We start from the raw sequence: 144,179 nt of genomic DNA on the forward strand, positions 1-144,179 counted from the left end.
GAAGAGGTAATCTACCAGCCCTGTTTAGAGCAATGAAGAGGTAATCTACCAGCCCTGTTTAGAGCAATGAAGAGGTAATCTACCAACCCTGTTTAGAGCAATGAAGAGGTAATCTACCAGCCCTGTTTAGAGCAATGAAGAGGTAATCTACCAACCCTGTTTAGAGTAATGAAGAGGTAATCTACCAGCCCTGTTTAGAGCAATGAAGAGGTAATCTACCAGCCCTGTTTAGAGCAATGAAGAGGTAATCTACCAGCCCTGTTTAGAGCAATGAAGAGGTAATCTACCGGCCCTGTTTAGAGCAATGAAGAGCTAATCTACCAGCCCTGTTTAGAGCAATGAAGAGGTAATCTACCGGCCCTGTTTAGAGCAATGAAGAGCTAATCTACCAGCCCTGTTTAGAGCAATGAAGAAGTAATCTACCGGCCCTGTTTAGAGCAATGAAGAAGTAATCTACCGGCCCTGTTTAGAGCAATGAAGAGCTAATCTACCGGCCCTGTTTAGAGCAATGAAGAGGTAATCTACCGGCCCTGTTTAGAGCAATGAAGAAGTAATCTACCGGCCCTGTTTAGAGCAATGAAGAGGTAATCTACCGGCCCTGTTTAGAGCAATGAAGAGGTAATCTACCGGCCCTGTTTAGAGCAATGAAGAGGTAATCTACCAGCCTTGTTTAGAGCAATGAAGAGGTAATCTACCAGCCCTGTTTAGAGCAATGAAGAGCTAATCTGGCAGCCCTGTTTAGAGCAATGAAGAGCTAATCTGGCAGCCCTGTTTAGAGCAATGAAGAGGTAATCTACCAGCCCTGTTTAGAGCAATGAAGAGCTAATCTGCCAGCCCTGTTTAGAGCAATGAAGAGCTAATCTGGCAGCCCTGTTTAGAGCAATGAAGAGCTAATTTGGCAGCCCTGTTTAGAGCAATGAAGAGGTAATCTCCCAGCCCTGTTTAGAGCAATGAAGAGGTAATCTACCAGCCCTGTTTAGAGCAATGAAGAGCTAATCTACCAGCCCTGTTTAGAGCAATGAAGAGGTAATCTACCAGCCCTGTTTAGAGCAATGAAGAGGTAATCTACCGGCCCTGTTTAGAGCAATGAAGAGGTAATCTACCAGCCCTGTTTAGAGCAATGAAGAGGTAATCTACCGGCCCTGTTTAGAGCAATGAAGAGCTAATCTACCAGCCCTGTTTAGAGCAATGAAGAGGTAATCTACTGGCCCTGTTTAGAGCAATGAAGAGCTAATCTACCAGCCCTGTTTAGAGCAATGAAGAAGTAATCTACCGGCCCTGTTTAGAGCAATGAAGAAGTAATCTACCGGCCCTGTTTAGAGCAATGAAGAGCTAATCTACCGGCCCTGTTTAGAGCAATGAAGAGGTAATCTACCGGCCCTGTTTAGAGCAATGAAGAAGTAATCTACCGGCCCTGTTTAGAGCAATGAAGAGGTAATCTACCGGCCCTGTTTAGAGCAATGAAGAGGTAATCTACCGGCCCTGTTTAGAGCAATGAAGAGGTAATCTACCAGCCTTGTTTAGAGCAATGAAGAGGTAATCTACCAGCCCTGTTTAGAGCAATGAAGAGCTAATCTGGCAGCCCTGTTTAGAGCAATGAAGAGCTAATCTGGCAGCCCTGTTTAGAGCAATGAAGAGGTAATCTACCAGCCCTGTTTAGAGCAATGAAGAGCTAATCTGGCAGCCCTGTTTAGAGCAATGAAGAGCTAATCTGGCAGCCCTGTTTAGAGCAATGAAGAGCTAATTTGGCAGCCCTGTTTAGAGCAATGAAGAGGTAATCTCCCAGCCCTGTTTAGAGCAATGAAGAGGTAATCTACCAGCCCTGTTTAGAGCAATGAAGAGCTAATCTACCAGCCCTGTTTAGAGCAATGAAGAGGTAATCTACCAGCCCTGTTTAGAGCAATGAAGAGGTAATCTACCGGCCCTGTTTAGAGCAATGAAGAGGTAATCTACCAGCCCTGTTTAGAGCAATGAAGAGGTAATCTACCGGCCCTGTTTAGAGCAATGAAGAGCTAATCTACCAGCCCTGTTTAGAGCAATGAAGAGGTAATCTACTGGCCCTGTTTAGAGCAATGAAGAGCTAATCTACCAGCCCTGTTTAGAGCAATGAAGAAGTAATCTACCGGCCCTGTTTAGAGCAATGAAGAAGTAATCTACCGGCCCTGTTTAGAGCAATGAATAGCTAATCTACCGGCCCTGTTTAGAGCAATGAAGAGCTAATCTACCGGCCCTGTTTAGAGCAATGAAGAGGTAATCTACCGGCCCTGTTTAGAGCAATGAAGAAGTAATCAACCGGCCCTGTTTAGAGCAATGAAGAGGTAATCTACTGGCCCTGTTTAGAGCAATGAAGAGCTAATCTACCAGCCCTGTTTAGAGCAATGAAGAAGTAATCTACCGGCCCTGTTTAGAGCAATGAAGAAGTAATCTACCGGCCCTGTTTAGAGCAATGAAGAGCTCATCTACCGGCCCTGTTTAGAGCAATGAAGAGGTAATCTACCGGCCCTGTTTAGAGCAATGAAGAAGTAATCAACCGGCCCTGTTTAGAGCAATGAAGAGCTAATCTGGCAGCCCTGTTTAGAGCAATGAAGAGCTAATCTACCAGCCCTGTTTAGAGCAATGAAGAGGTAATCTACCAGCCCTGTTTAGAGCAATGAAGAGCTAATCTGACAGCCCTGTTTAGAGCAATGAAGAGCTAATTTGGCAGCCCTGTTTAGAGCAGTGAAGAGGTAATCTACCAGCCCTATTTAGAGCAATGAATAGGTAATCTACCAGCGTTGTTTAGAGCAATGAAGAGGTAATCTACCAGCCCTGTTTAGAGCAATGAAGAGGTAATCTACCAGCCCTGTTTAGAGCAATGAAGAGGTAATCTACCAACCCTGTTTAGAGCAATGAAGAGGTAATCTACCAGCCCTGTTTAGAGCAATGAAGAGGTAATCTACCAGCCCTGTTTAGAGCAATGAAGAGGTAATCTACCAGCCCTGTTTAGAGCAATGAAGAGGTAATCTACCAACCCTGTTTAGAGCAATGAAGAGGTAATCTACCAGCCCTGTTTAGAGCAATGAAGAGGTAATCTACCAACCCTGTTTAGAGCAATGAAGAGGTAATCTACCAGCCCTGTTTAGAGCAATGAAGAGGTAATCTACCAGCCCTGTTTTGAGCCATTTGGAGCTTTTTTATATCTTTCTTTGCGGCAGGTGACCATATAACCGGACAGTGTGATAGGACCAGGGATTGACCATATAACCGGACAGTGTGATAAGACCAGGGATTGACCATATAACTGGACAGTACTCTAAGTGTGATAAGACCAGGGATTGACCATATAACCGGACAGTACTCTAAGTGTGATAAGACCAGGGATTGACCATATAACTGGACAGTACCCTAAGTGTGATAGGACCAGGGATTGAGAGTGCTAGCTGTTACATACTCTGAACATTTTCTTCTAACAGCAATTCCTTTACCCATCTTAATAACAATATTATCTATGTGTTCTGACCATGATAAAGCTGCGTCCAACATGACGCTTAGTAGTTGTTGTTTTTTCACTACATGTATTCTATTCACCGACAAAGTCAATTGAGGGTCATCAGCAAGCATATGTCTTGAACCAAATACAATACATTTAGTTTTAGAAATGTTCAAAACTAATTTGTTAATGTCAACCCACTCAGATACCATTCTTAGTTCACTACTCAGTACATCTGTTAGCTCATTACATTCTGATGCTGCACTATACATTGTAGAGTCATCAGCATACATGACCACTCTTGATTTGTTCATTACTGAAGGTAAATCATTAGTAAAGATACAGTAGAGCAGTGGGCCTAGGCAGCTTCCTTGAGGAACACCACAATGTATATCTTTAATATCTGAAAAGCTACCATTAAAGAAAATGTTTTGATTTCTCCAGGATAGATACCATCCAGGATATAGCTGCTTCCTTAAAACCATAACATTTGAGTTGTCCTAGTAACAGTTCATGATCAATTACATCAAAAGCAGCACTGAAATCAAGCAACACTGCACCAACTTACTTCCTGTCATCCATACTCTTTAACCAATCATCTGTCATTTGTGCTAAGGCCGTACTCGTAGAATGCTCTTCTTTGCATGCATGCTGGAAACCCGTTATCAGACCATTACATGAGAAATAATCCTTGTACAGATACAATTCTTTCCAATAATTTACTTAACACAGGCAGCAAGCTTATCGGATGACTATTAGGACCAGTGAATGGAGATTTTTTTATCCTTAGGTAGTGGAATACCTTTTGACTCTTTCCAGACTTCTGGGCACACCCCATACATAAAGCACTTATTAAAAATATGAGAGATTGGGGTCGATATTTGGTTAGCTGTAACTCTGTACCAGGTGACTTTTCATCCGAAAGAGACAACAGCATCCTTTCTACCTCTTCCCTTTCTACTTTATGAAATTGGAACCTGCATTGCCTCTCCTTCATGATACAATCTTTTATAGATTGTATCAATCTTTTATTTTATTGTAGTGGTGTAACTAACTACTGAAACTACACACTACTTGTTTTGCTAAAATAAATGAAAATATGGGGGAAGTAGGCAATCATTTCCTTTCCTTTTCGGCATCAGACCTGCGTAATTCTCACCTGGAATTTATTTTTTGGTATTTATTTATGTTAACATATGACCCTGACGTGATCTCTTTTTGCAATTTCTAGTCATTTACATATAATACTTCTTCACAAAGTAGTTTGGTAGTGAACTACTTTTTTAAAGTAATGTTACTTACGTAAAATATATATTTTAAGGGTATCTTTAGTGTAGCTTAACGTCTTTCTGTGTCAAGTAATTGGTGGCTTGGTAAGCTATCTTTTCAGAGGAGCTTCCTCAACAGTACAATTAATTATGTCTTAAGTGCCAATCTCTTCCAGGTAGATATTAAAAAAAATGCTCTAAACTTAGCAAAGAGAGTCCTATTCATTTATATAACACACATAACATCCTATCACCTTAAATCCATGTGATTCCACTGTGTCTTTTTGCAATCACTAAAGAATATGTGGAGGTGCCATGTTGATGCCTTTTGGCATGCTGTTTATGCACTGTACTGTACAATTCATTAACAAGTAGGTTAATACCATAATCTAAACACTCTCGACGACATTGTATTATTATTATTGTATATAAATTACATATACAAAATTAGTCTATGAAAAAAAACTGATGCAAAGAAAATGGTAAAACTAAAAATACCTATATCAGTTTTAGCACCAACAGTCAATTTTCAAGAGAAACATTATTTGCCTTGTTTTTATTTTTTAGATGCTGATGACATCACTCTTTTCTAATTCTGCTTCTTTGAGATCATATGTTAACTGACTATCCTGTCAGGCTTGTCAGAGTACATTTTACAGTAGTCTGTTCAAAATGCAGCTTGTCATGCGTATGTCCTGTATATCTACACTTAGCCAATACATGTGTTCTTCATACCGGTGTTTATGGGTTATGTCAATAGTGTTATGGGATTATACCTCTAACATGCATATCATTCGGCATTGTAAATGTTGATGTACAGTATGTAGTTAAAAAGTACAGTAAATAAACTCATCAGAAAATTATTTCCTCTGTACTTAAGACAAAGAAAGAACATATATTTGATCAGAATCAATAGTGTTGCAATAGATATGACAGAGTTACTGGGACTATATAAATAACAAAGTCAGGGGGATAAAGTCATAATAAACAAACTGATAACTGTGCAGGTGGTTCTCGAACCATATAGACTGTTAAAGAGTCACTTGAAATTAAGTTAAAACAAACACGTATCCCCTCTCTCTGATATGCAGATGTATTTGTAGATCAAGAAATGGTTAGGCACACAACACTGTTGGTGCTTGAGCCCTGTCCGAAATAGCCTGAGACCAGACCTGAGATCTGGAGAGGAAAAGACCTTAGATCTTTAGAGCGAGAGAAAGATCTGAGGGGCTGAGCACAGGGCGGGGTGGGGCAGCGGTCAGTTCAGTGGGTGTGCGTCGGTCAGGCACTTGGTTCTTTGTCGTGGGCTGGCTGTGCCTCTCATCCTTGTCCTTGCAATCAAGGACGAGCTGCTCACACCCCACTTATACCCCTCTGTAACCCTTCACCTCCTGAGTCGGATTAGAAGTCCACTCCGAATCTTTCTTCTCCGAGGTGTCTTGGAGCAGCATAGGATAAGTTCAATTGCCCTGGTGGTACGATTGAAGGATCCAATTCAGGAAAGTCGTATTCCTGGTTGTAATGCTGGCGAGTTACCGCCGCTCTGATATCCAAAAGTTATTTCCGGCTGTACGTAATAACATAAAAAACATTCTGGGCTAATAATGTAAGAAATAACACACCAAAAAAAACAAAATACTGCAAAGTTGCTAAGGAGCTAGAAGCAGAGCTGCCATGTCTGTCGGCGCCATCTTGCTGGCCTGGTGTGGTGGCCTTCATTATTTCTCCCCCATCTGGCAGACATTAGGAGAGAGGATAGACAACGTATAATGCAAGCTATAAGATACAACAAGTAATAAAAGACCACATGATGGATTTTTGTAATATTGCGAACCTGTATTTAGCACATCTTACCTGATTGATGTCAGATGGGTTGACGTTGCTCTCCTGGGACAGAAAACATGAGCGCTGGAACGTTTCCCAGTGGCCAAGGGCAACATTTGTCATCGGTGCCTTATAGTAGGCCTCTAGGCGCAATGTCAGCAAGGACCCGCATTTATGCCTCCACAAAGTTGTGTGGTTCCCTCCCGATAGCTGAGTGCTCAACACTCTCGACGACTGAACAGTTGATCTAAGTAGGCTGTGAATTTCTTGTACCTGTAATTAGGGTAAAGTAATTGAACAATGTCTTGTACTATTGCATATTGCTGACAAAATAAGTTTGCCCAAATAACAACATATCCCAAACAAGGACTGGGTAAATTTATATAAGACTAAAACTGACCAGCAAGTCTTGGTTTTATCATTAAAAAATGACTGAACAAAGCACAAGCTAATAGATCACACCTCATTATACTGTTATACTACACTAACCCGGCAACAACTGGGTTGTGTTTTGGCTGCTGATACAGGGACTCAACCATCTCTTCCCTTGCATAAATTGTCTTCGAAGACAGTCTACTCCACTCTCCTTGCTCCACAGTCACCTCCACACTGCCTGGACTAGGTGGGACGTGTAGAGGAGCAGTTTGGCCCCTATAAATGCCTTTCCTAATGCTCCCCTCTCTGCCTTGCAGTCATCTGTAATGATGAGGCGAGGACCAGCCTGACCTCTTCCTCAGGACTTCCTTCAACAGTTGAAGGCCCTCAAAGGTGGTGATGTATGTTTCATAATTAACTACTCTTGGTGCGATTGGGATAACGTACAGAAACCCAAGTCCTTTTGTTCACCCGACCTAGAATACCTCATAATTAAATTCCAACCGTATTACTTCTGTCGTGTCTTTGGCTATACCGGATTAAGTGATATGACATGCTATTCTATAAAATAATTTCTCCGTAATTAATATTACCTGATTGAGCTAATCATGTAAATGTGATTAACTAGTCAGGGCACCACAAAATAATATTTATAGAGCTATTATCTTCCGAATAAACTCTTAAAGACCTAGTAATATTTTACATCAATAGCAGTCAATATTAATCGTCACCTTAATTCAGTCTCATCTGAAAGTTGTAAATTCTTGGTTATCTTCACGAACCCTGGCTAAAAAGTTGAATCAGCAATACAAAATTGGGTTTAATTATTTAATTACCAAATACCTAACTAATCACACAGAATTACATATACACATAATTAATCATAACTTGATTACAAATTACGTCATAAAGGAAAATGTCCCCAGCGGGCGGAACAGATATGACAGCTGGTTACACAAAAGGGGCTGGGTTTGAGTGAAAGAGCGGGAAGACTGAGGGACAAAGGTAGAAGCTGTGCTATCGTAAATACAGTATCTTATGCATTCTAAATGACCGCTCATTTGGAAAAGGAAAATGCAATAAATATTTACTCTGAGCTACGCTTCGGTAGGTTTGGTGGTAGATGGAAGGCCGTGTTGCCAAACCGAGTCCTTTGTCCTTTGAAGAATGTCTCTGGTGGTCAATTGGATACGTTGTAGTAACGCCGTTGTGTGATAGACGGGATACTCTGTCTGTTACTTCCTAACCTACGTTTGCAGCTGCTGTTGCTAACTCAACAGCTAGGGGGTATCACTTCTGTAGTGAATAAGAGTTCAAAGTTCATACCATTCACAACCAAAGCTCACGCTCGTTCTGTAGTTATTATCTGAACCATTCTGACATCGGACCGTCGTCCTCACATCCTCGGAACAGAAGGTTATATTGTCGTCAAGGTTTTAAATAGTGGAGCGAGAAGGGTGTGTCTGAAAAGTTTTATAACCCATGACTCTTCACAGGGGTGGGCCACTGATTGAGCAGAGCCCTAACCTTATGAAAACCCAATTCTCACATTTTAGAAGCTAAAATCACATTTCATCCCATCACGAATAATTTCATATTCAAACATTTAAATTGAACAACAATTCCATGTGAATCCGATAACTCTGATGTGTGGACTTTCTACTGTAGAGTTTATGTCATCTTATCATTGATGAGAATGTCTCAGATGACAACCGAACTGACATCATATTCATTAAGTACCACCGCATATGTTCAATATGTCGGATTACCAGAATATAGTTAATTTACCCCCACCTTCTGATGTTCCCAGAATCTCTATGTCAACCAAGGGGTTTGAAAATGTAACATCAGTAGGGTAGAGATAGGAAAAAGGGGGGGAAGAGGTATTTATGACTGTCATAAACCTCCCCCCAGGCCAACGTCATGAGACTTCCCAAGAGAATTCTCTTTGGTAATAGTCACAGCCATGTATATTCCCCCTCAAGCAGATACCACGATGGCCCTCAAGGAACTACATTGGACTTTGTGCAAACTGTTGACCACATATCCTGAGGCTGCATTTATTGTAGCTGGGGATTTTAACAAAGCAAATCTGAGGAAAATGCTACTGAAGTTCTACTAACACATTGACTGTAGTACTCGCGCTATTAAAATGCTTGATCACCGATATTCCCCTTTTGGGATGCCTACAAGACCCTCCCCTGCCCTCCCTTCGGTAAATCAGATCACGACTCCATTTTGCTCCTCCCTTCCCATAGGCAGAAACTCAAATAGGAAGTACCTGTGCTAAGGTCTATTCAACGCTGGTGTGACCAATCGGAATCCATGCTTCAAAATGGACTGGGACGCGGACTGGGATATGTTCCGGGTAGCCTCTGAGAGTAACATTGACATATACACTGACACGTTGCGTTCATAAGGAAGTGTTTAGGGGATGTTGTTCCCACTGTGACTATTAAAACCTACCCAAACCAGAAACCGCAGAAAGACGGCACCATCCACGCAAAACTGAAAGTGCAAATCACCACATTTAACCATAGCAAGGTGACTGGGAATATGGTCAAATATAAACAGTGTAGTTATTCCTTCCATAAGGCAATCAAACAGGCAAAATGTCAGTACAGAGACAAAGTGGAGTTGCAATTCAACGACTCAGACGCGAGACGTATGTTCCAAGGTTTACAGACAATCACGGATTACAAAGGGAAAACAAGCCACGTTGCGGATACCGACGTCTTGCTCCCAGACAAGCTAAACACCTTCTTCGTACGCTTTGAGGATAACACAGTGCCACCAAGTTCATCAGCGTACACATCAACTGCTATCTGAAATGGTCCACCCACACAGACCGTGTCAGGTCTGTGTGGGGAAGAAGGCGCAACAGCGCCTCTTTAACTTCAGGAGGCTGAAGGTATTTGGCTAGGCCCCTAAAACACTCACAAAAGTTTGCAGATGCACAATTGAGAGCATCCTGTCAGGCTGTATGACCGCCTGGTATGGCAACTGCACCACCCGCAACCGCAGGGCTATCTAGAGGATGGCACACTGCCTGCCCTCCAGGACACCTACAGCACCCGATGCCACAGGAAAGCCAAAAAGATCATCAAGGACATCAACCACCTGAGCCATGACCTGTTCACCCCTCTACCATCCAGAAGGTGAGGTCAGTACAGGTGCATCAAAGCTGGGACCGAGAGACTGAAAAACAGCTTCTATCTCAAGACCATTAGACTGTTAAATAGCCATCACTAGCCGGCTACCACCCGGTTACGCAACCCTGCACCTTAGAGGCTGCTGCTCTATATACATAGACATGGCATCACTGGTCACTTTAATAATGTTTACATACTGCTTTACTCATTTCATATGTATATTCTGTATTCTATTCTACTGTATTTTAGCCAATGCCACTCTGACATTGCTCATCCTAATATTTATATATTTCTTAATTCCATTCTTTGACTTGTAGATGTGTGAATTGTTAGATACTACTGCACTGTTGGAGTTAGAAACACAAGCATTTCTCTACACCCGCAATAACATCTGCTAAATATGTGTATGTGACCAATAAAATTTGATTTGATAAAATGGTATTTTATTTGATACTGTGAACATGGAGATAGACCGCTGCACTTGTCTAGTAGGGCACACAGGAGCTCCATGCAAGCGCCAGCCTGCTGTGGTCCAGTTATACAAATACCTACAAACACTGGAGGGCTGAGTTGCTGAAGATACAGGAGGTATAATAGTGGCTATTTTATTTTTGTTTATAGTTAAACAATCATTTTCATGTGAATATTTGATGTACCAAAGCAGAGTGCTGAAGTTGATTAAATACTGTATTTCTTACAGCAGCAATACCTCTGGATTTTCTGCAGCCACTGAGACAGCCAAGTCAGTCAGTAGATGCTGAATGAGCAAAACAGACACATGGATTTGCTTTCATTGCTCTGTATTGTTGTATAACATTTAGCTACCTTGAGATTTATTTGCCGACCTGTGCCTGTTGTTTGGCGATGCTTTTCCCACGTCAGAGTGTATATCCGTGGGGAGCTTTTGATATCAAAACCAAACATGGATGTCAATGTCTGCGCTCGCACCGACGCTTCATTCTTCTTCCTGACGTGGGAAAATGTTGCCAAACTGGCATAGATACGGGCCGGCAAATATCTTGCACGCCTCTCCAATGGTATGCCCGAAGACAGAATGTTACTGTTAAAATGACTGCACTTACTGTTATTAACTGTATACATGACAGCAAGCCATGTAGGACTAGCAGTAACCCTATAGCAGGCCTGTTATTATCCATTTTTATTTAATAAATTAATAGATTGGTTTATTGCGTATTTCTCTCTCTTTTCACATGGTGATTTGCATCAAGTGAATTGTGACAGGAGTCATCCGGCCTCAGGCCCTCCGCCAAGGGAGAAACAGAGATAGGGAAACAAGGTGGTTAGAGGACTACACAGTAGGCTACACCTACAGACTGGAATGGTTATTCACTCACCACTTCTTTGCTGATTTTCCTTGGGCTGGTCATTGCATGCCTCATCTGTACTCATCTTTGTGTTTGCCAATTGTGAAATCTGACAAGTAAGAGTAATATTCAAGATATTGTTAACATAAATAAGTACAGTATAATGACTTGCACGTTTAACACCTGAATTTTAATCATCCTTTCCCCGTTATCTACATTGAATGTCTTCTCAGATTATGCTTTTACATTGCTGCAGACTACATTTACACATTTAGCAGTGAACATTTAGAAGTCTACACTCTATCCAGATGAAGAGAAGGACAAAAAGGCGTAGCCACTTAGACTATTAGGATGTTCCCTTATTTTGTTAGTTTGTCACTCACTGTTTACTAACAAATTTGCATTTGTGACTGGAAGCTGTTTGAAATTCACACACACAACCACACCACAGCAGCCTTGTATTTGGATGAAAGAAAAGCAGAGTACATTAAAATCTTGAATTTAGTAGCTTAGTCATTCCCCTTGTTTTTTATTAACAAAGCCCTATCTCCACACATCTTGGAGTAGGTTTGCTACAGAATGTCTCTTTTTTTCATCACGCAGACTTTTGCCACTCTAGGCCCTATCTCAAATGGACCCCTAGACCCTATGCACTTGTAGATCTGATAATATTTGATTGGTAGATGCAATATGATGAAGCTTCAAACTAGCCTATCAGGGGATAACAAGGTGGAGCTACTACCATATTGATTACACCTGTCAAATTATTTCAGAACTCCACAAGTGCATATGGTGGGGGGTCCATTTGGGACTGGGCCCTAGTCTGAAACCAGTCTCTCCAATTGTTGACCCAGATGCTCTCTATACTCTATCCTGAAAACGTTCCGATCAACCTCACTACAATTTGTTAACCTTTCTACATAATATTACAGCTAGGCCTACACTTGCCGACAGAGATAATATAACACAAATCATTTATAATATCAAGTTTATCCTGTCAGCTAGCTAACTACAATAGCTAAGAGTTTTGAAAATAGTCTTAACTCACAGTAGCGTGTTTGAAGCATTCATTGCGCGCTGTATCGTTTGGAGCATCCATGCTTGCTAAAATCACATTTTTAGAGCAAGTTTTACAAGGACATTATTTAAGCCAGTAATGTACAGTTACCACACATTATGTTTGTACTTTTTCCAGCAATAATACGGCAAATTAAAAGCTTAAACATCTCGTTAACAAGGTAATGTTGGTACTTCAATGAGTTCGATCACATTTTCTCCTGTATTTTGATTGTAGTCACCGCACGCGCTTACTTTTCGAGGAGGGTGCAATTGTGACCCGCAATTCGGGGATTTCCTGCATGTGGGCATTATTGCATCTGCAGGAAACCCTCTTTATACTTCTGTGGTAGCTAGCTAGCCGTACACCGGTAGAAAGTGTCCTTCACCCAGGGGGGCGTTCCTGCAGATGCAGTAATGACCACATTCAGGAACCCACCAAATTGCGGGCTGCAGGACCGATAATCCTTTTCTCCTGTCTTTTGAAGGCACCTGCCTGATAGAGGCTCTCCGAATCTATCAAATCACCACTCTTATGTTGTTGACCAATGACGTGGACGTATGTATGCTAGAATACGGGGCGTGATTTCGGCTAACCTCGTTTGGGGAAAAAATACACTACCCAAACATAATGATTTATTATATCTGTGGAGCATTAAGATCACCAGTATTCTGGAGCATCAGGATGGGGCTGTACATAGGCTCCCTCTGGTGGCGAAATAGGAAAGCAGCCTGTTTTCCCAACGCACCTGGAGCCTTCCCCTAATTGAACACGTGTGCACGCATGCAGACACACATGTGAATGGCCTCACACTCCAGTTCGGTAGGTGGCGGTGTTGCGATCCACCAATACAAATTTGAGGGAGAGAGACAGAGAGAGAGACTCACATTGTGAAGCAAAAATATCAGCCTGTTCTGGAATGTCACAGTGTAATGAGTTTACTCCCAGTGAAGGAACACAACTGGGATTGTGGAGTTTTGGCTGGTGTTCAGTAAACGAGCCTGCACATTTGCTGTGCTTAAATTGTGTTGTTTCTGTTATCACCCATGATGAATGTATCTTAAAACTATAACACAGTCATTGGGTGTGCTTCTGCACAGCTTATGGGATTGTTATGTTCAGGTGGTTCCAGAGATATTAAACTCTTCTCCATCAGACCATCTGTAGTCCTATGCAGACATTTGTATGCACCGAATGGCCCTCATTATTCAAATGATTGTACTCTCAAAATCTGATAGTAAAGTAGACATGAGCTCCATTGTGAGGGGTTTATGATACATACCGCTTGTGGACTCTACCTGAAGTCTTCTGTAGCTTCAGATTCTATCTCTATAGATGCATGTATCCCTTAGTGTCTTTGTGCCCACCCTGCTTCCCGGCTAGAACTGATGGTAATATGACACAACTGAGGTACCGTAATTAGCTATATCAAAGAGTTTCCCAGAGTCCCAACCGACCAGTACACCAAGGAAAGTAATGCAGCAGTTGATATGAATAATTAAAGTTAAAGAAACAGCACAAAACATTTTGGCCTAATTCGTTTTCAACGCTAAACATAAGTACCTTGTTTTCACTTCAATGGCTGATCCATCCAGGTCTTCTGAAACCACCTCAAAGCCTGGGTTTGTCTCAGAGTATACAAACTACCAGAACCTTATTCAGGTCAGTGAGGAGAGAAGGAACGAGGGGATACTTGACAGAGTGAGCGAGGACAAAACTGGAAGAAGTAGGTAGCAGGGGTTGAGGGTAAATTAAGATGTAGCAGGGTTCAAGACTGAAGTAGAGGTACAGTATGTTTGGATATGTTGGCTAAATATTTTTTTTAAAGATTGAGTTACTGAGATCAGAGAGAACAGTGAAGGAAAGATGGAGAAATAAATGGGGTTGTTCTAGTTACCACAATCCCTGAAGTCACCGTGATCCAATACTAAGTTAGTGCTGAGAAGGAAAGAAATAGAGGCAGGGAAACAGAAACAGAAACAACAGGAAAAATGTCCCTTTTCGAAAGAACCTAAACATGAAATACACCTCCCACTGGGCACAAACGTCAATTCAATGTCTATTCCACATTGGTTCAACATAATTTAATTAAAAGTAAGTGGAAACAAAGTTGATTTAACCAGTGTGTGCCCAGTGGGCTTACTCTACTTTTCAGAATCCATCCATGTCCTTTGTGCTCTCCTTCTCCTCGAGCATGTCCCCCTTCGTTCCCAGGTGGTAGACCTCTCCCTCTCTCTTTCTCTCTCTTCCTCTGTCTTTGATTCTCTGTGTTCTGTAGAGTCCTAAAGGTGAGAAAGGAGCTCTAAAGATATACAATGACACTTCCTGTCTGTACCTCCTCAGAAAGTTTCAGAAGCACATTCAGAAGTTACAATGTGTCATTGATTGAGTGCTGCACAATCAGAAGGATTGTAGACAGATGTAGAGATGTAGAAAAAAGAGAGAGAGAGAAATTGTTTAGCATGCCAGATATATAGTTGAAATGTATTAAATTTTGAGTTTGTATCCCAATATTACACTTTATATACATCACAGGAGACTGAATTATAATGTTTATGAATTATGAAATTATAAAAAATATTAACATTCCACCCATGAACCCACAAGGTCATTTGACTGCAGGAAAGGGCTAAAGGGCTACCAATAGAAATGGAGAGTACAGTACATACGAAGGGATAATATGTTCACCAATAGGACATAACTCTTTCAGATTTGGGACAGAGCATACAGTTGAAGTCGGAAGTTTACATACACCTTAGCCAAATACATTTAAACTCAGTTTTTCACAATTCCTGACTTTTAAATCTAGTAAAAACTCCCTGTCTTAAGTCAGTTAGGATCACCACTTTATTATAAGAATTATGACATTTCAGAATGATAGTAGAGAGAATGATTTCAGAAGTTTATATACACCAATTAGTATTTGGTAGCATTGCCCTTAAATTGTTTGACTTGGGTCAAACGACTCGGGTAGCCTTCCACAAGCTGGGTGAATTTTGGCCCATTCCTCCTGACAGAGCTGGTGTAACTGAGTCAGGTTTGTAGGCCTCCTTGCTCGCACACGCTTTTTCAGTTCTGCCCACAAATTTTCTATGTGATTGAGGTCAGGGCTTTGTGATGGCCACTCCAATACCTGGACTTTGTTGTCCTTAAGCCATTTTGCCACAAATTTCGAAGCATGCTTGGGGTCATTGTCCATTTGGAAGACCCATTTGCAAACAAGCTTTGACTTCCTGACTGATGTCTTGAGATGTTGCTTCAATATATCCACATAAATTTCCTTCCTCATGACGCCATCTATTTTGTGAAGTGCACTAGTTCCTCTTGCAGCAAAGCACCCCCACAACATGATGTGGCCACCCCCGTGCTTCACGGTTGGTATGGTGTTCTTCGTCTTGCAAGCCTCCCTCTTTTTCCTCAAAACATAATGTAGGTCATTATGGCCAAACAGTTCTATTTTGTTTCATCAGACCAGAGGACATTTCTCCAAAAAGTACGATCTTTGTCCCCATGTGCAATTGCAAACCGTAGTCTTGCTTTTGTGTGGCTTCTTCCTTGCTGAGTGGCCTTTCAGGTTATGTCGATATAGGACTTGTTTTACTGTGGATATAGATCCTTTTGTACCCGTTTCCTCCAGCATCTTCACAAGGTCCTTTGCTGTTGTTCTGGGATTGATTTGCACTTTTCAGACCAAAGCACGCTCATCTCTAGGAGACAGAACGCATCTCCTTCCTGAGCGGTATGATGGCTACGTGGTCCCATGGTGTTTATACTTGCGTACTATTGTTTGTACAGATGAACGTGGTACCTACAGGCGTTTGGAAATTGCTCCCAAGGATGAACCAGACTTGTGGAGGTCTACAATTATTTTTCTGAGGTCTTGGATCATTTCTTTTGATTTTCCCATGATGGCAAGCAAAGAGGCACTGAGTTTGAAGGTAGGCCTTGAAATACATCCACAGGTACACCTCCAATTGACTCAAATTATGTCAATTGGCCTCTCAGAAGCTTCTAAAGCCATGACATAATTTTCAGGAATTTTCCCAACTGTTTAAAGGCACAGTCAACTTAGTGTTTGTAATCTTCTGACCCACTGGAATTGTGATACAGTGAAATAAGTGAAATAATCTGTCCGTAAACAATTGTTGAAAAAATGACTTGTGTCATGCACAAAGTAGATGGCCTAAACGACTTGCCAAAACTATAGTTTATTAACAAGAAATTTGTGGAGTGGTTGAAAAACATGTTTTAATGACTCCAACCTAAGTGTATGTAAACTTACGACTTCAACTGTAGGTTGTGCATTAAAACAGAATGTACCAGTGTCCATTTGATAATCAGGCCCTTGATGTTATACACAGTATAGGTTAGCATGGCATGTAAAGCATATGAAACAGATGGACAAGCCATTTGTTCTAGATTAAAACATCTGTTAGTCAGTGGCTAAAAGAGGAAAGTGAACTTTTGCTGCTTTGAGAGAGTGTATTCTATGAAGTGCTTCACTGTTTGACACTCACACACTGTCTCCATATATGGGTAAAACAACTGTGTTGGCCAGAGAACAGTGGTCTGGTTTATCTCATGCTTGTGTGTAAGCCAATTTAATACACGCACAGACACACACATACAAACAAACAGTAGCCGATTCATACAGAAAGCCACTGTGTCAGTTTAAGAGCAGTTCTGTGTTTTCATGAAGCTCAAATAAACAAGGACATGTGAATCAAGACGTGAAGAGGAAGAGAAAATGACAGGACACAAAGAAGAAGTGAGAATGGATGCTATAGAAACAAGGGAGGAACATAGAGAAAGGCTTGCTCCGTCCATAGCGGAGGTCATGATGAAAGGATAATTTATTTCCTGTTTTATGTGTTGTAGAGTTCCCCTTCATTCATCCCTTCCTCTCGTTACTCACCCTGATGTTTGCCCTGGCACCACAGGGACGACAGCAGCAGGCATCGCCGTGGGAAACGTCTGTGCACCCTGCCCTAACGACCAGTGCCAATATGAATATACAGTTGCACAATATCCAGGGCAGGCAGGAGATACAGGAGTGATATACCACACAGCATCAGAGCTAAATGAAGGGTACAGAACACAACCAAATTCAGTCGTATCACTGTTTCAACACTTGAATTTAATGACAGCACAGGAGACAAATTGGACTAAAACAAAGCATTTACAAAAGCCAGAGTCATCTCTTTTACACTAGTTCAAACAGATCACTGACCATTTCGAATCCCACCGTACCTTTTCCGCTGTGCAATCCGGTTTCCGAGCTGGTCATGGGTGCACCTCAGCCACGCTCAAGGTACTAAACGGTATCATAACCACAATCGATAAAAAACAATACTGTGCAGACGTCTTCATCGATCTGGCCAAGGCTTTCGACTCTGTCAATCACCGTATTCTTATCGGCAGACTTGGTTTCTCAAATGACTGCCTCGCCTGGTTCACCAACTACTTCTTTGATAGAGTTCAGTGTGTCAAATCGGAGGGCCTGCCGGACCTCTGGTAGTCTCTATGGGGGTACCACAGGGTTCAATTCTCGAGCCGACTCTTTTCTCTGTATATATCAATGATGTCGCTCTTGCTGAGGGTGATTCCTTGATCCACCTCTACACAGACGACACCATCTGCATACATCTGGCCCGTCACTGTACACTGTGTTAACAAACCTTCAAACGAGCTTCAATGCCATACATAGTCCTTCCGTGGCCTCCAACTGCTATTAACGCTTCTTAACGCTAATAAAACTAAATGCATGCTCTTTAACCGATCGCTGCCCCACCCACCCGCCCAACTATCATCACTACTCTGGACAGTTCTGACTTAGAATATGTGGACAACTACAAATATCTAGGTGTCTGGATAGACTGTAAACTCTCCTTCCAGACTCATATTAAACATCTCTAATCCAAAATCAAATCTAGAATCGGCTTCCTATTTCGCAACAAAGCCTCCTTCACTCATGCTGCCCAATATGCCCTTGTAAAACGGACTATGCTACCGATCCTTGACTTCGGCGATGTCATTTACAAAATAGCCTCCAGTACTCTACTCAGCAAACTGGATGCAGTCTATCACAGTGCCATCCTTTTTGTCATCAAAGCCCCATATACCACCCACCACTGCGACCTGTATGCTCTCGTTGGCTGGTCCTCGCTACATATTCGTCGCCAGACCCACTGGCTCCAGGTAATCTATAAGTCTTTGCTAGGTAAAGATCCGCCTTATCTCAGCTCACTGGTCACCATAACAACACCCACCTGTAGCACACGCTCCAGAAGGTATTCTCACTGGTCATCCCCAAAGCCAACACCTACTTTGGCCGCCTTTCCTTACAGTTTTCTGCTACAATGACTGGAACCAATTGCAAAAATCGCTGAAGTTGGAGACTTATATCTCCCTCACTAACTTTAAGCATCGGCTATCTGAGCAGCTCACCGATCGCTGCAGATGTACACAGCCCATCTGTAAATAGCCCATCCAACTATCTACCTCATCCCATATTGTTTTTATTTACTTTTTTTGCTCTTTTGCACACCAGTGTTTCTACTTGCACATCATCATCTGCTCATCTATCACTTCAGTGTTAATTTGCTAAATTGTAATTACTTCCCTACTATGGCCTATTTATTGCCTTACCTCCTAACTCCATTTGCACACACTGTATGTGGATTTTTCTATTGTAATTGAATGTACTTTTGTTTATCCCATGTGTAACTCTGTGTTGTTGTTTTTTGTCACACTGCCTTGCATTATCTTGGCCAGGTCGCAGTTGTAAATGAGAACTTGTTCTCAACTGGCCTACCTGGTTAAATAAAGGTGAAATAAAATACAAATATATATAAAACAATGTGCTACCTCTATACAGTACACAAACATGTTAATAACACACTCTTTCCTTTCTTCTCTCACAACAATGCCACAGTCATAGGTATGATACAAAAGCATCCATGGGGTTATTTTTGTGTCATTACCCTTCTCTGGCCCCCCATTAGAAACCACTGTATTTTATTTATACTGGAGAGCACCCTGCTGTTTATGGATGTGATTGATGAGTAACCACCTCTAGTCTAACACACCAAATCTGTGTCAGCATTCACTTACAATTAGAAGTACAAGTGTGTGTGTGTCATCCGTAAACTTTGAATGGGACTAAAAATAGCCGTATAGGAGCTGGGACAGATTGGCTAAATTTACCAGCTCTTTGTCTCTTATAGCCAGAGAGGTGGGTGGGCGGGGTGTGTGTGGTATGATGACTCAGCAGCACATGACTCTACTCTGCGTGGATAAGGAGGAAGAAATGGCTGGGCCACAGGACTGGGAGCATGTAGGTGGGGCCACAATGGTTTAGCCAGGCCTCCAAAGGGTGTTTCTGGCTGCTCTAACCTGTGGAGTAAGAGGCTTTCTGTTTGTGTGTACACTGCCCTCGTTCAGTTTGCTGGTTATATGACCCTCTGCCAAATACATATTTTCATGGAAAGTAATAGAGGCAGCCTTAAATTCTGTAGCCTATTCATGAGCTTTACTGGGTTTTATTTTCAACATATAAAGATTGGCTAAAAACATATTAGAGCTTTTAGAGGACTGCATCTTAGGCACCATTGTTGATACTGTTTGTTACAACAACAACAAAACTGAATATCTTCTTTGAGGCAAGTCTCCTAGCAGTGAAAAGTAAAAATGTGGTAAAACTACAAAAACATTTACACCTCTCTCTCAAAATAGATTATGACTCAAATTTGAAGTAATGTTCTACTGGTGGCCAATTATCCCTTTCTGTGTACTGTACTCTCTATTTCTGACTTTCGACTTTCACGAAATCAAACGCTCTGCCTCTCTCTCTGTACTTGGGATTGCACCTGGACGACGTCACCACCACTGCACTCCATAGCTGACAGGCTGCGAGAGAGCTGCGTGCGAATGCTTCCTTAAACACGCTGAAGATTCCCCGTGTAGCATACAAACAAGGGCAGAGCATAATAAGTCAAAGCAAACTTGATCGGGACCCTTTTAAACGCTTTATAAAGGTAAGTCGATTCCCTAACATTTAAATAATTGTAACTTAATTGGAGGAAATCTTCAATATTTGACAAAATGACAGTAAAAGGACACGGTCGAATTGCACACTGACGTCACGATCGGGACGAGTTACTTTCGATAAAAGCGCATTGTTTTTTTTGTTATTTTTTACAATCAAATCTTACAGTGGTTTAACGTTTTTTGTGTTGATACTTAGGGGCACTACTTAGTACCTACCACATCTGCTGATTGCTGAAAATGAGCAATCGGACAAGTTTCTTTACTACAAAATCACTGCGGGAAAGTTTTAAGTAACCTATGTGCGCTTCAAAGCAACAAAAAAAAAAACGATACATCGAACCGGGTCAAAACGAAGCGGTTGGTGGGTAACAAACATTGTGCTCTCAGATAATGATTTCCTCTCTGTTCATGTTACGTAAGCCATGTTCTGTGGAAATCCTTATTCATATACTTTCCTCGCCTGCTTTTGGGAGCCTCATTTTACGGTCTGTCAAATGTCGTTTTGGTTGTTAGTAGGCTAATTCAATGCGCATTACGGACTCTTCGTTTTTGTGAGAATTAAGTTGATTAAAAGTGAATCATCAATCAACTTTTGGTCATCCTCGTCTAGTTTAGATGTCTTCATGGGTCCGGGTGGACCCGATATACCCGAGACCTGACCCTGGATTGGGGGCTGAAGAATACTAACATGTCCCTCAGGTCTAGGTCGGGTCCTGTAGCATATTTTATTTTACGCTAATAAGCTGGATTTCTTTACTTATAAAAGGCCTAGCCAACATATAAAACATATTCCTTAACCAGTAGAGCAACTTGGCTGATAAGAGGGAAAAAATGAATTGTCAATCTAGTCCAGTTGGGTCTGGTCTAGACCCAGACCCGTTAGGGTACGGGTCTAGGTTGAGTTGTCCTCTGCTCCATTTGGGTTCGGGTCTCCATTTTTTTTAAAGATAAGTAAATGTAGTTGGGTCTGATTGTCGTCCCGGTCCAAATTTTTGGACACGTGAAGACCTGTAGTCTTTAGTTTCCATGGGCCTTGAGCTGCAATATGGTCCCAAGGTATTCCTGAACGGATTGTTATTTGTGTGGAAGGATCTGGCCCATTTCAGCTGCCACCAAAGTACATGATGTACACTATCATTTTTCTCTAGACTTTATGCCACAATGTTATTACTCTTCTATGTTACTGTGGTTACTACACACTCATGAGTCACTAGTGTTTGCTAGTGCCCCTTGTAATCTAGGAATTCTTCAAAACAAGCCCACAACCACAAGTTGTCATTTACAGTCGTTGGTGTCAATCACCACACAATACAGTGGGTCTATGCAACCTAGAAATTACAAATTTGTGACCACTGGCCCAGACTTTTTTTCAACATTTGTCTGTGCTGCCTACTGAGAGGAAATGTATAGAAAGATGATAATACATTTTACCAACTGTATTTATCAAATTTTATTTGTCACATGCGCTGAATACAACTAGTGTAGACTTTACTGTGAAATGCTTGCTTACGAGCCCTTTCCAATGATGCAAAGTTTAAAAATAAAATAGTTACATGAAGAATTAAATAAAATACACAAGAATGGAGCTTCAGCGGCGAGTACCAGATCATTGTTTAGAGGTATGAGGTATTTGAGGTAGATGCAGTGGGGCAAAAAACTATTTAGTCAGCCACCAATTGTGCAAGTTCTCCCACTTACAAAGATGAGAGAGGCCTGTAATTTTCATCATAGGTACACTTCAACTATGACAGACAAAATTAGAAGAAAAAAATCCAGAAAATCACATTTGTAGGATTTTTTATGAATTTATTTGCAAATTATGGTGGAAAATAAGTATTTGGTCAATAACAAAAGTTTATCTCAATACTTTGTTATATACCCTTTGTTGGCAATGACAGAGGTCAAACATTTTCTGTAAGTCTTCACAAGGTTTTCACACACTGTTGCTGGTATTTTGGCCCATTCCTCCATGCAGATTTCCTCTAGAGCAGTGATGTTTTGGGGCTGTTGCTGGGCAACACAGACTTTCAACTCCCAAAGATTTTCTATGGGGTTGAGATCTGGAGACTGGCTAGGCCACTCCAGGACCTTGAAATGCTTCTTACGAAGCCACTCCTTCGTTGCCCGGGCGGTGTGTTTGGGATCATTGTCATGCTGAAAGACCCAGCCACATTTCATCTTCAATGCCCTTGCTGATGCAAGGAGGTTGTCACTCAAAATCTCACGATACATGGCCCCATTCATTCTTTCCTTTACACGGATCAGTCAATGATGTTTTCACCCCCATGCTTCACAGTAGGTATGGTGTTCTTTGGATGCAACTCAGCATTCTTTGTCCTCCAAACACGACGAGTTTAGTTTTTACCAAAAACAACTTTGGTCCCAGCTCTCTGCAGGTCATTCACTAGGTCCCCCTGTGTGGTTCTGGGATTTTTGCTCACCGTTCTTGTGATCATTTTGGCCCCATCGGGTGAGATCTTTCGTGGAGCTCCAGATCGAGGGAGATTATCAGTGGTCTTGTATGTCTTCCATTTCCTAATAATTGCTCCCACCGTTGTTTTCTTCAAACCAAGCTGCTTACCTATTGCAGATTCAGTCTTCCCAGCCTGGTGCAGGTCTACAATTTTGTTTCTGGTGTCCTTTGACTGCTCTTTGGTCTTGGCCATAGTGGAGTTTGGAGTGTGACTGTTTGAGGTTGTGGACAGGTGTCTTTTATACTGATAACAAGTTCAAACAGGTGCCATTAATACAGGTAACGAGTGGAGGACAGAGGAGCCTCTTAAAGAAGAAGTTACAGGTCGTGATCATTTTGACCCCATCGGGTGAGATCTTGCGTGGAGCCCCAGATCGAGGGAGATTATCAGTGGTCTTGTATGTCTTCCATTTCCTAATAATTGCTCCCACTGTTGATTTCTTCAAACCAAGCTGCTTACCTATTGCAGATTCAGTCTTCCCAGCCTGGTGCAGGTCTACAATTTTGTTTCTGGTGTCCTTTGACTGCTCTTTGGTCTTGGCCATAGTGGAGTTTGGAGTGTGACTGTTTGAGGTTGTGGACAGGTGTCTTTTATACTGATAACAAGTTCAAACAGGTGCCATTAATACAGGTAACGAGTGGAGGTCAGAGGAGCCTCTTAAAGAAGAAGTTACAGGTCTGTGAGAGCCAGAAATCTTACTTGTTTGTAGGTGACAAAATACTTTTTTTCCACCATAATTTGCAAATAAATTCATTAAAAATCCTACAATGTGATTTTCTGGATTTTATTTTCTAATTTTGTCTGTCATAGTTGAAGTGTACCTATGATGAAAATTACAGGCCTCTCATCTTTTTAAGTGGGAGAACTTGCACAATTGGTGGCTGACTAAATACTTTTTTGCCCAACTGTATGTGCATGAAGGCAATAAAAAGTGTCTGATAAGGCATCAGGATAGATAATAGGGAGAGTTCAAAAAAATAAAAAAAAGAGTAGCTGCAGAAAATGGTGAATGTGTTTGGGTGTGTCAATGTGCCATTCAAGTGATTTCCTATTTTTTTTTGTATTTTTTATATGGAATCATGTAGTAAGCAAACATTTTAAAAAATCAAGATAGATTTTAGATTCTTCAAAGCAGCTACCCGTTGCCTTGATGACAGCTTTGCACACTCTTGGCATTCTCTCAACCAGCTTTTATGAGGAAGTCACCTGGAATGCATTTCAATTCACAGGTGTGCCTTGTTAAGTTAACATGTGGGATTTATTTCCTTAATGTGTTTGAGCCAATCAGTTGTGTTGTGACAAGTAGGGTTGGTATACAGAAGATAGCACTATTTGGTAAAATACCAAGTCCATATTATAGTAAGAACAGCTCAAATAAGCAAAGGGAAACGACAGTCCATCATTACTTTAAGACATGAAGGTCGGTCAATACGGAACATTTTAAGAACTTTGAAAGTTTTTGCGACTGCACTTGAATAAACTATCAAGCGCTATTTTGAAACTGGCTCTCATGAGGACCACAATAGGAAAGGAAGACCCAGAGTTACCTCTGCTGCAGAAGATAAGTTCATTAGCGTTACCAGCCTCAGAAGTTGCAGCCCACATACACGAACTCTGTGAAAAATGTAACAGACACACCTTAACATCAACTGTTCAGAGGAGACTGTGAATCAAGCCTTCATGGTTGAATTGCTGCAAAGAAACCACAACTAAAGGACATCAATAAGAAGAAGAGACTTGCTTGGGCCTAGAAAAAAATAGCAGTGGACATTAGACTGGTGCCTTTATGGTAGAGTGGCCAGATGGATGCCACTCTTCCGTAAAAGTCCCATGACAGCCCACTTGGAGTTTGCCAAAAGGCACCTAAAGAACTCTGACCATGAGAAACAAGATTCTCTGGTCTGATGAAACCAAGATTGAACTTTTTGTCCTGAATGCCAAGTGTCATGTCTGGAGAAAACCTGGCACCATCCCTACGATGAAGCATGGTGGGGGCACCATTATTCTGTGGGGATGTTTTTCAGGGACTGGGAGACTCGTCAGGATCAAGGCAAAGATGAACGGAGCAAAATACAGAGAGATCCTTGAATAAAACCTGCTCCAGAGCGCACAGGACCTCAGACTGGGGCGACGGTTCACCTTCCAACAGGACAGCGACCCTAAGCACACAGCCAAGACAAAGCAGGAGTGGCTTCGGGACAAGTCTCAATGTCCTTGAGTGGCCCAGCCGGAGCCCGGAGTTGAACCCAGTCGAACGTCTCTGGAGAGACCTGAAAATAGCTGTGCAGCAACACCCCATCCAACATGACAGACCTTGAGAGGATCTGCAGAGAATAATGGGAGAAACTCCCCAAATACAGGTGTGCCATGCTTGTAGCATCATACCCAAGAAGAATCTATACTGTAAATCCTGCCAAAGATGCTTCAACTAAGTACTGAGTAAAGGGTCCGAAAACTTATGTAAATGTGATATTTCAGTTATGTAATTATAAAAAATATCAAACATTTCTAAAAACCTGTTTTTGCTTTGTCATCAAATCAAACCTTATTTGCCACATGCGCCGAATACAACAAGTGTAGTGAAATGCTTACTTACAGGCCCTTAACCAACAGTGCAGTTCAAGAAGAAGAAAATATTTACAAAGTAGGCAAAAATAACAAGTAACACAATAAGAATAACAATAATGAGGCTATATACAGGGGGTACCGAGTCAGTGTGCAGGGGTACAGGCTAGTTGAGGTAATATGTACATGTAGGTGGGGGCGAACTGACTATGCATAGGTAACAAACAAACAGCGAGTAGCAGCAGTGTACAAGGGCGGGGGGTCTCAATGTAAATTGTCCAGTGGCGATTTTTATGAATTGTTCAGCAGTCTAATGGCTTGGGTGTAGAAGCTGTTGAGGAGCCATTTGATCCTAGACTTGGCACTCCGGACACCGCTTGCTGTGCGGTAGCAGAGGAAACAGTCTATAACTGGAGTCTCTGACAATTTTATTGGCTTTTCTCTGACACCGCCTATTATATAGGTCCCAGATGGCAGGAAGCTTGGCCCCAGTGATGTACTGGGCTGTTCACGCTACCCTCTGTAGCGCCTTACGGTCAGATGCCGAGCAGTTGCCATACCAGGCGGTGATGCAACCAGTCAGGATGCTCTCGATGGTGCATCTGTAGAACCTTTTGAGGATCTGGGGACCCATGCCAAATATATTCAGTCTCCTGAGGGGGAAAAGGTTTTATCGTGCCGTCTTCATGACTGTCTTGGTATGTTTGGACCATGATAGTTCGTTGGTGATGTGGACACCAAGGAACTTGAAACTCTCGACCCGCTCCACTACAGCCCCATAGATGTTAATGGGGGCCTGTTTGGCTCGCCTTTTCCTGTAGTCCACGATCAGCTCATTTTGTCTTGCTCACATTGGGGGAGAGGTTGTTTTCCTGGCATCACACTGCCAGTTCTGAGTTCCTCCCTATAGGCCGTCTCATCGCTGTCAGTGATCGTCAGCAAACTTAATGATGGTGTTGGAGTAGTGTTTGGCCACGCAGTTGTAGGTGAACAGGGAATACAGGAGGGGACTAAGTACACACCCCTGAGGGACCCAGTGTTAAGGATCAGCATGGCAGACGTATTGTTACCTACTCTCAACACCTCTTACCATAAGTCTTTGCTAGGTAAGCACCGCCTTACCTCAGCTCACTGGTCACCATAGCAACATCCACTCAGCACGCACTCCAGCAGGTATATTTCACTGGTTATCCCCAAAGCCAACACCTACTTTGGCCTCCTTTCCTTCCAGTTTTCTGCTGCCACAATGAATAGAACGAATTGCAACAATCACTGAAGTTGGAGACTTATATCTCACTCACTGACTTAAAACGTCAGATATCAGAGCAGCTTACCGATCGCTGCAGCTGTATAGCCCATCCAACCAACTACCTACATCATCCAATATTTGTTTTTGTTTTTTCTGCTCTTTTGCACACCACTATTTCTACTTGCACATCCTCATCTGCACATATATCACTCCAGTGTTAATTGCTGAATTGTAATTACTTCGCCACTATGGCCTATTTATTGCCTTACCTCCTTACTCCATTTGTACACACTGTATACAGATTTTTCTATTGTGTTATTAACTGTATGTATGTTTATTCCATGTGTATGTTTATTCCATGTGTAACTCTGTGTTTTGTCACACTGCTTTGCTATATTTTGGCCAGGTCGCAGTTGTAAATGAGAACTTGTTCTCAACTGGCCTACCTGGTGGGGAAAAAAATAAATAAAAATGGGACACAATAGGACTGGAAGGGTAACTCTACACATGCATTGGATGCCTAAGGAGGCTGAGCGGTGTGTCAATATTGGCTGTGGGCTGGTCTGGTGGCTGCTCTGCTTTGTATCCGGGTGTGAGGAGACAGTTATGACAGTTGCTCAGTGAAGATTCCCCCATGCAAAACTGATCCACAGGGAAGCACAACAAACACCCACTCTCTATGGATCTGCTGGAGGAAAACAGTACAGCTTGTGCATGTGATGTATAAGGAGAGATTGGCTTAATTAATTTGAATCTTTTTCTATAAAATGATTTAGCTGAGGCTAAAGACTAACACTCCATAGCATAGCTAATCTGGCAAACTCTATTTAGAGCTCTCTTTTGGTAGAGCAACTGACTGTGATGTCTCTCTTCTCTGGTGGGAGAAAGATGGTTGAGGTGGGTCAGAATATACTCTTATATACTCAGAATATACTCTTGCCATTTCTGTGCTTGTCTGACCAAAAAGCTTAATCTGTAAACCATAATGTACTATTGCAATAGTGGGAAGTTGCTGTGCAGACACGATTACGAAACACACACAGACCTTGTTTAGATACTAATGCTTTGTTGTCTGCTCTGTTGTGGTGTACGCTACATGGCAGGCTTGTATTATTTATTCATTTTGAGCACACCTGCTTCCAGGCGTGGCTCTCAGCGCGTCACACACACACAGCGAGAGTGGGTGGGAGAGAAACAGGGGTACTTGGGCTGAATCTACAACACTCTCCCATACTCCATTATTTATCCTAGCAGTTAGATAGGTGATGAGTTTGGTTTTTCACACATTCTGCTACTTAGTGACACTCTCTAAACACATTTTCTCTGTCACACACACCCAGGATGACAGCAGTTTAGCAGCACCCAATGTTGTCGTCTTGCATCATTTAGCCTCTCGCTCTCTCTCTATTCTACCCACCCTGTACTGTGTAGTGGAGTCAGTCACTCTCAGACACCTCTATTATCTGCCTGCTAGTCTGGCCACTGCACTGTGCTGTCTGCAGTTTGTGGTAATCAAGCAACAAGCTCTGTCTCACTCCAGAATTAGATGTTTCTCCAAACAGCAAATTTCAAAGTGTTTCTGACACCCTGGGTTGACTCCTGCTCAGTATCTTTCCATTGCTCCAAATGTCGAATTTAGAAGGTTAAGGGTTGAGTTTTTGGATAGGGTTAAAACATTAAAGGGTAGGAAGCATGAGTTTTTAACAACACAGTGTTCAAAGACTTAGTTGTAGTCACATTCTGGTTACCTATGACTACAAACATACACTGAACAAAAATATAAACGCAACATGAGCTGAAATAAAAGATCCCAGAATTGTTCCATATGCACTAAAATATTATTTATTTCAAATGTTGTGCGCACATTTATTTACATCCCTGTTAGTGAGCATTTTATCCTTTGTCAAGATAATCCATCCACCTGACAGGTGTGGTATATCAAGTAGCTGATTATAAACAGCATGATCATTACACAACTGCACCTTGTGCTGGTGACAAAAGGTCACTCAATAATGTGTAGTTTTGTCACACAACACATTGCCACAGATGTCTCAAGTTGAGGGCGCATGCAATTGGCATTCTGACTGCAGAAAAATAAGAATGTGTTCTTAACTGACATGCCTAGTTAAATAAAGATTAAATAATGGTGTAAATAATAATAATCAGCCTAATCGGTGTCCAAAAATATCGATTTACGATTGTTATGAAAACTTGAAATCGGCCCTAATTAATCGTCCATTCCTATTCATCGGTCGACCTCTAGTTGAGACAGGGAGGGAGGAAAAGGAAGGCTTTTATTGGCTCTGTGCTAATTGTTCAGGAAACAACCTCCGTCATACCCAAAGTTTTATAGGGGATGATAAAGGGATATGCTCTCTTTTTGTGTAAATTTGTAGAAACATGTTTATTAATTTCAGTGTGTTGGGCTTTTGAGTCTAACAAATATGATCAAATCATACTTGATACTTTCTTGCCTTATTTTTTTTTATTTATGCATTTAAAAAAAATGTTTACCCCTTTTTCTCCCCAATTTCGTGGTGTCCAATTGTTGTAGTAGCTACTATCTTGTCTCATCGCTACAACTCCCGTACGGGCTCGGGAGAGACGAAGGTTGAAAGTCATGCGTCCTCCGATACACAACCCAACCTAGCCGCACTGCTTCTTAACACAGCGCACATCCAACCCGGAAGCCAGCCGCACCAATGTGTCGGAGGAAACACTGTGCACCTGTCAACCTTGGTTAGTGCGCACTGCGCCCGGCCCGCCACAGGAGTCGCTGGTGCGCGATGAGACAAGGACATCCCTACCGACCAAGCCCTCCCTAACCCGGACGACGCTAGGCCCGTGGACCTCCTGGTCGCGGCCGGTTACGACAGAGCCTGGGCGCGAACCCAGAGTCTCTGATGGCACAGCTGGCGCTGCAGTACAGCACCCTTAACCACTGCGCCACCCGGTCTGGGAGGTCTGGGAAAAATCTAAGAAATGTTGATTCATGGCAATGTTTTTGGTATTTTATTAGGATCCCCATTACCTGTTGTAAAAACAGCAGCTACTATTCCTGGGGTCCACACAAAACATGAAACATTACATAATACAGAACATTAATAGACACCCGCTCAAGGACAGGACTACATACATTAAACAAAAATGACAAAACGCACATGTAGCCTACAATGCAAGCACACAAAATATCTAGGTCAAATAAGAGGTGTTGTGCCGTGAGGTGTTGCTCTCTGTTTTTTATTTATTTATTTATTTTTTACTAGGTTTGCTGTTCAATTGAGCAATATGAGATGGAATGGAGTTCCATGCAATAATGTCTCTATATCAAATTTTATTGGTCACATACATATGGTCAGCAGATGTTTATTACGAGTGTAGCAAAATTCTTGTGCTTCTAGCTCTATCTAACAAGTAATATCTAACAATTCCACAACAACTACCTTATACACACAAATCTAAGTAAAGGAATGGAATAAAAATATATACATATATGGATGAGCAATTTCAGTGGCATAGGCCAAGATGCAATAGATCATATAGAATACAGTATAAACATTATTAAAGTGGCCAAAGTCTCCATGTGAGCAGCAGGCTCTAATGTGCTAGTGATGGCTATTTAACAGTCTGAAGCTGTTTTTCAGTCTCTCATCCCAACTCTGATGCTCCTGTACTGACCTCGCCTTCTGGATGGTAGCGGGGTGAATATGTCCGTAAACCCACCAGCCAGCTGGTCTGCGCATGCTCTGAGGACACGGCTAGGGATGCCATCTGGGCCGGCAGCATTGTGAGGGTTAACGTGTTAAATGTCTTACCCACGTTGGCCACAGAGAAGGAGAGCCCATAGTCCTTGGTAGATGGCTGCATCGGTGGCACTGTATTGTCCTCAAAGCGGGCAAAGAAGGTGTTTATTTCATCTGGATGCAAGACGTCCGTATTCTGCGATATAGCTTGTTTTCCTATTGTAGTATGTGATTGTCTGTAGACCCTGCCACATATAGTTGAAGTTGTAAGTTTACATACTTAGGTTGCAGTCATTAAAACTCGTTTTTCAACCACTCCACAAATTTCTTGTTAACAAACTATAGTTTTGGCAAATCTACTTTTTGGCTAGTCATTTAAAAAAAAATGTTTACAGACAGATTATTTCACTTATCACTGTATCACAATTCCAGTGGGTCAAAAGTTTACATACACTAAGTTGACTGTGCCTTTTTAACAGTTGGGAAAATTCCAGAAAATTCTGTCATGGCTTTAGAAGCTTCTGATAGGCTAATTGACATAAGTTGAGTTAATTGGAGGTGTAACTGTGGATGTATTTCAAGGCCTACCTTCAAACTCAGTGCCTCTTTGCTTGACATCATGGGAAAATCTAAATCAGCCAAGACCTCAGAAAAACATGTAGACCTCCACAAGTCTGGTTCATCCGTGGGAACAATTTCCAAATGACCGAAGGTACCACATTCATCTGTACAAACAATAGTACGCAAGTATAAACACCATGGGACCACGCAGTCGTCATACCGCTCAGGAAGGACATGCGTTCTGTCTCCTAGAGATGAACGTACTTTGGTGCGAAAAGTGCAAATCAATCCCAGAACAACAGCAAAGGACCTTGTGAAAATGTGTATAAAACTATCTATATCCACAGTAAAACGAGTCCTATATCGACATAACCTGTAAGGCCACTCAGCAAGGAAGAAGCCACTGCTCCAAAACAGCAATAAAAAAGCCATTGTACTTTTTTGTAGAAATGTTCTCTGGTCTGAGGAAACAAAAATAGAACTGTTTGGCCATAATGACCTACATTATGTTTAGAGGGAAAAGGGGGAGGCTTGCAAGCCGAAGAACACCATGAAGCCCAACTTATTGTGGGAAGCTTGTGGAAGGGTGCCTGAAACATTTGACCCAAGTTAAACAATTTAAGGGCAATGCTACCAAATACTAATTGAGTGTATGTAAACTTCTGACCCACTGGGAATATAATGAAAGAAATAAAAGCTGAAATAAATCATTCTCTGTACTATTATTCTGACATTTCACATTCTTAAAATGATGTGGTGATCCTAAAACAGGGATTTTTTTCTAGGATTAGATGTCAGGAATTATGACACTGAGTTTAAATGTTTTTGGCTAAGGTGTATGTAAATTTCCGACTTCAACTGTACATCTTGTGTCTGAGCTGTTGAATTGCACTCCACTTTGGCTCTATACTGACATTTTGCTTGATTAATTGCCATGTGGGGGGAATGACTACTCATGTCGCCTTGTCATGGTTAAATGCGGTGGTACACCCTTTCAGTTTTGCGTGAATGCTGCCATCCACGGTTTCTGGTTAGAGTAGGTTTTAATAGTCACAGTGGGTACACCATATCCTATACACTTCCTTATAAACTCACTCACGGAATCAGCGTTAATGTCAATATTTTTCTCCAAGGCTACCCGGAACATATCCCAGTCCGCGTGATCAAAGCAATCTTGAAGAGTGGATTTCAATTGGTCAGACCAGCGTTGAATAGTCCTTAGCACGGGTACTTCCTGTTTGAGTTTCTGCCTATAGGAATGAAGGAGCAGAATATAGTCATGGTCAGATTTGCCAAAAGGAGGGCAGAGGAGGGCCTTGCATGCATCCCTAAATTTAGGGTAACAATGGTCCAGCTCGTGTGCTACAGTCAATATGCTGATAGTATTTAAGTAGCCTTTTTCTCACATTTGCTTTATTAACATCCCCAGCGACCAATAAATGCAGCCTCAGGATATATGTTTTCCAGTTTGCATAAAGTCCAGTGACGTTCCTTAAGGGCCGTTGTAGTATCGGCTTGAGGAGGGATGTACACAGCTGTGACAATAACGGAAGAGAATTCTCTTGGGAGATAATACGGTCGGCATTTGATTGTGAGGAATTTATAGGTCAGGTGAACAAAAATAGTTGCGTTCCTGCATGTTATTACAATTACACCGTGAGTCGTTAATCATGAAACATACACCCCTGCCCTTCTTCTTCCCGGAAAGATGTTTATTCCTGTTGGCTCGATGCACTGAGAATCCAGGTGGCTGTACCGACTCCGACAGCATATCCCCAGAGAGCCATGTTTCAGTGAAACAGAGTATGTTACAATCCCTGATGTCTCTCTGGAAAGCAACCCTGCACTGATTTCGTCATCTTTGTTATCTAGGGAAGCTACTCGGAAGCTGTGGGTGTTGTGCGCGCCTCCGAAGTCTGATTAAAAGACTGCTCCGACTCGCTCTTCTCTGGCGGTGTTGTTTTGGGTCGGCCTCTGGAAATCAGTTAAAATGCCCTGGGTGATGCGGACAAAGGGTCTGCTTCGGGGAAGTCGTATTCCTGGTTGTAGTGCTGGTAAGTTGACGCCGCTCTGATAACCAATAGTTCTTCCCGGCTGTATGTAATAACACTTAAGGTTTTCTGGACTAACAATGTAAGAAATGATACATTAAAAATGAAATACTGTAAAGTTTCCTAAGGACAAGAAGTGAGGTAGCCCTGTCTGTCGGTGCCATTTTATGTACCATAATACTGTACACCATAATACTGCAACTCTTTGTTAAGTGACTTCATTAGCTGTAGTTGCTGATGAGTATATGGTTGAATCAAATCAAAATGTTCAGCTAAAACGGTCAGAAGTAGTCAAAGCTAGTGGAAAGCTTTTGTGGATGGTCAGATTCATTCACAGAGAATTTACAGGAATATTTATGCCAGCTCTACTTGTGTGTAAGGCGGTATGGTTATCTTGTACAAGCAGCTGCCATACAGTTTAACCATATTAACAGATAAAGAGATGACGCATTAACAGACAAACAGTAGTAAATTACACTCTGTGACGCCATTTTTTTCCGCATTCCAAATTGCCATTGCAGTTCTCACAATGAGCAATAACTTCAGTAGAAACCTTCTTTGAGTTGACACACACACACACACACACGCCATGTTATTAGCTGTATCTGTAATCTAGTCCAGGCTGCCACAGGCGATGCTTGTTCAGGTTCATTATTGTCCTGTGGAGGTTGTTTGCTTAGCTCTAATTGCTAGGGCTGAGCCTGGCCCTGGTTTATAGGCCCTCCTTGTTCTCTGGCTGAATACGTTTCTCTCGCTCTCTTCTGTCTTTCACATCTCAAGTTACAGTCACTCTGGCCCTCTGGGTTTAGGAAAGGCGAACTTGTTCAAAAGCACAGAGCCTTTTACACTCAGTGACACAATTCTGTTTGGACTGAACTGAGCTTGGCTTGGGTTTTAATCACACATTTATCGTGCTAGAGGAATCCCACTGCCTGGAAAATGGTTTGTGTAAGATTGATTCTCAATACTGTGCACCAACCGGGTTTACATAATATTTCCGTGTTGAGTGTGCGTTCGTTTGTGATGGAATCTGTGCACATACTGTACACACTCACTGTGAACCCAGACCGATTCAGACGGATCTATATTCTCTGGTTGAACAGCAGTGGCAGTCGGTGCCGTTTTAAGAAGAGGGAGGACCTTTTTTAAAATCTTTTTTTTTTTTATGACCGTGGCCTTATTTCTATTACAGTATATTGGATGACTCTCATTAATATTCACCCAGTTCAATGTACCAGCGATAGGTTTAGGCTACTACATGATACAAAAAAAATTATTAAACAAATCATGAGGTTGCTACAACCTAGCCTATGAATCAAAGTTTACAACAGGTGCACACAGGTGAAGAGACAAATTTGAGGTGACAGTGACATTCAATACTACCTTGCACACTCTTGCCTGCATCTAGCTGATATATGGTGTAATCATTAGTCCAACAGTTGCAAACAAGTTTCTATGGGCAAATTCAGGTATGTTTATCCCCGTTTTGTTTGACAAACATTTTTCAACATAATCAGTGGAATGAATACATCCCTGATCACGCGTAAACAGAGTTCATTCTCATAACAGCCACGTTGTATTCCTTCTCTTCCCTTCGCTTGTGGATTTCAATGCACAACACATCAGCTGTGTGTTACCAGGCAAAAATTAATTTTCTGATCCTTTGATTGGGTGGACAACATGTCAGTTCATGCTGCAAGAGCTCTGATAGGCTGGAGGACGTCCTCCGGAAGTTGACATAATTACTGTGTCTGTGTAAGGGGGTGAGAACCATGAGCCTCCTAGATTTTTTTTATTTATTGAAGTCAATGTACCCAGAGGAGGACTGACGCTAGCTGGCCTCCGGCTACACTGTGGTGCTACCCTACAGTGCTGTTGAGGCTACTGTGGACATTCTTTGCAAAATAGTGTGTGTTAACAAGTTATTTGGTGACATGATTATATTTAGTATAGTTTTATCTAAAAGATAACTTGTTAAGTGTTTTACAAGTAACGTTTTTATGAAATTCACTGAGGAGGGGAGCCTCCCCTGTTGAACAGAGAGATCACATTAAGGCACTTTGATTAATGGACAGACAGACACAGATCCTGAGCTATCCCAGCAGCAGACGATGTACAGTATGTGTGAGCGGGACGGTGTTTGGTAGGCATTTTCATATTTTCTATATCTCTGTCTACAGTAACAAAGACCATATGGTCAAAGCTGTTTGGTTCCACCCATTTGTCCAAAAACAGATTGCTGTATGTGTTGTGGGAATGGGTCATTTTCAGAGATGCTTCCTGGTTTTCCTCTCGGACCAATCCCAGCACTGCATCTACAGGGCATGACTAGAAAACCAGGAACACCTGTCCAAACCCATCATCCCGACAACCATCTCCCATAGCATCCAATTAGAATATGTGTAATAACAATCGAAAAACAAGGGTAAATATTTGTTTGGAGTAATTAAAATAGTCTTTCTGCCCACCTCACTTTTCACTTGTATCCATGTAATAAAAACAGAAATGTAGTTTCTGGTGTAGCGTGTTTTTAAAGAAGCTTTGGAACAGCCTATACCTCTCGTGAGAGTATTCTATACAGTAATATTATATCAGGCTTTATGGCCAAAGCACTTTGTGGTATCGGTGAGGAAATCTTCTCTTGTCTATCTGCCCTCTGGTCCCTATCATCAGAACCAATTGTTAAATGCCCTCGGCTGTTCACCTTATCAACCCTTTAAAGATCATCTGAAGTTCTCATGGACCTCCTTTTGTCTAAATCTCCTCCACTCTTAAAGGGAAATGTCACTCTTTTTCAACATGAAATTCATCATCTCCAGCCACCAACCCAACATCAACATATGTTTTGTAATCCAAAAGATGTTTCCGATGACATCATCCAGAGACACTGATGACATAATCAGGTGTGCATCATGTGATTTTAACCGATTGTGAGCAGGCAAAGGTTACTTTACTAACCTTTGGAATGAATACTATGTAGGTAGCAACCAAGAGTCTGTAACGATGCTGAATTACAGGGAACCTCCACATGATGCAAACACACTGTCATTGTCATTGTCCCTTTCCCATAGAAAGAAGGGCAGGGCAACTCATAATAGTGATAATGTAGCCAAAACAAAGCTCTCGGCCTAAACCTGCCTGCCCTGTTTGGGCAGGACCCTGTGGTTAGTGCTAAGGCCACTCCCTCCCTCTCTAATGATGTCTCTCTGCTGCATGCCTACCTCTCTACACATGTATATATCCCTTATCTAAAGATATCTTTATGAAGATGTAGCCAGAGGGGTTTGGTGGTATCCAGATTTTCATGTCGTTGCTGTACCATACCGGCGTATACAGTATTACTGGAAGTGCACAAAAGTGGTGCCATTTAATTCCAAACTGTTTTTGTTGCTATGGTGGGGGGGAAAAGTGCTAACAAATTACTAGCGAAGTCCCATAGCAGACCCTAGCTAAATGCTAATTGCAAGGGCAGACAACCCAGCTCATAAAGTTATACTACTATTTTAAAAGGCTACTCACAGCTTGCTGCACACACAAAACACATTTAGGCAGCAGGGATCCTGAACCAGGAGGGGATCGTTTGTCTCTGCTGTAACCAAGAAGCTTGCTCTTACAAGCTAGCTACTTTCATGTTGCTAGCAAATGAACAAACCAAATGCATATTTCTCACATCTTAGATGGTAAAACTGCTATAAACTATAAATTAATTATCACATTATCATTATCACCCGAGCCAGCCCCCAAAAGTTTGGGAACCCCTGGTGTAGCGCACCTCCCGCCAAAAATGACGGTATTTTCAGGCCAGTTGGTACATACTAGCAACATGCATAACCATCAAACCAGACAGGTAAATTCAGGACATATAGCACAACCCAAGGCAAGGACAAATGGCCTTAAATCTAAAGTTGTATATAGAGCCATAGCTGACGAAGTCTTTACCAATCCAAATTTCTCAGGAAAAAAGTTAATCTACCTTAAAGAAAAAAAATCTAAGAACATCTAATGTGAAAGACCATATGACTGGACAGGAAGTAGAAAACATCTAATGTGAAAGACCATATGACTGGACAGGAAGTAGAAAACATCTAATGTGATAGACCATATGACTGGACAGGAAGTAGAAAACATCTAATGTGAAAGACCATATGACTGGACAGGAAGTAGAAAGCATCAACTGAATGTTAAATGTGTTTCCTGTCAGGTATTTTAATTATCTGTATTGTCTACTTGTCAAATGTTTGTAAAGTCTTCATTTGTAATTGTAATGTCTTTATTACAGTTTTTAACGTTTTTTTCTTTACAATCGCGTACACACTAAAGGTGGTACTTGAGGCACACTCAGTAAAACCATTAACTCGTGTACCTAATCTTCAGAACAAGTCTGCAAAACTGCAAGCACATTATCTGCTTTACACTCAGTTTGTAATTGTAAAACACACTTTGTGCAGAACACTAAACACAGTTCTCTACATTAAACATTCAAAACTAACAGGTCTAACAGGTCTTGTTTTTCGTTTGGAAAACACTGCCATTCAAAACGCCACACTCCTTTACCGATTACCTACACCCAGTGCTCACTTGTGAAAACACTTATAGCTAGGTGTCTTCACATAGAAATCAGAGCTTGAGCACTATAAATAGGCTTCCGGTTGGCTTTATTGGTTTGGAGAACAATGGAGGCCAATTTTGGAGAGAGATTTAGAGGAGAAGGAGAGAGAGAGGGACGAGGACCAGGAGGAGGCCTGTGGTGACATAGACAAGGGGCCGTGCCAGGGCTGGATACGCCACTCCAGACGCTACTTCCCTCACTGTTCAGCCAGAGAGAACATCGCTTGGGATGTTGATGAGGTGCTGTGGCCAGACCCAAATAGGAGATAGGATGCACCCTAATTGTTTTTTTTCTCTTTATAGTAGCAATCCTATTTGTTTGTCTGTTACTGTTCATCCTGAAATCTGGATGAAAATACAATGTTCTGAGAAAGAAATGCATTACATTTTTCCCCCCTTGCATTTCTGTTTATAGTGTAAATATATACGGAATATGCTTAAATACTGTATATATTTGTGTACATGTGAGTGCTATGACAAACTGCCGTGGACTCCACTGAACATGCAAAAGACACAATAGTAGTGTTTTACATTTGTCACATTGTGTGTAGTTGGCGTGTATAAGAGCTAATCATTTGAAGGTTTGTATGTAGAGTTTTGAGAAGAGTTAAAAATAGTTTTGAATGAAGTGTTTGGTTTTGCAAGGGGTGGGTGGGTGTGTGTGTGTGTGTGTTTTGGGGTTTTGTGGGTAGAGTCTAGAGAAAAGGAGCCATAGTTTCAGAAATCATGTGTAAGCAATTGTCAAAAACTGTAATTGGGGTTGGACCCCGGGAAGATCAGCTAACGTTATGGCGTTCGCTAATGGGGATCCGAATAAAAATTCAAATTCTTGAGTATTTCAAAAATACCCCAGTATACCGCAGAAACGGTACACCGCCAAAGCCAGACACAGTCGTGGCTATGTCTCTGCTCATGCTGCTGTTTATATCATTTGTTTTTAGAATGAACTGAAGGAGCAGTAGAATGAGATTGTGAAAGAGACCAAGAAGTGGTCACATGGGAACTAATCACTTCTTTCAGTCAGTTCTATTCACTGGAAGATTCACTTGTCTTCAGGAGTCCTATATACTTGGTGGAGAATATTGAGATGACCTCAGATGTACTGTATGACTAATCGTGCTTTATCTCACACTAGTCTGGCTCCAAGAAATGTTCCTCCTTCAACCATGTCCTCTGAAGAGTTAATATACCCTACATAGGGATTTACTGTATATAGTTACATATAACTAGACCATAACTAGGCATTCCAGTAAACATCCCACCTAAGTATTCATTACACTAAGTATCACTTCCTTGAAGGTCACAACTGTTTAATTTGCATATTTCTTGGTGATATATATGGTGACGTTTGACTGGAAATGTATGTCACCCAGCTCTAGTTGTTTCCCGTCTTGTTCCAGCAACTACTCCTTCCTCATTGGTGTACTTTCAGCGTTCCTTGTGTCTGCATTTTACTGTGTGTCATCCATAAAGACATACCACATGTAGCTACTATATTATTAACACAAACCTAAAATGTGACATTCCAGTTGTGTAGTTATGCTTTCTCTGGCCCTTTAATTCCAGCACACAAGCGGAATATTTACATGAGAGCCTAATCTAAATAGTGCAACTGTGGACTTCAACACACAGAAACCTATTCTATCAGTGGTCTGTCCAAGTGCATGTCTCTGACTCCCCACTCGAGGTCCATAGTCTGCATGTGACATCTACAAATGACATCTAGCCTGCCTATAATATGCTGCCCCTCCATCTCCCTCTTTCCCTTCTCTTCTCCTATTTTCTCTGCCCACTCTCTCCCCAGATGCATTTGCAAATGCTCCACACGGCTGTCTTTTACAGCACTGTATGTGTATATGGCTGCCTGTCTACAATAGAGCGCAAATTAAATTGCTATGTGTATGCTAGTATTTTACAGTGTTTTGCAATGTATTACTGTGAGCTGTTTGACCGCTGGCACTGAGTCTATAGTTGATTTTCGACTGGTTGCCAGGTTGATTCCAAAGTCTACTTCCTGAAGCTGTGTGCGTGCGAAGGAAGACTGGGGGAGTTTCACTCAACTGTTGTACCCCTCTTGACTTCAGGCTGCTCAAACTACTGTCCTTCAGACACAGAGAAACCTTATCCAAGCCAGACAGTGTGGACATGTTAATCGATTTAGAACTAAACCAGCTCAGACAGTAACCCTACATAGAATGGTATTGGAGGAAAACCAGTCTACAAACATGGACCAGTTCATTTTAATGTAGCCTAATGAAACCAGAACAAGTTGTGACTGAAGTCACATCTACCAGTCGTCGTGAGCTGAAAGCCACAAGGTGTTCTAGACTACCTAGCTAACCCAGGTAATGACATGAAATCATGTGAAAATGAGCATGAAAACAAAGCAGTGTCCGTTGATTTAACTTTTTACACCCAAGGGCACTCTACCACTATGGCAGTACATTGGCAGTGCATACATACACTGCTTGCTGAGGAGTTAAAGGATAATATCATATCCTTTGCTAATATCACATGTACACAGAGTACTACACTGTTGTAACACTATAGAGCTTTGATATGAACAGCCACAGGACTGCCAAGTGGCTTGAGTCATGAGATGTATCCTTAGTTGGGTTACAAGGGAGTAGTACTTCTCTGCAAATACTGTTTGTTAATCCACATGATTATGCTCACAAAGACTCAAAAGAGGAAAGTAGGGTAGCTATGACACAAAGCTCATAAGAAAACCACTGTGTGGAAAATCTTGAAGGAATTCTGTGGGATTTCATGGCTGCTTGGGGGATTATGGTGTAGGCTAATTCTGCCTCCCTCTTTGGCATGCTAACTCATACCATTTGTAGCTCTGCTCCTCAAATGTTTTGCTCTGAATTAGCCTTTCTGATATAAGAAGGTAGTTCCCCACTCACTGTCCATTAGTCCTGGATTCCACAAAATCTAGTGGAAGAACAAGAGGTGTCATAATCCCAAAAACTACATGAAATTCTTTAAAAAGCAACTGAAGAGTAACGGCTGTCACATTTTGAAATTGTTGGGAGCAGTAAGCTGAGTGAGCAGTCTTACTGGACTTACCAGTTCACATTAATTCAGCCAAAGTTATGCATCCTTTGAAGGTGTGCAGCCTGTCATATGAAAACAAGGCATGTCTCCCCCCCGTTGGGCCAATCAAGATTACTATAGCTCCCGTCTTGAGCCAATCATTGTAATGTTGTAAATGCCGGATCTCCATGGCAAGACTCATCGTTCACCCAAGTTTTGTCAAATTCTGACCAGCAGGTAGCCTCGGTTAGAGCATTGGGCCAGTAACTGAAATGTTGCTGGTTTCAATACTAGAGCTGACAAAATGAAAATAATCTGTTGCTGTGTCCTTGGACAAGGCAAATTGCTCCAGGGGCGCTGTACAATGGTGACCCCTGACCATGACCCCACTCCCTGCGGTTGTCTCAGGGCGAGTTGGGATATGCAAAAAAACACTTGTGTGTAACAGGACAAATATAAGCACCCCCAAACTATTGTAATTCTAAAATTGGGCCAGTGCTGTCTGAGATATCGCATGTGACTAACCTACTAATGGTCGGAAACAGATCCACAGTCCCCTCCCTGATTTTATCGCAGGGCACAATTAGTAGTTAGTGTAGCTTTGGGGGCATATGAGCAACATTGTCAGGCCTTTTGTGGTTCGTAACAACGTCAAGGTCACAAAAAGCGTGCCATGGTCCTCTGCTGCATATCCAGTCAGCTGTGCTAACACTCAGTTCTGAGAGCTCACAGACCTCATCACGGTGTTGTTTCCTCTCCTCTATGATGCTCCTGGTCTCTCCTCCGGTAGGGGTTCTATATCACTAGATCAGCAAAACCCACCTCAACTTTTTTGGATCAGATATGGAAGGCTCTTGCAGGAGTAGGGATGTGGTTGGCCTCATTACCCAGGGAAGGACCCCTAGGACTGCATCTCAATGGTCTGATCCGTGTCTGTCTATATCAGCCAGAAAATCAAACGCATGTGAAGGAGCAGGCTGGATGGACACTATTAGTGGAGGGGAAGGAAATGCCAGCGCACCAGATTTAGAACACTCCCTCTCAGGGAATTAATATGTCATGTGAATCTGATCCCATTGATTTCTGTCTGATTCTCTCCTTTTTTTCTCGCTGGCTTGTATTGCTCTCACTCTCTCACGCAGTTTGTGGAACAGGAGAGGGATTTTCTTCGGATTCTTTCACAACAGTCTCTCTTCCCTCTGTGATGTTTTAATGAAGGGCTTTATTTCAGCATTAGCACGGCGCGTGACAGTGGGTAGCTTCCACTTCCTCTGTATTTCCTGTCTCTTTGGCAATCGCTGCCCACAGCTGTGTCTACTTCTTGTTTTCAGGATATGTGTTGTGTAAGAGTGTGCTGTGTGAACTTATGTCTGTATTTCATAATTATAATCCTGACTGTGTCTGTCTATGTTTTACAGGAGGCTGCTGGATGAGTGGTCACCATGTCTCCCTTCTTACGCATAGCCTTTAATGCGTTTGATGTGGGCGTCTTGCCACCCCTGACTGACGCTCCCTTCTGTGCAATTAAGATGAAGGAGTCCCTCAGCACTGGTCAGTAGCATTACCCATTGGGTACTACTCAGTGGTGGAGAAAAAGTACCCAATTGTCATACTTGAGTAAAAGTAAAGATACCTTAATAGAAAATGACTAAAGTAAATGTGAAAGCCACCAACTAAAGTACTACTTGAGTAAAAGTCTAAAGGTATTTGGTTTTAAATATACTCAAGTATCAAAAGTAAATGTTATTGCTAAAATATACTTAAGTATTAGAAATAAAAGTAAATTATTTCAAATTCCTTATATTAAGCAAACCAAAAGATACCATTTTCTTGTTTTTCTACATTTACGGATAGCCAGGGGCACACTCCAACACTCAGACATCATTTACAAACAAAGCATGTGTGTTTAGTGAGTCCGCCAGATCAGAGTCAGTAGGGATGACCAGGGATGTTCTCTTGATAAGTGTGTGAATTTGACCATTTTCCTGTCCTGCTAAGCATAAAAATACCTTTGGGTGTCAGGGAAAAATGTAAGGAAGTAAAAGTACATTTACATTATTTTCTTTGGGAATGTAGTGAAGTTAAAGTTGTCAAAAATATAAATAGTTTAGTACAGATACCCCAAAAACAATGTCTGTGTGTGTGTGTTTGTATATACACACACACACACACACACACACTCTTTTCTCTCTCCCTCCCTTTCACACATATACAAACACACTTTGTCATGCACATGTGTAAGCTGTGGTGGTGTAACCTTTCTCTCTCTCTCTCCAGATCGGGGGAAGACCCTAGTCCAGAGGAAACCCACGATGTACCCTGCCTGGAAGTCCACTTTCGATGCCCACATCTACGAGGGCCGTGTCCTCCAAGTGGTTCTGATGAAGACCGCAGAGGAGCCATTGGCCGAGGCCACGGTGGGCGTGTCCGTACTGGCTGAGCGCTGTAAAAAGGGCAACGGCTGTGCTGAATTCTGGGTAGACCTGCAGCCTTCTGGGAAGGTTCAGATGGTCGTCCAGTTCTTTGTGGAGGACACAGACACAGCAGGTAGTAAGCCAAACAAACAGGCTCTCAATCTAGCATTTAATGTAAATCTATGTCGCTCTCTGCACTCTCCAGCACTCAAACACACTGGCTACAGAGCGTAAACAGTGGCCTCCAGGCTGCCAGGCCAGCTTGTCACATGGCGCTCAGCCTAGCAGCCATACAGGCCCTGGAAGGAGGATTGTGTGTATCTAGGAGCTGGCATAGGACCCAGACCCAGGGGGAATCTGTATGTTAGAGTGTCCCAGTCAGGCTTTATCTGCTCTGGGTCGGCCCAGGGTAGGAGAGGGGGTAGGCTGGAGCAGCATACCCCCCTCTCTCTGCAGTTTTCCTGAAAAGCATGTGTCCAGTGTTGGCAGGTGGGAGCATCTCCTCTCTAAACATACACACCAGTCAAAGGAATGAGATGGCAAGGAGGAAATGTGTTAGTCTCCCATTTTCTCATTAGTCTCCTGTCTTTTACTCCATCTTCCCAGCTGTGGCCTGCTCCCTCACCTTCTTTTGTGTCTTCTCACAGTCCTCATTTCACTTTTATTTTCTTTGTTTACTTCTCTCACGCCTCTCTTTGTTTTCTTTCCATGACCTTTGACCTGAGTCCCCTTGGCTTGTGTCAAATATGGTGAATAAATAAGATTGTTTACTCAGGCCATTCACTAATGACAAAAATTGTCATGGTTCCTGTCTGTGTAAGTGGGCTTTCCCTCCCTTGAGTGTCTCATTTGCAAGGGGGCTCCCATGAACATACAATACATAATATCAATACAATACATACAACAAGATTATTCAAAACAAACACCTTTCACGTATCACCTCCCTTAAACTCCATCTAAACTTTCCCACATGAACTGATGGTTTCTCCATAATATCTAGCATGCTCAATTGAAAGAGGGAACAGCTGGATCTGGTGTACTTAGTGTCCTCGCCCCTTCCTGAAAAATGAGTTAGTGCGATGTATCGCTCTGGGACACCCCCTCTGCGGGCCGGGGACAAGTAGATCAGAGTGTCCCTCCCCGATCAGCAAATGATTTGGGAGCAAAGTTTCTCGCTTTTCTCTTCTGTCTCTGGTTTGCATCAGCTACAGCCACATTTTGCAGAAGGCCATTCTCACTGTTTACTCTGAAAGTAAAACAATTGTGACCTGACCTCATTCTTTAGATGACTTTTCCTTAATCTTCCTCAATTTGATGATTTGATGTTTAAAGAGATTCTCCAGTACTTTTGCATAATTCCAGTAGTTCTGAAAGTAGCTCTCACGAGCCAAAAGTGTCCCCTGAAAATGTAATATTTTATGTCACATATGTGCACCTAAAGTCATTGCGCTCTCTCTCACTCTGCTGTGTGTGCATCTTGCTAGCTGTCACTCAAATGGTGAGGGGCTGAAGTTCTTTGGCTAGAACTCTAATAGCTAGGGGGAGAGACCTGAAAATAGCTGTGCAGCAAAGCTCCCCATTCCAGACAGAGCTTTGAGAGGATCTGCAGGGAAGAATGGAAGAAACTCCCGAATTACAGGTGTCCCAAGCTTGTAGTGTCATACCCAAGAAGACTTGAGGCTGTAATCATTGCCACAGGTGCTTCAACAAAGTACTGAGTAAATGGTCTGAATAATTATGTAAATGTGATATTTACTCCTTTTTTATACATTTGCAAACATTTCTAAAAACCTGTTTTTACTTTGTCATAATGGGGTATTGTGTGTAGATTGATGGGGGGAAGAAACAATTTAATACATTTTAGAATATGCTGTAATATTTTCCGAATGCACTTTATGAACTACACGTTGACACATCCAGCCCAAAGCAGGAGGATAACAAATACTTAGTAGTCGCCAAAGTTCCAGAGCATGTCTTTAATAAGCAATGATCTCTAATGCGGAGATATCTGTATAGACGGGCAATAATTTATGTGGTTTTAGAATATAACAATGTAGATACAGGGCACTTGATTATGTTTTGCAGTAGTGTAAAGTACTTAAGTAGTTTTTTTGTGTATTTGTATTTTACTTCACTGCATTCCTGTAATAATGTACTTTTTACTCCATATATTTTCTCTGACACAAAATGTACTCGTTACATTTTGAATGTTTAGCAGGACAGGAAAATGGTCCAATTCACACACTTATCAAGAGAACATCCCTGGTCATCCCTACTGCTTCTGATCTGGCACTAACTAAATACACATGCTTTGTTTGTAAATTATGTTGGTGTGTGCCATTTTTTGAGTCATTTTCTATTGTTACAAACTCTTAATTTTCACCAAGGTACAATTTTTAGCTCACAATGTAACACACTATCTAATAATATCACCCACAGCAGACACAATGGTATATGATTGAGGACATCAAATAATGAATTGTAATATTGTTATGTGTCCCGAGCAGTGTTTAAGTCGAACGTGAAGGGGCGTGAAGAGGAGGATGGGGCGATGACACTGACCCGAAGGAGAGGAGCCATGAAACAGGCCAAGGTCCATTTCATCAAGAACCATGAGTTCACAGCCACTTTCTTCGGACAGCCCACCTTCTGCTCTGTCTGCCGGGAGTTTGTCTGGTGAGAGACGCAGACCACCCCATCCAAACACCACCGTGACCACCACACTGACCATGACAAAGACCGTTGAGCTTTCAACCTGTTTTACAAGTGTGTCGTTTTGCTACACAACGGTATTATGCCTTGGCTTAGCAGTTAACCACAGTACAGAGACAGTCGACTGATTACCCCAAAACCAGCCCCCCATGGGGTCTCTGAGTAGACCAATTAACAGCTCTAATTGATCCATAACTGGAGCAGTCTGTCCAACAATAACAGTAAGACTGGCTGGCAGCGCCTGTTCTGTGAGCTGTGTGAGTCGCTGTCTGAGACGCTGTCTGGGGAAAACCCACAGGGTGTTGCTGCAATGTTCCAACAATGTCAGCACAATTACCAGTGCAGGGCTGCCCCCTTCCTGCCAGAGAAGAAAGTTGTTATTGGTGCCTTATGGTGACAGGTTGAGGAATGACCAATGTCCCTAGTGTGTGTGGATGGTGTAGTTTGTGCAAAAGATGAATGAATGTCTCTCCTCTCATTCTGTTAAACTGCCATTGTTTATTGTCACTGTCAATACTTTATATTGAGATATTCTTACTATCTGTCAGTATGCCTTATGGGAAAAGTGCACAAAGATGAGTCATTTATTGTATGAATCTTCACCCTGTTTTTCTTTCCAAACAGGGGATTCAACAAGCAAGGCTACAAGTGCAGACGTGAGTGTCTCTGACCTCTTGCCGTTAAAATCTTTCACTATAAGGAAGTTGTTTTGGTGCTTGGAGTGAAACATCCAAAGCGTTCACTCTGCAATAATTTACTCCCAAAAATAGTCACGAATTTCTCATATCAATAAGTGAATATCTTAACTAGCAGCTTTTCCTAATGTGGCTTAATCTCTGTCTCAGAATGCAACGCCGCCATCCACAAGAAATGTATTGACAAAATCATCGGGAGGTGCACAGGAACAGCAGCCAACAGCAGAGAGACTATGGTGAGCAACATGACCTCACCTCCCAAAACACATCAAAAACCTGGATATAATACTGTGTGGCCAATTGGCACCATGTAACCTACTGTAGATGGTGATCAGTTTTCTATGGAGTGATTCCCTTGATTTTATATTTTGACCAGGGTCCTAATTTTTCCATATTGTTTTCTCTGATCGCATCGGAGTCATGCAGCTGTGCGAACTGTGCCACGTTATTCTTCACTCCTCAATAGGCAAGACCAGACACTTTCAGGGAGGTCAAATCAACAGCTATCAGAGACCAGGAGAACTGTCAGGCAAATCAATATGCTTGTGTTTAAAACTGAACAGTGGTGCTTCATTCCAGCTGTGATTTAGCTCAAAATTCAAATGCTCGCACATCTGAACTCTGACGAAGGCTCTGAGGCCGATACTTAAAGCTTATTAAATAGCAGTGATACTATCAAGAGCAGTGTGCGGGTTCCTTATTTTTTCTCCTTTTATTCAGCTGTAATTTAGCTAGCATGGGACCAAAGTAGCCAGTATGGTGCCAGTGGATTCAGCATGGGACAGTTATTACCAGTAGTGGAGCACTTTTGACTAGTGTTGCAGCCATGGAGTACTAGAAAGACTTGGAGTATTTGTCGTAGTGGGATCAGCTCTATAGCACCTGTGGCAGTTAGGATAGAGAGGCCTTCTCTTCAGGGGTTAGAGGTGAACCTGTTCCCTGTCTGCAGCCTGTATGGAAACAGTACAGGTGGAGTGGTTGGCAAGTCAGTGCTGTGAGGGAAGAGAGGGTGGAGTCAGTCCACTAGTTATCGGTGTAGGTGTGTGCCCCTGTCCCCTCTCTCTTGCTCCCTGTGGGGCACCATGAGGAGGTTCAGAAGGGCTGTGAGGCCTCACAGACACCCATTTTTTTTGGGGGGGGGCAGTGCCCATGGGTACTAACTGCCCATGGGTACTATGGACTAGCTCATTGATGATGGGAGCTCTGTGTATCCACAGTTCCAGAAGGAGCGTTTTAAGATCGACATGCCACATCGCTTTAAGATCCACAACTACATGAGCCCTACCTTCTGTGACCACTGTGGCAGTATGCTGTGGGGAATGGTCAAGCAGGGCCTCAAGTGTGAAGGTAGGTGTGAGGCCTCCATCTCTGTCTCTGTGCCTCTCTCTCATTTCAATATAAGGTGCTTTCTGGCAAGGGAAACATATGGTTACATTGCCAAAGCAAGTCAAATAGATAATAAACAAAAAAACATTTACAGTTAACATTACCCTCACAAAAGTTTCAAAAGAATAAAGACATTTCAAATGTCATATGTACAGTGTTGTTACAATGAGCAAAGAGTTAAAGTACAAACGGGAAAACACATTTATTTGCAATGGTGTTTGATAGAGAACAATCTTCAATCCACCCAATATTTTAACTCTGCCTCTTATATCTTTCTCTTCATTTTATCCCAGCTACTGTCTTACTCTTCTCTCTTCTCTCCTGTTAGACTGTGGCATGAACTCCCATCACAAATGTGAGAAGAAAGTGGGAAATCTCTGTGGAATCAACCAGAAACTCCTGGCTGAGGCCCTCAACCAAGTTAGCCAAGTGAGAAAGACAGAGACACCTGGTCACGCCCACATTCAAACATACTAATGTATTTTATGGAGCCATGAATGCACATTCATAACCCTATTGTAATAGCATTATACCTCTTCAGAAATCCACAAGACGTTCTGAATCCAACAACTCTGAGTCAACGGACATTGGAATCTACCAGGACTTCAACAAAAGCCCAGGAGCGGACCCTAGTGGTAAGCAGCTGTCACTGCTGCAGTTGAGAGCACATGTTATTCTACAGTAAACAATATTTTGGTCCTTAACAATGTAGGTCTTTAGTTCTCTTTCGTTTTTTGTGGGTCTTTACGTGTGTATGCATCTATTGACATTATGCCTGTCTCTTTGTGCGTGTGTGTTCAACAGAAGGCTATGAGAAGCTGTGGGAGGGAGGTAAGGGCCCTGCCCCAGCCAGCATCACCCCCAAGACCCACCTCACCATTGACAGCTTTGTGTTCCACAAGGTGCTGGGCAAGGGAAGCTTTGGCAAGGTACAGTACAACCACTGCTACATTCCTCATGCTCATGCCACTGACACCCATGCACACAGACTCAATGGCCTTCAAACACATCACTTGCTAGCACTGCTTTGTCTAAAAGGTTCCAGGGCACTCTTCAACTGCTGAGAGCCAACTTACTGTAGTGGTTTAGTTAGTATGTGACCCGTGTTATTATCTGTTGTTGGAGTAGCTACAGTGCATCCGGAAACTATTCAGACCCCTTGACTTTTTCCACATTTTGTTACATTACAACCTTATTCTAAAATGGTTTCCATAAGAACATTTTCTCATCAATCTATACAAAATACCCCATAACCTTATTTACATAAGTATTCAGATGCTTTGCAATGAGCCTCGAAATTGAGCTCAGGTGCGTCCTGTTTTCATTGATCATCCTTGCGATGTTTCTACAACTTGATTGGAGTCCACCAGTGGGAAATGTAATTGTTTGGACATGATTTGGAAAGGAACACACCTGTCTATGTAAGTTCACACAGTTGACAGTGTATGTCAGAGCAAAAACCAAGCCATGAGGTTGAAGGAATTGTCTGTAGAGCTCCGAGACAGGATGGTGTCGAGGTACAGATCTGGGGAAGGGTACCAAAACATTTCTGCAGCATTTGAAGGTCCGTAAGAACACAGTGGCCTCCATCATTCTTAAATGGAAGAAGTTTGGAACCACCAAGACTCTTCTTAGAGCTGGCCTCCCGGCCAAACTGAGCAATCTGGGGAGAAGGGCCTTGGTCAGGGAGAAGACCAAGAAAACGATGCTCACTCTGAAAAAGCTTCAGATTTCCTCTGTAGAGATGGGAGAACCTTCCAGAAGGACAACGATCTCTGCAGCACTCTACCAATCAGGCCTTTATGGTAGAGTGGCCAGACGGAAGCCACTCCTCAGTAAAAATCACATGACAGCCCGCTTGGATTTTGCCAAAAGGCACCAAAAGACTCTGACAATGAGAAACAAGATTCTCTGGTCTGATGAAACTATTTGCCTTGAATGCCAAGCATCACACCTGGAGGAAACCTGGCACCATTCCTACGGTGAAGCATAGTGTGGCAGCATCATTTTGTGGGAATTATTTTCAGCTGCAGTTACTGGGAGACTAGTCAGGATCGAGGGAAAGATAAACGGGGCAAAGTACAGTGAGATCTTTGATGAAAATCTGCTCCAGAGCGCGCAGAACCTCAGACTGGGGCGAAGGTTCACCTTCCAACAGGACAACGACCCGAAGCACACAGCCAAGAAAATGCAGGAGTGGCTTCGGAACAAGTCTCTGAATGTTCTTGAGTGGCCCAGCCACTGCCTGGACTTGAACCCCATCGAACGTCTCTGGAGAAACATGAATAGCTGTGCCTCAACACTCCCCATCCATCCTGACAGAGCTTGAGAGGATCTGCAGAGAAGAATGGGAGAAACTCCCATGTCAAGCTTGTAGTGTCATACCCAAGAAGACTCAGGGCTGTAATCGCTGCTGAAGGTGCTTCAACAAAGTACTGAGTAAAGGGTCTGAATACTTATATAAATGTGTTATTTCATTTTTTATGTCTTAAATAGCCAATACATCTCAATTCATTGTGGGATGTGTGTAGATTGATGGGGGGGGGGGGGACAATTGAATCAATTTTAGAATAAGGCTATAACCTAACAAAATGGCCTGCTCTGGTCTGATAGTTTAGTATGTTCAACATGAGTATTCGGCTGTGCTGTATCACCTCTCCTGTGTGGCGCTCCAGGTCCTGCTGGCTGAGCTGAGGGGGCGAGGACAGTACTTTGCTGTGAAGGCCCTGAAGAAAGATGTGGTTCTGATGGATGATGATGTGGAGTGTACCATGGTGGAGAAGAGAGTCCTGGCCCTGGCCTGGGACAACCCCTTCCTCACACACCTCTACTCCACCTTCCAGACCAGGGTGAGACCCCTACCCCTCTCCAAAGCTTTATCTTTCAAAAGGATTTACCGTCATCCATCACTACCTCCACACACACAGCACTCCAGGAACAATTGTTCATCAGACTGATGTGTGTCACTCGACTTGGGTGTTTAGACAGTAGCTTAACTGGTGTGTGTGTGTGTGTGTGTGTGTGTGTGTGTGTGTGTGTGTGTGTGTGTGTGTGTGTGTGTGTGTGTGTGTGTGTGTGTGTGTGTGTGTGTGTGTGTGTGTGTGTGTGTGTGTTACCAGGAACACCTGTTTTTCGTGATGGAGTACCTGAATGGAGGAGACCTGATGTTCCACATTCAGGATAAGGGTCGCTTTGACCTCTACAGAGCCACGTAAGTGACAGACTACAGTGTTAACTCACTATCCACCAGACACGCAGTAGTTATTTACTTAGAACTCACCCACGACAGTTTCATAGCCGGTTAAGGGCAGACTGTAGGCATTTCGTAGGGATGATGCACCCAGAAGTTATTTGCCCTCTACCACTCTTCTCCCCCAGGTTCTACTCAGCAGAGATCATAATTGGACTGCAGTTTCTCCACTCAAAAGGAATAATTTACAGGTGAGATCAATGAACTTTAATGGTCTCGTCTGGCCTTGCACTTGATTTCCCTTATTAATCCCTGTACTAGCGCTTAGTAGATGGACCCTCCCCTCCCAACCCTTCCCTGCTACAGGGACCTGAAGCTGGACAATGTGATGCTGGACAGAGACGGCCACATTAAGATCGCTGACTTTGGGATGTGCAAGGAGAACGTGTTTGGAGAGAATCGGGCCACTACTTTCTGTGGGACGCCAGACTACATCGCACCAGAGGTGTGTGACTGTGTCTGTGCAGGATAGGGTATTGTACGATTCTGTTTGTAAAGAAATTTACACTCTCTGTCCTGTATTTGTAATTCTGTGTTTTGATCCTGACTGTAGAAGATGACTCTTAACATTGTCCATGTGTATATCAAATCAAATCACATTTATTTATATAGCCCTTCGTACATCAGCTGATATCTCAAAGTGCTGTACAGAAACCCAGCCTAAAACCCCAAACAGCAAGCAATGCAGGTGTAGAAGCACAGTGGCTAGGAAAAACTCCCATGAAAGGCCAAAACCTAGGAAGAAACCTAGAGAGGAACCAGGCTATGTGGGGTGGCCAGTCCTCTTCTGGCTGTGCTGGGTGGAGATTATAACAGAACATGGCCAAGATGTTCCAATGTTCATAAATGACCAGCATGGCCCAATAATAATAAGGCAGAACAGTTGAAACTGGAGCAGCAGCACGGCCAGGTGGACTGGGGACAGCAAGGAGTCATCATGTCAGGTAGTCCTGGGGCATGGTCCTAGGGCTCAGGTCCTCCGAGAGAGAGAAAGAAAGAGAGAATTAGAGAGAGCACACTTAAATTCACACAGGACACCGAATAGGACAGGAGAAGTACTCCAGATATAACAAACTTATCTAACTATATCTGTCCATCCTCAGATCCTGCTGGGACAGAAGTACACCTTCTCCGTGGACTGGTGGTCGTTTGGGGTACTGGTGTATGAGATGCTGATCGGCCAGTCGCCGTTCCAGGGTGATGACGAGGATGAGCTGTTTGAGTCCATCAGGATGGACGTGCCTCACTACCCTCGCTGGATCACCAAGGAGGCTAAGGACCTATTGGAGAAGGTGCAGCTGCTGCTCATTCTCTTCTCTCACTAATTCCCCACACACAGTCTGTGACAGTGGGTGGCAGATTGGTGTCCACTAGTAAACAATGCAATCAGTCTTGCAATTTCACCTGACTTTCATCAACACTAGCCTTTGCACACAGACATTCAGACATCCCTTTTTTACCTTGCTATTATATCCCTCTCAACCCTTCCCATCTACACACATGCAGGCACAAAAACACACACCTTAAATCCAAGCTGGATGCTTGTCCCAAAGCTGTTGCGTGTCTCTGTTCCCCATCCCTAGCTGTTTGAAAGAGACCCCAGTCGCAGGCTAGGTGTGGTGGACAACATCCGCGGCCACTCCTTCTTCAAGACCCTCAACTGGCCTGCCCTGGAGAAGAGAGAGGTGGACCCCCCCTTCAAACCTAAAGTGGTACGATCTGGATCTCTGGCTTATAATGGAACTGTGGCTAGTGAAACTCCCACACTAATGCTCTTTTCAGATTTTTTTGCACCATATTAATTGTTTATTTGGTGTTGTATTGTGAATGGTGTCATTGGTCTCTTGTTGAACTGACAGCCCTTCTCTGCCAATCACAGAAAGGCCCCAATGACTGCAACAACTTTGACCGGGAGTTCCTGAGTGAGAAGCCCCGCCTCTCCCACACGGACAAGAACCTAATCGACTCTATGGACCAGACAGCCTTTGCAGGCTTCTCTTTCATCAACCTCAAGATGCAACACATTATGGACAAATGAATTCACAACAAGATTCCCCCATCTCTTTGTTTCAACCGCACCATTATAAACGCATAGGAAAGGGAGGAGGGGGAAACCAGTGTTGCATTTATCTCTGTGGTGGTTCCTTCAATAATGGTGTCTTTCTTTTCCTTGGGATCAAACCTTGAATTAATCCATGTACTGTACTTTATCCCCCAACATACATCAACACACTCATTTACACACACCCCATAGTTCAGTTGTTTAGTATTGTCCATGCTGGGATGTCAGGGGTCAAATGTGGCTCTCTCACACACCCGTGTGCTCTGCCTACTGTATGTCACTCTTTCCCGTCCCATCATTCACATCATTGTTTTGTGTGTGTGTTTTTACTGTCCTTGTGGGGACCAGAAGTCCTCACAAGGATAGTAAAACAATGATCATTCAGGCAAGTGAGGACATTTTGCTGGTCTTCACAAGGAAAAATGCTATTTTAGACTTAGGGATTAGGGTTATAATTAAGGTTGGGGCTAGGGGTTACGGTTAGGTATAGTTTGGGGTTAGATTTAGGGGTTAGGGAAAATAAGATTTTGGATGGCAATCAAGTTTTTGGCCCCCACAAGGATAGCAATATAGAAGTGTGGGTGTGTGTGTGTTGGAGCACTCACTTACTGTGCATAAATGTATGCATGAATGAATGAATATGTCTGAGTGACAGCATGAATCTCCAGTATATTTTAAATGTTTTATAATGAAAATAACGTTTACTTTTTCAGGTGTGAATTCAGTACCCTGTGTAAGGTGCAATTAATTCATTTGAAAGGGTGATAAAAAAAACAAATGATAGAACACCAAAGTTACAGGACCAGTAGAGGATGCACAGATTTATACAGGCATGGATAGTCTCTCACCTTGGTCTGCCCATCCACATGATATAAAACTAAGGATTTGTAAATGGTACTGCAGCTTCCCCACTCTCCGGAACAAACCAGAGCTACTCTGATCAAACCACAGCTACCCTGATTCAGATCTGCGTTACAGTAGTGTGAAATGGAGTGGGACATCATACTGGAAGGAGTTAATGTAATGGTACTCTGCAGTCATTCGTCTTGAAGGTTATGGGTGTGTGTTGGGGGGGATTCCTTTAGAAAAAGGATGGATAAATTGGGTCTTGTGTTACTTGAATGTAGGTATTTTAAAAAGCAAATAATAATAATATGCTGTACGTTAAATTAAAATTAATATGTGCATTGCCTTCGGAAAGTATTCACACCCCTTGACTTTTTCCACATATTGGTATTACAGCCTGAATTTAAAATGTATTAAATTAGGTTTTTGGTCACTGGCCTACAAAAACAATAACCCATTATGTCAAAGTGGAATTGTTGAAAAAAAAAATACATTTTTACAGATTAATTCAAAATTAAAAGCTTATGTCTTGAGTCAATAAGTATTCAACCTAACCTCTTTCTTATGGCAAGCTTAAATTATTTCAGGAGTAAAAATGTGCTTTTCAAGTCCCAAGTTGCATGGACTCACTTTGTGTGCAATAATAGTGTTTTTAACACAGTCATAGAAAAAAGACCATCTCTGTACCCCACACATACATCTGTAAGGGCCTTCAGTGAAGCAGTGAATTTCAAACCCAGATTCAACCTCAAAGACCAGGGAGGTTTTCCAATGCCTTGTAAAGCAGGGAACCTATTCATAATGGGTAAAAAATAAAATAAAAAGACACTGAATATTCCTTTGAACATGGTAAAGTTATTACACTTTGGATGGTGTATCAATACACCCAGTCACTACAAACATAAAGGCATCTTTCCTAACTCCATTGCCAGACAGAAAGGAAACCACTCGGGCCAATGGCGACTTTAAAACAGTTACAGAGTTTAATGGATGTGATAGGAGAAAACTGAGGATGGATCAACAACATTATAGTTACTCCACAATACTTACCTAATACACAAAGGGAAAGATGGAAGCCTGTACAGAATAAAAAAAACATGGCAAAGCAATGAACTTCTTGTCCTGAATACAAAGTGTTTGTTTGGGGCAAATCTAATACAAAACATTTCTGAGTAACACTCTCCATATTTTCAAGCATAGTGGTGACTGCATCATCTTGTGGGTATATGTCTAATCGTTAATGACTGGGGAGTTTTTCAGGATAAAATAGAAATGGAATGGAGCACAGGCAAAATCCTAGAGGAAAACCTGGATCAGTCAGCTTTCCACCAGACTCTGGAAGATAAATTCACCTTTCAGCAGGACAACCTAAAACATAAGACCACATCGACACTGGTTGCTTACCAAGAAGACAGTGAATGTTCTGGAGTGGCCAAGTTACAGTTTTGACTTAAATCTATGGCAGAATCTATGGCAAAACCTGAAAATTGTTGTCTAGCAATGATCCACAACCAATTTGAAACAGCTTGAAGAATTTTGAATAGGAGTAATGTGCAAATGTTGTACAGTCCAGGTGTGGCATGTTCATAGAGACTTACCCAGAAAAAGACTCCGCTGTAATCGCTGCCAAAGGTTATTCTACAAAGTATTGACTGGGGTGTGAATACTTATGAACATTTCTGTACCTAATTTTCAATCCATTTGAAAACATTTCTAAAAAAACATATTTTCACTTTGTCATTTTGTGTTGTGTGTAGATAGATAAGAAAAAAATATTTAATCCATTTTCAATTCAGGCTGAAAGACAACAAAATGTGGAATAAGTCGAGGGGCATAAATACTTTCTGAAGGCAATGTATATTGCCCTAAATAGTTACAATATTTGGTGACGTAAGGATATACTTTTTTTTTACTGTCTTCGTATTTTACGTCTGATTATAAATAAACAGATATTTAACTCTAAATTGTTGTCCACAAAATATCAATATTGTAGGCACTGATAATTGTTTTTCCTTCTATTCTCCTTGTAGGCTTAGTCAGTGGTTAGTTTAGTTTTTATTCCCTGGCATGATGTTTTCCCATTTTGCAAACATGTAGGCACTTTTTGATCATTTGTTTTCACAATTTCACTCCTCAGATGCACTTTCACAGGCGGGTGGCCCATTAACTGGCTACAATAGGACTTTGGCTACCCTGCCATCTAGCGGCCAGGTGCTACAATTACTATTCATCTCTTCATTGTGTCGGAGCCTCCAAGGCCGACGACATTCATGCAGTGCGCACCGGGAGTGTCCTCCGAGTCCGCTCTCTCTCTCTCTCTCTCTCTCTCTGGCATCACAATATAGGCTCACTGCACTCTTCTACAACGTTTGAAAAGTTGCATCATTACGACGTCGGACAACATTACAAGCCTTCTGAGGCTGACTTGCTCATGAAGTTTGCATGAATTAAGACTAGCCGTAAGGCATTTATAAGCATAGGACTGCATGTTATTCCATCCTATGCATCTCGGACACCAGTGAAATCTGAGACTTTATCATGAACTCGTTTTTTTCAACAACATAAAGTTACATAGGCCCATGTTATGTTTCAAAATTACATTATCCTCCTTTGTTTCATATGTTATTATCATGTCTGTAGTTAGACCACATTTTTTTTAAAGAAAGATCAAATCGACGTTGTAAAATTGGAAAGAAGTTAGGCTAGAAATGGTTTTAATGTTCAAGCCATTCGTGCCATTCATTCAAGCATATTGAATGAATTCTCCTTATGCCACATTTATTGAATTGTAGTTATACCATTTCCTTTCGCAACGACCGTGCAACGGAAATCTCAGAAATGTTTTCTATTCATCTACCAAATGCATTGGTATTTTGTGGGGATTAATTCAGTTTTAGCCTAGTCTACATCGTCGTCGTGAGAACATGCCTTTAACAAACGGGGCTCCTTTTAATATAGCCTAGTCAAAAACGAGAAACACATTTGGTTCGCCGTGAAATTGGAAGCATATTGCTATGAAAGCATATTTCTAAAAGCTCCACACCCAAACATTTCACAAACACCTTATTATCACACAGTCCCCGACACCCCCCCATCAAATCTTAGATTTTCTGATTGTGGAAAAAAAGCCTGTTATGTTATTCCATTATATCCTTCAGTTTCCTCATCTGTATATGCATTTCTGTGCGGAACAATGAGGCAAATGTAAGCAACTCGATGCGTTTATTTTTCCAGGCAAAAGTCAATATCACCTTCACAGTTTTTTTATATAAAAAAAATGCCATTCAACAAAAGTGAGTCGGTTATACGTGCGATCCATATTCTAGTTCAACGATTAAACAAAGTGTTGAATCCATAGGGAAATTAGCCAAACGTAGGCTAAAGCTTCTGTCTCAATCAACGTTAAAGAATATTAATATTATTTGCCTCCTCTGAAATAGGCTATTTCTGAATAAAAAAATAAAAAAATAAATTTAATTTTCTTTGCGTCTGTTAATACTGGTTTTGGAGATGTCAATTTGTATTGTTTGAAGATGTTAGTCATTTTTTCATTGTCAAAGCCGACAATATTATCTACCCGGGTTTAGAATGTGGATATAGGCGGCAGAACATGCGCAGTGGCAGTTTGTGCCATATTGGAATGAGGTCGTGAACGACTAGGCGGAAAGAGACGGCATCTAAAACCGAGTTGAAAAACTATTTACTGGTAAGAATCAGATTATGTAACTAAATACTCACATACTATATTTTGTTTATTACGAGCTTAATATGATATAATGCATTTTGATGCTTTCTGCGTCTTTTTTCCCGTCTCTAAAAAAGATGACTCGGGCTCGGTCGAGTGCAAGCGCCCTTATTGCTCGCTACAGTGTAGCTAGCCTATTGCTCAAGCCATGACGTTCTAGTAACTTGACTTGGTCACAGACGTTTTTAGCATGTGCCGAATCAGCCGCATTCGACTTGGTGCATTTGGCATCAGAACTGACCTATATGGAATAAACACAGAGGCTATGAAATACATGTTATTTCTTGCATTCTGTGTCCTTCTCTTATTGCACGTTCCATTGTGAAAGTTGGATCATCGGCGCTCGTGCCTGTGCAAAGCTATTGCGTTAATAGCTTGAAAATTATTGAAAGCGTCTATCGAGAATTCCCCGAAAATGTTGTTACTGAACTTAATCCATTTATCGCTCTTATATAATAAAGGCTGCACGATTTATAATAGACGACTCTGGTGTATTTGACTTTAAATCAAATAGGCCTAGGAATCCTTTAGATTTCATTTTAATTTTATTTCATTGTTGTTGTATGCCTAACAGATAAATTATGCTATAAACATTGCCATTTACACGTAGGCTAATCTAAGCACTAAACTGCCTATAACTCAACTATAACTCCAACTTCCCAGTTATGCAACTTGAGTAATCGCAGCAACATTGTTTCAATTGACATTTTGCTATAAACTGCAACATTGTTTCAATTGATGTGCCATGTAGCCTAAAATGCAACATTGTTTTATTTGACTTGCCGATGAAATATCAATATGAAGTGTTTTTTTGCATAAAAATGTGATTTCCACTTCTCCCGGCCAAGCTCTTCTATGGGCATTAACACGACAAATCCAGTTCAAATGACAGTTACAATACTGCGCTTAATGTCTTGTGACGTGCGAGGGGCACATTTAGGCCACTATTTGACAATGGCAACATACAACACTGAAATACAATCTCTCAAATAACAAGAAGCCTATGTGTAAGCTAATTGCTGACAACGAGGATTCATAAACACATCAACACATTGTTGTGAACTTGTTGTACTTGATGAAAATACTCCCATTCGTCTAAGGTTATTCTCGACATAAACCCATGTCATCAACAGACTTCACTTTCGTTTACAGTACATTTCTCAAACCCTTGTGTGTCCAATCAATGCATTTCTTTAACTTGCATTTCCTGCCCAGCGACCACTCAGTGTGACTCAGAGGACTTCATTCAGTCAAAGGCATGTTAAGCACTGATCATATGATCCAGTAACTGTTAGGAGGCGGTTGTAAAGATCAGCGTGTGTTAGTGTATGCATTCTAGTTTCTCTTTCAGGGTGAGTCAGTGTACATTCTGCTAGAAAGAGTCGGTCTGAGAGTCAGGCAGTCAGTCTGCTGGTGGTGAGTGTGAGTACTGGGTAGGCCTCTATTAAAGAGTACTGGGTAGGCCTCTATTAAACGATGGGGGAAGTTGTTCGTTTTCCTGTTCACTTTGGTGATTAAGTAACAGTTTGTTTAACAGAATGACCTGTGAATTCCCTAAAATTTCAGCATCAAGAAATAATTTCTCATCAACCCCCTCCTCTTCTCAGCTTCATTCAGACTTGTGTATATGTCATATGGAAATATTGAGGAAAAAACATGCTGACATTTTCAAGCATTCTTTGTCTTTCAATCAACAACTTTGAAAATATTTTCTGGAGATAATCAGTTATCAGAAGGCAGCCCAACACTGAGGGCTGGCTCTTTGTCAATAGCTAAATGGCTCTGCTGCTCTTTTCATCCTCCCTAGTGTTTGAGACGTGAGTGTGACCTCAAGCACAATGAGGTCCTCAGCTGGATAGCTGTGTGTGTGTGTGTGTGTGTGTGTGTGTGTGTGTGTGTGTGTGTGTGTGTGTGTGTGTGTGTGTGTGTGTGTGTGTGTGTGTGTGTGTGTGTGTGTGTGTGTGGGCAGCAGGGTCGTGGGTAAAGGGCTGATCCTGGGTTACGTGGGCCGTGGTGTCCGGACCGTGGTCAGGGAGACCCTGTCTGATGGCTGTCTCCTCTTTAATAGAGACATCAGACATGACAAAGACAGGCCTGACAGCCCTGCTGAATGGAGCAGCAGTGACAGAGCAGCTATCCTCCGCATCCTTTACACAAACCTCTCAGCTATTGTCATCTCTAATGCTCTCTCATGCCCAGTATATAAATGCTATTTCTCTTGTTGTGTTCAGTTAGTTTATCCTCTTTGTTGTCACAGAGTGGCTATAGCCTACAGTTCAACTTTGTTTCAAAGTTGTGGTCTGTTTGAGATGTATTTCACCTCATTTAGCATTTAAAAAATGATTAAGTCCTCTCTCATACTTTTAGCAACTTAGCAAGGTCATTTTGTATTAGCAAGGTCATTTTGTATTAGCAAGGTCATTTTGTATTTTCAAAACACGTACCTAAATATTCTCTGTGTCACTCTTCTCTCACACACAATAACTAAACTTTGTTTATACTTCCATTTGCTAAGCCGCCCTCCCCATCCCAAAAACAAAATGTAAGCACTGCACCCTAAGACCACCTATGCCACTTTTACCAACAGCCTACTATGCTTTCTTGCTCTCCTGGTTTTGGCTGTCAAACAGATTTAAAGAATGATGTCCATCTTTTCTAGATAATAATCTGTCTTTCCTTTCTTCCCCAGAGCTTCTAGACTTGGTCGGTAGGAGGAGCCAACATGAGTCATGAGTTGCTGGAGTCCGGTGAGTAACAACATGGACCTGCAGCTTTGTTACTGGTGGAGAGGGCTTTTTGACACAAATAACATAATTAACCTGTGTGTGTGTATGCGTGTGCGTATTTGTGTGTGTGTGTTGCAGACGGAGACTCTAGTCTGGATGTGTCTGACTTTAACTGGGATGACTATTTGGAGGAGAACGGGGCAGTGTCTGTGCCCCACCATGCCTTCAAACACGTAAGTACTGAGACTATTTACACTCCTCATAACCACACACAATACTCATACAATGTTGATCAATAGTTCACCTTATAAGAGCTTTTCATATATCATTCTCCCCAGGTGGACCAGGGCTTGCAGACAGGTCTGACTCCAGGTATGAAGCTGGAGGTGTGTGTGCGTTCAGAGACCGACCAACCCTACTGGGTGGCCACCATCATCACCACCTGTGGCCAGCTGCTCCTCCTGCGATACGAAGGTTACCACGACGACCGCCGTGCCGACTTCTGGTGCGACATTATGACGGCTGACCTCCACCCCCTGGGCTGGAGCCGGGAGCAGAGCAAACCCATGAGACCCCCCGAGGGTGAGGGAGCTAGGACTGGGGAGAGAACTCACTGGGATGGCTGTTGTGAATTATCTCTTCCACTCCCAACTAGTTGTACGAGGGTTATTACGGGGTTATTACCATGAAATCTAGACCTGAGTTTTTCAAAGACATTTCCCAAGCTTGTTTTTATAATCCTTAACCATGTCTCTCCATCGCCCACCTCAGGTGTGAGAGAGAAGCAACCAGACTGGGAGGGTGTCCTGGAGAAAGCCCTAGCTGAGAAGTGCAGTGCACCTGCCAACCTGCTGGAAGGGGTGAGAGGGGCTCAGTTATAAACTGGAACAACTGGGAATGTATGCCAGATAAGCAAGGGTTTTGAACTCACTTTTTATCAGTAAGGGTATTGCTGAGTGTAATCCAGCATGTCCTTACTTGTGTGTCTGCCTGTGCGCTTACGCGTATGTGCTCGTGTGTGTGTGTCTATAGCCCCAGCGTGGTAAGGACCCAGTGGACCTGATGTCTCCAGGCTGCAGTGTGGAGCTGCAGGACAGTGTTGACCCTGGGGTGGCGTGGGGCGCTGAGGTGGAGGAGAACATGGGTGGCAGGCTGAGACTACGCCTAGCAGGCACAGAGAGACTCCCTGATACACACTCCACCCTCTGGCTCTACTACCTGCACCCCCGCCTCCACCCACCTGGCTGGGCCAAAGAGCACGGCTGCACCCTCAGGCCTCCTTCAGGTAAACAGCTCTTTTCAGAAAGATCTTGGGTGAATTCAGTTTCAAAATGCAAAAAGCTAAATATGATTCATTAATAAATCTGAGGTTGTGTTTTTTTACTGTTTAATATGATCATTTGTGTGTGTGGTTGCTTGTTTCAGCCCTGGTCCCCCTGCACACGGAGGAGGAGTGGGAGGAGGTCAGACAGAGGATCAGTAATCAGCCTCATGATGAGGCCCTCTCTGAAGAGTTCTATAAGGTAAAGACACTACCAAGCAGTATGTATTAGCACTACAAGGGTCTGTGGAATACCAGTGCAATATTGATCGAATGAGCCATCACTGTGTGTGTGTGTGTGTGTTTGCTTCAGGACCGGCCTGCCATTGCTGCCCACTGCTTTACTGAGGGGATGAAACTGGAGGCCGTTGACCCTACGTCCCCTTTCTGCATCAGTCCTGCCACCGTTATCAAGGTGACAACCTCTTTACTGGCCCAGTCTCACCTCAGGCTCCTAGAATTGTCGGACTACGTTCTTCTCGGACCAGAGATGATTCATATGACTGGGTTGGATGATGGCAGTACAGTAGTGAAGGCACTCCAGCCCACCCAACAGTTTCAGCTATATTGTTGTTGCATATTCAGTCCACCCAGATCAGTGGTCACCTCAGGGCTAGGAGAGTAGAGATTTGCTCAAATAAATCCTGACATAGTACCCATGTAAACTCTGGGAGCCTACCCACCAAGTAGAAATTGAAGTCATTAAGATACAGTATGGTAGTGTATGTGAGGTTACCTTTGGGTGAGATATGCTTATGGAACAAGGGTAGGGTAAATACCGCATAGAGCAGACATGACCCACTGGGCACACACTGGTTAAACTAACGTGGAATAAAAGTTGATTTGCTGTCTGTGCCCAGAGGGGAGTGTGATGTGATACCCTACCTCTCCTCTTCAGGTGTTCAGTGACGAGTGCTTCCTAGTAAAGATGGACAGTCTCCGTGGTGATGATTCAGGGGCAGAGGGCGTTGGGTCCTTCCTGTGTCACAGGGACAGTCCTGGGATCTTTCCTGCCCAGTGGAGCCTTAAGAACGGCCTCCCGCTCAGCCCCCCTCCAGGTGATGAAACGCTCGTAACATTTACAGAGCTACTTTTAAAAATGTGCTCAGTTATTCTTTTTTAGGATTGATCTAATTGTATTGTGGTCTCTCTCTCCGGGTGTGTAGGGTACCAGGGGCAGGACTTTGACTGGGCAGACTACCTGAAACAGTGTCAGGCCGAGGCAGCACCACAACACTGTTTCCTCACAGTGAGTCAAGCTCTGTCTTACATAGAGCAATGCATGTTATATAACATGAGTGTATAGCATGGGTGAACATGGGACATGAATACTCTCTCTCTCCTGATGTATCCCTGTCTACCTCTCAGGAACAGTCTGATCACAGCTTTAAAGAGGCCATGAAGTTGGAGGCGGTCAACCCAATCTCACCTGAGCACATTCACGTGGCAACGGTGACCAAGGTCAAAGGGCAACATATTTGGCTTGGCCTGGAAGGTGAGAACCTGTAGCTACGCATCTTGGCCCAGCGCTGTCCGGGTTAGGCCGTCATTGTAAATAAGAATTTGTTCTTAACTGACTTGCCTAGTTAAATAAAGGTTAAATAAATAAAATAAAATAATCATATCTAGGCCCTGCATTTTTCAATCTTAGTCTGGGACCATTTGAGTGTGGGCTTGTGCACACTGATGGTATTAATGTTAGATAATGAATTAGTTCTGTGGGTCTAAATCAGTCTCTTTGTGTCTAGGGCTGAAACAGGCTATACCAGAGCTGATAGCTCATGTGGACTCGTTGGATATCTTCCCTGTCAGCTGGTGTGAGACCAACGGTTACCCCCTGCTGTACCCCATCAAACCCAAAGGTGGGTGTCCCAAAATAAGATAACATTGTGTCTCTCTCTCTCTAATGTGAAGGGGAGCCACTAGCATTCCACAATATGCATGGAAGTTTTAACCATTGCAGTCGCCGTATTTGACAGTACTCTGTATAGTTTCAGTAGAGTTTTATTACTGGTGATTATATATTGTCTTACAGTTGAAAAGCAGAGGAGGATTGCTGTGGTGCAGCCTGAGAAACAGTAAGTAGGCCTATGGGAAAGGAAGGAATCTATCATTGGCTGGTAATTGGTTGTTTGTCCACTTTTGATTGGTTAACACTCCAGTCCCATGCACTTTGACCCCTAAACTGTATCTTTGTCCCTATAGCCGAGCACCACCCAAATCCACAACACCTGACACACTCAGGTTGCAGTTGGCCAGCCAATCAGAGACTGGTGAGTGTTTCTCATGTAGACATACCAGAGAAATAGATTATTGGGGTTTCTGACGTGAGGCACACCTCTTACATTCTGTGTGATGTGTTTGTGTACAGGACAGGGGAATGGAAAGTACTGCTGTCCCAAGATTTTCTTCAACCACCGCTGCTTCTCTGGCCCCTACCTGAACAAGGGCCGCATCGCGGAGCTGCCCCAGTGTGTTGGCCCTGGCAACTGTGTCCTGGTTCTCAAAGAGGTGAGGAGCACCTGGGTGGGATTGGAACAAACATACTACATTATGTTAGGGCTGTGGCGGTGACCGTTAATTAACATAAACACCTTAAGCATCTCCGGGATTCCACACTTACAAGCTGCTGATGTGGGCGTTTGGAACATCTAGGCCTACATTTTAAAAAGTCGAAAGGAGTGGCTATTGTGTTGAGCGTAAAAGTGATCATTTGAAACAGGTCCTATAGGCTACACTTAATTTAGAGGTAACTTAAGTTGTGATAGGTATACAAACCATACAGATAAAAACATATGGGCTCCATGATGCTTAAGGTGTTGGGGTGGCAGGGTAGCTTAGTGGTTAGAGTGTTGGACTAGTAACCGGAAGGTTGCAAGTTCAAATCCCCGAGGTGACAAGGTACAAATCTGTTGTTCTGTCCCTGAACAGTCCCACTGTTCCTAGGCTGTCATTGAAAATAAGAATGTGTTCTTAACTGACTTGCCTAGTTAAATAAAGGTAAAATAAATAAAAATGATACTATTTTGATGATTTGGAAAAAGTTGGCAAAAAAGGCATGCGCTTCCGCAGAGAGAGAGAATTGCATTGCTGCTCTGATTGTGTAGCAAGCAAGTTGGGAGATATCTAATCAGTGGAAGATGGAATTAAAATGACAGAATTAAAAGTAAAATTAGAAGGAAAGGCTACAACGACCAAAAGCCAAGGCTGCTATTTATAATCTGAATGGAGTTGTTGTTATTTGTAGGCTAACTGTAGGACTGTGAGAAGCGCAGTAGCGTTATGGCTAGCTTCAATTAGCCTAGTTAGCTTACTTCTCTCGGTTTGATGCAGTCAAGGCAGATAGGCTGCTATGCAGTCGGATGGGTGATAAATAACTAGCAAAAAGTTAGTCTACTAGCACAAGTGGTTGCTGTCTCTTTCTCACTCTGTACCTGCTCCAGTGCTCCGAGCCTCCGAGTGAGCCTGCGTCTTACTCACACACCGCACAGCCCCTCCCTTGCTCCATAGTAGTTAGAGCTGCTTGCTCTGTGCGTCTCTCTCCCTCCCTTTCTCCCTAGCGGTTAATAAAGTAGCAAAATAATTGGCTTTTCTGATCGTTGTCTTTAGGTCAGTTTGGAATGTGTTTAAAAAATGTAATGATGCATATTGGGTCCAGGGCTTTCCCGTGTCCTTTTCAGAACGGGACCTCTAACTCCCATCACCATTTGTCCTCATCATTAAGATTATTCAAATTCAATCATAAAGTGTTTCGAACGTAATTAGAGGGACTATAGAGCGCTGAGTACCAGGCCATTAGTGAGGGCCGTTAGCAAGTTGGGTAGGCTACACATAAGCGACCAACGGTCACAGGTAATTTGACTGTGGTCATGACTCGTCACTCCCTGTGTGGTGGTAATACGGTCACTATGATGTAATAACTGTATCACATTGTACTAAAAAGTCAACTAAACTACTCAAATCCCCTAAGGGCAGTTGGTAATAGGGCAAAATCTTGCTATCCCAGAGATCACTCCTGACTTCCCAGTTAGACTGGGAACAGTATCCATGCTAAGCCCTTTATGTCTCTCTCCATCTCCCTGTGTCCTGTCCAGGTGTTGACTCTGCTGATCAACTCAGCCTACAAGCCCAGCCGGGTGCTCAGGGAGCTGCAGCTAGACCAGGAGGACCGCTGGCACGGCCATGGAGAGACACTCAAAGCCAAGTGAGGAACGCATGCTCTATCATAACGTCATTACAATCACCAAATGCACTTTCTGCATAGATTCAGTCTAAACTTTTATGCTCATGTTTGTGTTGAGTTGATGATTAAAGTGTGTACTGGACCTGGCTAAGCTGTTCTAGCGTTGCTAACCTGAGCATCTGTTCTTGACCGGCAGGTACAAGGGAAAGAGTTACCGGGCTACGGTGGAGATAGTGCGTACAGCAGATTGTGTGGCGGAATTCTGTAGGAAGACCTGCATCAAGCTGGAGTGTTGCCCAAACCTGTTTGGACCTCGCATGGTTCTGGAGCGCTGCTCAGAGAACTGCTCTGTGCTCACCAAGACCAAATACAGTACGTGCGACCTACTCAATTGCTCTAAATCAAATACATATGAGTAAAACCTGGTGTTCAGAAATCCGGTGTTATGGAGATAAAGAGGCACTCAATGCTGATAAGTAAGGGGGGAATCAACAAATAGGGGACGCAGTGTCTGTTTTATGTGTATTTCGTTATGCACCTACAGTGCATTTGGAAAGTATTCAGACCCCTTGACCTTTTCCACATTTTTTTACATTACAGCCTTATTCTAAAATGGATTCAAATGTATCAGTCTACACACAATACTCCGTAATGACAAAGCGAAAAAAGTTTTTTAACTAAAAAAAATATATATTACAAATAAAAAACAGACAGATCTTATTTACATAAATATTCAGACCCTTTGCTATGAAGCTCTAAATTGAGCTCTGGTGCATCCTGTTTCCATTGATCATCCTTGAGATGTTGCTACAACTTGATTGGAGTCCACCTGTGGTATATTCAATTGATTGGACATGATTTGGAAAGGCACACACCTGTCTATATATAGTCCCACAGTTGACAGTGCATGTCAGCAAAAACCAAGCCATGAGGTCGAAGGAATTGGCCATAGAGCTCTGAGACAGGATTGTGTCGAGGCACAGACCTGGGGAAGGGTACCAAAAACCTGCTGCAGCATTTAAGATCCCCAACAAGACAGTGGCCTCCATCATTCTTAAATGGAAGAAGTTTGGAAGCACAAAGACTCTTCCTAGAGCTGGCCACCTGGCCAACTGAGCAATCAGGGGAGAAGGGCCTTGGTCAGGGAGGTGACCAAGAATCCGATGGTCACTCTGACAGAGCGCCAGCATTCCTCTGTGGAGATGGGAGAACCTTCCAGAAGGACAGCCATCTCTGCAGCACTCCACCAATCAGGACTTTAGTGGCCAGAACACACTCCTAAGTAAAATACCCATGACAGCCCGCTTGGAGTTTGCCAAAAGGCACCTAAAGGATACTCAGACCATGAGAAACAAGATTCTCTTTGGCCTGAATGCCAAGCGTCACGTCTGGAGGAAACCTGGCACCATCCATGCTGTGGGGATGTTTTTCAGCGGCAAGGACTGGGAGACTAGTCAGGATTGAGGGAAAGATGAACAGAGCAAAGTACAGAGATCCTTGATGAAAAACTCTGTCAGAGCATTCAGGACTTCAGACTTGGGCGAAGGTTCACCTTCCAACAGGACAACAACCCTAACCACACAGCCAAGACCACACCGAAATGGCTTCGGGACAAGTCTCTAAATGTCCTTGAGTGGCCCAGCCAGAGCCCGGACTTGAACAACTCTGGAGAGACCTGAAAATAGCTGTGCAGCGACGCTCCCCATCCAACCTGACGGAGCTTGAGAGGATCTGCAGAGAAGAATGGGAAAAACTCCCCAAATATAGGTGTGTCAAGCTTGTAGAGTCATACCCAAGAAGAATCGAGGATGTAATCGCTGCCAAAGGTGCTTCAACAAAGTACTGAGTAGGGGTTCTGAATATTTATGTAAATGTAATATTTAAGGTTTTTTTGTTTTTATAAATTTGCAAAAATGTCTAAACTGTTTTTGCTTTGTCATTATGGGGTATTGTGTGAAGATTTATGTGAGGGGAAACGCAGCAAAATGTGTAAAAAGTCAAGGGGTCTGAATACTTTCCAAATTCACGGCGTATGTTGATGATAAAGCATTGGATGCAGAATGCTCAGGAGGACTGAGATTGGAGTATTGATGTGTTCTCTGCAGCGTATTATTATGGTAAGAAGAAATGTAAACGAGTGGGCCGCCCACCAGGGGGGCATTCTAACCTAGAAGGAGGGGTGAAGAGAAGAGGTAGAAGGAGGAAGAGGAGAAAGCAACTATTTGTCCATAAGAAGAGACGCTCCTCAGCCTCACTAGACAACACACCTGCCGGTTCACCACAGGTAACAGACACACTCCACACACACACACACACACACACACACACACACACTCACATCGAGATATCTTTAAACTTAACCATCCCTTTCTCTAACACAGGGCAGTGGAGATGAGGAGGATCTGGATGATGAGAACTCTCTGAGTGACGATACTGGCTCTGAGCTCCAGGATGATCAGGACGATTCAGAATATTCCATTGGGAAGTCTCAACCACCCACCCCATCCCCCTCTCCTCCTGCAACGCCCAGACCAACCCGAAAACGCAGGAAACCTCGCTCCCCATCTTACTCTGATGATGAGAACCACCCACCTTCACCAAAGGTGAACTGTACTGTGCTTTTCCTTTTTGTCTGTTCACTGTGAATAGACGGTTAGGTGTTTAGCAACAAAACCGATGCGTGTGCAACTATGGGGCAAAACTGACAGTTTGGCTTAGATTGTTGATAACATGTTAACTATATTTCGTTTCCAATGTTTATTGAAAACATAAATACATTTGCACAATGAGCACTTGTTGTCCCTCAAATACATTGTTACAGTTGTTGGTTAGCTAGCTAGCAAGTTTTAGCCATATTAGCGTAGACATCAGTCAAAACACCTCAAAACAAGACATGATATCAAGAACAAGATCAAACTAGCTGAAACGAGCCACCTACGATTCCCCACGTGGCAGCTTCTTGTCATTGTTGCCATCCAGAATCACATCACACAACTGTCTGCCCCATTGAAGTGTGCGCATTGCTTTATGTGACGTTGTCAGCCAACCCGTTTCTATATATAGTATGATGAATTAATTAACTGCATCTCTGTGTTCTGCAGAGCTTGAGAGGTGAGGCTCCCCAGAAACTGTGTTTGGACACCAGTCCCCTGGAGTGGAGTGTGACTGATGTGGTGTGTTTCATCAGAACCACCGACTGTGCTCCCCTGGCACGCATCTTCCTGGATCAGGTAATAATCACACACACATACACAGAATCATTATCTCGACTGTATAACAAGCAGTGCTTGACTTGGGCCGGATCTGTCTGGAATGCCGTACTGGCACTTCTAATTTTGGGGGAATTGCATACCGGCACCGTTATAAAAACAAAGTAACCTATTGCTGGCCCAGATTCACACACTAAGGCAAAAAAGGTTGGTCAAAGTGGAATGAAAGCGTGATCTTCATTGAATAGCAATGGAGAGTGAGCATTCATTTCCTGATTACTCTTTGTTCAAGTTTATTTGTCGCTAGTCTGTGAATCTGTGAGTGACAGTAGGCTGTTCAAGATTACGCAGATTGAAAATTAGGGTTTGTAAAGTTATGAAAAGTCATGGAAATTAGATTCATAGTTGTTGTTTATGTAATTCATGAAAGCAATTTTTTTAAATATGATCAATCAATTAAAAAATGACATCGGCCATTATCGGAATGACCCTTCAGTGCATGTCTGTGCTGCGTTGCTGCGTGTGTGCTGCATGTGTGCTACGTGTGTGCCAGTGCGAGTGGGCCGTTGCCCGAGGAGAGAGAGCGTGACATTTCAGCAGCCGGTAAAAAATAATGACAAACAGACTAATTAGAATTCAAAACATAACTTGTAGTAGTTATCTTGCTATTTAACTATTGCTAACTAAGCATTAATTTTGTTGTTTCCTTTCCACCGGCACTGTAGAGCCTAAATACATCTGCGTTGTTGGAAAGCTGTGATTCTCCTCAATTAAATAGTAGCCATGTAATTGCGACAACTTAAAACATATTTTAATCATAGCCTAATTGACAAAGAACTTGCTGTGCATAGATCTCCTCCAAAACATGAATATTTAAGCCTTATATATTAACATGTCTAGTTAGATAGGTTGCTTTGAAGTAGGCTACCTTATCCATTTGATCCCTGATTTATTGAATGAGGGAATCATTTTATAAAGACAAAAGTATTTGGTTGTAATGTTGAAAAGGCCAAGCCTGCACACCCAGGAGCTCTCCAGATGGAGGGTTGACCACATGTGACTAACAGTGCAGTTCTATGTGGGGTCTAAGTGCCTTGATCAAGGGCACAACGGCAGGAGGTGGTAGGTCTACATGGGATCAGACACAGCAGCTTTCCAGTGTCAATAATGCTTAACTTTTTCTTGTAGGCTATAATAATAGTACTACACATGTGGTTAAAAGGCATGGAAAATGTGTATAAACCATTAATGGTGAATAATCAGAGGTCTCTATAGTATAATGTCATTTGTGAATTTCGGTGAACGTAGTCTAATGGACCGACTTGGAAAAAGACAGCTCCTGCACTTCTTCTATCCCAAGTCAAGCATTGGTGTACAGTGTGGCCTAAATCCATGACTATTGTTGTCTAACCCCATGACCATGCTTGTGTTTTCAGGAGATTGATGGACAGGCTCTGCTTCTGCTCAACCTGCCCACACTGCAGGAGTGTATGGACCTGAAACTGGGACCAGCCATAAAGCTGTGTCACCATATCGAAAGGGTGAAACTTGAATTCTACCAGAAATTTGCTACATAGCTGAGGGTTCTGAACGAAATAAACATTACATACAGTCAGTAACATTAAATGACTCCATAACTGATTTCCAGCTGGACATCCTTTGGACCTTGCACCCAGGCCCAGCACAACAGCAGCAGTCATGCATGGACATCAGATGGATCAAGACTTTCATTTTTGCCTGTTTTTTACTGTGTAATGGTCAGAAAGGGTTCTGCCTCGTTGTATTCTAGGTAAAGACACCTTAACATGGATATTCATGTTCAGGTTTATCTCACCCACAATATCAAAATGACTCCTGGTTTCATTTGATCAACTTGACAAGCATTGACAATGCAAGGATTTAAGCACAAAGACAAATAAACCATGTACTATATTGCGGTATGTAAAGTGTACATAGCAGGGTGAATTTGTATATAGTGTACATATTTAAAAGGTCTTCTAGTACAATAGGGTGATTAATGGTTATAGCCTGATTTTCTACTAAACATATTTGCTTTGAAAGTATCTGTGCAAAGGTCTTATTTCAAAATGTAGACATACATTTGAGATTGGAAACCCACAGAAAGAGCCATCCCCACTGTTTGACACCCTTTTCGTCTTCTCAGAGAGGGATTTTAACATCTAATCATATTGAAGACATTAACTAGGGCTTGTTGTAAAGCATTAAGATATAGGTGTTTTTGGAGCAAAATTCAAATAAGTATAAACCAAATATTGGGACCCTTTGTGACCCTTTATATATTTGTATAGTTTTACCTTTTAACTACAACTATTGGTGGACTAGTGTGTGTATGCTTTATTTTCAGGAGCCATTCTACTAGCTGTCTTTGCTGTGTTTGTGTTTTATTTCCCCTGATTTACCTGTCTCTGCCATTGAGATCTATTACTCTTACAGGTGATAAAACTGGAATTTATTCATTTGATTTTGTCAATATGTTTGTTGAATATGATTGCTATAAGAGAATGTGGAATTAAAGCCTGAATCTCATCCCAATAGAGAGCAATAGTATTGGCCTCATTTTGTAGGCACTTACTCCGCCATGGTTCATTGGACAAAACCTATGGGGAAAATGTCGTTTTTGGATAAATGGCGAAAATAAGGTGTCTGTTAAACACAGGCTTAGGTTTTATAGGTTTTGTTCTACGAGATAATCAGCTAACGTCACTTTGTGTATTTTGAAGCACGTATGTAATAATTAAAAAACACAAAGCCTTCATAAATCATAAAGGTCATGTTAACTGACTGATTATTATCTCATATAGAACAAAACATATAAGATTTCCTAAATCTGTGTTAAAACCTCAGACAAAATTTTCGGCGTTTATTCTTTCCCCATTCATTTTCCCTATAGCAATGGTTGAAGGAACAAGAGGTAAATCATTTCCGGGTTTTCGGACTTGAAGCTGGCGAGCTCTATGAGTTTAACACGGTTCAAAATCTTTCCAAGCTACACTTCTCATGATACGGTTGTGTCACATCGATCACATTAACCTTTACGTAATGTCAACATGAGTGGGCAATCTGTGTAATCATTAGTCCAAACAATTTTTGGAACGAAAATGAGAGTTTCTATTGGACAAATGCAGGTAAGTCCCGCCCTGTTTTGTTCTATTTTCTTCCGTTTGGGAAACGTTTTGCAACAGAATTGGCGTAATGAATATTCCAATGGGCTTTGGTCTGGGCACAGAAAGGATGCAGCTGGAAATTCCAGTGGTAGCTAGTAGCTATGTACTCGGATCATTGAGCAAATTATTGGTCGTTCCCATGTTTTGTGCAAAACAGATTTTTAAAATGAAAAAGTAGCAAATCCGAAATCGTGAGAATATCAATATCATGCTTTTCATACATGCACAAGGGATCCATTGCAATTACTTGAACCAGATTAGCTAGCTAAGCTGCCGGTACCGTTAGCATCACTTGTTCTGGTAGGCTGGTGGTTTGTTCCTGACGCGAGGTTTTTATATAATTTAATTCGTCACAGGATAAAACAGTGGTGTTTACTCAAGTAGCTTGCTTACACTTTTTAAAATGTTTAAGTGGTACATAACTAGGTGAAACTAGCTTCATTTGCTAACCCTCTCGCGCACCGCTAAAAGGGTTAGGAACTCTGCTGAAATAACATGAAGTTAGAACATGCCTTGGGATGACTCATTTTGGAACTTTGTTGCAAATGTTTCCGTTAGTAAACATTGTGTCGTCACGTATTTAATTGGTATATGCGTTGTCCATGATTGCCTGCTGTGTAGCTAGTTATGTTCGTTAGCTATCGATAGCTAATTTATGCAAACTACAGCTTGGATTTTAATTTGTTAGTAAACCAATAATATGTTCGTTAAATGAGTATGACATGCATGGTATGCCGTTCTTTTGTGGCTATTTGGTGATACAATGGATTATCAACAACTGGGATATGTTTGCTAACGCTGGCCACATGAAACGTGAATATATGGCTCCGCAGTTAAAAGGAAGATAACCTTTTTTTTAATACCAAATACTCCTGCATAACTAATCGATTGCCAGCTAACAACTGGATGACAGAGAAGCCCATTCTGTGTGGAGGAGACATTTAAATTGACTTTATTGCTTATTTACGGTATATGCCATCCGCCAATACACCTTTAAACTGGTCTACTACTATGGCGGTTAGTGGGGTGAGTCGTCTTTCCCAACCCGGGGACGTGGCTGTCTCGGGAGTGGTTCTGTCAGCTATGCCTTTTTCCAACACGCCAGTGTCTGCCCGCCCCACACCAAATGCGGACAACCGTGGCTGCGAGAATGGTGACTTGATGGACTCTTTTGGCATCTTCCTGCAAGGCCTTCTAGCGATGGTGGCCTTCAGTACGCTGATGTGTGAGTACAGCCAACCAGATGCCCACTCTGACTGTGGAAAATGTGCTAATTTATGGTCGTTTGTTCTGTGCAGTTAGGCCTACTGTAAAATTGAATTTCACTGTGCAGTGTTGAGACTGGATAACCTGTTTAGGCTACTTGTTTAGAATGGAAGTCTGTTTTTGTCAATAATCACTGGCAGTCATTACCTATACACTGTCTCAAAATACTGGATTATACAGTGTGAAATGTGTTGTCCCATCCCCATAGTGTTCATTTTTGGCCATGTAATTTGACCTCATTGAGTGCCTCTTTGACCACTGAGTCAGCAGTGTGGCCCTGGTAGAGAGGAGCCTCACAGCAAGAGGTGAGGCATTTTCAGCTCTCAGAGCAGTGATGATGCCCGAGGCAGCTTTCTCAGTGGGAATTGACTGGGCCTGAATCATCACATTCACACAGCCCAGCCCACAGCCAACATGCAGGGTGTGTCAGTAGTTACACACTCAACAGTCTGAGGAAGTCTGAAGTCACAGCATATCCATATGCAAATTCCCGTGTAAACATTTGTTTGGGCAAAACACTAGGAAAACTAGCTACCCTTTCGACAGGTGACATGGATATACATTACACAGACAGCGCACATGCATCCACACACACAGTAAAGTATTTAACACACATTAGGGTACTGTTGTCTAGAGGTGTCATACCCTAATCCTCAATTTGGGTTTAAGATATGTCCAGTAGATTAGTGGAGTCAAATCATTAAACCACTTTTTTCTCACCCAGGAATCAATCATGTGTGATAGAGGTTAGAAGAGGGTGGGCATGGAAACAAGCAGACTATTGTCTGGAACAGCCAAAGCATTATTTGTCAGCCATTACATTGTGTTCAGAGAATACACACTCTTGCATCACTCACACAAGGATTAATTATAGTGTAGACCTAGACTTTAGTAGAAAGGGCTTCCACCTCGTACACAGGGGCCTAACCCCCAGAGTAGCAGTCACTGAGACGGGCAGTTTGTCTTTCATGTAGGCTATTGTGTTTGAACACACACCAATCTACAGTGCAGGGGGTCAGGTAGCCTAGCGGTTAGAGCATTGGGCCAGTAACCGAAAGATTGCTGGTTCGAATCACAGAGCCAAGAATGTGACAAATCTGTCAATGCCCTTGAGTAAGGCATTGAACCCTTATTGTTCAAGGGTAGCTGTTAGCAGACCCAGGCCATGACCCCACTCTCCGAGGATGTCTCAGGGAGAGTTTGGTTATGCAAAAATCACATTTCCAATCAATGCACTCTTAATACACTCTTGTACATGTGTGGAATAGGACAACTGTAAGCACCCACCTTATTATCATTCTCATCCCCAGGTTGGTACCCCAGGTGATAATGTTGAAATGTGACCAAGACAGTGTGACATGTAATATGACAATGCCTGCCTGGTGTTGCGTACTGTTAGCAGGTCCTCTGATCTATCAATGGGTTTGATTACAGTGCCAAATGCACTACATTTTTTTCAGCTCATAAGATACAACCAAAGTATTTATTTTGCTCACAGAGGAAGGGAGATTTGGCGGATAATATCATGATAGGCACATTAGTAACAAGCAGTGACATTTTAGTATGTAATGTACAGTAGTCTGCCACTTACTCTTACCATCCACTCTTCCTCTATGGTGTTGCCTTGTGTAAATATGGCATCTCAATAGCTGACTTATTAAGGGAATATAGCCTAATGAACATTTTTTGCTAAAGTCCATTAGTTAGGGGTTAGGCTATGGTGCTAAAGGGGAAACTGAACTGCATTTCCCATCACACTGGCCATATTCATAGAAATAGGCCCATTACACTTTGTGCTGAGATGTTGCCCAACATACTAAACTTGATGATGAAAGTGTAAAGCCAATTTCAGTTCAGACTGGAGCTGGCCTTAATTAATTTACATTAATAGAATGATTGGATTTGCCCCAGAGCGGCATACTAATTCATCCCACTGCTGTCGTGGGTGTGTGAGAACGGCAGTCCTATATGTGACTCTGTGTCCTGTCTACAGTGAAGCGCTTCAGGGAGCCCAAGCATGAGAGAAGGCCCTGGAGGATCTGGTAAGACGGCAGCCATCCCACTTCCAACCACAGTATTCAAGCTTATCCTCTTCGATATTGCTATTAACCAAGAAACGCAACTAAGATAAACACAAGACAAATTATGAATTTTTCTAATGTGATGTTGAGCTATTGAAAGAACTTGAATTCTCAAGAGTTCTTAAAAGGCCCTCCTGTGCCCGGCAACTCTACCAGGTTCCTGGACACCTCCAAACAGGCCATTGGTATGCTATTCATTCACTTTGCCAACGTCTACCTGTCTGACCTCACAGAGGAGGACCCCTGCTCACTGTGAGTGTGTCTCTGTATGAGTGTGTCTTTCAGACATTCTGTCTGTCTGTCTTTGTGCCTCTGTATTTTTGTGTATGTAGTAAATATAAATGCAATATGTAAAGTGTTGGTTTCATGAGCTGAAATAAGATCCCATAAATGTTCCATACGCACAAATTGTGTGCGCAAATTTGGTTGCATCCCTGTTAGTCAGCATAGTAGTGGCATATCAATAAGCTGATTTAACAGTATGAGTTTTGTCACACAACGCCACAGATTTTAAGGGAGCATGCAGTTGGCATGCTGACTGCAGGAATGTCCAACAGAGCTGTATAGCTGTTCTAGAGAATGTAATGTTAATTTCTTTACCATAAGCCACCTCCAACGTTGTTTTAGAGAATTTGTCAGTACATCCAACCGGCCTCACAATCGCAGACCAACAATCGTTGAAATTGTTGCATGTTGCGTTTATATTTCTGGTCAGTATAGTCTCTATAACATTATGCACTTCAAGGTTGAAGTGGACACAATGTCTCATCTCTTCCTCAGTTACCTCATTAACTTCCTCCTGGATGCGTCTCTTGGAATGCTGCTGATCTATGCCGGGGTGAGGGCCATCAGTGCTATCGTAGAGTGGAGGCAGTGGGATGCTCTACGCTTTGGAGAATATGGTGAGAGTGTGTGTGTGTCAGTGTGGATGAGAGATCATTTCACCCTGTAGTACAAATGGTTTCCAGAAGAGGGGAGTGGCTGCCTAGGGCACTACTGCAATGTCATCCACATCAAACATAGTCGATCACTATTAAATTGTTTACCCAAAGGCAGTTTATGGAAACCTTTCCCTGGTGCTTTGATTTGAAGTTGTAATATGCAGTGGACCTGGAGAAATGTAACCTCTCTCAAATTCATAGACAGAGCTTTGGATGCAAGGACTGACCATATCAAACATTATGGTTTTAACCATGTTTCGAGGCATGCATGTTTGTTCACACTTATATTGTTTACAGGCATTGGAGTAAAACAAGCTTATATATTGGGTTCTGATGGAGTATGATGACCGTTTAACCAAGCTCATGAGGCATTTAGAATTTGTTTTTCAAAATTCAATGGATTTATCATTTAAAGTCCAAAAAATGGATGTAGCAACTGCAGATTGCCCCTTTAAGTGGAATATAGAGTTCCAGTTAACTGCCGTCTCTCTGGATATTTCTGTGGGTTGGTATTTGTCTGTTTTGCTTGTTTGTTTCTGTCTATTGGATTGTGTGTCTAGTCCGTAGATCACGTGTTCATCGTGTGTGTGTGTGTGTGTGTGTGTGTGTGTGTGTGTGCATGCGCACACAGGAGAACCAGTGCAGTGTACTGCATGGGCAGGCCAGTGTGCTCTCTACATCCTTATCATGATGTTTGAGAAGGTCCTGATCATCCTGGTCCTACTCATTCCCCAGTGGAAGAAGGTGAGTAGGGGGCATAATGGGTAGGTTCCTGACCACGTGACCATTGTGTCAGTTCAGTTATATTATGACTGTGGAAAGTGTATGAGTACTAACAGTACTGTAAACTGTTTCTATCGTTTTAACTCTGGTGTTTTTGTTTACTGTTTATTCACCGTCTTTCTTTGCTGTTGTTTGTGTGTCTCACAGCTGGCTCTCCTGAACCCCATAAACAACCCTCAGTTGGAGCTGGCCATCGTCATGCTCATCGTCCCGTTCTTCGTTAATGTAAGTTAAGTGTGCAGTGCCTCCGTGAGGCAGGGCTCAATTGAAAATAAATGTAGTGATCTTAACCGTTAATCGGTTAGCCGCTGAAAACACATTTGACTGGTCATGCTTATCAGTCTTTAAGGTCATTTTCTTAATTTTGGAATTAAATTGTCACGTTTGTTTTTTCGTCATGTTTATTATTTATCAAACACTCACAGCATACAGAGCCTAGTTTGAGGAGTGGAATAGCCTTCCACCTGTCAGACAGCGTGAGAGTAGCTCCTTAAAAAGTCTGTAGGCTATTGGAGTGAAGCCTGCTTTTGGAAGCCCAGTCATTGCACAACAATTTAACAATTCTAAATGCAATCGTGTGTTCAACATTTTGGTGGGTACGATTTAAAAGGAGCTATTTTTATTTCTCAACTCATAATTAAAGTGCGCTTCCCGTTTGCCGTTCAGGTGTATACTCTATACTATAGCCTGCCTACCGTTGACTGATGGTGCGTCACCCACCACTTTGCAATGTGAGCTCGAGGTAGTATAATTGTTTAAAACCTGATACTTTTACTTCAAATAAGGAGGCATGTCTTACCTTGCTTCAAAGTAGCCTTAAAAAAATCGATCCGTAGAAACATGGAGGCAATTTTTTTCCCTCATGCCATTAACCAGCATTTCTCTCCTTTTCTTATTCATATCAACTTTCTTTCGCTGTTCAGAAGCCAAAGGCACGATCCATATTAGCAACCCATCATATTTGTTGCTATTACATTCCCCCCCTTTCTACATTTCTGAGATTTTAATCTGTCACAACTGCTCAAATTAGGTTTAGAATGGTGTTTTCTGCAGATTGCATTTTGGCAAATGTTTGAAAAGGACGTTTGGTTAGATGCTTCATTACAGGAGTTGTATGTTCAATAATATGCTATAGCCTTTTGAACTATAATATGATAGGCTTGCTATTGTTGCATGTTTCCATTCAGCTCTTAATGAAAAATGCCTGGTCCTTGTATGAATGCAAGGTACCAGAGAGGATATGGCAAGCAAGAGATTTCACTCTCGCCAAAATCTGTTCAAAATAAGCCCAATAGGTTTCTATGGTCTTATTTTGGGCCTAAGCTTGTCGCCTGCTTTCCCGCCTTGGTCCAACTCCCATTGTTAGGATGGAAATATCAGCATTTCATCATTATATACAGATCTCTAATAGTATTTTCTGTCTGTGACGTAATTTTACTGTTTGGACATTTTTTTACCTTTTGTTGACCGGTTAATGAGGGTCAGTTAGTTGGCAGCAAAATTGACCGATATTTGCATCCCTTTTGAAATGTAATTGCTTCAACTAAGTGTGATGTTTATGTTTACGGATTTTAGCCATTTAGGCTTGTGTGTGATCATCAAACTGTCATGTGTGTCTGTTGTACTTGCTCACTGAGCTGTGTACTGTATGTTTTCCTCAGGCCCTGATGTTTTGGGTGGTAGATAACTTCCTGATGAAGAAGGGGCGGACAAAAGCCAAGCTGGAGGAGCGGGAGGTGGGGGAGGACTTGCGGGGCAACAGTAAGGTACGCTACAGGCGGGCACTCTCCCACGACGACTCAGAGTCTGAGGTAAGATATGGACACAGAATGCTTAATAAAAGATTGAGGCCTGACCACACAACCAATCATATACATACACTGAGTATACCAAACATTAGGAACATCTTCCTAAAATTGAGTTGCAGTTGTCAAGTTTGCTGGATGTCCTTTGGGCGGTGGACCATTCTTGATACACACCAATGCGCCTGGCACCTACTACCATACCGGGTTCAAAGACACTTAAATATTTTGTCTTGTCCATTCACCCTCTGAATGGCACACATACGCAATCCATATCTCCGTTGTCTCAAGGCTAAGGATCAGACCCCTTTTTTAAAAAAAATGTTTTGACTAAAATGACACCCAATCTAACTGCCTGTAGCTCAGGACTTGAAGCAAGGATATGCATATTATTGATACCTTTTGAAAGGAAACAGTTTGAAGGTTGTGGAAATGTGAAATTAATGTAGGAGAATGTAACACACTAGATCTGGTAAAAGATAATTCAAAGAAAAATAAAAAAATTTATTTCCATCTTTAAAATGCAAGAGAAAGGCCACAATGTATTATTCCAGTTTAGACAAAATTTAGATTTTAGCCACTAGATGACAGTGTATTTGGGTAGTGTTATACTGATTCAATGAACCATTGCATTTCTGTTAAAATTGTTCTATCAAGTCTGCCCAAATGTGCCTAATTGGTTTATTAATACATTTTGAAGTTCATAACTGTGCGCACTCAAACAATAGCATGGTATTATTTCACTGTAATAGCTACTGTAAATTGGACAGTAGTTAGATTAAAAGTCCTTCATTAACCCGTCTCCTCCACTTCACCTACAGTGATTGAAGTGGATTTTAAGCAGATCAATAAGAGATCATAGCAGGTGTTCTTAATGTTTTATACACTCAGTGTACATTACACACCTAAATCACTGGAAAAGCTGTTTTTTGAGAAAGCTTTGAAAAATCCTAAGGAGGAATATACACTAAGTCCTAAGATTTGATTCCGAGCCTCGTCCACCACCTCCTTTCTCCTTTCCCCTGGCTGTGTAGACAAACTTGCCCAGCACCAGCAGAAGCCTGTCTCTTGGCTGTGAATCACTCCACCCTGTGCCCAAGGCCAGTCACTTTTCAGGCCTGTAAACCAGATGGACCTGGCCATGTGATCTGCTCCATAGACCAGAGACAACCACCACACTCACACATTCATGCATGAAGTCATTTAAGTCTGCCTTGAGCAGGGGGATTTCTTATTCATCAGAAACTGTAAAAACATTTATAAGGAGTGGGTTTTTTTCTGATTCCAAAGCACCACATTTCTCATCATAAATGGAAGTAGTGAGTTGCTTTGGAATCAAATGTTGAGCTGATTGTGATAGCTAGATAATTGGTTTCCACAGTTACTCATGGATCACCCAAAGCACCATGTTTTGTGACAGTGGATTCTAGGAGTTATTGAAAGTGTGTTCCCTGACCGGGAATCAAACCCAGGCACAGCGGTGAGAGCACCAAATCCTAACCATCATGTCTAATATCAGGAATGCATGTCCTATGGAATTACCGGTATATGGAATTTGTGACGGGAGTAGTTTTTCATAGACATCTGGGTGTGGTGTACCAGACCGGGCAGTTCCTCCAGTCACAGGAACTATCTGCAATTAACCAGTGGGCCCAAACCCACTACTAAAGAAACACTGCTGTACAGGTTAACACGGAGCATGTATGGCTTAAGCTGCCTCAAGCTGAAATAAAGTCTGTCTACATAAAGATTCAGAGCCGTGATCTTATCGCTCTCTCATTTATAAAAGGGGGAATATAGCTATGTTATCACAGGCTTGTTTTATTGTGATGAGTTGGAGCTAGTTTTTGCTTCAGTAAAACCCTGATGGCAAGCTTCAATACTACACCCAAATACCACTCTAAAAGACTCTTCCCCTCTATCAAATAGTCCGGGGCATATGTGTTCCTGCCACCACATCTCCCTGGTAGTCTAGTGGTTAAGCAACCATCCCCATCATTCCACCCCACCGAGGCAGATGGAGGACAATGATACGTTTCTGCTGACACAGGAAATTTGCTGGTGTCCTTGAGCATTTAAGCTCTGGGATTCAACTAATTTAACCCATAACTCAGGGTTGCTTTGAGTGTCATCCATCTAGGCGTATGGCTTTCTTTGGTCTCATTTCCAAACTCCTTTCTCTCTCTCAGATCCTGTTCTCGGCTGACGATGAGATGGATGACTCGGAGGAGGAGGATGTGCGCCGACTCACTGGCCTCAAGACGGTCAAGAAGAAGAAGAAGCACCGTATGGGGATCCCTGTTTGACCTGGGCCTACCCAGTCTGACCTGGTCTGACCCACTCCTGTGTCTACTCACATCCCCACTCTCTCCTCCTCCAGGGCCTGCTGCCCTGACTGGAGCCTGCTGGCAACCTGTACTTGATTCTTCTAACAGCAGGCTGGCATTGGTCTCTTTGTGGAGTCAGTAGGGGGCCTATATAGGGAGGTGGGATCATGGAAGACTCCAGACCACGGAGCTTATTGGACTGCCATTACTACACATCCACATGGGACTCCTGCAGCCCCTGCACTGAGAATAGAAACCCATGGAAAGGATTTCACTGCAGCTAACTACATACCATGTCTAAAGGAGATTTCACCATAGATCTGTCACTGGTGTTTCAGTGATGCTCGTTGGGGAAATGAATCTTGATATGTGTTTTGGGAAAACTTTTAGCACTGGTCTGTAATAGGAAGGTTTGGGTGTGTTTGAGTTGGTGATGCAGTGTAATTGCTAGCACCCTAAATATCCTATTAAATGACTATTCTAATTCCTAATTCTGTTCCATACGGACTCTTCAGAAGTCCAGAATGATATTACTGCATCAGGTTAAACTGTGAATGGGTGTTACTTTTTCTGTGGTTTAGATGTAGACTGAGAGAACAGGCACCTGGTATTGAACTCAGCCCCCCCCCCCCCCCGCCTTTAAGTAAACCTCTGTCATTTTAATGTTTTAATACTTTTGATACTCTTCCGAATCAGAAAGTGATTGTATTCCTCATCTAGATTCCATATAAGAAATGGCTGACTGCTATGGCCTGTTATAGGAGTTGGTGGAGGAGTGTGTGTGTGTCTGTCTGTGTGGACTTTTCCATTCATGCATGGCTAAGGGAATGTAGGAGGTGTGGCTTGATGCTCCAATGGAGGCTTTGCTCTGTGAAGATGCAGTGTTTTATAATAACCACAGCACTCGCGTTTCTAACTGTTTCCACTTCTACCTGACTGTAGAGGGAGGACGGGTCAAGACGGTGCAGCTTGGGCGTGTGTGTCTCCACAATGCATCACCCAACCCGAACCCAAGGGACTGAAACCCTCATTTCAAGCCCACCCATTGACCGTTTAGGTCTATAGGCCTGGCTCGGAGCCTTCTCTTCCTGTCTCTGTGTATGACCGTTAACTGGGATCTCTTCTATTACTTATTTATTGTTTTTGGCGTGTCCTGTTTATTTTTTACAGTAAGTTATTTTGGGCCAAAACCATGATGATCCCCAGCCTACTAAGTGTTTTTCATTCCGAGACGGAGTAGATATGGGACCTGAGGGTGTGTCCTCACAACCAACGGGAAAAAAACTCTCCGCTCTTGTACAATTCCCAGTTATCACTGGTCTATGGATGTTCATTCTTTGTTTTCGACAATGTGCCTATGTGAACTTAACGTGTTTGTGAGTGTTAATTTTGTGCCCCAGAGCTTTAGACTTGCAGTAGCATTCAGTTGTTTTGACAGAAGCACAGACCTAGAGTTTGAGTGACTCTAGGTCAGCCTGCAGTACAGTGCAGGTATGTTTGTATGAGTGTGTTTGTCTTAATGCTCCTGTTCAAAGTAAGGAGTGGGGATAAAGTAAATGTGATGATGACCATGGTGCTGAAGATGTTGAACGGTTTTACAATGATTGTTGTTGGCTGATACTTAGGAATAAATGACAGTAGGGTTTGGTAAATGGGTGGTACAGCATCATTAAACACTTCTGGTTGCCCTCTGCTCAACAAAGAGGGCTTTTAGTATTTTGAAAAAAACAACTAGATCATTAAAATGACTGACAAATGAAGGACTTACATTACCATTATATTTGCTTTTGCAATAAAGTTAGTAAAACACTGAAATAGCAGATTTTTTAAACATTTTTAAGACAGTGTCTGAATAGACAGAGCTTTCCGTTTTGTCCATTTACTAGGGTTGTACTGCATTGTAGGAGGGTTTAATAAGTGAATTCCCTGGCCAGGAATCAAACCCAGGCTGCTGCTTGGTGAGCGTACCAAATCTTAACCGCTACACCACCAGGGAGCTGTCAGGCTAAAGAATGCTAGTGTTAAGACGGCTCCTGGAATGTGGTGGGGGGGGGGGGGGGGGGGGGGTTGAGATCACAGGTCTCTGTTATACTCTACTGCCACCAGGGTGCCATTTCCACAGTGACAGAGTGGGCTGTCAGTAAACAGTTCAGTATCAGGTGCAGTTGAGGCATGTAGGGAAGTGAGGACCCATTTCTCTCCATAGAGTTCACTGACTGAGAATAATGGCGCAGTACCTGTAAATCTGAGAAGGCTGTTGGGAAGAGCTATAGGAGGGCGGGCTCATTGTAATGGCTGGTGGGAGGAGTTATAGGAGGACGGGCTCATTGTAATGGCTGGTGGGAGGAGTTATAGGAGGACGGGCTCATTGTAATGGCTGGAATAAATGGAACGGTATAGAACATAAAAACCATGTTTGACTCCATTCCAGCCATTACAATGAGCCTGTCCTCCTATAACTCCTCCCACCAGCCATTACAATGAGCCTGTCCTATAACTCCTCCCACCAGCCATTACAATGAGCCTGTCCTATAACTCCTCCCACCAGCCATTACAATGAGCCTGTCCTCCTATAACTCCTCCCACCAGCCATTACAATGCGCCTGTCCTCCTATAACTCCTCCCACCAGCCATTACAATGAGCCTGTCCTCCAATAACTCCTCCCACCAGCCATTACAATGAGCCTGTCCTCCTATAACTCCTCCCACCAGCCTCCACTGCTGCAAATAGATTCCCTAATTATACACACATGACTATTTTTTGAAGCATACAAACTGACTCGAGGACAATTGTTATTGATGGACAAGCCTGGCTCTCAAGCACCTTTTGACTCCTTGCTCACTTATTAACTACACACACAGGCATGCTGGCAGGCAAGCGATGGCCTCTCAAACAGAAAGGCTGATTCACTAGTCTCCCTGTGATACAGTATGAATGGTCTGGCCCCTCTGAGTCAAGTCTTATTCTGAACCATTATATCCAAGTTAAATGACTGCATATTTTGACCTCCGGTTTAATTTGATGGGAGAGGTGAACTCTTGATTGGGTAGTAGGGAGTAGAGCTATTTTGGGGTTAGTAGTAACATGGGGAAGGTGTTCATCAGCTGACGTGTTCTGCCAGTTGACATGCATTCAGAGGCCTAAAAGGACATTCCCTGACCAGGAATCAAATCCGGGCTGCTGCGGTGAAAGAGCTGAATCCTAACCACTAGACTGCCAGGGAGTTGTGTAGCTTCCAGAAAACTTTGAAATCACTGCTTGTGGGATATTGTAAGGGCTTTGAGTTGTCTCTCACTCAGCAGTTCGTTGCAACTACATCCTAAATGAGGGAAGACCTGTTCCAGCTGCACAATCCCTCATGTCAGTCTAATAATACACGCTGACAATGGACAGAGAGAGAGGAGGGTGGTGGTTAACTAACTCTAATACTTACTTACAGTTGAAGTTGGAAGTTTACATACACTTAGGTTGGAGTCATTAAAACTAGTTTTTCAACCACTCCACAAATTTCTTGCTAACAAACTATAGTTTTGGAAAGTCAGTTAGGACATCTACTTTGTGCATGACACATAATTTTTTCCAACAATTGTTTACAGACAGATTATTTCACTCATTCACTGTATCACAATTCCTGTGGGTCAGAAGTTTACACTACATTGACTGTACCTTTAAATAGCTTGGAAAATTCCAGAAAATTATGTCATGGCTTTAGAACTTTCTGATAGGTTAATTGACATCATTTGAGTCAATTGGAGGTGTACCTGTGGATGTATTTCAAGGCCTACCTTCAAACTCAGTGTCTCCTTGCTTGAGATCATGGGAAAATCAAAATAAATCAGCCAAGACCTCAGAAAATCAATTGTAGACCTCCACAAGTCTGGTTCATCCTTGGGAGCAATTTCCAAACGCATGAAGGTACCACATTCATCTGTATAAACAATAGTACGCAAGTATAAACACCATGGGACCACGTAGCCGTCATACTGCTCAGGTCGGAGACGTGTTCTGTCTCTTAGAGATGAACGTACTTTGGTGCGAAAAGTGCAAATCAATCCCAGAACAACAGCAAAGGACCTTGTGAAGATACTGGAGGAAACAGATACACAAGTACCTATATCCACAGTAAAATGAGTTCTATATCGACATAACCTGAAAAGCCACTCAGCAAGGAAGAGGCCACTTCTCCAAAACAGCCATAAAAAAACCAGACTACGGTTTGCAACTGCACATGGGGACAAAGATCGTACTTTTTTGAGAAATTTCCTCTGGTCTGATGAAACAAAAATAGAACTGTTTGGCCGTAATGACCATCGTTACGTTTGGAGGAAAAAGGGGGAGGCTTGCAAGCCGAAGAACACCATCCCAACCCTGAAGCACGGGGGTGGCAGCATCATTTTGTGGGGATGCTTTGCTGCAGAAGGGACGGGTGCACTTCGCAAAATAGATGGCATCATGAGGCAGGAAAATTGTGGATATATTGAAGCAACATCTTAAGACATCAGTTAAAGTTAAAGCTTGGTTGCAAGCTTGGGGCGGCAGGGTAGCCTAGTGGTTAGAGCGTCGGACTAGTAACCGGAAGGTTGTGAGTTCAAACCCCCGAGCTGACAAGGTACAAATCTGTCGTTCTGCCCCTGAACAGGCAGTTAACCCACTGTTCCCAGGCCGTCATTGAAAATAAGAATTTGTTCTTAACTGACTTGCCTGGTTAAATAAAGGTAAAATAAAATAAAAAAATAAAATGAGTCTTCCAAGTGGAAAATGACCCCAAGCATACTTCCAAAGTTGTGGCAAAATGGCTTAAGGACAACAAAGTCCAGGTATTGGAGTGGCCATCATAAAGCCCTGACTTCAATCCTATAGAAAATTTGTGGGTAGAACTGAAAAAGCGTGTGTGAGCAAGTAGGCCTTCAACCTGACTCCGTTACACCAGCTCTGTCAGGAGGAATGGGCCAAAATTCACCCAACTTATTGTGGGAAGCTTGTTGAAGGCTACCTGAAACGTTTGACCCAAGTTAAACAATGTAAAGGCAATGCTACCAAATACTAATTGAGTGTATGTAAACTTCTGACCACTGGGAATGTGATGAAAGAAATAAAAGCTAAAATAAATCATTCTCTCTATAATTATTCTGATATTTCACATTCTTAAAATAAAGTGGTGATCATAATTGACCTAAAACAGGGAATTTTTACTCAGATTAAAGGTCAGGAATGGTGAAAAACTGAGTTTAAATGTATTTGGCTTAGATGTATGTTAACTTCTGACTTCAACTGTATATGCATTACGATGAATTTGACTGGGAATTTTAAATTAGTTTAGATGACATTCTGATTCTAAAATTAAACGTATCTCCTGTCATTTGTATCACAGCGCACTGATGGTGCTACTAAAGGTACTGTGGTAGTTCAGCATTGACTCAAACTGTGTTGTCAGACACACATCAAAACAGGAATCTGTCACAGAATCTGTCAGACTTTTTGTCTTGAACACCCTCCCTGTGGTAAATCTGATATCTGATGAATATTTAGTTATTAACATTTTTCCCAGAATTGCTATCTAACCTTTGAGGACATGATTGAGTAAATGTTTGTGAAATTTGTTCAGCCACTGTTACCCAACTCTGTATTTGAGTATAGACAACAGTATCGATTTCTGCCACTTGAAAAGTAAAAAATGGGTTGGGTCTGCTGGTTGTTAATCCAGTATAAAGCAAACACTTCGTCTGTCACTCCTGTAAGTGGAGCAGTAGGGTAGGAAAGGGTTGTCGTTTTCTAAGCAGTGAAGTCAGTGTTCAGCTGCATCTTTGTCATGTCTGGAGTGTGGACTGTGCTGCTGCTCTGGGGCGGTGTCTTTGTCCCGGCTCTGTTGCATGGAGCTCTGGTCATCTCACGAGAAGACTCCACACCACAGGTGACTCTCCACGGTTTCTATAGTATCTACTCTCCTGTGACCACATCTGGCCGCTCCTGCTATAATCTAGTGTTGCTCTAGTTTTTCTATATATATCTGTACCGTATCTCATTTGAATCGTCTCTGTGCTGCTTTCGCTCCGTGTGTGTGTGTGTGTGTGTGTGCTTTGATTTTATAGTCATGCTAATATCTATGTATATGCATTACAATGAATTTGACTGTGAATTTTAAATGAGTTTGTATGACATTCTGATCCTAATATTAAACTTCTCCTGTGATTTGTATCGCAGCGCTCTGATGGTGCTACAAGGCTACTAAAGGTACTGTGGTAGTTCAGCATTGACTCAAACTGTGTTGTCAGACACACATAAAAACAGGAATCTGTCACAGAATCTGTCCAACTTTTTCTCTTGAACACCCTCCCTGTGGTGAATCTGATGATATCTGATGAATATTTCATTATTTACGTTTCCCCCAGAAAAAAAACACCTTTTGAGTATAGATAACAGTACTGATTTCAGCCACTTGAAAAGTCAAAAATGTCAAAGTACTAAATAGTGTACTCTGTAAAAAATAAAATTAATACTGTCTGAATCTATAAATGTTTTTTACAGAAAAGAAGTACAGATAATATGGAGGTAAGGAAATACACTATATTTACATTATCTTTGTGAGGATAATCTTTTGTACCCTTTCAAAAGAGTACAGCTGTAATCATTTGTTTTTGAAGTAATCCTGTAGTCAATGCAGCCTACTCCACACTATTCAGCTGTATCCGGAAAATATGTTTTGAGAAAATGTGAGATTTTTACAGGCATATTGGATAGTCATTACTTACACAAACACACATTTCAAAACACTTCGGTTGCTGTTTCTCTCAGTTTTTTCCTATGTACGTACATGTCCATGTATCTCTATCCCTCTTTCTCTTCCTTTCTCTCTGCCACTCTCTTCCTCTCTCTTTTCCTCCATCTCTCCCTCTCTCAGGTGGAGGTGTACAGTGTAAAGGTGGCCTGTAAGGTGGCGTCTCGTTTCGCTCACACGGTCATAACCTCCAGTGCTCTGAACAAGGCCAACTCCTCTCAGGAAGTATTCTTTGAGGTGGATCTGCCCAAGACTGCCTTCATCACCAACTTCAGCATGTCAGTCAGCAGTCATGGCATATGTAGAAGTGTGTGTGAATGCATATGTGTGTTTGTTTGAATGACTGTGTTTGTGTATCTCAGGGAGATAGAGGGTCAGACGTACACAGGCGAGGTGAAGGAGAAGGAGAAAGCCAAGAAGCAGTATCAGAAAGCTGTTTCCACAGGGCAGACTGCAGGACTGGTCAAGTGAGTGGACCAGGGCAAAGAGGAGGGAACAAACGTGGTGTTTCCATTACGCCAAGCACTTCCATACTCTTTTATCACAGCCTGAGTTTTGTTTAAAATGTGATTGGCCTCCTACTGTATCTGTGTTTGTCTGTGGACTCTAGGGCATCAGGGAGGAAGATGGAGAAGTTTTCGGTGTCTGTGAACATCGCGGCCAATAGTAACGTCACCTTCATTCTGACATACGAGGAGTTGCTTCAGCGTAAACTGGGCCAGTATGAGATCATGACCCAGGTCAAACCCAAGCAGCTGGTCCAGCACTTTGAGGTCTGTAGATGTTTACACCCTTATACCCCAAAACAGCACTTTTTTCATAATCTTGACTCCTCAGTCCTGTGTCTCATCAATCCGGTCCATGTCTCTGACAGATTGTGGCAGATATCTATGAACCCCAGGGCATTGCCTTCCTGGAGGCCTATGGAACCTTCATTTCCAACGAGCTTCTCCCTCTGGTGGAGAAAACAGTCACTGACAAAAAGGTATAATGCTGTTCTGTTCTATGAAACAAATGCATACGGAGCATATCGTCCCAAAAAGACAAATACAATTTTGCTGTGTTGAAATGTGTTTTTTTGTGTTTAATTGTATTAAAATGTGTTTCCCTCCCTCACTCAGGCACACATCTCTTTCTGCCCAACAATGGACCAGCAGAGAAAGTGCCCAGGTTGTGACGGCACCCTGATTGACGGGGATTTCTTTATCAAATATGACGTGAACCGAGCTGAGACCCTTGGTGACATCCAGGTTAGCTGTGTTGAATATGATACAGGATCAGTATTGGGGTCAATTCCATCAATGCATGGTGTTCATGTCCTAATGATGTTCAGCATGTCTTTTTCAGATAGTGAATGGGTACTTTGTGCACTTCTTTGCTCCTCCGGACTTACCCAGAGTTCCAAAGAATGTAGTGTTCGTCATTGACAGGAGTGGGTCAATGTCTGGAAACAAAATTCATCAGGTAAGAGAGGAGGGAAATAGTGTGTCTGAAAGAAAGAGCTGGGGAGAGAGAAAATATGAGAGCGAGATGTTGAGCGAGAGGTTAAGAGAGAGAGCTATAATGGTAGTTGATGTTCAGATTGACCTGAGAGCCTGTGATCTCTCATAGACAAGGGAAGCTATGCTGAATATCCTGAATGACCTGCATGAGGACGACTACTTTGGAATTGTCACATTTGACCACCATATCTCAACATGGAAGGAATCTTTGACCAAGGCCACCACGGGAAATGTGTCTGAAGCCAAAAGATTTGTCAAAGGAATATATCAAAGTGGATGTGAGTCATATGTATTTAATGGGAATGTAGTGACACATACAGGGAGAAATTATTCACGAGGTTTGTGTCGTCATTCATTTTGTCAGCCAGTCAGTTGTACAGCTGAATGCATTCAACTGAAATGTGTCTTCCGCATTTAACCCAACCCCTCTGAAATCATCGTCTTTGGCGCCCCGAGTATAGTAGTGAAACTATGGCAGTACAACACTTGGGCAAGCTGTATGCTAAAACTAAGTGAGGTGCATTTATGAAGGAACTTACAAAATTGTTATATCTAATGTTTATTTTATAAACACCTGGATGGACTTTCTGTCCTGTTCTCCTTTTAGACACTGATATAAATGGTGCTCTGATGAAAGCTGTGGACATAATGATGAAAGACAAACAAGCCAAGAAGTTCACAGAGAGGAGTGTGTCTATGATTATCTTACTGACAGATGGAATGCCAAACTCAGGTGCGTACAGGTTTCCTTCCTTTCTGATCTCTTTTATTTGGTTGGGCTGCCATTTTAACATTGAAGAAGCCATCTGATGTATTGTTTTATATTAGATCAAGCCAGTAAGGTCATGGTCCATTTGTTTACTGGTCCAGCCATGTGTGTTTGTGTACAGGAGTGTCATCTACACCACAGATTCAGGAGAATGTCCGTGATGCGATGGGTGGGAACATGTCTCTGTTCTGTCTGGGCTTTGGGAATGATGTGGACTACTCCTTTCTGGATGTGATGTCTAGACAGAACCAGGGACTGGCCCGGAGGATCTACGAGGGTTCTGACGCCACTGTCCAGCTTCAGGTTTGGACCAGGGCTGTGTCCCAAATCTCACAATAGTCACTTTTCAGTGTTTTTCTGGTTTTACCATATCACTGATAGGGAGGGTCACAGGATGGACAAAACTATCTAGGTCATACATAGATACTGCATATTGGCATTAGTGATAATGCACTGTAGAAAATCATTTAAGATAAATGATTAGGTAATGTGTGTCTTTGTGTCCTAGGGTTTCTATGAGGAAGTAGCCAGCCCCCTCCTCTCTGAGGTGGACCTGCATTACCCTGACAACCTGGTGAACTCTCTGACCACCAGCCACTACAAGCAGCTGTTCAACGGCTCAGAGATCGTGGTAGCTGGCCGGCTCACTGATAATAGCTTGGATAACTTCCTTGTGGAGGTGTTTGCAAAGGGGGTGAGGAACAGACAGACAGGCACAACACAACATGCCACCCTGATCCTGAGCTCAGAAAGACAGATCTTCATCAGTCTTTGCACCAGTCTTTGCACTCATTATGATGTACAGTACAATGCATAACCCAACTAATGCTTGTCTCTCACTCCTTCTCTATGTATCTAATACCATCTTTCTCTTTCTCACTCCCTCACACTATTTTTAGTTTGAGGATGACTTTATTGTCAAAGGCCAGGCTAGTGCCCAAGAGTGGGACATACTGTACCCTGAGCAGGAGTACATATTTGGGGACTTCACTGAGCGTCTTTGGGCCTACCTCACCATCCAACAACTGTTGAGCAAGAAGTCAGTGTGATCAGTTAACTGCTATTACTGATGTCTGGTGAACACTCCACAACAAATGGTGGCTTAGAATAATCCAAATGCCTAAGACACACTGGTGGTTGAGATCTTAGAGTTGGGATCTAATGAATAGAGATGGTTATATTAAAGTAACTACATTTGTAAATATTCCATTATTTTCTGCCCAAAAGTGTAAGTTAAACCAAACCTAACCCAAGTCAAACCAAACCTATCCTCTAACCCAAACCTAATGCAATAACACCATTAATTCTATGGTTTTCTGTCAGAGAGACTGGAACTGCAGAGGAGAAGGGGAATGCCACTGCCCAGGCTCTGGAGATGTCCCTGCAGTACAGCTTTGTCACCCCTCTTACCTCCATGGTGGTCACCAAGCCTAAGACTGAAGAGGAGCAAGAGGAACCCCTCATCGCGGACAAGCTGACCGAGGGTATGAGACCAAGTGGGATGGGAGAGGAGAGGAGAGGGGGAGACCACCAGTACATCTGGTGTGTCTTATCTGACATGTTTATCTCAGTGGTTATAGAAATCCATATATGGATTGTCAAAGGTGTGTGTCTGACAGTTTTTTCCTCCTGTTGTTTGACAGATGAAAGGCAAAACACCCAGAGATTGGGTAAGAATATGCCATGAATGGACAGGACTAGATTCTTCATCTGAATGGATTTATAAGTCATTATACTGGATCACCTGAATTTATGACATGAAAAGCTGACACCAAATTATTTGTGGTTAGAAACTAACAGTATTGGATGGTAATATACATTGTTATGTTCAGACGAAATCTATTAAATATATTTGACCACTTTGTACGTGATTTTTACTTGCCATCTGACATCTTTGGTGTGATTTTCAGGTAATTTTGTACCCCAGACGGTGAGCAACACCTACAGGGTGCAGAGCAGGCCCACATACTTTGGTGAGTCCCCCTTCATTCAGAGTGACCGTTCTGTCAGACATGGGTTACTTCAGGATTTTCTATCTGGTGCGACAGTCTCAAAAATAGGTTGCTTTCACAGGCTGCAGTACTTGCATAATTATATTTAGTATTTTTATCTGTGCTTCTTTTAACCAAACAAAAAGGAAAACAGTAAACATACAATTTTAAACAAGTGGATAAATAGTTAACTGCCAAAATAAAGTTAAAAAACAACAGTGTCTTAAAGACTAAATGAACCGTATTTAGTATTTCAATGTCCACCATGCTGTCATGCCACATTAGGACTACAGAGAGTTATCCAAAAGTTTTAATGGGCTTAGCCTCAACCAAATCTAATTTTACAACTGGAACAATCTGTTGTTGACTCTGCAGTGGATGGAGACCCTCATTTCATGATTGAGTTGCCAGAGCAGGAGGATGCACTGTGCTTCAACATAGACGACAGGCCTGGTACCATCTTCAACCTAGTGAGAGATCAGCTGGCAGGTAAATATTCACCACTTAATGACTACAGAAATGACACTTTATTAAAGTACATAGTTATAGCTGTAGAAATGATTCATTATTTGAAATTGACTGACCTTTGACAGAAATGTGTCTTTGAATGTTACAAGGCATGAAACCAAACCATGACACTTGTTTCATAAAATAGATACCAAATATTAAAACTACACTATGAACCATTCAAACATAACACCAACAGCTTGCCTCAATCTGTCTTGCAGGTGTTTTGGTCAATGGCCAGACCATTGGGGACAAGAAGGTGGCCCCTGATGGCAAAGTGAACACCTACTTTGGTCGCTTTGGCATTGTTCACCAGGGGCTGGGGGTGAGACTGGAGGTGACTACTCATGACATCACTGTGTCCCAGAATGGCAAGCAGGCCAAACTCTTCTGGTCTGACACCGCCTCTCTCAAGGGAGCCAAGTAAGTCCATCCTTACCTGGGTCGTTCCAAGAAGAGTGCCTTTTGCATCCATTTGAGGAGAAAGTATACATTCTGCACCAACATTGAATTTAAAAAGCCTGTTATATTAAATGAAGTGGCCTTTAATAAAGACGACATGGAGAAGTTTTTAATATGAATAAAGACTTGCTAAAGTGTTAAAATTCTGCATTATGACATGTCCCTCCGTGCCCCCACTACTTCTAGGGAAGATTTGAACCCACGTAACCCCAACATCTATTCATTGCAAAGGCCTAGTTATTTTGTTGCTTTGACAAAGTAATTTCTTTGTATGATTATTTAGTTAATGTGTTTAGTGATTCATTTACATCTGTCCCTCATTTTAAGGTCAGCCCTGTTATGTGAACTGAACTCTCAGTTTAATATGGTGAAACTATTCCTTTATATTCCTTTTGGCCATTTTCTGGTGTTTTGTGGTGGAAAACCTAGCGGGTCGAGCATTACACGTAAACCCTTCTACCCATAGATAGACAGGCTACAAATGTTATAACAATAAAATAAATTGTGAAGCTTGCAACTCCCTGTTACACACAACAAGCTTCCATTCCCCCTTCACAAGTTGATTTATGGCTGATTTAAGAATTTGTCAACCCTGTTACTTTATTTGGTAGTATAGTAATTTTTTATTCCCTCTTGACATGGGAAAAAGTGTTGTTTTATGAAGTTGAACATGTGCTCTTTATGGCAGGATGTAAAAATTAGGTGACATCTGAAGTTTTCTTTGGCACTGAATTTTTGGAATATTTTACTGTTCTGGCTTCCAGATAACTCCTATTGATACACTGTATATAGAGAGAACAGAGTTTCTGGATTTAATGCAACCTGCCTTGCTACTCCTACTACCACAGAAGGTTGTAAGGGAATCTGATGTTTCATCCTATCTCCCTGTCCTCCTGATTAAACTACCTCTATCTCTCTCCCCTCCTACAGTTTAGACCTGCAGGTGACCAAAGACCGCAGCTTGACTGTCACCCTCAGGGACTCGGTCCGGTTTGTGGTCATCCTACACAAGGTGTGGAAACAGCACCCCTACCACCAGGACTATCTGGGCTTCTATACCCTGGACAGCCACCTCTTATCCCCCAGCGTCCACGGCCTTCTAGGTAGGACAGCCACCTCCTCTCCCCCAGCATCCCTGGGCTTTTAGGTAGGACAGCCACCTCCTCTCCCCGAGCGTCCATGGCCTTTTAGGTAGGACAGCCACCTCTTCTCCACCAGCGTCCATGGCCTGCTAGGTAGGACAGCCACCCCCTCTCCCCCAGCGTCCCTGGCCTTTTAGGTAGGACAGCCACCTCCTCTCCCCCAGCGTCCATGGCCTTTTAGGTAGGACAGCCACCTCCTCTCCCCTAGCGTCCATGGCCTGCTAGGTAGGACAGCCACCTCCTCTCCCCCAGCGTCCATGGCCTGCTAGGTAGGAAAGCCACCTCCTCTCCCCCAGCGTCCATGGCCTGCTATTTAGGAAAGCCACCTCCTCTCCCCCAGCGTCCATGGCCTGCTAGGTAGGAAAGCCACCTCCTCTCCCCCAGCGTCCATGGCCTGCTAGGTAGGAAAGCCACCTCCTCTCCCCCAGCGTCCATGGCCTGCTAGGAAGGAAAGCCACCTCCTCTCCCCCAGCGTCCATGGCCTGCTAGGTAGGAAAGCCACCTCCTCTCCCCCAGCGTCCATGGCCTGCTAGGTAGGAAAGCCACCTCCTCTCCCCCAGCGTCCATGGCCTGCTAGGTAGGAAAGCCACCTCCTCTCCCCCAGCGTCCACGGCCTGCTAGGTATCACCAGGGGGCTCCAAAGGATAACCTGTCATTGGCAGGGCCAGATGAAATCTGCGTTGCTGGCTGGTGTTTTACTGCAGTATATTTGGAAAAATGTCTGTATATCTGATCAATAAGAATGTATTGTATTATCCCCATACAGGTCAGTTTTACCATGGGGTGCAGTTTGAGGTGAGAGACATGCGCCCAGGGGAGGAGCCAGAGAAACCAGATGCCACCATGCTAGTGAAGGGGCAGGAGCTTACAGTGACAAGGTACTGTGATGTCTTCACACACACACACACACACACACACACACACACACACACACACACACACACACACACACACACTTATCTCATCATCGTCTCTCCTCCCTGCTTTTTTTCCTGCAGGGGCTGGCAGAGGGACTTCAGCTGGGATGTGAAGAATGGAGAGAACGTCCCCTGCTGGTTCATCCATAGCAACGGCAACGGCCTCATCGATGGAAACCACACAGATTACATCATGTCTGGACTCTTCAAGACTGTCTGAGTCTGGTACACTAGCAGTCAACCTCCTCAAACAGTACATACAATATATCAGTCACACGTTTCACATGGATTCAACACACTGTATGTGCTATAGACATACCATCATGACATGAGAATAATTCATAGATAATGTAAGATAAAATCAGACCGAAGTACATTTGATTAAAAGATAAGTGGCAAGATAAAGAACTGCTGTCAAATACATTCAATGTTTTCATATTGATATGGGATAGTGCTGACAAAAACCTGTTGAAATAAATGGTCCCACTTCCACCTAACATGTGTGCATTTAATCCCATTTTGAATGGCCCCTGAGAGGGAGCCATGAAGGGAGGGAGAAACCTATACAGAGAGATAAAAAATCAACACTGTGGTGCTTGACATATTGCCTGGCTATCCAGCCTCCTTGCTCCAGCCAAACGCTACTCCACGCCCACAGATATTAGTTTCTTCTCCACAAGAGTCTGGATCTGAGTACCTCCCAAACCTTCACCAAATGTGAACACATTCAGGGCTGTCTGATTGGTCCAGAAACCAATGGGTTTAGGGTGACCACATTTAAAATACCCAAATGTGGGAAAACAGGAGGGTTTTACAGGAAAGTGTAGCCTACATAAAAACATTTTTCCGCACCCTCCACCCACTCAAAGTTTGTACCGACAGATGTAGCCTACTGAATATCATTATAGAATATACATAAAATGCATCTTCCAATTGAAACGTCTGCCTATGCCCACACATACATTTTTATACCCTCAAACACCAAGTTAGGCACACCTCTTTTCAAAATAGGCTATGGCATCATCACTGTCAATCCTGAATGATAATTCTTCACGTTTGACTAGTGAAATGTGTTTACATGCCAATCATTTGATCTCAATCAGTTTCTTGGGAGTATACATTTAGATCTGTGAGCAGATTAGAACAGATGGTGTTAACAGACTTCATACCACAGCATTGTTGAATACTCGTTTCTGATTGGCTAGAAGGGAAATCTAGAATGGAGATTAAAACCAGATAACAGGACAGTTGGAAAATACAGTATATGTTATGTATACTGAGCAAAAATATAAATGCAACCATTTCAACGATTTTACAGAGTTACAGTTCATATAAGGAAATCAGTCAATTGAAATACATTAATTAGGCCCTAATCTATGGATCTGTTGGACACAGATACCTTAAAAAAAAGTAGGTCGTGGATCAGAAAACCAGTCAGTATCTGGTGTGACGACCATTTGCCTCATGCAGCATGACACATCTCCTTCACATAGAGTTAATCAGGCTGTTTGTTGTGGCTTGTGGAATGTTGTCCCACTCCTCTTCAATGGCTGTGCGATGTTGCTGGATATTGGCGGTAACTGGAACACGCTGTTGTACACATCGATCCAGAGCATCCCAAACATGCTCAATGGGTGACATGTCTGGTGAATGTGCAGGCCATGGAAGAACGGGTACATTTTTAGCTTCCAGGAATTGTGTACAGATCCTTGCGACATGGGGCTGTGCATTATGAGGCTGAAACATGGGCCTCAGGATCTCGTCTCGGTATCTCAGTGCGTTTGAATTGTCATCACTAAAGTGTAATTGTGTTCGTTGTCTGTAGCTTATGCCTGGCCATATCAGAACCCGACCTCCACCATGGGTCACTCCGCTCACAACGTTGACATCAGCAAACCATTCGCCGATATAACGACATGCGGTTGTGAGGCCAGTTGGACGTACTGCAGAATTCTGAAAAATTATATTGTAGGCGGCTTATGGTAGAGAAAATAACATTACATTCTCTGGCAACAGCTCTGGTGGACATTCCTGCAGTCAGCATGCCTCAACTTGAGACCTCTTTGGCATTGTGTTGTGTGACAAAACTGCACGACACAGTTTTTATTGTCCCAGGCACAAGGTGCACCTATGTAATGATCATTTGGTTTAGTCAGCTTCTTGATATGCCACACCTGTCAGGTGAATGGATTATCTTGGCCAAATTGTGCACAACATTTTAGTGTTCTAAGCTTTTTGTGCAAATGGAAAAATCTGATTCCCCCTAGCTGATCATTGTCTGCAACCAGCTCAGCTCATGAAGAATGAAACAGCCAGGGAGAGTGAGCTCGAGGTGGTTGGTGAACCCTCAACCTTCTGGCCCATAGCCCTGCATGGCATCAACTGTGCCACAAAAGCATGCCGAAGTGGCAAAGTTGATATCATCATTCATAAACACAGGGTCACTACAGTTATTTGTGGGTGTAAAATTATTTTGAGTTAATTCTATGAAGGGGGAGGGTGTTAAATTTATTTTACAGTACAAGGGGAGGGTCATGTGAAAATATTTTTAATTTTGATCTGTCCCTAAATGAGCACCATTGTGAGAAGTGGCAGAGCGACACTGAGTTGTGCTCTGGCAGCACTACATCCCCTGCAGTCAGCTGCACCGAATGAGCAATTGAAGCACCTAGCTTACTCTTTTGCCTCACTCAAAATTTGGTGAAGCAGAAATGAGAGATCACACGTGTGACTGTTCTATGAAGGAAACATGGCCAAATATGGTCTTAGGGAATGTAAAACACTTAAGAAGGGAGCCTTTTAAAACGGGATTGGGTGAAATAGCAGAAACTGTTGAATGAGCAACTGATGGACATGGAGAGCCTTACAAGTTTGATGAAATGTATTCATTTATTTCAGTCTAATGCAGTTATTTACTTACTTTTGTAGCTCTTCATCAGAAGCATTCTTTGTAGCTCTTCATCAGAAGCATTCTTTGTAGCTCTTCATCAGAAGCATTCTTTGTAGCTCTTCATCAGAAGCATTCTTTTTGTAAGTAGTTAGGTGTAACTGTCCTCTCCAAGTGTAGCTGGATTTAGAGAAGGGTGCTAATGCAACCCGCAAATCCTGCATTCCTGCCGTGGGCAGTCCTGCATCTGAAGGAACCCCTCTTTATACCTATTTTTGGTCCATTTTGAAGCTATGACTCCGATACACAGGCGGGAGGCAGGGGCACTCCAGTACTGTAGGTGCGAAAAAACTCAGATAATACTTTAATTTCCTGTTTGACCCACATTCAAAGTGTCACACAAGCATGGAGATGTAGTGCTTGGGGGGGGAGGGTTCATGCAGGAACCAATGGGGTGCTTGAGGAGGGGGGGGGGGTAGCTGCAGCACATGCGGGAACACAACAGATCAAGACCCTGTCATGGCCAGCCCAATCTCCAGACCTGAACCCCAGTGAAAACCTATGGAATGTGATCAAGAGGAAGATGGATGGTCACAAGCCATCAAACAAAGCTGAGCTGCTTGAAAGTCACCCAACATCAATGTGAAAGACTGGTGGAGAGCATGCCAAGACGCATGCTCTACCAAATATTGATTCCTGACCTCTAAGTTAAAACATTAGTATTGTGTTGTTTATTCCAGGTCTGACAACACTGCATCTTTTTTGTTATTTTGACCAGTCAATTCCTGCAAATCAATGCACCAAATGACAATATTTGTATTTGGAAGTTTGGAGAAATGTTGTCAGTAGTTTATAGAATAAAACAACCATTTTAATTTTACCCAAACAAATAGTAAAACCAGAGAAACAGATCATTTTGCAGTTTTGCATTTTCTCTTAACTTTTTCGAGAGCTGTATATATCTTTTCAGAAGCCAACATGACTGCAAGAGACAGGTCAGAATGTCTGACTGAAATACTGGACAAATCTACCTTTTTTCTAAATAGTGTTGTTTCAATTTGTTGATAAAATGAAGGATATGATTGTATAGTTCTGGAGCGCGGGACAAAATGTGGGACTGTCCCGCACAATCCGGGACATGTGGTCACACTCGATGGGTTAGGCCAGAGCCAGAACACACGTGGGTAAAGTGACAGTTTGAAAATTAATCAAAGCCTCTGATTGGTTAGAGAAGATCCAATCACTGATGACTTAGTACTTTTATACAACAGCCCCTCGACACGGTGGTCACGGTCATGTCTAGATGTGATCTAGCTTAAGTCAAATTTACGTCAAAAGTAGATTTATTTGTTTTGTTTTTGTGCATTTTAGCTAACCCTAACCCTTTTCCTAACCTATTTATCCTAAGCTGCCACGTTTATTCTCCTGACCTGCTGCATAAGTTTAAACCTGCTGTGTAAATCACTTTAACTCTACCTACATGTACAAAATACCTCAATTACCTTGACTAACTAGTGCCCCCGGACATTGACTCTGTACCGGTACCCCCTGTATAAAGCCTCGCTATTGTTATTTTATTGCTGCTCTTTAATTATTTGTTACTTTTATTTTACATTTTTTACTTAACCCTTATTTTTCTTAAAACTGCATTGGTTGGTTAAGGGCTTGTATGTAAGCATTTCACTGCATTTCATTGGTGCATTTCACTGGTCTACACCTGTTGTATTCGGCGCATGTGACAAATCCAATTTGATTTGATTTGCTACATTCTCCTAAGCCTGTTTCGAGAAGTCAATTCTGACAAAAACTGAATCCCTTCTAGCAATGACGAGGGGTCATTGCTAGACTACTTAAATGATGGCAGTCTCATCAGACTAAAGTATGTAGTGAATGAGCAGCGGAAGAATTTAGTGTGTCGTCAGGCTACTTGAGGTAAAGGGTTTGCCCAGACCTGACCTCGGCCTTGCTCTGCCCAGTTTAACAAGGCGCAGCTCATGCCAGTTACTTCATCCAGATATGAGGTCACTTCCCAACAGCATCACATAAGGCGTCTTTATTAAAAGGCAATTTGAAGAGTGACTGAGCTAATAAGCCAGACAGAGTGTTTTTGTTTAAATACAGCAGGTTCTCTACAGTCATTTAGAAACCACACCTTTGACACAGGGATAGTTACAGATACAGTCTGAGCAACCACCCCTTGGAGGGAGGAGGGCCGGAACATAATGTATGTCTGCCTGTGTGTGTGCATGTGTGTGTATAAGTGTGTATGCGTGTGTGCCTGTGTGCACTCTACTGTAACTGTGTGCTTTGTCTCCCCGTCTCTGATAACATGGCTGTGGTGTGTTTCCTAATGAGTTCAGGGCAGGAGCGCTGACCCAAGTCATGTCGGAAGTTCAGGGGTTGAGAGGGATTGTCTTAAGTGGGTCTTTGGGGTTATGTGTGTGTCTTGGAGGGGGGAGGTATTAATTCACACCAGATGTGGGGGGTGTTGGGGATTGTTTGGGAGGCCGCTCCAGCCCACTGTAGTCAGAGAGCTGAGTCCAGAATGTATATGTGTGTGCAACTTCAACTTCCACGCATATCTAAGCGTGGTTCGTCTGAATGTCTCTCTCTCTCTCTCTCTGGCCTCCAGAGTGGCGCAGCAGCCTAAGGCGTCACTACAGACCCGGGTTTGATCCTAGGCTATGTCACAGCCGACCGTGACTGGGAAGCCCATGAGGCGGCGCACAATTGGTCCAGCGGCGTCCGGGTTAGGAGAGGGTTTGGCCGGCCAGAATTTCCTTGTCCCATTGTGCTCTTTCGACTCCTTGTGGTGGACCAGGCACCTGCGAGCTGACTTCGGGTGCCTGCGAGCTGACTTCGGGCACCTGCAAGCTGACTTCGGGCACCTGCCAGCTGACTTCAGGCACCTGCAAGCTGACTTCGGGCACCTGCCAGCTGACTTCGGGCACCTGCGAGCTGACTTCGGGCGCCTGCAGGCTGACTTCGGGCACCTGCAAGCTGACTTCGGGCACCTGCCAGCTGACTTCGGGCACCTGCCAGCTGACTTCGGGCACCTGCAAGCTGACTTCGGGCACCTGCCAGCTGACTTCGGGCACCTGCGAGCTGACTTTGGGCGCCTGCAGGCTGACTTCGGGCACCTGCCAGCTGACTTCGGGCACCTGCGAGCTGACTTCGGGCTCCTGCAAAAAAAAAAGTTTAAAAAATCTAAACGTGTCTCTCTCTTTGATCGTCATAGGTCGATCAAAGATCAATGGAGCAACTCCATCCTATAGTCTTGATAATTAAGTCCCTAAAGACTTTTCAAAGGCTTGTGGCCATGATAGCTCAGCCCTGAGGCAGAGTGTATGTGCCATTATTAGCCACAGGAGGGCAGCAGAGACCTGTGACAATACTGTTGTTGTGTCTGTGAGCTGTGGCTGTCAGGTCTTCAGTCATTATCCCATTACTATAATCTCTTTCAGTGTAAACGGTATCAGCAACTTGGGCCTTGGACTACTAAACTCCAACGCTGGACACATGAAACCTATGAAAAAAATATTTGACTCTCCAAGACATAAAACAATACTCATGCAGTCTGTTTGATGAGTAGTGGATTTATGAGATTGAGAAAAATTACCATGTAGTTTCCATGGTTAAACTTTACTTTAAAATAGTAGGGGAATTCAAGGATCTTATTCCATGGAAACGACTGTTTGTTTAAACACACTCATTAATATATCATAAGGATATTTCTGGGTATATGGATCATGTTTATGGTAATATCCTAGAGGTTGTGACAACTTGCCGTGGCTGCTGTTCTGGTGGTTTGAATTTTAAACATCAACATTTGGACTATTACTTAGTTTTACCTAGTAGGAATTCAATATTACAGTAAATGAAACTACATTACAGTGAAATCCAAAGTGTGTTAACTTTCATAGAAAAGCTAGTTCATGTCACTCGTGTCTGATTCCCCTTGTCCGTGGCCTCTACCTCGCTCAACCCCAGGCCATGCCTGACCCACTTCCTCACCCTTCCTCACCTCTCAGGACTCACCCCCCACCCACAACCCTTCCCCTGTGGTGTACCTTTGTCCCTGTTAGAATTTTTCACATTGCTGTTGCCGCTGGTGCGTGATGCTGGGACTAAGCACTCTTTGTGCACACGTGTGTGGGAACTGCAGTATGCGGGCCCTTGGCGTGTTGTGTGCCGAGACACGCATGTGGCCGCTGACGCCAGCCCGCCCGCCTGCCTGTCTGCGCTGTTTGGACACACCTGACCGGCGCTGACATCGCCCCCACGCGGGCCTGGTGCCCACTGCTTATCACCCTGCAGTAGACTACACTACAGCCTCCTCACTAGTCTCCTCACAGACCCTGGCACAGTGGGGGTGAAGCATTGTGACATTGCCTTGTACTATTGTGTTGTGTTGTTTGGTGTCTTGAAGTGTTGTGGTTCAGAATAGATCTGTGTTGTTTGATGTCGTGAAGTGTTGTGGTTCAGAATAGATCTGTGTTGTTTGATGTTGTGAAGTGTTGTGGTTCAGAGTAGATCTGTGTTGTTTGGTGTCGTGAAGTGTTGTGGTTCAGAGTAGATCTGTGTTGTTTGATGTCGTGAAGTGTTGTGGTTCAGAATAGATCTGTGTTGTTTGATGTTGTGAAGTGTTGTGGTTCAGAATAGATCTGTGTTGTTTGGTGTCGTGAAGTGTTGTGGTTCAGAATAGATCTGTGTTGTTTGATGTTGTGAAGTGTTGTGGTTCAGAGTAGATCTGTGTTGTTTGGTGTCGTGAAGTGTTGTGGTTCAGAGTAGATCTGTGTTGTTTGATGTCGTGAAGTGTTGTGGTTCAGAATAGATCTGTGTTGTTTGATGTTGTGAAGTGTTGTGGTTCAGAATAGATCTGTGTTGTTTGATGTCGTGAAGTGTTGTGGTTCAAAGTAGATCTGTGTTGTTTGATGTCGTGAAGTGTTGTGGTTCAAAATAGATCTGTGTTGTTTGATGTCGTGAAGTGTTGTGGTTCAGAGTAGATCTGTGTTGTTTTATGTCGTGAAGTGTTGTGGTTCAAAATAGATCTGTGTTGTTTGATGTTGTGAAGTGTTGTGGTTCAGAATAGATCTGTGTTGTTTGATGTTGTGAAGTGTTGTGGTTCAGAATAGATCTGTGTTGTTTGATGTCGTGAAGTGTTGTGGTTCAGAGTAGATCTGTGTTGTTTGATGTTGTGAAGTGTTGTGGTTCAGAGTAGATCTGTGTTGTTTGATGTCGTGAAGTGTTGTGGTTCAGAATAGATCTGTGTTGTTTGATGTTGTGAAGTGTTGTGGTTCAGAATAGATCTGTGTTGTTTGATGTCGTGAAGTGTTGTGGTTCAAAGTAGATCTGTGTTGTTTGATGTCGTGAAGTGTTGTGGTTCAGAATAGATCTGTGTTGTTTGATGTTGTGAAGTGTTGTGGTTCAGAATAGATCTGTGTTGTTTGGTGTCATGAAGTGTTGTGGTTCAGAGTAGATCTGTGTTGTTTGATGTCTTGAAGTGTTGTGGTTCAGAATAGATCTGTGTTGTTGTTTGGTTTAAGGGGATACAGTAATGGTTTCATGGAGGTGGAGGGGTATTAAGTGTCTCCATTCAGACTGAGGAGGCGAAAAGTGTAACCTGCTGTTGACCTCTGGAGTCATGAACAGGCCAGGGGAACAGGGAGGATATTCTCAGGTTCCTCCCTCTCTCCATTATCCTCATGTGGAAACAATTAACATCGCTGATAACGTGCTGTACATATTTCCATCTATCGCTTATCTTATTTGTTTTTTTCCTCATGACGAAGGTCTTGTGTCCTCACTGTCACACCTCTGTTAAATCACAATTACATCTCATCTGGGTACAATAGGAGATAATGAAGACGGAGAGAAAAAGAGAGAGAGATTTAGTGGGGCCTCCATGTTTATCTGAATCATGGAGTTGAATTCTAGATGGAGTGATAAGGCAGGAAATAAGCAAACAAAAAAGCAAACATAGATAGAACGTAAGTAAAAGTGAGGGCAGACAGACGGACGACATGGGTACATACATGATGTTGGGGGCAGGCAGACAGACGGACGACATGGGTACATACATGATGTTGGGGGCAGGCAGACAGACGGACGAGTGTGTGGTGTTAGAGAACCAATGAGCTGCTTATTTGTACCCACGGGACCTATCAGTATAGAATAGGTCACTACCTCTGACTCTGGGCTAGTGTGTGTGTGTGTCTCATTGTTTATTTATTTGTTTCACTCAGTCAATCCTATATACAGTGCCTTGCGAAAGTATTCGGCCCCCTTGAACTTTGCGACCTTTGCCACATTTCAGGCTTCAAACATAAAGATATAAAACTGTATTTTTTTGTGAAGAATCAACAACAAGTGGGACACAATCATGAAGTGGAACGACATTTATTGGATATTTCAAACTTTTTTAACAAATCAAAAACTGAAAAATTGGGCGTGCAAAATTATTCAGCCCCTTTACTTTCAGTGCAGCAAACTCTCTCCAGAAGTTCAGTGAGGATCTCTGAATGATCCAATGTTGACCTAAATGACTAATGATGATAAATACAATCCACCTGTGTGTAATCAAGTCTCCGTATATATGCACCTGCACTGTGATAGTCTCAGAGGTCCGTTAAAAGCGCAGAGAGCATCATGAAGAACAAGGAACACACCAGGCAGGTCCGAGATACTGTTGTGAAGAAGTTTAAAGCCGGATTTGGATACAAAAAGATTTCCCAAGCTTTAAACATCCCAAGGAGCACTGTGCAAGCGATAATATTGAAATGGAAGGAGTATCAGACCACTGCAAATCTACCAAGACCTGGCCGTCCCTCTAAACTTTCAGCTCATACAAGGAGAAGACTGATCAGAGATGCAGCCAAGAGGCCCATGATCACTCTGGATGAACTGCAGAGATCTACAGCTGAGGTGGGAGACTCTGTCCATAGGACAACAATCAGTCGTATATTGCACAAATCTGGCCTTTATGGAAGAGTGGCAAGAAGAAAGCCATTTCTTAAAGATATCCATAAAAAGTGTCGTTTAAAGTTTGCCACAAGCCACCTGGGAGACACACCAAACATGTGGAAGAAGGTGCTCTGGTCAGATGAAACCAAAATTGAACTTTTTGGCAACAATGCAAAACGTTATGTTTGGCGTAAAAGCAACACAGCTGAACACACCATCCCCACTGTCAAACATGGTGGTGGCAGCATCATGGTTTGGGCCTGCTTTTCTTCAGCAGGGACAGGGAAGATGGTTAAAATTGATGGGAAGATGGATGGAGCCAAATACAGGACCATTCTGGAAGAAAACCTGATGGAGTCTGCAAAAGACCTGAGACTGGGACGGAGATTTGTCTTCCAACAAGACAATGATCCAAAACATAAAGCAAAATGTACAATGGAATGGTTCAAAAATAAACATATCCAGGTGTTAGAATGGCCAAGTCAAAGTCCAGACCTGAATCCAATCGAGAATCTGTGGAAAGAACTGAAAACTGCTGTTCACAAATGCTCTCCATCCAACCTCACTGAGCTCGAGCTGTTTTGCAAGGAGGAATGGGAAAAAATGTCAGTCTCTCGATGTGCAAAACTGATAGAGACATACCACAAGCGACTTGCAGCTGTAATCGCAGCAAAAGGTGGCGCTACAAAGTATTAACTTAAGGGGGCTGAATAATTTTGCACGCCCAATTTTTCCGTTTTTGATTTGTTAAAAAAGTTTGAAATATCCAATAAATGTTGTTCCACTTCATGATTGTGTCCCACTTGTTGATTCTTCACAAAAAAATAAAGTTTTATATCTTTATGTTTGAAGCCTGAAATGTGTCAAAAGGTCGCAAAGTTCAAGGGGGGCGAATACTTTCGCAAGGCACTGTATGTGAAAGGAAAGAATAGGAGTTTAATGTCTAATCCTGACTCATATCACATCACAGAATAATCTGCATTCTATTTTGCAAAAACAACATGACCCAGCTTTTGATCTATAAAAGCTGGGTCAAAACTAAAGCGAACATTATCCCACCAAACTTACTGTAAGTTTGACACCCCCCTTCCCTTTTTGTGTAAACCTGAGTGTTAACGTGCACATCTATGTAGATGTAGATGTACTGTGCATGTATATGAGTGTGTGCACTGTTTAACATTCTGTCAGTAACATGTGATCTCCCCAGTTCATCTGTCCCACTCTAACAAAGGGATGTCCACTTGTCTTAGATGATGAGTATGGTATGGCCCTACCTGTCCAGGTGGCAGAGATGTAGCAGGGAGATATTAACCTACGGGTTTAGAAGACAATAATACAATCCTGTATACCCCAGTGGTCAGGATCCTTTTTGAACTCTGGTTGGGATGCTTCAGTGTGCCTTGTGATGAGTGTTGTGAATAGAGTTTAGCCTGGCTAGATTAGATCAGAGGGTTGCTGAGTTTGTTTGTTTTGATTTGGGAGGGGTACTGGTCCTGGGGGATCCCCTCCACCCCCCACCCCATCTCCATCCCACAACAGATTCCCCCTCAGGACACTGCCGACTGGAGCCCCTCTGACCCCATCCTCACCCTGGCCACATTAGCCAAGGCATCCCGGGGAAAAAAGGAGACTGCCATGGCTGACAGTCCACAACACAAAATCACAACCAGACCGTTGGTTCAGGGTGAGCCACCCAGGGAGGCAGCCGCCAGCCCTCTCAAACCCACAAGGAGTTCATCCCAGTGGGGTGACTTCCCTTTCATCTGCTTGTGGGTCTCAACAGTTACACTGGGTGTGTGGAGGGCAAGGTCTCACAGCTAGACAGTGAACATGGCCTAGGGCATACTGACGTTGTGACATGAGAGTTCAGTTTATTTTACTGATATCTTTTATTAGATTTATTAGAGGCTCAATAACATGAGAAAAAATAAAGTTTAATTTGAAGCTATCAAGGCAAGTATATGTATTTCTTTGCAATTAGTTTGCTATCTGTGCTATCTAGCCTATTCATTTTGTTTTGGGGTCTTTTGCTCTTTTGTGAAGAAAATGCTGATCACATGAACAAGGTCAGGTGGAGGTCTAGTGGACCCACTGTGCTCAATAGTTTATATCCCCTCATCTTGTCATCCCTCCATCCCTCTATCCCCTCATCTTGCCATCCCTCCATCCCTCTAGCCCCTCATCTTTCCATCCCTCCATCCCTCCATCCTTCAATCCCTCCATCCACACAGACAGCATGACCACCCCATGTCTCCTCTCTCCCTCCTTCCCCTGCCTCTACCTCATTCACTGACCTCTGCTTCATCTCCCACAAGCCCACAGGGCTGAGCAGCCTGGCACCAGACAGTTATTCAAACCACAGGTCAGAGATAGAGGAGGGAGAGAGAGAGCGGGAGAGTTGAACTGTATCTGTGTTCATTTTCTCAGTTCTGAGTGCATGACGATGTGTCAGCAGATGCTTTTGTTATAGTTATAGTTGTGTTAAATCCAGTCACTCATTACTGTAGGTATACACTGAGTATACCAAACATTAGGAACATCTTACTAATATTGAGTTACACCACCTCCCACCACCTCAATTCGTCAAGGCATGTACTTTACAATACGTTGAAAGCATTCCACAGGGATGCTGGCCCATGTTGACTCCAATGCTTCCCACAGTTGTGTCAAGTTGGCTGGATGTCCTTTGGGCTGTGGATCATTCTTGATACACACAGGAAACTGTTGAGCGTGAAAAACCCAGCAGCATTGCAGTTCTTGACACAAACCAGTGCGCCTGGAACCTACTACCATACCCTGTTTAAAGGAACTGAAATATTTTGTCTTGCCTATTCACCCTCTGAGTTGTACAAATACACAATCCATGTCTCAACTATCTCAAGGCTCAAAAATTATTATTTAACCTGTCTCCTCCTCTTTATCTACACTGATTGAAGTGGATTTAACAAGTGACATCAATAAGGGATCATAGCTTTCACCTGGATTCCCCTGGTCAGTCTATGACATGGAAAGAGCAGGTGTTCTTAATGCTGGTAGCCTGCTGTGTCTCAATTCAGTAGCTCACTATCTTCTTGGGGTAGGTAGAGTTTTTGTCATTGCTTTTGGAACCACATGGCAATATTGTGCTTGGATGTTTTATGTTTTTTATACATTTTTAGTTGTTTGATGGATTTGCATAAGAAAATTATAATTAAATTAAATAAATAATTTTTAAAGCCCACGGAAAGTAATTATCTTTTCTAAAGTTACTTATTTCTTTCAACCAATCCCTTTGCTTTAAAACTGAGCAAAATATTTAAGTATGAATTAACTTGTTTTTTTATTACATTTCATTTTAAGCCCATGAAAAGAGAAATAAAAGTAGGGAGAAGCTGTGATTGGATTAAAAGTGGTCTTTGTAAACATTGTGACCTGAGCCTTTGACGCTCCCCCTTCCCTCCTTTTAAAGGAAGTCTTTTCATGACAGGAACCAGAGAGATGAAGGTCTCTCGCTTGTGTTTTTTAGTTTTTGTTCTTCTAAATCCTGCTTAGTTTGTGTTTGTCTTAATGCTCTGCTTTTAACGATTAGGGAATAGAGGTTGAACCGCCATGTGAATATGTTATTTTAGCCCTGTAGAGAAGGGTAGAATATTTCCTCTGAATATCAAAAAATTACATGTTATTTCAATGGGTATTGGTTGGTTGGTTGGTTGGTTGGTTGGTTGGTGTGTGAGAGAGAGAGAGAGAGAGAGAGAGAGAGAGAGAGAGAGAGAGAGAGAGAGAGAGAGAGAGAGAGAGAGAGAGAGAGAGAGAGAGAGAGAGAGAGAGAGAGAGAGAGAGAGAGAGAGAGAGAGAGAGAGAGAGAGAGAGAGAGAGAGAGAGAGAGAGAGAGAGAGAGAGGGGGGACAGGGAGGGAGAGAGAGAGAGGGGGGACAGGGAGGGAGAGAGAGAGACAGAGAGAGAGAGAACACAGAAGGGATTGTTCAGAAACAGACTGAAGGACCTTTTAGCCTTATCTCTCTGAGCTACTCTTACAGAAAACCAAGCAGAGTACAAAAAATAATGCCTCATTCTTTCTCTCCTTCCCATTTCCCTTTTTCTCATTTCTCCTGTCTCCCTGTCGATCAGCCTAATTCATTTCTTCTCTCGTCTTTTGTCCATCACTCTTTTCTAGCTACCCGCTAAACCCTCTTAACCCTTACTTTCCTCTTATTGATCCTCCTCTCAATATCTCACCTTCATGTTCTAATATCTTGTATACTCTTAGAAAAAAAGTTCTATATAGAACCTAAAGGGGTTATTTGGCTGTCCCTGTAGGAGAACCCTTTGAATGACCCTTTTGGTTTCAGATAGAAGGGGAAAGGGGGAAACCTGGTCAGTTGTACAACAGAAAGGGGGAAACCTGGTCAGTTGTACAACAGAAAGGGGGAAACCTGGTCAGTTGTACAACAGAAAGGGGGAAACCTGGTCAGTTGTACAACAGAAAGGGGGAAACCTGGTCAGTTGTACAACAGAAAGGGGGAAACCTGGTCAGTTGTACAACAGAAAGGGGGAAACCTGGTCAGTTGTACAACAGAAAGGGGGAAACCTGGTCAGTTGTACAACAGAAAGGGGGAAACCTGGTCAGTTGTACAACAGAAAGGGGGAGACCTGGTCAGTTGTACAACAGAAAGGGGGAAACCTGGTCAGTTGTACAACAGAAAGGGGGAAACCTGGTCAGTTGTACAACAGAAAGGGCGAAACCTGGTCAGTTGTACAACAGAAAGGGGGAAACCTGGTCAGTTGTACAACAGAAAGGGGGAAACCTGGTCAGTTGTACAACAGAAAGGGGGAAACCTGGTCAGTTGTACAACAGAAAGGGGGAAACCTGGTCAGTTGTACAACAGAAAGGGGGAAACCTGGTCAGTTGTACAACAGAAAGGGGGAAACCTGGTCAGTTGTACAACAGAAAGGGGGAAACCTGGTCAGTTGTACAACAGAAAGGGGGAAACCTGGTCAGTTGTACAACAGAAAGGGCGAAACCTGGTCAGTTGTTCAACAGAATGCATTCAACTGAAATGTGTCTTCCGCATTTTGGGGCTCCCGAGTAGTGCAGCGGTCTAAGGCACTGCATCTCATTGCAAGACGTGTCACTACAGACCCTGGTTTGATTCCAGTTTGTATCACCTCCCGTGATTGGGAGTCTCATAGGGCGGCGCACAATTGGCCCAGCGTGGTCCGGGGTAGGCCGTCATTGTAAATAAGACTTTGTTCTTAACTGACTTGCCTAGTTAAATAATAGTTCAATAAATAAATGAAATAACCCACCCCTTCTGAATCAGAGAGGGGGGGGGGGGTGCCTTAAACAACATCCATGTCATTGGCACCCGGGGAACAGTGGGTTAACTGCCTTGCTCAGGGGCAGAACTCTTTTGGTTCCAGGTAGAACCATTTTGGGTTTCATGTACGACCCTTTCCAGTGGTGGAAAGTGTCATACTTTAGTACAAGTAAAGATACCTTCATAGAAAGTTACTCAAGTAAAAGTGAGTCACCCAGTAAAATACTGCTTGAGTAAAAGTCTAAAAGTATTTGGATTTAAATACACTTAAGTATCAAACGTAAATGTAATTGCTAAAATGTACTTAAGTATCAAAAGTAGAAGTGAAAGTATAAATCATTTCAGACAACACCATTTTCTTGTTTTAAAAATGTACGGATTGCCAGGGGCACACTCCAACTCTCACACACTCATTTACAAAAGATGCATTTGTGTTTAGTGAGTCCGCCAGACCATAGCAGTAGGGATGACCATGTGTTTAGTGAGTCCGCCAGACCAGAGGCAGTAGGGATGACCACGTGTTCTCTTGATAAGTGTGTGAATTTTACAATTTTCCTGTCCTGCCAAGCATTCAAAATGTAACAAGTACTTTGGGTTGTTAGGGAAAATATATGGAGTAAAAAGTACAACGTTTTCTTTAGGAATGTAGTGAAGTACAAGTTCTCAAAAAATATAAATAATAAGTAAAGGACAGATACCCTAAAAAACGACTTAAGTAGTACTTTAAAGTATTTTTACTTAAGTACTTTACACTACAGACCCTTTCCACAGAGGGTTCTACATGGATCCCAAAAGGGTTCTACGTGGAAACAAAAATACCCTTTTTAGTGCACTACAGTACATTAGTATCTTTTTCTTGTATTTCCCCTTTATTTAACCAGGTCGGCTAGTTAAGAACAAGTTCTCATTTACAACTGCGACCTGGCCAAGATAAAGCAAAGCAGTTCCACACATACAACAACACAGAGTTACACATGGAATAAACAAAACATACAGTCAATAATACAGTATAAACAAGTTTATATACGATGTGAGCAAATGAGGTGAGATAAGGGAGGTAAAGGCAAAAAAAAAAAGTCCATGGTGGCAAAGTAAATACAATTTAGCAAGTAAAACACTGGAATGGTAGATTTGCAGTGGAAGAATGTGCAAGGTAGAGATAGAAATAATGGGGTGCACAGGAGCAAAATTAATTAATAAATACAGTAGGGGAAGAGGTAGTTGTTTGGGCTAAATTATAGATGGGCTATGTACAGGTGCAGTAATCTGTGAGCTGCTCTGACAGCTGGTTCTTAAAGCTAGTGAGGGAGATAAGTGTTTCCAGTTTCAGAGATTTTTGTAGTTCGTTCCAGTCATTGGCAGCAGAGAACTGGAAGGAGAGGCGGCCAAAGGAAGAATTGGTTTTGGGGGTGACCAGAGAGATATACCTGCTGGAGCTGAGATAAGGGGGGACTTTACCTAGCAGGGTCTTGTAGATGACCTGGAGCCAGTGGGTTTGGCGACGAGTATGAAGCGAGGGCCAGCCAACGAGAGCATGCATTTGGTTTTACTTGTATTTAAGAGCAGTTGGAGGCCACGGAAGGAGAATTGTATGGCATTGAAGCTCGCCTGGAGGTTTGTTAACACAGTGTCCAAAGAAGGGTCAGAGGTATACAGAATGGTGTCTGCGTAGAGGTGGAGTATATATATCTACAGTATATCAACACAAATTGCCTTAGTGACATCTGTTCTTCAGCCCAGCCTGTAAGCATGTTGATTCTACAGCCGGGTAGGAGAGGTTGCATGTATGCAGACTCCAAATCTATGCAGTTTACACACAACATCCAAACTGTTCCAATATCATTTTTCCCACAGTCTACAGCGTGACAGATCTTTTAAGGAGGGGTGTAAAGCTGCCTTTTACCAGAACCTCCGTTTTAATATGCATTTGTTTGTATGTGCCAGTCTCCATGTGTGTTTTTGTGTATGGTCTGCCAATCCGCTGTAGCCCTCTACTCTCTCTCTCTCTTTGACAGAATGAAACGGATGGATAGCTAGATATCAAAGGGAGGCTGGCAGGGTGTGGTGAGCTGTTTGGGCCTCTCCGATGGTGAAGCACTTATTAATGAGATAGGCCCTATCTGCTCTCCTCCTAGGAATTCTGTCTTTGATCAGCCTCGACTCCAGAATGAATACATTTTTGATTGATAGGCTGAGATGACAGAGAGAGGCGGCATGCAGGGATCAGACTGAGGGGAGAGGCGGCATGCAGGGATCAGACTGAGGGGCGTAAGGACGGGTGGTATGGAGACTGATGCAACTGTAACGATATCCTTCATGTGATCAAATACCTCTAGACAATTACACCTTAGAACAGGGGTTCCCAAACTTTTTTACCCCGCGACTCACAATCTATTACAGTATTTTACAGTATTTGAATATGAAGAAAGTATGGTTTAAAGTGATTGAAATCTGAGTCAGAAAGGCATTGGGAAGTTAAGAAGATCATCAGGCAATCATTTTATATGATCTCCTTTGTGGAAAAGAACCTCATCATTGATGATGTTCTTTTTCCCTCAGTCTGATTTAGTGCTTGGTCTTGTCCAATTTGTTGTAATGAGTCCTGCGCGTATTGTGGACATTGCAAAGGGAAACAGAAGACACGTGTTCCTGAGAGTCTTATCTTTCAGTGAGGGTTTCATAATATTTTGTAGCTTAAACGGTTCAAAACATAGAGCCACATTTGTAGAAAAAAACAGAAGCCGCTCTATTTAGTACAACCGCATCTAGCTACTACCGGAGGTTACTGATGTAACCCCAGTTCTATGAACTAAGCGCGACCCCTAGTTTGGGAAACGCTGCCTTAGAAGTTAACACCTCCGTTAATGGACGAGTACACACTCTGGAATTGACACGTACTGTAGTGTATATACAGTCAACAACACACACATGATGCACACACCTTTACACATACAGTATAAGCACATATAAGGAGGATGCATTTCTACTCACCTACACACACATACATTCCCAGAGACATGCCAAACAGACACCCTTATTCACTCACCTTAAACCCAACTATACACACAGACACCCGGGCACAAATAAATGTCTGCCCTGTCTGAGACAGAGGGAGAGAAGGCATGAGATAAAGCTCTCTCCCCAGCCGCTGGAGATGAGTTATAACCCACCCTGGAGGACGTGGTCTACAGAACAGAACAGCCAGCCTCTCCGCTCCATGAGACTGGGGGCTAACGCTTCCCTCTAGGCCCAGAGAGACAGAGATAACACCCAGCCTCGCAATAACACCTTGACCACATGGAGGACAGGAAACATTGAATCAGTGCCCCCCACCCCATCTCTCTCCCCCCTCCCTCACCCCCAGCCCTCCAACATGGGGTGACTGAGCATGACCATTACAGCGACATGTCACCTTGTTATGAGTCTCTGCCAGCGCGGTGTGGAGGGTAAATGAAAGAAGCCATAACTGCAGCTCTGTCAGCACGTCAACCGCCATTCATCACGATGGCAGCAGGCGCAGGGATAAACCTCCCGTCAGGTAGGCAGATCGATCAATGTGACAGGCACGTTTCAGGGATCCAAACCAATCACGCGAACAAAGGGAAAGGATTCTGGTGCTAGATAGAGGACATTAGGTCTAATTCTGGAGGAGTCAGGAGAAAAGGCCTGAATGTGTGCAACTTATGTTGACCTGCATCAATGAGAGAATGGACTTTATTTGGTTTGTGGTACAGTGTAGCGTATAAACCCAGTTAATGATCCCAGTTACAGTGTACTGCTAGGCCCACATCATTCTACTGACCCATACAATAGGTATTTCTGTTGCTAACATAATTGTTACTGTACATACAGTATAAACAGTTCAGATATCATTATGTATATTATAAGGTTCGTAAGACTAGATACAAGACCCTAGATTACATGAACGCCCTGCACTGACCCAGATCACGGAGAAAGATCAGACATGCTAGTGGCTTTACAGACTGGATACCAGGACTGTGACAGCTTGAGAACATCACACTACAACCAGAACATGATGAAATCAAAGTTCAAACAAAGAGGGGTTGGAAAAGAGGGAGGGATGGGAGGAGGGAGGTTAGATGATAAGAGCGCGAAAAAATAAAGCTGAGAAATGGTTAAAAAGAGCAATCACCAGCCGGAGACTGATAAACCAACGACTCGTTAATTAGAGTGTATAACTCATGGGGATATGGTTGGTTTATGCTCATAAATCTCTCTCTCTCTCTCTCTCTCTCTCTCTCTTTCTTTCTCTCACTCTATGGATTGAAATATCCTTAAGATCCTAATTCCATTCGCAACAGTTGGTCTAATTGGTCATTTAAATGCACAAAAAGGCCTACACACCTGCATATTATTAGAAGAGCTAAGTGCTGATGATTGTGTTGTTCAAACGACTCAAGAACTACCTTTCAAACACCCATCAAATATAATTTATTAGAAGGAGGAATTTATTGAGGAGGAAAATACAAAATGAATGAGTAGTAAATGAGGAGGTAGAGAGACAGAGACAGAGAGTTAAAGAGGTAGAGGAAGAGAGATAGAGATGTAGAGAGACCGAGAGAATGAAAGAGGTAGAGGAAGAGAGACAGAGTGGTAGAGAGACAGAGAGGTGGAGTGACAGAGAGATAGAGAGGCCTGAGAGGTAGAGTGACAGAAAGGTAGAGAGACAGAGAGGTAGAGAGACAGAGAGGCAGAGAGACGGAGAGGTAGAGAGACAGAGAGGTAGTGTGGTAGAGAGACAGAGAGGTGGAGAGACAGAGAGGTAGAGAGACAGAGAGGTAGAGAGACAGAGGTAGAGTGACAGAGAGGTAGAGAGACAGAGAGGTAGAGAGACAGAGGTAGAGTGACAGAGAGGTAGAGTGACAGAGAGGTAGAGTGACAGAGAGGTAGAGAGACAGAGAAGTAGAGAGACAGAGAGGTAGTGTGGTAGAGAGGTAGAGAGACAGAGAGGTAGAGAGACAGAGAGGTAGAGTGTCAGAGAGGTAGAGTGACAGAGAGGTAGAGTGACAGAGAGGTAGAGTGACAGAGAGGTAGAGTGACAGAGAGGTAGAGAGACAGAGAGGTAGAGACAGAGAGGTGGAGTGACAGAGAGGTAGAGAGGTAGTGTGGTAGAGAGACAGAGAGGTAGAGAGGTAGAGAGACAGAGGTAGTGTGGTAGAGAGACAGAGAGGTAGAGAGACAGAGAGGTGGAGTGACAGAGAGGTAGAGAGACAGAGGTAGTGTGGTAGAGAGACAGAGAGGTAGAGAGACAGAGAGGTGGAGAGACAGAGAGGTAGAGAGACAGAGAGGTAGAGAGACAGAGAGGTAGAGAGACAGAGAGGTAGAGAGAGAGAGGTGGAGAGACAGAGAGGTAGAGAGACAGAGAGGTAGTGTGGTAGAGAGGTAGTGTGGTAGAGAGATAGAGAGGTGGAGAGACAGAGAGGTAGTGTGGTAGAGAGATAGAGAGGTGGAGAGACAGAGGTAGAGTGACAGAGAGGTAGAGAGACAGAGAGGTAGTGTGGTAGAGAGACAGATAGGTGGAGAGACAGAGAGGTGGAGTGAGAGAGGTGGAGTGACAGAGAGATAGTGTGGTAGAGAGGTAGAGAGACAGAGAGGTAGAGAGACAGAGAGGTGGAGTGACAGAGAGGTAGAGAGACAGAGAGGTAGTGTGGTAGAGAGACAGAGAGGTGGAGAGACAGTGGTAGAGAGACAGAGGTAGAGAGACAGAGGTAGAGAGACAGAGGTAGAGAGACAGCGTGGTAGAGAGACAGCGAGGTACAGAGACAGTGGTAGAGAGACAGAGAGGTGGAGAGACAGAGGTAGAGTGACAGAGAGGTAGACAGACAGAGGTAGAGAGGCAGAGGTAGAGAGACAGAGGTAGAGAGACAGAGGTAGAGAGACAGTGTGGTAGAGAGACAGCGAGGTACAGAGACAGAGAGGTAGAGAGACAGAGAGGTAGAGAGACAGAGAGGTAGAGAGACAGCGAGGTAGAGAGACAGCGAGGTACAGAGACAGTGGTAGAGAGACAGAGAGGTAGAGAGACAGGGTGTTAGAGAGACAGTGGTAGAGAGACAGTGGTAGAGAGACAGGGTGTTAGGGAGACAGGGTGTTAGAGAGACAGGGTGTTAGAGAGACAGGGTGTTAGAGAGACAGGGTGTTAGAGACGTTGAGGTAGAAAGATAGTACGTAGCCATATTTGTGAGATCCAGGAGCAGACTGAGGGCTGTGAGATCCAGGAGCAGACTGAGGGCTGTGAGATCCAGGAGCAGACTGAGGGCTGTGAGATCCAGGAGCAGACTGAGGGCTGTGAGATCCAGGAGCAGACTGAGGGCTGTGAGATCCAGGAGCAGACTGAGGGCTGTGAGATCCAGGAGCAGACTGAGAGCTGTGAGATCCAGGAGCAGACTGAGGGCTGTGAGATCCAGGAGCAGACTGAGGGCTGTGAGATCCAGGAGCAGACTGAGGGCTGTGAGATCCAGGAGCAGACTGAGGGCTGTGAGATCCAGGGGCAGACTGAGGGCTGTGAGATCCAGGAGCAGACTGAGGGCTGTGAGATCCAGGAGCAGACTGAGGGATGTGAGATCCAGGAGCAGACTGAGGGCTGTGAGATCCAGGAGCAGACTGAGGGCTGTGAGATCCAGGAGCAGACTGAGGGCTGTGAGATCCAGGAGCAGACTGAGAGCTGTGAGATCCAGGAGCAGACTGAGGGCTGTGAGATCCAGGAGCAGACTGAGGGCTGTGAGATCCAGGAGCAGACTGAGGGCTGTGAGATCCAGGAGCAGACTGAGGGCTGTGAGATCCAGGGGCAGACTGAGGGCTGTGAGATCCAGGAGCAGACTGAGGGCTGTGAGATCCAAGAGCAGACTGAGGGATGTGAGATCCAGGAGCAGACTGAGGGCTGTGAGATCCAGGAGCAGACTGAGAGCTGTGAGATCCAGGAGCAGACTGAGGGCTGTGAGATCCAGGAGCAGACTGAGGGCTGTGAGATCTAGGAGCAGAATGAGGGCTGTGAGATCCAGGGGCAGAATGAGGGATGTGAGATCCAGGAGCAGACTGAGAGCTGTGAGATCCAGGAGCAGACTGAGGGCTGTGAGATGTGAGATGGGCCGTGCCCCATAAACAAAGAGCTGACAGCTCACCCATCACACAGACAGGCCTGCCTTCTGCTGCCCAGATAAAGCAGGGCGCACGCTCCTGTATCAACACCATCCATCATCCATCATCCACCCGCAGTCCCAGCTAACCACCTCCCTATCCGCTCCTACCCCTTCCCATCTATACACCTGCCATCCCATCAGACCCTAGTCTCTCCCTAAACCTGCCCATCTATACACCTGCCATCCCATCAGACCCTAGTCTCTCCCTACATCTGCCATCCCATCAGAACCTCGTCTCTCCCTACACCTGCCCATCTATACACCTGCCATCCCATCAGACCCTAGTCTCTCCCTACACCTGCCCATCTATACACCTGCCATCCCATCAGACCCTAGTCTCTCCCTACACCTGCCCATCTATACACCTGCCATCCCATCAGACCCTAGTCTCTCCCTACACCTGCCCATCTATACACCTGCCATCCCATCAGACCCTAGTCTCTCCCTACACCTGCCCATCTATACACCTGCCATCCCATCAGACCCTAGTCTCTCCCTACACCTGCCATCCCATCAGAACCTAGTCTCTCCCTACACCTGCCCATCTATACACCTGCCATCCCATCAGACCCTAGTCTCTCCCTACACCTGCCCATCTATACACCTGCCATCCCATCAGACCCTAGTCTCTCCCTACACCTGCCCATCTATACACCTGCCATCCCATCAGACCCTAGTCTCTCCCTACACCTGCCCATCTATACACCTGCCATCCCATCAGACCCTAGTCTCTCCCTACACCTGCCCACCTATACACCTGCAATCCCATCAGACCCTAGTCTCTCCCTACACCTGCCCATCTCCACCTGTACACCTGTCTTCCCATGAGCCCTTACAGGTACACTAGTAGTCATCAGCCCTAGTTGTGGAGTGTTATGTTAAATCATTCCAGGCATCTACCATTTTCTGTGTCTTACCACTGGCATTTGGAGACGCAACTAAGATACTGTATGGTATAGTTTTTATGATAGTTGCTATCTACAGTACATTTAGATTGTTAAAGCAGTTTTCTGAGGGGTTTACCTCTTAAGAACTGTGCCAAATGATTTCTGGAACTTGGATTGCCCCATTTTAAACAGTGATTCAGGGAAATGTAGCTCCTCAAATGGCCCTTCAAGGCCACCATTATTCCCTCATCACTTGTGTTTTTGTTTCCATATCTCTCACCTTCCTCACTCCTTTTTGTTGCTCATGGGGAATAATATTATGCAAATGAGGACTGGCATCCTGAAATAAAATCTATGTTGAAACACACCCATCCTCACTGCCCCCTAAATATGTGCACATACACACATTCACTCTCTTTGACCCAGTTTGTTTGTCCTGTCTGTCTCTCACACACACTCTCACAATGGTCTCAACCTCATCACACCTCTCCCGCTAAGTCTGCTCCTCTTGAGTCAGACTGGACAGCCATGGAGACAGGAAGACACAGAAGAAGTGATGAAAGCTCCAGAATTATCATCAGCCATTATGGCCAATGGTATTGTGCCTTATCTGGCTTTTGGGAGGAGGAAAAGGGAGAAAGGAAAATTCACAAATCTGTGTGGAAAGAGACACACACACTTTCATGCGCTTTATTCAAGCTGTCGCTTCCACTCCATCCTTGCCACACGTGCATGTGTGTACACACACCTTTCTATTGTTCCTCTCTCTCGCTTTCTCTCTGGAATGGAGCCGTGTTCTGTTAGGCAGAGGTTATGGGGGTTTCAGTGGGCCTCCAATCACAGCTCTGACAGTAGAGGAAAAGTGTGTTGCGGTGTTGAATGAGGCTTGACATGCGTATTTGTGCTTTCCTGCACTGATTCAGTATGCTCCAGGGAGCTCTCCTTCACTGGTGGATACCATGGAGCAATACTGAACTGTGGAGTGTGGATATACTCTATCTACATAGTGAGGCAGGGGAAGGAGGGATGATCAGTGAGAGGTGTGGCAAGGTGATGCAAATGAAACGGTGTAAACTGTAATATTCTTTCTAATGGAGGGGAGCTCCACCACTCCAACGACATTGAGAGAGGGATGGAGGAGATACAGAGCAGAGGGCGACCAGGGGGCTGAAATAGAGGATGAATTAAAGAGAATAAAAGGAGAGAAATGGGAAAAGGATATCACTGTAGCGGGTAATGAGTAGAGCAGTGACATCAAAGCGTCTCTCAGTGAGGGGACCACAGGGTATAGATTCTCACACTGCTACAAATCAGAGTGAAGAGACCAGAAGAGCACTATGTAATGATTGTCCCTCTCCTTCCTTCCTGTGGTAGTTTGGGAAGTGATGGGAGTGGGATACTCTAACTGTGGGAACCCCCTGGTGACTTCACCTCTGTTCACCCCTGAGTTTGGCCTAATGGGCGCAGACAGCCCAGACATAACACTGTGTCTCTGTGTGTCCACAGACACAGGTTTTACACAAGGTTTGAGGCTCCCTGGGTTATTACGTAGTTTACATGCTGCTGGTCTGAATTCAGCGACATATCTTCCTTTACATGTGCTTCTGTGTGCTTATACCTTTGGAATTACACTGTAACAACATTATAACATTTCACTGTACTCATGTACAGGACATATCGATTGGTTTATAATTGCGTAGTTAGTACATGTTTTGGTATAATACCTTGTTCTAGCTCCAGTGATCAATGAATATGAACCTCCTCTCATGGGTACAGTATGGCAAATGGCTTCAGTCATGAAACCACAGTAAGCTAATAACCAGGCTGTTAGTGTTGGTGATTTCTCCCAGCAAGTTGTGGTGCTAATGAGTTTTAGTCATGCGTGGCCTTAGAAGGGATGTGCTGTTTTACAAACTTCTGCACCAGCTGTAGTCATCACTGACCCCATCAGCTAGTGACACGTCCCTCTCCAATACTCTGACTGAGATCAAACAGTCATGCAGGGATGGGCCCAGTATGTGTCATTAAGCTAACATGACAGGATGTGACATCACTGAAGTTGGAGTGGGTGGTGTTTCGAGATAGTTGGTGGGGGTCTAAGGTTTAAATATGATGAGGATGGTCCGACAGGGAACAGGGGTGTGCGATGAGGTTAGATTAGGTGAGGTTAGAGGAATCTGGGACAAACAACCGGTTAGCCGGCCACGTGAACAGAGCCTTGGGTGAGGTGAGTGTAGAGAGGGGGATGCCAGGGTACTGTAGCCCTGGATGAAGTGGTGGTAGAAATGAGCAAACCCCAGGAAGCGTTGACGCTGCACTATGGAGGTAGGTTGGGGCCAGTTTGTACTATCATGACTCAGGATATGACCCAGACACAGTAGGCGGTCTGCATCTGGGTCACATCCTGAGTCGTGATAGTACAAACTGGCCCCAACCCACCTCCATAGTGCAGGTGCAGAATATTTATTATAACAAAGGGGCAGGCAAAAGGGCAGGTTGAGGGCAGGCAGAGGTTCGTAATCCAAGACAGAGTCTAACAGGGACAGAATGGCAGGCAGGCTCAGGGTAGGCAGAGGTTCGTAATCCAAGACAGAGTCTATCAGAGACAGAACGGCAGGCAGGCTCAGGGCAGGCAGAGGTTCGTAATCCAAGACAGAGTCAAAAAGGTACAGAACGGCAGGCAGGCTCAGGGCAGGCAGAGGTTCGTAATCCAAGACAGAGTCAAAAAGGTCAGAACGGCAGGCAGGCTCAGGGTAGGCAGAAGTTCGTAATCCAAGACAGAGTCTATCAGGGACAGAACGGCAGGCAGGCTCAGGGCAGGCAGAGGTTCGTAATCCAAGACAGAGTCAAAAAGGTACAGAACGGTGGGCAGGCTCAGGGCAGGCAGATGTTCGTAATCCAAGACAGAGTCTATCAGGGACAGAACGGCAGGCAGGCTCAGGGTAGGCAGAGGTTCGTAATCCAAGACAGAGTCAAAAAGGTACAGAACGGCAGACAGGCTCAGGGCAGGCAGAGGTTCGTAATCCAAGACATAGTCAAAAAGGTACAGAACGGCAGGCAGGCTCAGGGCAGGCAGAGGTTCGTAATCCAAGACAGAGTCAAAAAGGTACAGAACGGCAGGCAGGCTCAGGGCAGGCAGAGGTTCGTAATCCAAGACAGAGTCAAAAAGGTACAGAACGGCAGGCAGGCTCAGGGTAGGCAGAGGTTCGTAATCCAAGACAGAGTCAAAAAGGTACAGAACGGCAGGCAGGCTCAGGGCAGGCAGAGGTTCGTAATCCAAGACAGAGTCAAAAAGGTACAGAACGGCAGGCAGGCTCAGGGTAGGCAGAGGTTCGTAATCCAAGACAGAGTCAAAAAGGTACAGAACGGCAGGCAGGCTCAGGGTAGGCAGAAAGGTTGGAACTGGGAAGACTACAAAACAAGAACTAGAGAAATGGGAAACATGCTGGTAAGACCTAACAGACAAAACAGGACGAACTGGCAACAGACAAACAGAGAACGCAGGTATGAATACACAGGGTGTATAGGGTGTGACAGTAACTGTTTTAAAGTCACAATTGGCCTCATGGTGAAATCCCTAAGTGGATTCCTTCCTCTCTGGATTAGGAAGAACAACTGTGTATTTGTAGTGACTGTGACTGGATACACCTTCCAAGGTGTAATTAATAACTTCACCATGCTCAAAAGGATACTCAATGTCTGCTTTTACATTTTTTGACCCATCTACCAATAGTTCCCCTTCTTTGTGTGGCATTGGAAAACCTATCTGGTCTTTGTGGTTGAGTCTGTGTTTGAAATGCACTGCTCGACTGAAGGAATTTACAAATGATTGTATGTGTGGGGTACAGAGATGAAGTAGTCTTTAAAAAATAAGGTAAAACACTATTATTGCACACAGAATGGGTTTGAATACTTATTGACTCAAGACATTTTATCTTTTCATTTCACAAAATGTCTTCAAAAAACATAATTGACATTATGGGTTATTGTGTCTCAATGTGTCTCAATGTAATCAAGGAACAAAATTATTGTTATTTTGAAATAGAAATATAGCCTCTTACAAGGCACGCCTCAAAACATGTTAAGGAGCCAGAAACAACTATACCATGCACCCACTAGTGGTCAAAAGGTGTTTGGCGCTCCAAAGATTCTGTGGGGTGGAGTTACAGTACCATTCGAAATACAGCAATTCTTTCCCTGACCACAACATTTTCCCACAATGCCCTATAATTTACACTACGCTGTAGGAAAACGTTTCAGAATATTTTACTGTTAGAATACTGTTTACTGTCAGAATATTTTACATAATACCCCAAATGACCGTATCATTTACAGTTTTCCATTACAGTGTGGTATACATATTGGGAAAAGTATCGAAATGTCATGCTTGAGTAAAAGTAAACATACCTTAATAGAAAATGAATCAAGTAAAAGTGAGTCCCCCAGTAAAATACTACTAGAGTAAAACTGCATGTATTTGGTTTGAAATTGAAAGTATAAATCATTTCACATTCCTTATATTAAGCAAACCAGATTTTCTTGTTTTTTATCATGTATTTACGGATAGCTAGGGGCACACTCCAACACTTAGACACTCCTTTGCAAACAAAACATTTGTGTTTAGTGAGTCTGCCAGATCAGAGGCAGTAGGGATGATCAAGGATGTTCTCTTGAAAAGTGTGTGAATTGGACTATTTTCCTGTCCTGTTAAGCACAAAAAGTACTTTTGGGTGTCAGGGAAAATGTATGTAGTAAAAAGTATACTCTTCACTTTAAGAATGTAATGGAGTAAAAGCAAAAGTTGGCAAAAACATATATAGTAAAGTAAACTAAAGATACCTCCAGTAGTACTTTAAAGTATTTGTAATTAAGTACTTTATACCACTGCATATTGACATTGTCTAGAATATTGAGTAATGGAGAAAAAAACGTCCTAATATTTAGCTTTTTGCTGTCTGATAAATCAAAAACACTTCTCACCATATCAACCCTTTATGATTTTAATCCTTGGCCGATCAGGAATAGGTATCCCTCACATGAACTACTAGTGATCAGTGTTGGGGGGGTGTAAAAGTCTCTGAGTTCAGGTTGCATGTTAAACAAACAGAGGGCCTTTTGAATGGCGAGCACCAGAGGTTTGAGTAAGTTAAGTAAATTAGTGTAAGTTTGCAGAAGTAACCTAATTTTGAGGGAAAACAAATGCCGGAATTTTAATTGGGCACAATAGTCTGTGGTGGGACTGAGGGAAATGAGACAAGACCGATGGAAAGACTAATGGCGTGTGTAGGCTGCTGCCAAGCTATTATCACTCATCTACTTCTAGGAAGGCGGAAGAGAGGACTAGATAAAGGAGGGAAGAATAGAGAGACAGGGAAGTCGAGGAGGAGGGTACAAGAGAGAGAGCATAGGAGGATGGAGTGAATTGGAGGGATATAGGTTAAGAGAGCCAGGGAAAGGGAGAGAGGGGTACATTATCTTTTTCATTTGTTTGCTTGGAAATAACTGCCTTTCTAAATATCCTTTGAATTTTAACACAACTGGATTCTCAAAATCAGACAAGTAAAGGAAAAAGAGAGTAATGAACCATATCATGATAATTTATTTGCACAGTTGATTTGACAAACTTTCATTTATACGACCAAGTACATTCTCATACTTTGTAGAGCATGGACTACAATGTGATGCTGTGTGAGAGCATGTGTGTGTATGTGTTTGTGTCTTTGTGTGTGCATGTGCTTGTGTTTATACAGTGTCTTCAGAAAGAATAAACACCCCTTGACTTTTTCCACATTTTGTTGTGTTGCAGCCTGAATTTAAAATGGATTCAAAATATGTCAAAGTGGAATTAAAAAGTGTGGACACACCTACTCATTCAAGGCTTTTTCTTTATTTTTACTACATTTAGAAGACATCAAAACTATGAAATAACACACATGGAATCATTTAGTATCCAAAAAAGTGTTAAACAAATCAAAATATGTTTGAGATTTTTCAAAGTAGCCACCTTTAACTTTGATGATAGCTTTGCACACTCTTCGCATTCTCTCAACCAGCTTCACCTGGAATGCTTTTCCAACAGTCTTGAAGTAGTTCCCACATATGCTGAGCATTTGTTGGCTGCTTTTCCTCCACTCTGCAGTTCAACTCATCCCAAATCATCTCAATTGGGTTGGAGTTGGGTGATTGTGGAGGCCAGGTCATATGATGTAGCACTCCATCACTCTCCTTCTTGGTCAAATAGCCCGTACACAGCCTGTAGGTGTGTTGGGTAATTTTGTATTTATTTGTTTTATTTTATTGAACCTTTATTTAACTAGGCAAGTCAGTTAAGAACACATTCTTATTGACAATGATGGCCTATGGGACTCCCAATCAAGACCGGTTGTGATACAGCCTGGATTCGAACCAGAGTGTCTGTAGTGACGCCTCTAGCCCTGAGATGCAGTGCCTTAGACTGCTGTGCCACTCGGGAGCCCGACAGGTCATTGTCCTGTTGAAAAACCAATGACAGTTGGGGTATCACTGCTGAATGCTGTGGTAGCCATGCTGGTTAAGTGTGCCTTGAATTCTAAATAAATCACTGATAGTGTCACCAGTAAGCACCCCCACAACATCACACCTCCTCCTCCATGCTTCACGGTGGGAACCACACATGCGGCCATCATCCGTTCACCTACTCTGTGTCTCACAAAGACACGGCGGTTGTAACCAAAAATCGCAAATTTGGACTTATCAGACCAAAGGAGATTTCCACCGGTCTAATGTCCATTGCTTGTGTTTCTTGGCCCAAGCAAGTCTCTTCTTATTATTGGTGTCCTTTAGTAGTGGTTTCTTTGCAGCAATTCGACCATGAAAGCCTGATCCATGTAGTCTCCTCTGAACACTTGATGTTGAGATGTGTCTGTTACATGAGCTCTGTGAAGCATTTATTTGGGCTGCAATTTCTGAGGCTGGTAACTGTAATGAACTTATCCTCTGCAGCCGAGGTAACTCTGGGTGTTTCTTTCCTGTGGCGGTCCTTATGAGAGCCAATTACATCATAGCGCTTGATGGTTTTTGCAACTGCACTTGAAGAAACATTCAAAGTTCTTGAAATGTTCTACATTGACTGACCTTCATGTCTTAAAGTAATGATGGGACTGTTGTTTCTCTTTGCTATTTGAGCTGTTCTTGCCATAATATGGACTTGGTCTTTTACCAAATAGGGCTATCTTCTGTATACCAACCCTACCTTGTCACAACACAACTGATTGGCTCAAACGCGTTAAGAAGGAATCATTTCCACAAATTAACTTTTAACAAGGCACACCTGTTAATTGAAATGCATTCCAGGTGAATTACTCATGAAGCTGGTTGAGAGAATACCAAGAGTGTGCAAAGCTGTCATCAATGCAAAATATGGCTACTTTGAAGAATCTCAAATATAAAATAGATTTTGATTTGTTTAACACTTTTTTGGTTACTACATGATTCCATATGTGTTATTTCATAGTTTTGATGTCTTCACTATTATTCTGCAATAAAGAAAAACCCTTGAATGAGTAGGTGTGTCCAAACTCTTGACTGGTGCTGTATGTTTTTAGAAATGTTTACAAAATGAATAACAAACATTTTTTTAAATGTCTTGAGTCAATAAGTATTCAACCCCTTTGTCAAGGCAAGCCTAAATTGTTCAGGAGTAAAAATAAGTTGCATAATAAGTTGCATGCACTCACTGTCTGTAATAATAGTGTTAAACTTGATTTATTTAAGACTACCTCATCTCTGTACCCCACATATATCATTACACTATATATACAAAAGTATGTGGACACCCCTTAAAATTAGTGGATTTGTCTATTTTAGCCACACCCATTGCTGACAGGTGTATAAAATTGAGCACACAGCCATGCAATCTAAGTAGACAAACATTGGCAGTAGAATGGCCTTACTGAAGAGCTCATTGACTTTCAACGTGCCACTTTCATAGGATGCCACCTTTCCAACAAGTCAGTTGGTTAAATTTCTGCCCTGTTAGAGCTGCCACAGTCTACTGTCAGTGCTGTTATTGTGAAGTGAAAACGTCTATGAGCAACAATGGCTCAGCCACTGAAGTGGTAGCTCACACAAGCTCACAGAATGAGACCGTCAGGTGCTGAAGCGTGAAGCATGTAAAAATTGTCTGCCCTCAATTGCAGTACTTACTACCGAGTTTCAAACTGCCTCTGGAAGCAACATCAGCACAATAACTGTTAGTCGGGAGTTTCATGAAATGTGTTTCAATGGCCGATCAGCCGCACATAAGCCTAAAATCCCCATGCGCAATACCAAGCGTCGGCTGTAGTGCTGTAAAGCTCGCCACCATTGGACTCTGGAGCAGTGGAAACACGTTTTCTGGACTAATGAATCACGCTTCACCATCTGGCAGTCTGACGGATGAATCTGGGTTTGGCAGACACCAGGAGAATGCTACCGGCCCGAATGCATCGTGCCAACTGTAGTTTGGTGGAGGAGGAATAATAGTCTGGGGCTGTTTTTTATGGTTTGGGCTAGGCCCCTTAGTTCCAGTGAGGGGAAATCTTAACTCTACAGCATACAATGACATTCTAGATGATTCTGTGCTTCCCAACTTTGGGGAAGGCCCTTTCCTGTTTCATCATGACAATGTCCCCATGCACAAAGCGAGGTCCATACAGAAATGGTTTGTTGAGATCGATGTGGAAGAACTGGAATGGCCTTTTACAGAGCCCTGACCTCAACCCCATCGAACACCTTTGGGATGAATTGGAATGCCGACTGCAAGCCAGGCCTAATCCCCCAACATCAGTGCCTGACCTCACTAATTAAAAAAATATTTACACACATAATACATGGAAGAATGCCTAGAATTCCAGGAAATTAGCTTCAAACCAGCAAATAAAAATCTCTGCCCCATGCAAAATGTGTAGAATTGCAGGAAATTAGCTTTAAAACTGCAACACTTTCTCTCTGCCAACAAGAGGGGTGTGAACAGTTTGGAGTTGAATGGGTTGAGAGGTGGGGGTTTGTTACTACGCCGATAAATTACATTATCCATCTGGACCTTTACCACCTAGGAAATTTGTGACCAGACCTTCTGAAATTGTACTTGAGTGCCCCTGATCTAGTGGAAAGCTTTCCCAGAAGAGTGGAAGCTGTTATAGAAGCAAAGGGGGAACCAACTCCATATTCATGCCCTTGACTTTGGAATGAGATGTTCAACGAGTAGGTATCCACATACATTTCAAACAAAGATTCAACCACAAAGACCAGAGAGATTTTCCAATGCCCATTTGAGCATTTTGAAGTAATTAATTACACTTTGGATGGTGTATCAATACATCCTGTCACTACAACGATACAGGCATGCGTTCTTCCTAACTCAGTTGCCGGAGTGGAAAGAAACCGCTCAGGGATTTCACCATGAGGTCAATGGTGACTTTAAAACAGTTACAGAGTTTAATGGCTGTGAAAGCAGAAAACTGAGGATGGCTCAATAACATTGTAGATACTCCACAAGACAAACCTAATTGACAAAGTGAAAATCCTGTAGAGAATAAAAATATTCCAAAACATGCATCCAGTTTGCATCACGGAGCTAAAGTAATACTGCAAAAAAGTAGGAAAGCAATTCATGTTTTGTCCTGAATACAAAGTGGTATGTTTGGGGCAAATCCAATACAAATCATTACTGAGTACCACTCTTCATATTTTTAAGCATAGTGATGACTGCATCGTGTTACGGGTATGCTTTTAATTGTTAAGGACTGGTGAGTTTTTCAGGATGAAAAATAAACCAAATAGAGCTTCATGCCAAATCTTGGAGAAAACCTGGTTCAGTCTGCTTTTCACCAGACACTGGGAGAGGAATTCACATTGCAGCAGTAAAATAACCTAAATCACAAGGCCAAATCTACGCTGGAGTTGCATAACAAGAAGAGAGTTCCTGAGTGGCCGAGTTACAGTTGTTTGCATACTGTTTGCGTACTGTTTGCTTACTGTTGCTTGACATCATGGGAAAATCAAAATAAATCAGCCAAGACCTCAGAAAAATATTTGTAGACCTCCACAAGTCCAAATGCCTGAAGGTACCACATTCATCTGTACAAACAATAGTACGCAAGTATAAACACCATGGGAACAGCCGTCATACCGCTCAGGAAGGAGATGGGTTCAGTCTCCTAGAGATTAATGTACTTTGGTGCAAAAAGTGCAAATCAATCCCAGAACAACAGCAAAGGACCTTGTGAAGATGCTGGAGGAAAACAGGTACAAAAGTATCTATATCCACAGTAAAACGAGTTCTATATTGACATAACCTGAAAGGAGGAAAAGGGGGGAGGAAAAAGGGGGAGGCTTGCAAGCCGAAGAACACCATCCCAACCCTGAAGCACGGGGGTGGCAGCATCATGTTGTGGGGGTGCTTGGCTGCAGGAGGAACTGGTGCACTTCACAAAATAGATGGCAACATGAGGAAGGACAATTATGTGGATATATTGAAACAACATCTCAAGACATCAGTCAGGAAGTTAAAGCTTGGTCGCAAATGGGTCTTCCAAATGGACAATGACCCCAAGCATACTTCTAAAGTTGTGGCAAAATGGCTTAAGGACAACAAAGTCCAGGTATTGGAGTGGCCATCACAAAGCCCTGACCTCAATCATATAGAAAATTTGTAGGCAGAATTGAAAAAGCTTGTGTGAGCAAGGAGGCCTACAATCCTGACTCAGTTACACCAGCTCTGTCAGCAGGAATGGGCCAAAATTCACCCAATTTATTGTGGGAAGCTTGTGGAAGGCTACCCGAGTCGTTTGACCCAAGTTAAACAATGTAAAGGCAATGCTACCAAATCCTAATTGAGTGTATGTAAACTTCTGACCCACTGGGAATGTGATGAAATAAATAAAAGCTGAAATAAATAATTCTCTCTACTATTATTCTGACATTTCACAATCTTAAAATAAAGTGGTGATCCTAATTGACCTAAGACAGGGAATTTATACTTGGATTAATTGTTAGGAATTGTGAAAAACTGAGTTTAAATGTATTTGGCTAAGGTGTATGTAAACCTCCAACTTCAACTGTATGTACTGTATTCTTGTCAAGGCTCATCCTATATTAATACTGCTTTACACACCTTTTCTATTCTTATACTGCCCATAATGTACACACCATCATATACAGTTGAAGTCGCAACTTAGTGTATGTAAACTTCTGACCCACTGGAATTGTGATACAGTGAATTTTAAGTGAAATAATCTGTCTGTAAACAATTGTTGGAAAAATGACTTGTGTCATGCACAAAGTAAATGTCCTAACCGACTTGCCAAAACTATAGTATGTTAACAAGAAATGTGTGGAGTGGTTGAAAAACTAGTTTTAATGACTCCAACCTAAGTGTATGTAAACATTCGACTTCAACTGTACATATATATTTATATTCCGGACTCTGACATTGCTCGTCCTGATATTTCTTAATTCCTTTCTTTTTATTTGTGTGTATTGTTTTGTATTGTTAGGTATTACTGCACTGTTGGAGCTAAGGCAAGAACTGAAAATGGTTGTCTAGCAATGATTAACAACCAATTTGACAGAGCTTGAAGAATTTTAAAAAGAATAATGGGCAAATGTTGCACAATCCAGGTGTGGAAAGCTCTTACAGACTTACCCAGAAGGATTCAAAGCTGTAATCAGTGACATAGGTGATTCTACAAAGTATTGACTCAAAGGTGTGAACACTTGTGAATGAGATATTTCTGTATTAATTTTCAATAAATTTGCTACAATTTCTAAAACATGTTTCCACTTTGCCATTATGGGGTATCTGTTGTGTGTAGATAGGTGAGAATTCAGGATGTAACACAACAAAATGTGGAATAAGTCAAGGGGTATGAATACTTTCTGAAAGCACTGTAAATCGTCTATAAAAAGAGAAAGGCCTTGTTTAAACAAACCCGCAGCGTGTCTGTCGCCAAGCTTTTTAGCGGGTTCATATCAGCACAGCTTGTGTGAGTGTTTGTGTGCGTGTGTGTGTGTGTGTGTGCGTGTATGTGTGCATGTGTGTGTGCGCATGTGTGTGTGTGTGCATGCATGTGTTGGGGTTTGTTTTAATGTACATATGTAACCCCTTAAAAACAGTGTTTCATAAAAAAAGTGGCAGGACTCCCATCAGATAACATCACATAATGGGAGTGAGACTGCCTCGTGAGGAGAGGGGGGGGTGAGAGGGGGAGAGAGAGGAAGAGGGCCAGAGAAAGTGGGGGTGAGGGGTGAAAGAAGAAGCAAAGTAGGGGAGGGTAATGTGAGATACTAGCAAGAAATAAAAACACTAATCAACTGTGATTTTATATTTTTAATTAAATACATCCTAAAATCCCATTTGACGTAATTTTTGTTTATACTTTATTTAACCTGTCACTACTTCTTTAGTACCTTCATACTATAGGTTTGTAAGACAAACGAGAAACTGACAGGTCGATGAAAAGGAGCATGTGTTGAATTAAAAGCTGTCTCCATGGCTGCTACAGTTCAAACTAAACACCTTTCCTTCAGAACAGTGTGTTGCTTTTGGAGAAATGTGCCTTTTATTTCTTTGATATGAAGTGCTGGATGCCACATAATGTCCCCTGAGTCTCTGTATCGGGTGTAGGTCTAATCTGCTGTGCTGTTTTTGTGCTTTGTATCAGATGGCCAGCCAACCTGCAGTCCGGGTCACTTTTTCATTGCTAATGTAATCTTGTCCTCCCCTGCAACCGTCTATACACACAACACTGAAAGAGCTGGGACCGATAGAGAATTACAACACAGAACACACCACCATGGCCCACTCTCCCATCTCTCCCATCTCTCTCTCTCTCTCTCTCTCTCTCTCTCAGGGAAATAGAGAAATATATCTCCTGGTTCTCTGAGTTTGATGTGCTTCCTACCAGCTCATTCCTTTTTTACTTTCTCAGCGTTTCTTCTCTGTATTATGATTTCTCTCAGTTGTTTAAGATTGAGGAAGCACAGCGGTGTTGACTCGACTACTGCTATGCCCTAGATCAGCTTCATCTCTCATTTTGAACACCCCCGCCAATTTCTGTCACTCCGGGAGACAAATGTGCATCGCAGAGCTGGTTCCCCCCTCTCCCTCTGCCCACTGGCTGCCTGAAACTCCGTTCCTCTGCCTTTGAAGTGGTGCGTGCAGAATGGAGATTCTTTGCATGGTAAATTCGCCCCGTTGCCCGCAGCGTATCTATTACACAAGTTTAAAGAATGCTGGGGAGACGTTTGGAAGGCCACTTTTTCTCACTTCATAACCAATTTCTCTGTGTTTTGAACTTGGGCAGTCATGAGCCATGTAATCTGTAAATTGGTCCCTTTCTTCAGAGCACGCGCTCCACCAGCGCACAGCGTTTGATGTGCAATTATTTTGCTCATTACAAGTTAATTTTATTGTTATAGTTCGCAAATGTTTCTTGGGGTCATGATGTTAAAAGTTTTTGAAGAAGTGAAAAAGGGGGAGAAATTCGAGACAAGAGCGAGCGATGGGGCGGTTTTGAGAGCTCATTTGAGCTGCCATGACCAGCTATCTTACTGCTCACTTTCAAGGTGTTAATATAGAACCTAATGGGCGGTTTGAATAGCTAAGGAGAAGTTGATCTGGGATTCTATGAGGAGACTTGATCTAAAGCCTTTAATCTGGTGTAAAAGGTTTTGAAAGTGCAGATTTGGGACGGAACAATAATCTTCTCCACAAAGCATTCATAGGGAAGAGGCATGTATGGATTCCATTTGCTTTTGTTTTGCATTCAACCTTGCATGATGCTTGAATGCATGTATTAGACTGCACTGAAGATACGATCACAGAGACTGAGAGGAGAGAGCATCTGTCTGTCTGTTAGTTTTGTTTTCGTAAGTACAGGATTTTGACCTTTAGCTAATTTCATATAGAAATAAGATCAGCTCACCAATTGTGCCTTGTTCATGAACAAAGCAAACATTTGTGTTTCAAATGGCAATTTTAATGCTACACAATTACAAAGATCAATGCGCAACAATATAATACATATTTTTAATTCACTTACATTTGACCCAATTATAACATCATATTTCTGCCATATTTCAATGGCGGTTCAATAACATCTAATTTACAAACAGTAGCTTTACTCTTCTGGTATGTACAGCATATTTCCAAATGTCATCTAGAATATCACATAAGGTTTTTCAAAATAGTCTGTTACTGTTTCGCTTCATTGGTTAGAACAAAGGCATATTTTTATTTTTTTGACATTTGATTGGATCCAGTTGCTCGATGCCGGCCGTTCTGCTTAATTACCCTATAGCAGTAGGAAAGCACACAAACACACACAAACAAACCAGCCCCAATGCTTTTTGAACCTTTTCATCTGAGGCTGAGGCAGAGATAGCGTTGTGTTTTATTCCTGCTTCTCTTCTCTCTTTTCATTTCCCTCCTCTCATGGTTATGGAAGGCAAATTCTGTTTGACTGTGTGCTTTAATACCATCAACGTTAAATAAACTTTGTTGACAATAATAGCTTCTGGCGAAGCGCCCACATTAACAACAAAGACAGACAACAGGTTCAAAGGCAATGTATCACCCTGCTTTTTACTCACCATTATTCATTATTCTCTCTTTACCTCTCATCCTCTCTCTCTTATCCTCCTCCGTTCGCCTGTGTTTTTTCTGAAACTCTTTGTCTGTTAAACTGCTACATGGTTGGGATACAGAGGCTTATTAGCTGCTCAGTTTAATTAAAAAAGGCCATTCATATGAAAATGGGAAGCTGATAGTGATTGCTGTCCCCAGCAGCTTCTTCCTGCTACTTTAATTAGAAGCCCATTTGATTGACATCAAGCCTGCTGGCTGGCTGGCTTGCTGACTGGTTGGCTGACATGCACACACACATGGATGTGCACACCATCTACTCCATTTTCTCTCCCTCTCTTTCTCCCTCTCAGGGTTAGGCTGGCGTCTATGTGGCTTGCTGTATGTTTATTTGTCTCTTCAGACCTCTCTCTCTCTCTCTCTCTCTTTCTCTCTCTCTCTTTCTCTCTCTCTCTCTCTCTCTCTCTCTCTCTCTCTCTCTCTCTCTCTCTCTCACTCTCTCTCTCTCTCTCTCTCTCCAGCCTCTCTAAATACAATTCAATTCAAAGGGCTTTGTTGGCATGGAAAACATTTTAACATTGCCAAAGTGGAATAGATAACAACCAAAAGTAAAAGAAACAATAACGAATTAACAGTAAACATTACACTCACAAACGTTTCACATTATTAGGCAAAATAGCATTCCAGTTTGCTTAGATTTTTTGGTTAGTTCTTTCCAATGTGTCAAGTATTTATCTTTTTGTTTTCTCAAAATTTGGTTGGGTCTAATTGTGTTGCTGTCCTTGGTATCTGTGGGGTCTGTTTTGTGTTTGAGAACAGAGCCCCAGGATCAGCTTACTGAGGGGACTCTTCTCTAGGTTCATCTTTATGTAGGTGATGGCTTTTTATTTTATTTATTTTTTTATTTTATTTATTTTTTATTTCACCTTTATTTAACCAGGTAGGCCAGTTGAGAACAAGTTCTCATTTGCAACAGCGACCTGGCCAAGATAAAGCATAGCAGTGTGAACAGACAACACAGAGTTACACATGGAGTAAACAATTAACAAGTCAGTAACACAGTAGAAAAAAAGGGGAGTCTATATACATTGTGTGCAAAAGGCAGGAGGAGGTAGGCGAATAATTACAATTTTGCAGATTAACAACACTGGAGTGATAAATGATCAGATGGTCATGTACAGGTAGAGATATTGGTGTACAAAAGAGCAGAAAAGTAAATAAATAAAAACAGTATGGGGATGAGGTAGGTAAAAATGTGTGGGCTGTTTACCGATAGACTATGTACAGCTGCAGCGCTCGGTTAGCTTTTCAGATAGCAGATGTTTGAAGTTGGTGAGGGAGATAAAAGTCTCCAACTTCAGCGATTTTTGCAATTCGTTCCAGTCACAGGCAGCAGAGAACTGGAACGAAAGGCGGCCAAATGAGGTGTTGGCTTTAGGGATGATCAGTAAGATACACCTGCTGGAGCGCGTGCTACGGATGGGTGTTGCCAGTGAACTGAGATAAGGCGGAGCTTTACCTCTTTACCTAGCATGGACTTGTAGATGACCTGGAACCAGTGGGTCTGGCGACGAATATGTAGCGAGGGCCAGCCGACTAGAGCATACAAGTCGCAGTGGTGGGTGGTATAGGGTGCTTTAGTGACAAAACGGATGGTACTGTGATAAACTGCATCCAGTTTGCTGAGTAGAGTGTTGGAAGCAATTTTGTAGATGACATCGCCGAAGTCGAGGATCGGTAGGATAGTCAGTTTTACTAGGGTAAGTTTGGCGGCGTGAGTGAAGGAGGCTTTGTTGCGGAATAGAAAGCCGACTCTTGATTTGATTTTAGATTGGAGATGTTTGATATAAGTCTGGAAGGAGAGTTTGCAGTCTAGCCAGACACCTAGGTACTTATAGATGTCCACATATTCAAGGTCGGAACCATTCAGGGTGGTGATGCTGGTCAGGCGTGCGGGTGCAGGCAGCGAACGGTTGAAAAGCATGCATTTGGTTTTACTAGCGTTTAAGAGCAGTTGGAGGCCACGGAAGGAGTGTTGTATGGCATTGAAGCTCGTTTGGAGGTTAGATAGCACAGTGTCCAAGGACGGGCCGGAAGTATATAGAATGGTGTCGTCTGCGTAGAGGTGGATCAGGGAATCGCCCGCAGCAAGAGCAACATCATTGATATATACAGAGAAAAGAGTCGGCCCGAGGATTGAACCCTGTGGCACCCCCATAGAGACTGCCAGAGGACCGGACAGCATGCCCTCCGATTTGACACACTGAACTCTGTCTGCAAAGTAATTGGTGAACCAGGCAAGGCAGTCATCCGAAAAACCGAGGCTACTGAGTCTGCCGATAAGAATATGGTGATTGACAGAGTCGAAAGCCTTGGCAAGGTCGATGAAGACGGCTGCACAGTACTGTCTTTTATCGATGGCGGTTATGATATCGTTTAGTACCTTGAGCGTGGCTGAGGTGCGCCCGTGACCGGCTCGGAAACCAGATTGCACAGCGGAGAAGGTACGGTGGGATTCGAGATGGTCAGTGACCTGTTTGTTGACTTGGCTTTCGAAGACCTTAGATAGGCAGGGCAGGATGGATATAGGTCTGTAACAGTTTGGGTCCAGGGTGTCTCCCCCTTTGAAGAGGGGGATGACTGCGGCAGCTTTCCAATCCTTGGGGATCTCAGACGATATGAAAGAGAGCTTGAGGCTGGCTGGTAATAGGGGTTGCGACAATGGCGGCGGATAATTTCAGAAATAGAGGGTCCAGATTGTCAAGCCCAGCTGATTTGTACGGGTCCAGGTTTTGCAGCTCTTTCAGAACATCTGCTATCTGGATTTGGGTAAAGGAGAACCTGGAGAGGCTTGAGCGAGTAGCTGCGGGGGGGGGGGGGGGAGCTGTTGTCCGAGGTTGGAGTAGCCAGGCAGAAGGCATGGCCAGCCGTTGAGAAATGCTTGTTGAAGTTATCGATAATCATGGATTTATCGGTGGTGACCGTGTTACCTAGCCTCAGTGCAGTGGGCAGCTGGGAGGAGGTGCTCTTGTTCTCCATGGACTTCACAGTGTCCCAGAACTTTTTGGAGTTGGAGCTACAGGATGCAAACTTCTGCCTGAAGAAGCTGGCCTTAGCTTTCCTGACTGACTGCGTGTATTGGTTCCTGACTTCCCTGAACAGTTGCATATCGCGGGGACTATTCGATGCTATTGCAGTCCGCCAGAGGATGTTTTTGTGCTGGTCGAGGGCAGTCAGGTCTGGAGTGAACCAAGGGCTATATCTGTTCTTAGTTCTGCATTTTTTGAACGGAGCATGCTTATCTAAAATGGTGAGGAAGTTACTTTTAAAGAATGACCAGGCATCCTCAACTGTCGGGATGAGGTCAATGTCATTCCAGGATACTCCTGCTCACAGAAGTGTTTTAGGGAGCGTTTGACAGTGATGAGGGGTGGTCGTTTGACTGCGGCTCCGTAGCGGATACAGGCAATGAGGCAGTGATCGCTGAGATCCTGGTTGAAGACAGCGGAGGTGTATTTGGAGGGCCAGTTGGTCAGGATGACGTCTATGAGGGTGCCCTTGTTTACAGATTTAGGGTTGTACCTGGTGGGTTCCATGATGATTTGTGTGAGATTGAGGGCATCTAGCTTGGATTGTAGGACTGCCGGGGTGTTAAGCATATCCCAGTTTAGGTCACCTAACAGAACAAACTCTGAAGCTAGATGGGGGGCGATCAATTCACAAATGATGTCCAGGGCACAGCTGGGAGCTGAGGGGGGTCGGTAGCAGGTGAGAGACTTATTTCTGGAGAGAAACATTTTCAAAATTAGTAGTTCGAACTGTTTGGGTATGGACCTGGAAAGTATGACATTACTTTGCAGGCTATCTCTGCAGTAGACTGCAACTCCTCCCCCTTTGGCAGTTCTATCTTGATGGAAAATGTTATAGTTGGGTATGGAAATCTCAGAATTTTTGGTGGCCTTCCTGAGCCAGGATTCAGACACGGCAAGGACATCAGGGTTAGCAGAGTGTGCTAAAGCAGTGAGTAAAACAAGGCTTCTGATGTTGACATGCATGAAACCAAGGCTTTTTCGATCACAGAATGAGGGTGCCTGGGGACATGCAGGGCCTGGGTTTACCTCCACATCACCCGCGGAACAGAGGAGGAGTAGAATGAGGGTGTGGCTAAAGGCTATCAAAACTGGTCGCCTAGAGCGTTGGGGACAGAGAATAAAAGGAGCAGATTTCTGGGCATGGTAGAATATATTCAGGGCATAATGCACAGACAGGGGTATGGTGGGGTGCGGGTACAGCGGAGGTAAGCCCAGGCACTGGGTGATGATGAGAGAGGTTGTATCACTGGACATGCTGGTTGTAATGGGTGAGGTCACCGCATGTGTGGGAGGTGGGACAAAGGAGGTATCAGGGGTATGAAGAGTGGAACTAGGGGCTCCATTGTAAACTAAAACGATGATAACTAACCTGAACAACAGTATACAAGGCATATTGACATTTGAGAGAGACATACAGCGAGGCATACAGTAATCACAGGTGTTGAATTGGGAGAGCTAGCTAAAACAGTAGCTAAAACAGTAGGTGAGACAACAACAGCTAATCAGCTAGCACAACAACAGCAGGTAAAATGGCATTGACTAGGCAGGGAGGGTCGGATTAACTACACACAAAGCATGAGTGCGGCTGGGGCCGACAGATAAAACATAAACAAGCAGAATGGAGTACCGTGATTAATGGACAGTCCAGCATGCATCAGCTATGTAGCCAAGTGATCAGTGTCCAGGGGGGCAGCGGTGGATGGGGCAGGGAAGCTGGACTGGCGAGTATTATCCAGGTTAAAAAACTGGCTGGCTGTGCAGAAGGTAAAAGGTAAAAGCCGCTAGCAGTGGCTAACAATGACTGAATAGCTTGTAGCTAGTTAGCTGGTTAGCTTCTGGAGGTTCTTGAGTGTGTTCTAAAAATTCTAAATAATAGCGATTCCGTATCACATTGGGTGAGGCAGGTTACCGGATGGTATAAACAAAATAAAAATTGAAAAGAGATTGAAAGTAAATATGGGTCCAGTGAGTGGTTGGGCTGGCTGGGGACGCGGCGATTCAGACGGTTAGCAGGCCTGTGCTAACAAACTAACAGTTAGTAGGCCGGGGCTAAACAAGGTAGCAGTTAGCGGACCGGGGCTAAACAAGCTAGCAGTTAGCAGGCCGAATTAGCAAGCAAGGAGATAGCAAGGGCTAGAAAGTTATCCTTTGGGGGGCGTCGCGATGGGGTGAGTCTGTTTATGCCTCTTCATGCGGTGACATCGATAGACCGGTAGTGGGTCCGGATATTGTAGCCCAGGAGTATGCTTCGGTGGTAGCACAGGAGCTCTGGCCGGGCTAGCTTCAAGCTAAGTGGGTGGAAACGCTAGCCAGGAGTAATCATCCGGGGTTGCGGTTAGCTAGTTAGCTAGTTGTGAAGATCCAGCTGAAAATGTTCCGTTAGCGGTGGGAATCCGGGGATAAAAAAAATAAAAAATAAAATTGTCATGGAAGGTTTGGGAATCGCTTCCTTTTAAGTGGTTGTAGAATTTAACGTCTCTTTTCTGAATTCTGATCATTAGTGGGTATTGTCCTAATTCTGCTCCGCATGCAATATTTAGTGTTTTATGCCAGATCCTAATTGGGATGTCAAATTTTATAAGGCCCTTCTTGCCTTGTCTCTCAAACCGTTCACAGCTTGATGGAAGTTACCTGTGGTACTGACGTTTAGGCCAAGGTAGGTGTAGTTTTTTGTGTGCTCAAGGGCAGTAGTTCCCAAACTTTTCATAGTCCCGTACCCCTTCAAAAACATTCAACCTCCAGAGGCATAGAGCTCTTATAGGACCAGGGCACAAATAATAATATAATAATAATCAATCATTTTGCTCTTTATTTAACTATCTTACATATAAAACCTTATTTGTTCATCGAAAATTGTGAATAACTCACCACAGGTTAATGAGAAGGGTGTGCTTGAAAGAATGCTCATAACCCTGCAATGTTGGGTTGTATTGGAGAGAGTCTCAGTCTTAAATCATTTTCCACACACAGTCTGTGCCTGTATTTAGTTTTCATGCCAGTGAGGACCCGAGAATCCACTCTCCACATAGGTACGTGGTTGCAAAGGGCATCAGTGTCTTAACAGCGCAATTTGCCAAGGCAGGATACTCAGAGCGCAGCCCAATCCAGAAATCTGGCAGTGGCTTCTGATTAAATTACATTTTCACAGAACCGCTTGTTGCAATTTCGATGTGGCTCTCTTGTTCAGATATCGGTAAGTGGACTGGAGGCAGGGCATGAAAGGGATAACGAATCCAGTTGTTTTTGTCATCCATTTCGGGAAAGTACCTGCGTAGTTGCACACCCAACTGCTTCACTATATCACATTTGACATAGTCTGTAAGCTTGAGTTTATTTGCACACAAAAAATCATGGAAAGACCTGTGTGCTGTCCTTGTTAAATGCAAACAGAGAAGAGCTCCAACTTGTTAATCATAGCCTCAACTTTGTCCCGCACATTGAATATAGTTGTGGAGAGTCCCTGTAATTCTAAATTCAGATCATTCAGGCGAGAAAAAACATCACCCAGATAGGCCAGTCGTGTGAGAAACTTGTCATCATGCAAGCGGTCAGACAAGTGAAAATTATGGTCAGTAAAGAAACCTTTAAACTTGTCTCTCAATTTAAAAGAAAACGTGTCAATAATTTGCCCCTTGATAACCAGCGTACTTCTGTACATTGTAAAAGTGTTACATGGTCGCTGCCCATATCATTGCATAGTGCAGAAAATACAAGAGAGTTCAGGGGCCTTGCTTTAACAAAGTTAACCATTTTCTAACCATTTTCACTGTAGTGTCCAAAACGTCTTTTGAGCAAGAGCCTCTCGGTGGATGCTGCAGTGTGCCCAAGTGGCGATGGGAGCAACTGCTTGCACGTGCGATAACACTCCACTCTGTCTCCCTGTCATGGCTTTTGCGCCATCAGTACAGATACCGACACATCTTGACCACCAAAGTCTATTTGATGTCACAAAGCTGTCCAGTACTTAAACAATATCCTCTCCTGTTGTCCTGGTTTCCAGTGGTTTGCAGAAAAGGATGTCTTCCTTATTGACCCCCCATAAACATAACGGACATATACCAGGAGCTGTGCCAGGCCCGCCACGTCTGTTGACTCATCCAGCTGTAACGCATAGAATTCACTGGTTTGTATGTGAAGCAGTAATTGTTTCAAAACATCTTCTGCCATGTCACTGATGTGTCGTGAAACAGTGTTGTTTGATGAAGGAATTGTCTGTATAGTTTTTTTGGGCCATTTCCCCCAGCATTGTCCCAGCCATATCCACGGCAGCAGGAAGAATGAAGTCCTCCACAATAGTATGGGGCTTGCCTGTCCTAGCCACTCGGTAGCTTGCCATATAAGACGCTTCTAGACCCTTCTTATTAATTGCTTTTATACAAGTCTCGTGTTGCTTTTCTACATGTCTCGTGTTGCTTTTCTACATGTCTCGTGTTGCTTTTCTACATGTCTCGTGTTGCTTTTATACATGTCTCGTGTTGCTTTTATACAAGTCTCGTGTTGCTTTTATACATGTCTCGTGTTGCTTTTCTACATGTCTCGTGTTGCTTTTCTACAAGTCTCGTGTTGCTTTTATACATGTCTCGTGTTGCTTTTCTACATGTCTCGTGTTGCTTTTCTACATGTCTCGTGCTGCTTTTATACATGTCTCGTGTTGCTTTTATACAAGTCTCGTGTTGCTTTTCTACATGTCTCGTGTTGCTTTTATACATGTCTCGTGTTGCTTTTCTACATGTCTCATGTTGCTTTTATACATGTCTCGTGTTGCTTTTATACAAGTCTTGTGTTGCTTTTATACAAGTCTCGTGTTGCTTTTCTACATGTCTCGTGTTGCTTTTATACATGTCTCGTGTTGCTTTTATACATGTCTCGTGTTGCTTTTATACATGTCTCGTGTTGCTTTTCTACATGTCTCGTGTTGCTTTTCTACATGTCTCGTGTTGCTTTTCTACATGTCTCGTGTTGCTTTTATACAAGTCTCGTGTTGCTTTTCTACATGTCTCGTGATGCTTTTCTACATATCTCGTGTTGCTTTTATACAAGTCTCGTGTTGCTTTTCTTCAAGTCTCGTGTTGCTTTTCTACAATTCTCGTGTTGCTTTTATACAAGTCTCGTGTTGCTTTTATACATGTCTCGTGTTGCTTTTATACATGTCTCGTGTTGCTTTTATACAAGTCTCGTGTTGCTTTTATACAAGTCTCGTGTTGCTTTTCTACATGTCTCGTGTTGCTTTTCTACAAGTCTCGTGTTGCTTTTATACAAGTCTCGTGTTGCTTTTATACAAGTCTCGTGTTGCTTATATACATGTCTCGTGTTGCTTTTATACATGTCTCGTGTTGCTTTTATACATGTCTCGTGTTGCTTTTATACAAGTCTCGTGTTGCTTTTATACAAGTCTTGTGTTGCTTTTATACATGTCTCGTGTTGCTTTTCTACAAGTCTTGTGTTGCTTTTATACAAGTCTCGTGTTGCTTTTATACAAGTCTCATGTTGCTTTTATACAAGTCTTGTGTTGCTTTTATACAAGTCTCATGTTGCTTTTATACAAGTCTTGTGTTGCTTTTATACAAGTCTCATGTTGCTTTTATACATGTCTCGTGTTGCTTTTATACATGTCTCGTGTTGCTTTTATACATGTCTTACTACAAGAAAGTCGTCTTAATTCTCGCTCAAAAAACTCCTGTGGCTTATTTTTCAAATTGGCATGTGTTGTTTCTAAATGGCTGCGCAAGAAGGCATGAAGGTTGCACGTTACATGAAGCAAGTCCAGAGCATCTTATCTGAGTTTGACAGTCTTTTCACTGACTTTGCATCACTTGAGCCTATTGCTTCTTATATGTGCGTTCCGTTTGGCACAGACATAAATGTGGAAGTCATTGCCTCCAAAATGGGATAACTTTTTCAGTTGGACACAACTATAGCAGAAACTGAATTTCTCACCATTCAAAATGACATTCAGCTGAAATCCAGGGCAACCAATGGGATGAAGGAAGAGCTTCAGGGAGCGGCTAGAGGAGAAGTATCCCAGCATAAGAAGATGTGCTCTCAACTTATCAGCCCTTTTTGGATCCACCTACCTCTGTGAGTCTGCATTTTCTCACATGAAGACAATGAAGTCCAAGCACAGATCTACTGTGACTGATGACCACCTTGTGGCCTGCATGAGTCTGTAAACAAGCTGCTACAGACCTGACTATAAAAAACTACTTGCCTCCACCCAATGCCAAAAGTCACACGAAGGTAGGAAATGAAATTAGTTGCACTTATTTGTGGAAAACATGTTATTGGTCCACACATTTGGGTGTTTTAGTGGCAGGTCCATACTCAGTGGTGTGTTGAGTTTCATACATTTTGTTTGTTGGTTTAGATTTAGAGACTGGTAGATCTCATCAGGCTGGCAAATAAAAAAGTAGATCTCACTTCAAAGAAGGTTGGGCACACCTGATCTAGGTGCTGCTGTAGGCCCTCACTAGATAATCAGCAAACAATATACAGTACCAGTCAAAAGTTTGGACACACCTACTCATTCAAGGCTTATTCTTTATTTATACTATTTTCTACATTGTAGAATAATAGTGAAGACATAAAAACTATGAAATATCACATATGGAAGAATCATGTAGTAACCAAAAAAGTGTTTATATTTGAGATTCTTCAAAGCAGCCACCCTTTACATTGATGACAGCTTGGCACACTATTGGTATTCTCTCAACCAGCTTCAGGAGGTAGTCACCTGGAATGGATTTCAATTAACAGGTGTGCCTTGTTAACCTCTTGAAACTCTGGGGGCGCTATTTCATTTTTGGATGAAAAACGTTCCCGTTTTAAACAAGATATTTTGTCACGAAAAGATGCTCGACTATGCATATAATTGACAGCTTTGGAAAGAAAACACTCTGACGTTTCCAAAACTGCAAAGATATTATCTGTGAGTGCTACAGAACTGATGCTACAGGCGAAACCAAGATGAAATTTCAAACAGGAAATGCCCCAGATTTTGGAGGCGCTGTGTTCCAATGTCTCCTTATATGGCTGTGAATGCGCAAGGAATGAGCCTACACTTTCTGTCGTTTCCCCAAGGTGTTTGCAGCATTGTGACGTATTTGTAGGCATATCATTGGAAAATTGACCATAAGAGACTACATTTACCAGGTGTCTGCTGGGTGTCCTCCGTCGAAACTATTGCGTAATCTCCAGGTGCGTGCATTTTATAATTTGGTTCAGAGGAGAAACCAAACGGCCACGCGTGATTTATCATCGAATAGATATGTGAAAAACACCTTGAGGATTGATTCTAAACAACGTTTGCCATGTTTCTGTCGATATTATGGAGTTAATTTGGAAAAAAGTTTGCGTTGTAATGACTGTATTTTCTGTTTTTTTTCTCAGCCAAACGTGATGAACAAAACGGAGCGATTTCTCCTACACAAATAATATTTTTGGAAAAACTGAACATTTGCTATCTAACTGAGAGTCTCCTCATTG

At 43.0% G+C, this 144,179-nt stretch overlaps 4 protein-coding genes across 7 annotated transcripts; all 4 read left to right on the forward strand.

Annotated features, from left to right (window-relative positions):
* Positions 1 to 20,356: 20,356 nt before the first annotated feature.
* On the forward strand, positions 20,357 to 55,283 carry LOC139371225 (protein kinase C delta type-like). The gene is made up of 17 exons (XM_071111434.1): positions 20,357 to 20,506; positions 42,228 to 42,360; positions 43,087 to 43,356; positions 45,731 to 45,899; positions 46,560 to 46,591; positions 46,781 to 46,866; positions 47,848 to 47,977; positions 48,345 to 48,445; positions 48,558 to 48,651; positions 48,821 to 48,945; positions 50,692 to 50,865; positions 51,136 to 51,227; positions 51,395 to 51,457; positions 51,573 to 51,711; positions 52,370 to 52,558; positions 52,850 to 52,978; positions 53,146 to 55,283. Exons 2-17 carry the CDS (start codon positions 42,252 to 42,254, stop codon positions 53,302 to 53,304), a joined length of 2,061 nt encoding a protein of 686 aa, XP_070967535.1. The 5' UTR covers positions 20,357 to 20,506; positions 42,228 to 42,251; the 3' UTR covers positions 53,305 to 55,283.
* Positions 55,284 to 57,788: 2,505 nt separating this feature from the next.
* On the forward strand, positions 57,789 to 71,913 carry LOC139371226 (scm-like with four MBT domains protein 1). 2 transcript variants are annotated; one of them, XM_071111435.1, is made up of 21 exons: positions 57,789 to 57,880; positions 60,609 to 60,666; positions 60,784 to 60,878; positions 60,984 to 61,227; positions 61,417 to 61,505; positions 61,678 to 61,930; positions 62,071 to 62,168; positions 62,280 to 62,381; positions 62,865 to 63,024; positions 63,133 to 63,215; positions 63,335 to 63,461; positions 63,715 to 63,828; positions 64,002 to 64,044; positions 64,172 to 64,239; positions 64,338 to 64,477; positions 66,061 to 66,170; positions 66,346 to 66,521; positions 68,255 to 68,433; positions 68,531 to 68,752; positions 69,251 to 69,379; positions 70,795 to 71,913. In XM_071111435.1, exons 2-21 carry the CDS (start codon positions 60,642 to 60,644, stop codon positions 70,933 to 70,935), a joined length of 2,598 nt encoding a protein of 865 aa, XP_070967536.1. In that variant the 5' UTR covers positions 57,789 to 57,880; positions 60,609 to 60,641; the 3' UTR covers positions 70,936 to 71,913. The 2 variants fall into 2 exon arrangements, with proteins under 2 accessions (XP_070967536.1, XP_070967538.1); XM_071111437.1 differs by having other exon boundaries at positions 57,802 to 57,880; positions 68,303 to 68,433.
* A 653-nt stretch (positions 71,914 to 72,566) lies between these two features.
* Positions 72,567 to 83,558, forward strand: LOC139371228 (store-operated calcium entry regulator STIMATE-like). 3 transcript variants are annotated; one of them, XM_071111440.1, is made up of 8 exons: positions 72,567 to 73,768; positions 75,803 to 75,851; positions 76,047 to 76,142; positions 76,671 to 76,792; positions 77,463 to 77,575; positions 77,762 to 77,839; positions 79,276 to 79,425; positions 81,606 to 83,558. In XM_071111440.1, the coding sequence occupies exons 1-8, from the start codon at positions 73,516 to 73,518 to the stop codon at positions 81,720 to 81,722; spliced, it is 978 nt and encodes a 325-aa protein (XP_070967541.1). In that variant the 5' UTR covers positions 72,567 to 73,515; the 3' UTR covers positions 81,723 to 83,558. The 3 variants fall into 3 exon arrangements, with proteins under 3 accessions (XP_070967541.1, XP_070967540.1, XP_070967542.1); XM_071111441.1 differs by having other exon boundaries at positions 72,600 to 73,768; positions 79,276 to 79,380; positions 81,606 to 81,949; XM_071111439.1 differs by lacking the exon at positions 81,606 to 83,558 and having other exon boundaries at positions 72,583 to 73,768; positions 79,276 to 79,715.
* Positions 83,559 to 87,413: 3,855 nt separating this feature from the next.
* On the forward strand, positions 87,414 to 96,306 carry LOC139371227 (inter-alpha-trypsin inhibitor heavy chain H3-like). The gene is made up of 22 exons (XM_071111438.1): positions 87,414 to 87,655; positions 87,946 to 87,975; positions 88,270 to 88,293; positions 88,643 to 88,797; positions 88,882 to 88,986; positions 89,130 to 89,292; positions 89,394 to 89,504; positions 89,641 to 89,769; positions 89,867 to 89,983; positions 90,131 to 90,299; positions 90,629 to 90,754; positions 90,912 to 91,093; positions 91,299 to 91,484; positions 91,690 to 91,829; positions 92,114 to 92,274; positions 92,434 to 92,460; positions 92,701 to 92,763; positions 93,157 to 93,270; positions 93,510 to 93,711; positions 94,681 to 94,853; positions 95,659 to 95,770; positions 95,891 to 96,306. The coding sequence occupies exons 1-22, from the start codon at positions 87,554 to 87,556 to the stop codon at positions 96,027 to 96,029; spliced, it is 2,730 nt and encodes a 909-aa protein (XP_070967539.1). The 5' UTR covers positions 87,414 to 87,553; the 3' UTR covers positions 96,030 to 96,306.
* The last annotated feature ends 47,873 nt before the right edge of the window (positions 96,307 to 144,179 follow it).

Source organism: Oncorhynchus clarkii, chromosome 17, assembly GCF_045791955.1.
Source record: "Oncorhynchus clarkii lewisi isolate Uvic-CL-2024 chromosome 17, UVic_Ocla_1.0, whole genome shotgun sequence".
Lineage (NCBI taxonomy): Eukaryota > Metazoa > Chordata > Actinopteri > Salmoniformes > Salmonidae > Oncorhynchus > Oncorhynchus clarkii.

Coding starts and splice junctions, on each gene's coding strand:
- LOC139371225 (XM_071111434.1), top strand. CDS start 42,252: ATGTCTCCCTTCTTACGCATAGCCTTTAATGCGTTTGATGTGGGCGTC. Junction 45,900..46,559: donor GTCTGCCGGGAGTTTGTCTG/GTGAGAGACGCA, acceptor CTTTCCAAACAG/GGGATTCAACAAGCAAGGCT. Junction 51,712..52,369: donor CAGACTACATCGCACCAGAG/GTGTGTGACTGT, acceptor GTCCATCCTCAG/ATCCTGCTGGGACAGAAGTA.
- LOC139371226 (XM_071111435.1), top strand. CDS start 60,642: ATGAGTCATGAGTTGCTGGAGTCCG. Junction 61,506..61,677: donor CTGCCAACCTGCTGGAAGGG/GTGAGAGGGGCT, acceptor GTGTGTCTATAG/CCCCAGCGTGGTAAGGACCC. Junction 61,931..62,070: donor CACCCTCAGGCCTCCTTCAG/GTAAACAGCTCT, acceptor TGCTTGTTTCAG/CCCTGGTCCCCCTGCACACG.
- LOC139371228 (XM_071111439.1), top strand. CDS start 73,516: ATGCCATCCGCCAATACACCTTTAAACTGGTCTACTACTATGGCGGTT. Junction 75,852..76,046: donor AGAAGGCCCTGGAGGATCTG/GTAAGACGGCAG, acceptor CAACTCTACCAG/GTTCCTGGACACCTCCAAAC. Junction 76,793..77,462: donor TCTACGCTTTGGAGAATATG/GTGAGAGTGTGT, acceptor ATGCGCACACAG/GAGAACCAGTGCAGTGTACT.
- LOC139371227 (XM_071111438.1), top strand. CDS start 87,554: ATGTCTGGAGTGTGGACTGTGCTGCTGCTCTGGGGCGGTGTCTTTGTC. Junction 87,656..87,945: donor GAGAAGACTCCACACCACAG/GTGACTCTCCAC, acceptor TTTGTATCGCAG/CGCTCTGATGGTGCTACAAG. Junction 91,485..91,689: donor TGGAGGTGTTTGCAAAGGGG/GTGAGGAACAGA, acceptor CACTATTTTTAG/TTTGAGGATGACTTTATTGT.